Source organism: Diadema antillarum, unplaced genomic scaffold (genome assembly GCF_040938485.1).
Source record: "Diadema antillarum isolate AM-2024a unplaced genomic scaffold, OU_Dant_1.0 seq00000189_RagTag, whole genome shotgun sequence".
Classification (NCBI taxonomy): domain Eukaryota; kingdom Metazoa; phylum Echinodermata; class Echinoidea; order Diadematoida; family Diadematidae; genus Diadema; species Diadema antillarum.
In genome coordinates this window covers 636,364-780,542 of record NW_027271253.1, presented here as the reverse complement: position 1 = coordinate 780,542, position 144,179 = coordinate 636,364, and the positions used below count along the sequence as shown (strand labels likewise).

Sequence of the window (144,179 nt, the reverse complement as noted above, 5' to 3'; positions counted from 1 at the left end):
TTGGATGATCACAAAGTGACAAGTTTGCATAAAGCAGCCTTGATGGCTGATGAGTATGAGCTGACCCACAGAAATGACAACAGACCACCTTTCAGGAATTTCTCTGGAAACAAAAGAGACAAAAATCAGTCGAGCAATCCAAAGAATGCTGGTTCTGAAAAAGGCACGAGTTCTGAAACTTCATCGGCACCAAAGCCTCAATCTGACAAAGGGTCCAGTACAAGTGCAAATGTCATCAAATGTTTTCACTGTAACAAGACAGGGCATGTAAAGTCACAGTGTTGGAAGTTGCAAAACAAAACAAAGAAGGACATGGGATTTGTCATGTCAAAAAGTGTCCTACCCGAAAACAGTGTCCCGTTCAGTGAAACACAGGCCATTGAAAGTCGATCTCCCAAATTCAAAGATAGGCTGAAGCAGGTGGATGAGAGCTATCATAGCCTTTTGTTTGATGGTGAGGTGACCCCATGTACTTCTGGTGAGGCAGGTAAACCAGTAGTCATCCTGCGGGATACGGGGGCCTCTCAGTCGTTGATGGTGGATGGTGGTATGACTTTTCCACCAGATAGTGCAGTGAATGCAAAAGTCTTGATTCAGACTGTTGATGGCAGTTATATGTCAGTTCCACTGTATAGAGTGGATTTGAAGTGTGACCTAGTTTCTGGTCCTGTCACTGTTGGAGTTGTTCCTGAGTTGCCCATGGTAGGCATTGATTTCCTGTTGGGGAATGACTTGGCTGGGGACAACTTGGTGGTTGCGTCTCCAGTTGTTTCGGATAAACCAGTAGTGGTTGCTGAAACTGAGCAGTTGCAGGAGGAGTTTCCTGGGATTTTCCCAGATTGTGTTGTGACTAGGTCTCGGGCTCGTAGAGCTGTTCAAGATGATGCGGATTCTGTTGATGTGGAGGAGAATTCCGGTGTTTGGTTGGCAGAAACCTTTTTCAAGGATTTGAATGATGGGGTTGCTGTATTAGGCTCCGAGGCTAACAGTGATGGGCTGTTTAGCAAGTCTTCCTTGGTTGAAGCACAGCAGGCAGACTCTGAGTTGAAAGGCTTGTCTCAGACGGCATGTTCTGAGGCTGAGGCTGAAAAGGTCCCTGAGTGCTATTATGTCAAAGATGGCATTTTGATGAGGAAGTGGAGACCTCCCTATACGCCAGCTGATGAGGATTGGACGGTGGTCCGTCAAGTTGTTGTCCCTCCCAGTTACCGCGGTGAGATCTTGAGGATTGCCCACGAGTTACCAGTTGGCGGCCATTTAGGCATCAGAAAGACAAAGGATCGGATCATGAAGCATTTCTATTGGCCAGGGTTGAATGTGGATGTGGCTGAGTTTTGCAAGACTTGTCACACATGTCAGGTGGCTGGTAAACCACAGCATTCAGTGAAGCCGGCGCCATTGATTCCGATACCTGCGTTTGAAGAACCATTCAGTCGGGTTCTAGTTGACTGTGTTGGACCTTTGCCTAGGACTAGGTCGGGTCATAAGTACCTCTTGACAATCATGGATATGTCTACACGGTTTCCAGAGGCTATCCCATTGCGAAATATCACTGCTAAGACTGTGGTAGATGCTCTAGTGCAGTTTTTCACTAGGTATGGGTTGCCCAAGGAAGTGCAGTCTGACCAAGGGTCAAATTTCATGTCAGGCATATTTCAAGAGGTGATGTATCGTTTGGGTGTGAAGCAGCTGAAGTCGTCAGCTTATCATCCCCAATCCCAAGGTGCGTTGGAGCGCTACCACCAGACCCTAAAGACAATGATTCGGGCATTTTGTGAGGAGTATCCCGAGGATTAGGATAAGGGCATCCCTTTCCTGCTGCTCGCAACGAGGGACTCCCCAAATGAGTCGACGGGTTTCAGCTTATTTGAGTTGGTGTACGGTCATGAAGTTAGGGGCCCATTGAAGCTCATCAAAGAGAAATTCATGACTGAGGATGATGAGGTCCACCTACTTGACTATGTGTCAAAGTTTCGTGAAAGGCTTTCAAAGGCTTGTGAGGTAGCTAGGGAACACTTGAAAGTGTCACAAGACTCAATGAAGAGAAAGGCAGACAAAAATGCCAAAGCCCGAACCTTCAAACCAGGTGACAAAGTTCTTGTACTGCTGCCCATACAAGCCCTTACGAAAAAGTCCTGTGGTACTCCTGCGGTAATTACCACAGGACGGTACCACAGGAAAGTACCACAGGAAAGTACCACAGGACAGTACCACAGGACAGTACCACAGGAATTGTCCTGTGGTATTTTGGGACATACCACAGGACAGTACCACAGGAATTCCTGTGGTATTTTGGGACGTACCACAGGGCAGTACCACAGGAAAGTACCACAGGACCGGTACCACAGAACAGTACCACAGGAATTCCTGTGGTATTTTGGGACGTACCACAGGGCAGTACCACAGGACTAGTACCACAGAACAGTACCACAGGAACTGTCCTGTGGTATTTTGGGACAGTACCACAGGACAGTACCACAGGTCGATCATTACCACACAGCATTACCACAGGGCAGTACCACACAGCATTTCCATGGTACCACAGGAGAGTACCACACAGGACAGATCGAAAAAAAAAAAATCTGGGAGACTTTTACCCACATTTCACAGAATATTCCTGATAGGTGAGTGATGGATTTCAGGACAAACATGGCCCTACTTAATAACCTGTCCTACTCCTAACATATAACCTCACACGAGAGTCTAATGGCCAAGTGGCAATCTAGTCCTATAATAGATCTATATAGTCATATTCTATTCCTAGGTAGCCATCGACCCTATCAGTACATATATATATGGCCGTCTATCCGTAAAGCATTAAGGCATGGTTACTAACTCGATTATACTTTATTATCAAGATATGAAATTACACTTTCATAACAATATCTATGATATTGGGAATAACATAACATAATTAGACAATCTTTCATAAAGTTCAAAGTAAGTTCCATCATTAATACTTTGATTTTTTAAGACATATATGTATTTTCTAAAATCTAGAGTGCTTTTTATGAATATTCATGAGCTATGTAAAAATTTGTACCACAGGAGTACCACAGGAGTACCACAGGAGTACCACAGGAGTACCACAGAAGTCCTTATGAAATTTCTCATGCTTTACATCAGCACTTTCACTAAATAGGTAATACTGTAGGAGTATAGGACAGGATAAGTAATGGCAAATCAATAGTTATTAAATTCACAGCATAACTCATCTATCAATTAATTGAGGAATATTAATATGTGCTTTTTTGTTTGTATTTTTGTTATAAATTTCAGTTGATTCTGCCCTACAATTTTCCTGTGTGGTACTCCTGTGTGGTACTGCTGTTTGATATTCTCCTGATGTGATAGTCCTCTGGTATAAAATGTTAAGAAAAAAAAAAAGAATATCCTGTAGCATTTTTCTGTGGTACTTACGAATTTAATTTGCTGTGTGGTACTTCTGTGTGGAATAGCACCATATTATGATTTTCCTGTGGGATTTTGGACAGTTCCTGTGGTACTCTCCTGTGGTATACATCGAAAATTACCACAGGAATTCCTGTCGTACTGTCCTGTGGTACGTCCCAAAATTCCACAGGACAATTCGTGTGGTACTGTCCTGTGGTACTATCCTGTGGTACTTTCCTGTGGTATTGTCCTGTGGTACTGCCCTGTAGTACTGCCCTGTGGTACTGTCCTGTGGTACGTCCCAAAATACCACAGGACAAGTCGTGTGGTACTGTCCTGTGGTACTATCCTGTGGTACTGTCCTGTGGTACGTCCCAAAATACCACAGGACAAGTCGTGTGGTACTGTCCTGTGGTAATATCCTGTGGTACTGTCCTGTGGTACTGCCCTGTGGTACGTCCCAAAATACCACAGGACAAGTCGTGTGGTACTGTCCTGTGGTACTATCCTGTGGTACTTTCGTGTGGTACTGTCCTGTGGCACTGCCCTGTGGTATTGTCCTGTGGTACTGTCCTGTGGTACGTCCCAAAATACCACAGGACAAGTCGTGAGGTACTGTCCTGTGGTAATATCCTGTGGTACTGTCCTGTGGTACTGTCCTGTGGTACTGTCCTGTGGTACTGTCCTGTGGTATGTCCCAAAATACCACAGGACAATTCCTGTGGTACTGTCCTGTGGTATGTCCCAAAATACCACAGGACAAGTCGTGTGGTACTGTCCTGTGGTACGTCCCAAAATACCACAGGACGAGTCGTGTGGTACTGTCCTGTGGTACTATCCTGTGGTACTTTCCTGTGGTACTGTCCTGTGGTACTGCCCTGTGGTACTATCCTGTGGTACTTTTCTGTGGTACTGTCCTGTGGTACTGTCCTGTGGTACTGCCCTGTGGTACTGTCCTGTGGTACGTCCCAAAATACCACAGGACAAGTCGTGTGGTGCTGTCCTGTGGTACTATCCTGTGGTACTTTTCTGTGGTACTCTCCTGTGGTACTGTCCTGTGGTACGTCCCAAAATACCACAGGACAAGTCGTGAGGTACTGTCCTGTGGTACTATCCTGTGGTACTGTCCTGTGGTATGTCCCAAAATACCACAGGACAATTCCTGTGGTACTGTCCTGTGGTACTTTCCTGTGGTACTGTCCTGTGGAACTGCCCTGTGGTACTGTCCTGTGGTACGTCCTAAAATACCACAGAACAAGTCGTGTGGTACTGTCCTGTGGTACTATCCTGTGGAATTCCTGTTGTACTCTCCTGTGGTACGTCCCAAATGACAATTCATGTGGTACTGTCCTGTGGTACTGTTGTGTGGTATACGTCCCAAAATACCACAGGACAATTTGTGTGTATACTGTCTTGTGGTACTGTCCTGTGGAACTTTCCTGTGGTAATGTCCTGTGGTACTGCCCTGTGGTACATCCCAGAGTACCACACGAGCCTGTAACACAGTACCACACAGTTCCTGTGTTAACATATATTTGTGTGGTACATTGTGTGGTACCAACCAGTACCACAGGGAGTACCACATGAGCCTGTAAAACAGTACCACACAGTTCCTGTGGTAACATTTATTTATGTGGTACATTGTGTGGTACTGACAAGTACTACAGGGAGTACCCTACAATCCTGTGGTACAGTACCACACAATTCCTGTGGTAACATTACAAGTGTGTGGTACATTGTGTGGTACCGACAAGTACCACAGGGAGTACCACAGGACTTTTTTGTTAGGGAGGTGAACCACTGAAAGCCAAGTTCAGTGGCCCATACTGTGTCAAAAAGAAACTCAATGATGTGAACTATGTGATCAGCACACCAGATAGATGCAAAGAACAGAGAATGTGTCATGTCAACATGTTGAAAGAGTGCTATGACAGAAAGTCAGTTGGTGTGACATAGGTAGTGGATAGCACAGTAGAAGTTAAGGGTGAAAGGTTTTCACCTGAAATCATACATACAGTGTTTAGCTTATCCATTACTGATGTACCGGTATGCAAAACAGTTTGACATGATTGTATAAGCTCAGAAAATTCAAGCAATATCATTGTAAATGGTATCCATGAAAAGAGAACATGGAATTAATACAGCTATTCAAAAGGCATGTGATAGTATGTGATTATTGTTGCTTGACTTGGATTGTACCTCACATTAGATTGTAAAGGCTTTCTTTTTCCCATGGGGGATGGTGTCACAAATGTACACATTAGTAGTTATGTACATGTATGATGTACTGCATGCATGGTTGTTTTAATGTGTATGTACACAGGTGGACCAGATTAATGGAGAACATTCTATATGATATAGATTATAGTACATACAGGCTGACCAGATCAGTGGAGAATTTTCTAGGTGGTATACAATGTAACTACAGTACATGCATGTGACAGGAAATACATTATAGCTCACTCAGTCTAGAATGAGTTAACCCATTCCAGAAAATTCTAGGAAGTGCTTACATACTTGGCTGAGTGAGGCACTGTCCCTGTAGCCCAATGTGATTGGTAGTTAATTTTGGCAATGATGTTATGCTCATAGTTAGGCAGTGAGTCATCCAGGATTCCTGGAACTTGGACTTGCTAGAATATTCACGTGTGTAGCTCCAGGTTGGAGAAAATTACAGAATGTACTAGAAAGGGGTGAATGGATAGTATATAAGCCGGAGAAATTCTGAGGTAGGCAGAGTACCTAACACCTCTGCTCTGAGAGTTATGTCATTTCTGGCTCTGAAGCGACTTGTTACAGTCAGTCCTGTATTACCTGCTGACCTGCTATACAAACTGTGTTCGTGGAGATAAGGCCTGGGAGACATTTTGCCTGCAGAGAATTAATTTCCCTACATTGGAGTTAGACTCCATATTTTAGTGTCAACGGACATTATTACGGCAAAGCTGTGACGGGCTGGATTCCTTGCTGGACAATATAAAGTGAATCATCATTCAACGCCTCGACTGGACATGGTCGTCATAACGTTTGGATTTTGCACGTTTCGCTGTGGACATATATCGTGGAGTTTACCCCGGATCTATACCGTGGACTATCGTAACCTGCGCCTTTGGAGTTACGTCGGAGGAATCATTCATCGGCGCGTCAAGGATCATTCATCGGTGCATGGAACATCATATCTGAACATTTTCAAAGGATTACTTGATAACAAATTATGTAAGTGATTCCATTACCGATTTGTAATTGTTTCTATTGATCATTATTGTACTGATGTGAAAACCGATTACGAGTCTGTACCCACAATATCACTGTTAATAAACCGCCTGAACATTAGTTGATGGTTTCTTTTGTGCGATCATTCTCATAGTGATTTTGGTCGTAACAACATATTAACCTGTAGGCTGGCCTGCTCACTCAATGGATCCCTACAGGGTCTTAAAAAAAAAAAAAAAAAACTCTACCATCCCATTAATGTGTGCAACTATCATGGTAATGTATTATTGGTGAAATATATTCAAATAGCTGTTGTAACATTGCTCTGGAGTTTCTTTGCATGTTGATGATGCTATATTGAATGTTTGATTTTGAAATGTACTGATGATATTATTTAGGGGAAAGCTTGATACAAGTGCATAGATTTATCTCAAGAATTATGATTGTCACGCTAATGTGTCTGAGTTACTGTTCTTTGACCTGTTATCCAAGTGGGATGCATCCATGTTACCGTTTTCCCTCCAAGATTCTGGAATACCCTTATACAAATGATAATAGGAACATTTTCCGTCAAGCCCAGGTTTTTATGCCTCCGCCACGAAGTGGTGCCAGAGGCATTATGTTTTCGGGTTGTCCGTCCGTCCCTCCTTCCGTCCGTCTGTCTGTCCGTCCGTCCGTCCGTCCATCCATCCGTCCTTCCGTCAGTCCGTAATGAATTTTGTGGACAGGGTAACTATCAAAACCTTTTGAGGTATCCTAATGAAACTTGGCATGTATGTGCATTAGGGGGTGAAGTTGTGCCTATTAACTTTTGGGTGCACATGCTCATGGTCAAAGTTCAAAAGGTCAAGGTCAAATACATAAGATTCACTATTTCCACCATATCTGTGCAATGCCTGAAGATATTTTCTTGAAACTTAGTGTATACATGTATTACCAGATTAAGATTCTCTGGTGAAAAGTTTGGGTCATGAGGTCAAAGGTCAAAAGGTCAAGTAAGAATATTAAAACTTCACCTTTTTGTCTCGCCCACCGGAGGTGAAGGCGAGACTAAGGGATCCAAATGGCATCCATCCGTCGTCCGTCACAAATGTTAAAGTTTACCTGCAAGACTCTCTTATGATGCATAACTTGGCAACTGTTACAGCAATGGCAGCCACACTTGAGTGATAGAAGCACTAGGGGTATCTTCATGTTATGGTGTTGTCGGAGGTCATGTGATGATGTCAAAGGTCATTTGAGGTCATATATTAAAGAGTATGTGCAAGACTCTCTTTTCTATGTTAAAGTTTACCTGCAAGACTCTCTTTCAACAAATAACTTAACATAAGTTGCTTGGATTACAACCTAACTTGGGTCATAGATGCACTGGGGGTACCTTCATGTTATGATGCCGTTGGAGTTCACAGGATAAGGTCAAAGGTCATTTGAGGTCAAACGTTAAAGTTTACTTGCAACACTCTCTTATCACACGTAACTCCACACATGTAGCTACAATGGCAATCAAACTTGGGTGATGGATGCACTGGGGGTACCTTCATGTTATGGTGCTGTAAGAGGTCACATGATAAGGTCAAAGGTTGTTTGAGGTCATACGTTAAAGTTTACTTGCAAGACTCTTATTACACGTAACTCAGCACATGTTGCTACAATGGCAATCAAACTTGGGTGATGGTAGATGTCTCTTGGGAAGTTGAAGGTTACCACAAGGTCAAAGGTCACAGACAGGGGTCAACGAACTTTTAGGGCCCAATGTTAAGTTTTTAGGGCGCATTTCGTATATGGCTCATAACTTTTGATCCCATTTTCCGTTTGTGACCAAACTTGGATGGAAGATGTCCCTTGGGGAGGTGAAGGTCGTCACAAGGTCAAAGATCACATACAGGGGTCAACAAACTTTTAGGGCCCAATGTTATGTTTTTAGGGCGCATTTTGATTGTGGCTCATAACTTTTGATCCCTATGTCCGTTTGTGACCAAACTTGGACGGTAGATGTCCCTTGGGGAGTTAAAGGTCATCACAAGGTCAAAGGTCACAGAAAGGGGTCAACAAATTTTTAGGGCCCATTAAGTTTTTATGGTGCATTTCGATTATAGCTCATTACTTCTGATCCCTTTGTCCGTTTGTGACCAAACTTGGATGGTAAATGTCCCTTGGGGTGTTGAAGGTCACCACAAGGTCAAAGGTCATAAGCAGGTCAATTAACTTCTGGGAGTTATAAAAAATATTAATTCCTTGTACGCGAATGGGCGAGACACAATTTGGCACTTGCCTTGTTTCTCTGTACCTTGGAAATCATTCAAGGTATCTTCATGGAACATAATAAATATACATGTACTGACTGGCAGTGATTTTCTAGAGAATTAAGGGTTCATGGGGGCAAAGGTCAGGGGTCAAAGGTCAAGGGCACACTTCAAAATTTTACTATTTCCCTCATGTTTATGCAATGCCAGCAGGATTATATCTTTTTACACTTAGTGTACCGGTATGCATATATAACCTAATAGAGATTCTCTTGAAAGTTTTTTTTTTCTTTTTTTTCCCTCAAAGGTCAAAAGGTCAAAGATCAAGTGAAAGTGCTGAACTAACTTTTTCCTCCATATCTCGGAAGTGGCTCAGGTTATCTTGAAACTTACTACATATTTATGCATGTTCTGCCTGACAGTGATTATCGTATGAAAGTTAGGGTCAAAGGCCAGATGAAAATGGTAACAATTTACTATTCAATACAGAAATTGCACTTTTTCTCCATACCTTGAAATTTACTCAATTCATAAATGTATGAATGGGTCAAAGTCAAGTTAAAGTCCTTAAATTCCCAAATACATGCTCTCCTATTCATCCCATTAAACCTAGGTCAAGGAAGGTGAACATTCAACACATTTGTGACAAACTTGTCATTTTAATATTTTGCCAATTTTGTGAAAATGTAATCACACATTGTCCACATGTACTATCTAGACCTATTAGGAGAATCATGCATTATGGCGGAGGCATAACACTATTTGTATTTATATCAAACATTGATGTGTAAATACAACTTTTTTTTTATCTTTGCATCTACAGTGACTTACAGACGCACCAGTGTTCCAGTGTCAGAAGCTGCCCCATAATTGCATGTCTTTCATCAAGCGCCAGTGTGTTATACTGCCCTCTTACGGGCAGTGTTTGAGATGTATGTTATAATGGGTGATTTCAAGTTCGGTGCTAGTGCTAGTGCTAGTGCTATCTCAGCACTAGCACCGCCGATAAAACCGAACTTGAAATCACGTCGGTGTTGGGAGTTGACCTCAAAATTATGACGTATTTCCGGTTGCTGGTGCTGGGCTCGGTGTTGAATGTCGTCTGCTGAACCGAGCTCCGCCGATTGTGTTAGCGATTTACGTGCTTTTTCGCCATTGACTAACACTAGCCCCTAGGGATTAACATTTTCGTCATTTCAAGTTCGGTGCTGGTGTTAGCGTTGCCGTGCGAGACTCATATTCACGTCCATAATAGATGCACGTTTTACGTGCAAAGTCTATGGTAATGCAGTGGTCGCCCACGTAACGTACACGAGCACTCTCGACATGGCTTCATAAATCTGAGCCTGGGAGCAAAATTAAGATAGTTGTATTTTGGGGAGTGGATGAAATTTGTGGCATTTTAATATTTCTTCCCCACTATGTCACTAAAACTAAGCAATTTTGGCTACATCTTTTAATATTTGACTGTAATCACGCGCAATCACTTTTTTCGTCGCGCAATTCCCGCGGAGCTCGCGGTGCTGTGATTCCAACACCTAGTGCTGGTGATCGATAATTTTGATCGGTATCGCCTCGTTAATCTGACCGTCGGTGTTGGAGCTCGATTTAACGCTGTTATTCGGGGGCTAGCACTAGCACTAGCACTAGCACCGAACTTGAAATCACCCAAAGCACCGAACTTGAAATCACCCATGGGTGATTTCAAGTTCGGTGCTAGTGCTAGTGCTAGTGCTAGCCCCCGAATAACAGCGTTAAATCGAGCTCCAACACCGACGGTCAGATTAACAAGGCGATACCGATCAAAATTATCGATCACCAGCACTAGGTGTTGGAATCACAGCACCGCGAGCTCCGCGGGAATTGCGCGACGAAAAAAGTGATAGCGCATAGTTAAAGTCAAATATAAAAAGATGTAGCCATGACTGTTTAGTTTTAGACACATAACGAGGAAGAATGATTAAAATGCCACAAATTTCATCCCTTCTTTAAAACACAGTTATCCTAATTTTGCTCTTAGGCTCGGATTTATAAAGCCATGTCGATGGTGTTCGTTTACGTTACGTGGGCGACCACTGCATTAGCATAGACTTTGCACGTAAAACGTGCAACTACTTATGGACGTAAATATGGGTCTCGCAGGGCAACGCTAACACCAGCACCGAACTTGAAATGACGAAAATGATAATCCCTAGGGGCTAGTGTTAGTCAATGGAGAAAAAGCACGTAAATCGCTAACACAAACGGCGGAGCTCGGTTCAGCAGACGACATTCAACACCGAGCCCAGCACCAGCAACCGGAAATACGTAATAATTTTGAGGTCAACTCCCAACACCGACGTGATTTCAAGTTCGGTTTTATCGCCGGTGCTAGTGCTATCTCAGCACTAGCACTAGCACTAGCACCGAACTTGAAATCACCCATTGTTGTTGTACAACCTTCGCGCCTTTCGGCCGGCAGTTTGTGTTGCGTGAGCATAATAAAGTTTGCTTAAACCTTAACTATTGTGACTGGTTATCCATCCTCGAACAATGTTCTCATAATGGCGTGGTGGCAGCTACATGGGATAAAGTACCCTGCTCTTCCCTCATTACCGATGGATTTTATGCATGATATGGCAGCCAGTTGGTCGGCAAAACGTGTCGTGATAGGTAGTTATGGTTTGCTCGCATCTGCTGTAGTCCCATACATAGCCCCTGAATGGCTGTTCCCTGTCCCCTATTGAGGCAACGACCTCGCACCCAGGCCCGAGAGAGAGGCCGCCCCTACCAGTATCCTAACCAGAAGTACAATGTACCAGGTACCTTACAGTGTTTACGATTCTGAGTCAATTCCAATCAAAAGAAATGAAAGCAATGAATGGATGACTGAGGATGATTATGTCAGTCTTGATTATGATGATTTCTGTGACGATTATGATGATGAAAGTTATGACAGTTGTGATGAGCCCTTCGGCTTCGGGGACCCTAACCAACCTCGTCCCCATGAGGATCTAGTATTGCATGCTACTCGGTATGATGGCGTCAATCCAAGTTCATGTAGCATTACTCCTCATCCTGTCCCTATGTGTATGAGTAGTCTTGGTGTTAGTGAGTCCAGTCGTTCTAATGTTAGACATACAGTTCACAGTTGCCCAATATGTCTCGTGGCCAATCGCCCGAACCAGCATCATATCAGTGATTGCTTATTCCTACCATGTCCAGAGAATGAAAGAGATATCATTACATGTGCTCGCTAAGCGGCGTCCGTCCTTGGCTACTCTGATTCCCTGTGTCCATATGACAATTATCTGGATGATTATGATGAGCTAGATTCACAATGTGATTTCTCAGAAGTTGAATGTTTTGATGATCTTCATGACGGTGCTTTGTCTACAGATATTGTCTGCTTGTCTGCTAGGGTATGTGTTGCTGATTCAGACAGTATGGTAGGTGTTCAACCCACCGACCGGGTCCATAACGACCGACCGCGCATTATAATGGCATTGCGCGTACAGACAGAAAATGTACGCATGGGACTACGCGCAACGGTGTTCGATTCTTCACTGGGCTACGCTACCGAGTAAAATGTGGCGAAAACAACTAAGTATTCCCTCTAAATTACCGAAATTTAGCAAAATCGAATGTTTATCATGTAACTACATATAACTAGGCCTACCTTTGCTGACTCGTTAGATGTAGAGTATCCTTCCGTAATAAATTTGACGATTTTGACCGCAAAATTGTCACCGCCGCTTGTACGATCGTGCACACACGTTACACATACACATGACAAACATTTTGTCGCCCGCGCGCTACGACCGTATGAGTTGATGCAGAAACGAGAAATGAATGTGAAAAAAACAAACCGACTCATCTAATTTATTTCAATTACGATGAAAAGTTTCCTAATGAAAATCAAGTCAAATTCATCAAACAGTCCTTCAAAAGTAATATCGAAGGATTCAAAATATATTCAAATATTATTGGGGAAAAAATGACGGCTAGAAAAAAAACAGCGGCCTGTCGAAAAAACGCATTTAAGTGCCCTTTATACGTATTGTCAGGGTGGTCGGTAGAAATGAGCAGGGCAACTGAGTGCGGAAAAAATGACACCCCACGCGTTCGAAGCCGCCATCTAAGAGTGCGTACCTCAGATCGCATTTTCAGTGCGCGCTTGTGAATCCGGAGTATTTTCTCCACACGTGAGTAAAATTTCAGGCAAATTGTGAGATTTTTCACGTTTCTATTGATAGAAAAACGTTAGGTGTCCGGTATTATGAACACCCAACCATACTAGTCTTGGAGATGCAAAGGATATGTCAGATTTAGACAGGTCAATAGGGTTTCAAGACAATTCTTACTGCTATGATCGTGGCTCATCGGAGTCGGATGAGTTCCACTTCCGGGGTGATCAGTCGCCACAGTCTCCAGTAGCTAGTCCCTCAGTGTTGCCTGAAAAGGCCTGTATGTCTCCCTACATTGATCTTGACCATGGCCAACAGAGTATCCGGGTTACTCTTGCCAGTGGTTCGCCACAGAACTTCATTGGCTATTCAGTGTTCAAGAGTCTCGGAGGTGTTTTTTCGGACTCTTCTGAGGCTTATCCAGTTGATCATCCCTCACCGTATGCAGTTGTTGGAGGGACGTGCCTCACGCTTACCAGAGATGGAAAGGCATTTCTCTTTGAAGGGTTTGTTGTTGACTCTCCAGATGTTATAATTGAGGCAGGCATTCCGTTCATAGTGTTGCACGACATTACCATCCGTCCCGCAAAGCGCAGTATCACAATTGGTGATGGACCTTCGTACACCTGATGGTCCTGATCCTACACCAGAGGTAGATAGGCCTATTCGTCTTTCCCGCACGCCTCCGATGTCTCTCAGCCTTCACCGGTACAACTCACCTTCATCTAGCTCTGATGATGTGACCGCACCTTCACCAGCCAGCAACGGTCACCACCAAGGCATAGGCCTACACCCCCATTCCCAGGATGCTGAGGCTGCACGTCAGTGTCTAGCTCAGTCTGAGCTAGCCATCATTCCAACCTCTGAGATGAATGACGCCATCCCTGATATCACCGACGATGATTCCTCTGGTGCCCTAACCACACCTCGTCATCTCTCTTGCTGGCCAGCATGTCAGCCATCTTCAGATGTCAATAACCAGTGTTCCTTGGACACCTCACCCACTGATGAGCTTCCTGTTGATGTTCTCAACATCAGTGTTGGTAGCATCACCACTACCCATCAACACGGTGGTCCCCCAGACCATCCTCGCCTCATCGAGATCAATGACCCTCCTGGGCGCCCCCCAGATGCATCCAGTGGACCCCTTGCCTTCACCAATGCCTCCACTCCTGGAGGTACATCTCGCTTTCCACGGCGCGAGAAGATTCCTGCATGTCATCTTCATCTTAGCGCACCTGTGATGTCTCCAACCTCAGACATCGCTCCCACCCCTCAACCAGGTCACTACACGTGCTTGCATGTAGGACCCCCTCCTGGCCGTCCTCCAGACATTGACTGTATATTCAGAAGCTCCCTGATAACTGTTAACCCCCATTTTTTACCTCAGCTACCGGATGTTTCTGGACACTGACTTGTGAATCGAATTGTATGCCACATGCCTGCTTCATTTTGTAAGTTTGTTAAGCCAATATATTTGTGTATACATGTAATAGGATAAATGGATTGTTGTTGATTAACTAATGTAGGATCTTAAAGGTTATTGGTTATTTTTTCTTATTATGTATAATGTACATGTGAAATTAGTGCTTAGAAGTGAGACACAAAGAGTGTGATTTATAATGTGGTAATGTGAATGATTTTCACAAATCTTAACAAGACAATTTCATGAATGGTTGATTGATTTTGCCATCCAGGAGTATAAGTAATAGAATGACAAATTTGTTTTATCTCTCATTAAGGAGAAATGTTGGTTATATCCTGGGGAAGATATAATTGTGAGTTATATTCATGTTAGTGGAAGCATAGTGTGCTCTTCATTTCTACACCTATATCAGCTGACTACTGAATTTGTGTGTTGATATGAAATGCATGAATATTCATCATCCTCATGAATATGCATGACTCCCAGGGTAGTCATTCAAGTGTGAACATAAATGTTCATACATCACAAAAACTAAGTTCTTTGGTTGTGTGTTCATAAGTTTGTAGAATTATTGTTTTGTAAACAATGATTCATCTGTATATAATAGTTGATTTATATTACAGAGTTTATATGAAACAGTGGAGTTTTAGAGTACAATGCAAAGAAGTTTAATTGTACAAGATGAACTGTTCACTCTGTGGAGTAATATGGAACACTGGGAGAGCTTCAGTAGTAGCCAAGTACTGAGAGGTGGAACCTCCCAGGAGCTCAGGAGAGCTGAGTAAGTTTTGTAAATATTTCTTTTATTACTTCCACTACATGTGTGACTTGTATAAGAAATTAAGCACAGACACATCCTGTGTGTAGTAGCCACATACCCAGAGAAAGGTACCTAGGCATGTAGCAATTTGTTTTTGTTGTTTACAGTAGGTTCAGCTCCGTTGTGTGTGTAAGTGTAAAATGTGCCTAGTGTATACACACGCACACACAGGAATGTTGGTTCACTGCACAGCAGTCAGAGTGCATTGGCATACGGGTAAATGTATCAATTTGAAATGTATCATTTTTAGAGCTAGGCATTCTTGCAGCATGTGTGTATGTATGAAGTTTGCAATACACTATACACTATATTCACAATCACAGATAGTATGTGAAGTTATGAATGAAAAGTGCAGTGACAGTGTGGGAAAGAATTTATGGCAATGTTTATGTTGACAAAAGGGGGAAAAGACCTACTGCAATGTTTATAGTAACACAGTGAATTGTTGCTACTGAGTATGTTAGGATGTATACACATTATGCATAATAGTCATACAACTTGCACATTGCTAGATACGATTGTCATGTGATATGTGAATAATTTCTCAATATATTCTGTATAGATTTAGATGAGAAATTAATGTAAAAAAATGTAAACACGAGAAATATGTGTTTTGTAATATTGTATAGATTTTACATATAGGCTTAAATGTAAATTGTTATCTTTTTGTAGATGAAGGACTTGGTTACTCAGCTGGTTGGAGAACCAGTACGATGAGGAGACAGTTGGGTGAGTCAGGATGGCTCGATGGTTCATATGTATAGAAATTACAATGTACTTTCTTGACAGAATACAGTTTATGCTTTTGTGTTTCACAAAATGAATATGACAGAATGTTAAAGCATGTTATTGTGAAATTTTGAACAGTGTTGATGCATTGAATATCTCACAGAGAAGAAAGAATAAGTTCTATATTGTTTTATTGAAATTGTACACTGTATGAACAAAGAAATCAATACTCTTAGCATATTGTCATGCTGTTTCTTTGCCCTGTTTCTGATTTCTTTAAATCTCACAGGGGTCTATTGTAAGGACAAGGTCTCTTCTCTTGTTTAGAGGTCATCTCTTTTACGAGTGAACAAGGTCTCTTTTAGAGGATCATCTCCTTTAGTGGACATGGTCTCTTTTAGTGATCGTTGTCTTATATTCGTCTTTTAGTGGACGAGAACTTTGGATGTCAACTTTTAAAGGACGCAGTCTTTAAATGGACGTCGTCTCTTGTGTAAAGGAACATCTCTTTTAGAGGATCATCTCCTTTAGTGGACGTGGTCTCTTTTAGAGGTCAACGTGTTTACCATAGTATTCAAGCGGTCCATTGCAGTCTTCGAAACAGACTTTACCACAGCGTTTACTACTTCATATGTTTGACAGTCGTCAACACAGTCTTAGGTTTTTATGTTACAAGTTTTGATCCAGAGTTTGTTATCAAATTGTAAATAAATTCAGCTATTTCAGTTATATCCTACATTAGAGTGAAAGTGTAGTGGTTTTACCGTCCCACGTGAAAGCCGGACTACGACATTGGTGTCAGGAGTGGGATATACTGAATAGACTGGATTGGTTGAAAAGACACAAGACAACGTTTAAAATGCTTGAACAAAGTGATGAACAGCGACCCTCAACTGTTGGAAATCTTCGTCGGTGTCGACGATAGACGATAAGGAATCGTCGGGATAGTCGTCGAGGAAGGGACTTTGTAAACATTGTACAATTGTGACTAGTAGATACTTGAGTCATTACTGGTAATTGTGTATTTGATACTCTGTGTATACAATTGTGTATTGTTATTTCTCTCCACGTAAATCAGCAGCATGCCTCGTGATACTGATACTGGAGGAGTAGGAGCTGGAGATGCTAACAGCTCTGGTATTTCTGAAATGATAGCTGCTCTCACTGGAGCTTTTCAGAGTCTTTCTGCCACTAGAGTAGTTCCTGCAATCAAACTGTCCAAGTTCAAAGGTATTTCAGTGAAACCTGGAGACACAACGATCACTGAATGGCTTGACGAGTTCGAAGAATACTGCTCATTCTATAAGTTGCAAGGCAGAGAGAAGGTACAAGCATTGGTATCTCATTTAGCTGGACCAGCAAAAGATGAAATTCTCTGTCTGGAGCAAAATGAGAGAGAAAACTATGAATGCCTGAAATCCGCTTTGAAGTCTAGATTCGCTCTTCGAGAAACGGTGCAGTCTCTTACAAGTCAGTTGCACAGTCGTATTCAACAGGAAGGAGAATCGCTTGCAGCATATAGTAGTGCACTGATCAAGATATACGATCGAATGGAATCGGTTGCATCCACTGATGAGCAGGCAGCTTTGTGTCAATTACGTGACAGTACACTACGGGAAAGGTTCATCCAAGGTGTACGAGACAAACAAGTAAAGAGGGAAATCAGATGAACAGCACTGGATACTGCAGGGAAGTCATTTCTTGTCATGAGAAAGGAGGTGCTAGAACTGTTCCAGGACGACAGCATTTCACCATCTAAGGTTAGGATCAGGGAATGTGAGGTAGAAGCGGCAAGGATCACATCGCCTGATAATGTGTGCATGCAACACCTAAAAGACGAAATCTCGGGACTAAAGGAGACACTACAAGAAGTGGTGAAAGTAGTTGCTGAGATGAAGCGGAACTCAGGTGTTCAGCAGCGTCAGAAGAAACAGGAGAAATGGTGCTCCAACTGTGGACAGAAAGGGCATGTCAAGAGTGACTGTCAATCACCCACAGTTTGTTTTGGATGCAGAGAAACTGGGCATATCCGTCGTGACTGTCCAAAGGAAGTTAAAGATGAGAACAAGAGGAAAACAGAAGCAGAGGTGAAGGCGGTACATGACACAGGAACAGGTGATGTCATTTCTGACCTGATTGTTGAAAGTCCAACGATGGAAGCAACAATTGCTGGTGTATCTACTGGGTGCATACTAGACACTGGAGCAGAGACCAGTCTAATTCCAGTCAGCTACTATGAGGAAAAGTTGAAGTCCTCCTTAGGTCCACTCGATGGTACAGGCAGTGGAGTGAAAGTGACTGGAGTAACTGGAAATATCATTCCCATAGTGGGCTATGTGAGAGCTCCAGTGGTCATTGACGAAAAGGTTGCACAAGTAGGATTCTTGGTAGTAAGTGATCAGGTCTGTTCCAAACAGAGAAGCGAATTTCCTGTAATTTTGGGATGTAATGCCCTAAAAGCCCTTATGGAGGACAGAGGGGTGCAGGACATGCCAGGTTGGAATCTGGTTGAAAAGACCCTCGAGGCAGGAAAGAAATGTCACTTTCTTCAGGAGGAAGTCAAACGCCATGGACATGTCGTCATATCACAGGGAATATCTGTGGATCCAGAGAAAGTTGAGAAGATAGTCAAATGGCCTGTCCCAACAACTGTGGAGGAATTGCGGTCATTCCTCGGTTTAGCGTCTGACTATCGCTGCTTTGTTCCAGGATTTGCTACAATGGCAGCACCTTTGCATGAGATAGTAGGTGGTTCACAGAAGTCTCCGTCAAAGAAGGTCAAAAGGCACAACACAAAGGGAACAAGGATATTCAGATGGACAGATGAGGCAGAAATCTCCTTCGATGGACTGAAGAGAGCATTGTCATCTGCACCAGTGTTGAGTTATCCTCAGTTCGGTAAGGACTTTGTGGTTGAAGTTGATGCTTCTTTGAAGGGTCTTGGTGCTTGCTTGGCACAGTACGATGAAGATGGACTTCTACACCCAATTGCGTATGCGAGCAGAGGACTGCGGAAAGCCGAACGCAACTATCCAGACTACTCTAGTTTCAAGCTAGAATTGCTTGGACTTAAGTGGGCCATAGCGGATAAATTCAAGGAGTACTTGATGGATGGTCATGTAGTTGTACTGACTGATCACAGTCCACTTGCCAACTTACAGACAGCCAATCTGGGGGCTACCGAGCAACGTTGGATGGCCCAACTTGCACCATTTGACTTGGACATCAGATACCGGTCTGGACAGACTAACCATTGTGCAGATGCACTGAGTCGACATCCTGCTAATGAGGTGGATGATACGTCGGGTATCAGCATACAAGCAGCGATGTTGGGAAGTGCAGTACCAGTGGAGGTAGCAGCACATACAAATGAAGGGCATGAGGATCATAAGAGTGACTTTGTTCCTGGCATTTTTCCTTCACTTAGTTTGGATGAGTTAGCCAAACTGCAGGAGAAAGATGATGTCCTTCACGTTGTGAAGCAATGTGTTGAAACTCATTGGCAACCTGGAGATGAGTTGCCTAAGGAGTCGCCAGATGTGAAAAGCTGGTTGAGAGAATGGAGCAAACTTGTACTCGGCAGATACAGGCAAGTGATGGTGACACACTGACTCAACTGTTGGTTCCAAATGACATGCGAAGCATCATTTTGGAGGCAGTTCACGATAAATGGGGCCACCAAGGAGTTAGTAAGACAAACCTTGCACTACTCAGAACAAGATGTTTTTGGCCTGGGATGTACACAGATGTCCATCATACATCTGTGAGTGTTTCACCTGCACAATGTCAATACATCGTTAAGTGAAAGTAGTGAGGACGAACAAGACAATGAGTGTCCTTTTGTGGTCTATCCTCTGCCAGAATGGCAAGACATTAGAACTTCGGATGAAGTAACTATGAAATCTCTCAGGAGATCTAACAGAGCAACTAAAGGAAAGCATAGTAATCCTACAAGATTACCAAAGTCAGCTCTGAAACAAGCCTGTCAGTTTATGTGTGTTATCATACATTTGATGATTCATTTGATATTGTACATAGTTATACTGACATTCGCGGACGAATGTTAATTGTCAGGATGGATTGTGGTAATGTGAATGATTTTCACAAATCTTAACAAGACAATTTCATGAATGGTTGATTGATTTTGCCATCCAGGAGTATAAGTAATAGAATGACAAATGTGTTTTATCTCTCATTAAGGAGAAATGTTGGTTATATCCTGGGGAAGATATAATTGTGAGTTATATTCATGTTAGTGGAAGCATAGTGTGCTCTTCATTTCTACACCTATATCAGCTGACTACTGAATTTGTGTGTTGATATGAAATGCATGAATATTCATCATCCTCATGAATATGCATGACTCCCAGGGTAGTCATTCAAGTGTGAACATAAATGTTCATACATCACAAAAACTAAGTTCTTTGGTTGTGTGTTCATAAGTTTGTAGAATTATTGTTTTGTAAACAATGATTCATCTGTATATAATAGTTGATTTATATTACAGAGTTTATATGAAACAGTGGAGTTTTAGAGTACAATGCAAAGAAGTTTAATTGTACAAGATGAACTGTTCACTCTGTGGAGTAATATGGAACACTGGGAGAGCTTCAGTAGTAGCCAAGTACTGAGAGGTGGAACCTCCCAGGAGCTCAGGAGAGCTGAGTAAGTTTTGTAAATATTTCTTTTATTACTTCCACTACATGTGTGACTTGTATAAGAAATTAAGCACAGACACATCCTGTGTGTAGTAGCCACATACCCAGAGAAAGGTACCTAGGCATGTAGCAATTTGTTTTTGTTGTTTACAGTAGGTTCAGCTCCGTTGTGTGTGTAAGTGTAAAATGTGCCTAGTGTATACACACGCACACACAGGAATGTTGGTTCACTGCACAGCAGTCAGAGTGCATTGGCATACGGGTAAATGTATCAATTTGAAATGTATCATTTTTAGAGCTAGGCATTCTTGCAGCATGTGTGTATGTATGAAGTTTGCAATACACTACTAGTATACACTATATTCACAATCACAGATAGTATGTGAAGTTATGAATGAAAAGTGCAGTGACAGTGTGGGAAAGAATTTATGGCAATGTTTATGTTGACAAAAGGGGGAAAAGACCTACTGCAATGTTTATAGTAACACAGTGAATTGTTGCTACTGAGTATGTTAGGATGTATACACATTATGCATAATAGTCATACAACTTGCACATTGCTAGATACGATTGTCATGTGATATGTGAATAATTTCTCAATATATTCTGTATAGATTTAGATGAGAAATTAATGTAAAAAAATGTAAACACGAGAAATATGTGTTTTGTAATATTGTATAGATTTTACATATAGGCTTAAATGTAAATTGTTATCTTTTTGTAGATGAAGGACTTGGTTACTCAGCTGGTTGGAGAACCAGTACGATGAGGAGACAGTTGGGTGAGTCAGGATGGCTCGATGGTTCATATGTATAGAAATTACAATGTACTTTCTTGACAGAATACAGTTTATGCTTTTGTGTTTCACAAAATGAATATGACAGAATGTTAAAGCATGTTATTGTGAAATTTTGAACAGTGTTGATGCATTGAATATCTCACAGAGAAGAAAGAATAAGTTCTATATTGTTTTATTGAAATTGTACACTGTATGAACAAAGAAATCAATACTCTTAGCATATTGTCATGCTGTTTCTTTGCCCTGTTTCTGATTTCTTTAAATCTCACAGGGGTCTATTGTAAGGACAAGGTCTCTTCTCTTGTTTAGAGGTCATCTCTTTTACGAGTGAACAAGGTCTCTTTTAGAGGATCATCTCCTTTATAGACCATGGGATGACATGGAAAAATCAGCTTAGTTTTTGAGTTTAGTAGTCCGTATTTAGGCTCCACCTAAAAATGTGCCAAACTAGGGTAATTTGGGGTGCTGAATCCAAATATCAATGTTGCCAAGTCAGCAACATGCACGTTCTAATGATATTAGTGCTTAATTATGCAAATTTATGCAAGAATGTGATATTTTCAGTTTGTGTTGGTGGGTCTGCATTTGAATCACTGAAAATTAGCAAACTGGGATAATTTTTGTGTGCTGAGTCCATATATGAATGTCATTTAGTCAGAAATGTGTGCTCTTTTTCATAATAATGCTTAATTATGCAAATTTCAGGTATTCTATGCAAAATTCCTATTATTTCTATTTCATCTTGGTATCATGCATTTGAACCAATGAAAATTCATGCATTGGAGTTGTTTGGGATGCTGAGTTCATTTATGAATGATGAAAAATCATTAGCCATCATGTTAACTTGGTATCAGTGCTTGATTATGCAAATTAGATTAATTTATGCAGAACATAGTATTTTCATACTTTCAGAGCGAGTCTTCATTTGTGGAGCAATGAAAATTAGCACAGTTGTTAAATTGGGGGTGCTGATTCCAAATATAAATGTGGTAAAATCAGTCACCTGCATGATTGTACTTGATTATGTAAATTTAATTAATTTATGCAAGATACAGTAATTTCTTCTTTCTTGGTTGGTCTGTGTATTTTGATCACGGGGGGAAAATGCCCAGTGGGGTTATAAGGGTTAGGGTCCGTATGTACAGGAAATGTTTCCAAGTTAAGCTGCATGTGATCAGAGCTTAATGACACAGAGTACAAACTGCAGTGATGCACTGCATTTGGTTTGCAAATTAAGTGCTTAATTAAAGCTTTTCCACATCCACACATTATCCAGGGGTAAAATTACGTGTATACTCAGACCTTGGTCATTGTAATAACAAATAATTCATAATCATATTGCCAGCTGATATGATCTCTTATTATTAAAAAAAAAAAATTAAACTATTCAATCACACAGTCTCTGTATCTCTGTCTGTCTGTCTGTCTGGCTGTCTGTCTCTGTTTCTCTCTCTCTCTCTCTCTCTCTCGATATTATATATATATATATATATATCGCACATCAGACCTTTTTGCAACACAGGCAAAATAGTGCACAAGGTACTTTAAAGTCAAATGAGAACTTACAAAATGTTTCACATCGGAATACCTATGCTATATTGCATGTTCAGTTTACAAATCACTTCTATTTCACTTTAATTTGATCTCAATTTCAGTCACACAAAGTGGTCCATAAGTATCATTAGATCAATGGACATAAACGTAATGGTCAACCAAGAAATATAAGCATACATTGTAGATAGTGCAAACAGAAAAAAGGGCTGTATGGTTGTGTGGTTTCTTTAATCTTTACATTCAAGAACACTCTTTTTTTTCTTTTCTATTGTTTTTACTCTCTAAAAAAAGTCGAGTGAAAATATTCACTCTTAAAAGAGTGAATTAAAAAAAGAGTGAATTTCGAGTAAAATTGGAGTGAAAATGCTCTTTTTCACTCGTTTTAGAGTGACGTCAGGGATCCACAAAACTTCACTCCAATTTCACTCTCAATTCACTCTTTTTTGTATTCACTCTTTTAAGAGTGAATATTTTCACTCGACTTTTTTTTAGAGAGTACAGATGTACCTTTAATAGAGATTATTTATTTGTGAACATGGGAATCCAAATTTCATATTCTTTTACTGGCATAGGGCAAGTTCAACATCCCAAGAAAGAGGAAATAATTGTAAAGAAAGTAATTGATTCTATCACATGTATAAAATGGAAATTACACTTATACCAAATATTATCAATTCATCACTTCTGTGTTCTATTCATTTAATGTATAGGCCTACTTTGCTTTGCAACACAAACTAACAAGTGTGTTTTCATAGTATCTTCAACAGTATGACTATCATAAACAATAACTCTGATTGCTACAAATTTTAATTTATCTTTAAGACTATTTTGCCACAAAAGTCTATCAAGATGCAAATTTTTTACAATGTCACATATGCACAAACTCTTAGTACAAAATCACTTCTTTGAACCAGTTTAACAGCCCTTTTTTTTATTATTATGATGTACATGTACAATGAAAAATATTCAGGGATACAAATCTCATATTGTATGTAAATACGCGATTTACAAGTGAAGGCCTACATGTGTATTTTCACTGCTAAATAATGCAAACATATCTTGACATATTGTTGTAATTAATGTCACGAAGGAAAAGTTCAATCTTCAGCATATGCTTTCAGCCACTTCTTGTTACAAAAAGATGCACCCACGGTGAGATTATTTGCTGTGCATATCATTAAGTATGAGACAGTGTCCAACCAAATGCATATCTATTTGATGTATATGCATTGTGCAAATACCTAGATTCTGCTCTTTGGAGTTTCCCAACATGACAAAACTTCAGATAACAGCCACGATGGTATCCAGCACTCTTTTTCCTTTCACTAGAGAAACACACTGGTATCGATGTAATGACGTGAATGCCACATTTCTTGGCAAAATTCTTTGCTGCATCTCCTTCTAACGAGTCAGCAATCTTAGCCCAACGAAGACAGTAACCACGTTTTTGTCCAACTTTTTTATTGAAATGGTATGACTTTTCCTATTTCTTTTGATGACACATGAATACAACGCTCAGCTGAATTTCCAGAGTCTGAAGAGTCAGAAGATTCATAAACCCCTGTCAAATCAGGCAAAGCTTCCATGATGTGATTGTGTGCATTGTCAACAGTACAATGATACTACCACTGAGCTCTATTGTAAAATGATATTCTATTCCCTTTCTAACTCCTTACATCCATCCCACTATGATGACCAGAACTGTCTCTTTTTCTCCGGCCAGTCATTGACCTCCAGCAATACTCTATCTCCACTTGCAGTGAATCACAGACCTCTATCATCCCTCGAGTATAGGCCTACCACTAGAATGTTAGAATGACCCCATTGTACATCAGACAACATCCAGCCATGGTAACTTAGGACAAAGTGTATCAGTTAAACCATGATTTACGACCAGGGTGATTTAATCACCTCCCTGGTCAATCCTAAACATTCTGTCCTACCATAACTTAGAATTGTTGTTGAGCCAAGAGTTAATGCAGTAGGCCTATGGCTCTATGAATACTACCTCCTAGTCACCTCTTTGTTTCCATAGCGACTAAAATTTTGTCTCAACCCCCATTCACCCCGTCATTGTAAGTTTCGTTGTCTTTGAATATAACCCCCTAATACAAACACGCTATTCAAAATAAAATTTTATTTGAATTGAACTGAAAATTGCATGTTTACAAGTTGTGTATCATTGATGTATACAAATGAATTGTGACATGCTGGACGACTTCAGATTCAAATCAATTCAATTCATTTATTTTATTCTTTTCTATTTTTCAGCATAACGTACCACAGAATAAGTCAGAAACTATAACACAGAAATGAATTCAACTTTTCATGATTGATAATGGTTAACAAATTATACATGCATACCGGCGAAACAAAAAGTTATGCTTGGAGAAAAAAAAAAGGAACTGCATGAGATTGAGAGGCCCACTGAAAAGCATGCTTGTATACTGTCAACCACTCAAAAGGATTCTTCTGAAAATATTTGTTTACAAAGCTGAGAGAACATATATCACACATTACATCAGAAAAGAAGCCTCTTTAAGAGAATACACAACAAAACTACATTCATTGTGCGTCAGAAGTCTAGTGCGTGATCAACAAACTACCCCTGTAGTAATACACACAGTTTATGTGCATGAAGATATGAAACACACTGAAAGAGGATGCGAATCCCATTGACTCCTGTACCTAACACACACACACAACATTCACACACGCACATAATTATGTACCGATGCACACGGCTGACCACTCAGGCATGTCACTGCACACACGTCTATGGTGACCTCGTTCATGCTGATTCAAAGCCTCTTATTTTGTGGCTTTAAAAATCATTTTTGAAGTAAAATGCAACTTTAGCAAAAAAGCCAACAACTTTTTGGATGCAGTATATTTTAAACTAAATTATTAAAGAAAAATTAGGTCAAGCTCTCTGACGGACAACGAAAAGTCAGAATTGTGAGGGTCATCCCATGGTCTATTAGTGGACATGGTCTCTTTTAGTGATCGTTGTCTTATATTCGTCTTTTAGTGGACGAGAACTTTGGATGTCAACTTTTAAAGGACGCAGTCTTTAAATGGACGTCGTCTCTTGTGTAAAGGAACATCTCTTTTAGAGGATCATCTCCTTTAGTGGACGTGGTCTCTTTTAGAGGTCAACGTGTTTACCATAGTATTCAAGCGGTCCATTGCAGTCTTCGAAACAGACTTTACCACAGCGTTTACTACTTCATATGTTTGACAGTCGTCAACACAGTCTTAGGTTTTTATGTTACAAGTTTTGATCCAGAGTTTGTTATCAAATTGTAAATAAATTCAGCTATTTCAGTTATATCCTACATTAGAGTGAAAGTGTAGTGGTTTTACCGTCCCACGTGAAAGCCGGACTACGACAATAAGTTTGTGATTTGTTATGTTTTATTTGCAAGGTAATATTGTGGCGGATGTGGCTTTAAATTTTTTTTTTTGTCTGTTTGTTTAGTGTGTAGATTACTTTTATTTTCCTCACCCCGTTCGTGTAGTACACTGCATGCACTTTTAATTCACGGTAGGTTTTACCAGATTTCACAAACACTATTATGTATGCGAGGGACTATAGTAGTGACGAATGTACGGAATGACGGCAAGATTGTACTTACTTTGACGTTTAGAATCCTGTTATGGCTTGAGCTGACATGAAGATCGTTTTGGACAGATGATAAATTCCGGATATTCCGAGTATTTCGATAAGAAATTGCTATGGTTTTAGCGATTTAACTGTGTTTAGATACTGCACGAGTGATCGTGACAGCTTAGTTCAAAATCACGCTCTTTCCCGCTGCGTATGCGTGATTGTACTTTTAGCCAATGAACGCTTCGTATTTTTATAGTTGTCAAGAGAGGGCGTGGCTTAGGTGACTTTTATCACTGGAGGACAGGGTTGGCCCCTGGATAAACCCTGGATAGCTCCGATAGTAAACCGTGAAACCCGTCACGTTGTCATGGTATAAATAGAAGCAGCAGAAGATGAAATTTTGCCATTCTCATCAGCTGATTATCTTCTGAAGTTGTTATCCCCCCCCCCCCCTCCTCTTTTGCTGGTTCTTGAGGCTGTACAGAAGCCAAAGTAAGTACTAAAAGACTTCCATAGGTTGTCAAATATTATTAAACAGGAGATATTGCAAATATGTCTAGATGGATTATATGATAGAGGTCTTGATGACCTAATAGATGAGATGAAGATGTATTATATTTTTGGTCTTGATGACCTTGGAGTTCTTGGATGTTGATGTTAGTGGTCTTGATGACCAGTGACCTTGCACTGATGATGCTATAGATTCTATGAATGTTTCAAGTTTACTTGATTCAATGTGATAGAATGTTTCTAGTATTAGAAGAGAGGAAGATAATATGACAAGTCAATATTGCATTTCAGAATGATGCCATGGAAGATATTTTCGTTCGTAATGTGATTTCCAAGACGAGAGTCAGTTTTGATGTATGCGCTTTTATACTGGCTTTATAATTCCAAATTTTATGCGAAGCTGTAAATTAAACATGGTTCAGGTCAAGCTGACGGGTAGGCCTACTGCCAGTGGCGGCCGTGTTTCTTGGTCCATATTCGAGTCAAGGAGATCACAGTACGAGAATTTATGTCTAGAAAGTTATGAACATTAGTAAAAAGAGTGAAACAAGCAAAATGATTCATAAGACTTATGTTCTTCACATTTATTTGACAACAAACAGCACCTAACCATGTGGAGGCATAGACGATGGAGGGTTAGGGGTGTTACGTAATTATTTGAACTTTTTGGCAATGTACCATAAAATACAAATACAATGAATTCTCAATAACATTATGGTACATTTTCTGACGTTGTTACGTCATCTTACAAGTAAATTCATATGCCAGAGTATCTCAGGATAGGATATGTAGAGACAGGAATATAATTTGGAATTGTATACTGCATTGACAAAAATAGATTATTTCTAGTGCACGCAAATTTTATATGTATTTGAGAGTACACGGTACTCAGTATCTGTCATTAGAAAATGACAGCACCTAGGTTGTGAATGATGAGTCAGTGATACATTGTTAGATACCCCCCCCCCCGACCTTTACCAACATCCCGACTTATTACATTGTACGTGGACAACTGTTTATCGTGAAGTAACAATCCTGAACAAGGAACGTTACTGGTACCTGTGCAGAGTTATATCTATCAACGGGTCATCGTGCATTATACAGTAACAATCCTGAACAAGGAACGTTATTCGTACCGGTGCAGAGTTTCCCGCCTGCATACACAAGCATCCATCGAATAGTCTTCATGTTCATACAATGACAATCCTGAATAAGGAACGTTATTTGTACCTGGCGTCAGAGTTACGGTATCTCATCTAGTAAGCAGTGTTCATCATCCCTATTATAACAATCCTGAACAAGGAACGTTATCTGTACCGGTGTAGAGTTCTCTCATCTGACAATGCCGCTGGTCAACATGCATCGTACGGTGACAATCTTGTGTAAAGAACGTCACTTGCATCACTTGTACCTGACTTGTGCATTTTACTGTAACCCCTTTATTAGGTACCACTGTCTTCGTTATGAAACCTTTTGACCTTGACCTATGACTGAATTGACTTTCTCATGTTAAGATGAGAAATTGATGACATTTGATGTAGTCATCCAAGTTATCCCCCCCCCCCATACATTTCGAGAGCATTGACTCTAGTTGTATTTGTAGTATTGCTATGGATCTATTCTTTGAATTGTGCGGAACTAAAACGTGACTCGTGACAGAACAGAATAGTGTGAGATTATTATAATGAATTCTGTTCCTGGTATACAAATTTTTACGTATAGAAACAATTGTCATGGACCAAGTTGAACACAGAACGTTGTGCTAGGAATAAGCCTTTATAAGTGAGCAACACAGGAGGTAAAATCTCGAGGCTGTGTTTGCTTAGGAGAACGTATAAAATACTGGTAGTTGTATCAGATCAAAGAAACGACTGATAAACTCATAATAGTATTGGGCAGGAAGAGTGCCAGTTCGAATCCCAGTAGAGACGGTGGAGTGGTTGGGTACGAGTGGAGGAACGTAATACAGGGGAAACTCGGTATAACGAACACTGCTATTACGAGATATCGGTTATAACGAGGAAATTTTCTCGGTCCCAAATTTCCTTCCACACAAGTCTATGTAAAATGCTACTCTTATAGCGAGATCGGCTATAACGAAATAACTGCTATAACGAGATAAATTTTGTGACTTCCAAACAAAGAAAAACATAGTATAAATCAAACCTGCTATAGCGAGGTAAAGCAAAATGCCTTCGGTAAAGCTTTACTTCGCCTGTGCTATCATCTTCCGAGATTGTAAAGCTTGATGCGCCAAAAACTGTCTTGTACAGCCTGTACACACATAATCATTTTCTTCAGTGCACTCCAGCTAGCACTGCATGTTGTACGTGTGAAGTGTGTGTGTGCACGCACACTGATACATGCAGAAAATGCGGTGGATCGGCCATATGTATACATGACATCATCATGACGTTTAGCAGGTGTGAGGTAATCTGATGCTGTGATTGGCCTTCTACTTAGGGAATTCCCCGTCTTCACACACACGCAGTCATAATGTACATACAGAATGTGTCACATACACACACAGCATTGTGCAGACCATATTCAAGCTTTCCACACAACACACACCCATACGATAACCACATACCAATCCAGAGACGATCTTGATACAATCGCAAGCTATATAAATTTACAAATTCAAACATCTACAATTAATAAGAAACACATTCTTGATATTGGATTTCCTTGGTGAAAAACATCTTCTTACCCATAAAGGTGAGTAATTCCCTTACACACAATATCAAGTTATCAGTATTGATTGAAATATGATGGGTAGTCCCACATGTGCAAATTAATGTCTTTATTTTATGCCTTCTTTTATGCCTACTGATATAACGAGATATCGGCTATAACGAGGAAAATGACTCGGTCCCGACCATCTCGTTATATCGAGTTTCCACTGTATTATTTTTTGGAGAACCAGTTAACTAGGTGCTGGCGCTTAAGTTGGAGAGAGAAGGTTTTGAAGAGTTATAGAGAAACTATCCTAGTTACTTGGATTGAATTGTTCGGAAGACCGACGAGTATATGTAATAGGCCCCTCCGAGCACGGCAATGGTTATGAAGGATAGATACAATTTAGGTGAAAGTCACAAGCCCAAACGTTGATAGTGTCATTATTTATGTACGAGTCTATGATTTTGGTATTATTTCTTCTGAGTTCCATAGAGCCGAGTCACAACCGCACTTAGGGTAAAGTAAAGTAGGTATTAACCCTATATCTGTCAGATACGCCGTAGCCAGACTGCTCAGACATTTTGCAGTGCACAGACACAAGATTGTTGATGGCCATTTCTGATTATTATTATTCACATTAATGTGTCATGTTATACATCATTTGAAAGCTTATGGTCTAAACTTTCATTTTCCATAATAATCTGAGTGAGGGCGCACTTCATTTTTAAGTAGGACGCCCTCTTATGTCACATGATTATCAATGCAGACTTATTTCTACGTTACCACCTCATTTTTCCACACAACATGAGCTTGCATCACAGAAAGGTCTCACAGATGTTGTAGAGAATTTATTCAGCTTTCAGATGGTGTGATTTTTTCATCAATAGCATCAGTACTTTTCATTTTATGAACAAAAGTCTGTGGCAATTGCAACCTAGATTTCACACATTTTGTGTAATTTCTGATTTTGTGAGTGATGTTGGCCTGAAAGTAGACAAAGCGTGTTTGTATCTTGTCAAGCTGAAAATATAAATTGAATTGTGCTTTTTTCTTTCAAATTTATATTAATCTTGTCCTATGATTATGCCATAATGATAAGATAATCTAAGGATTAAAAAATGTTATTGAAAATATGCAGACGTTGGAGTGTCCATGCATTCCAGTTGATCATCATATGCTAGTCTACGACTTTCTGCACTTTCCTTATTGAAACAGAATTAACTATCACAGGAGTCATTTTCTTTATGATAAACCTTCATTGAACTGAAGTTTCACACAGTGACGGTTTCATTATGTAATAATAATAAACAGTCAAACATACCCCAACATCAAGACTGTACAGCTTCAGGCCGCCAGCAGGAAGCTACTGTAACCCTATTGCTCCTTACACCTGCCCCGCTGGCCCCGGCTAACTAGAGACCCATTGCACTGCTGTTAGTGCTGCTTGCAACTGCTGCACCGAATGTGCAGTGTTCATCTATTCTTCAGATCATTTATGAGGCCGATATTACTGAAACTATACCCCTTCACAGAATTCAGAGATGTTGAAATCCCTAATCTGAATGTTTTCACTTCATGTTTTACTATTTTGACTTAGATAAAATAGATGAAAATTGACCCACGTGTACGATCTTTTCATCGCTCGCGGCGATCTCTATTACAGTCCCACATATACAGATTCGTGTTTGAGAAAGCTTTCCTGATTGGTTAAAGGTGGGGAAGCTTTTTTCACGCTGGAAATCGTTTCCTTACACTGTCAGCCAATCACAAATGAGTTATATAGAGTGGTAGTGTCACAGCCTTTGAAGTAATCTGTCAATCAAAATAGGGCCGATAATATCGGCCGAAGCATTTCTATTGCAGTTTTTGGGCCGATTTAATCGGCCCGTGACAGAGATAGGGTTAAGTAAGTGAGAGTACTAAGATTTTGTGAAGTTGTAAATACGTTAAACTGTAAATACGTTAATAAAGCACATTTGCATTGGATTGAGAATTACTCAAATTTTCCAGTTTCCAAACAGACAATTCTATCACTGTACTTGCCTGGTCATGCTGTGAGTGTGATTGTTTGGTCGTGTGAGTTGAGAAGTCCATGTCTTGTGCTGTGTCAGTTGTATTGAATGCATGATGTGAAAGCATAAGAAGTAGTTTTAGTACGTATGGTAATTAATAATTTTAAGTACAAACGTTCGCCTTCAACGAACGGCCCCCCATCGAAGTTTGGATGCCTTGTCACGTTACATGAGGAGGCTGTTGGTTAGGAACTAAGGAAATTCTATGCAATAGAGGAAAACAAGGGGAGCTGTCTGAGTGTGTGTTCGAATGGCGATGTGTGACGATGATGATGATCAGACTGCTCGATGTTCAAGCATGTGTGTACATATGCATGTGTGCATGAATGCGTGTGTGCATCTCGAGCATGTTCTGTTGAGTCTAATGACTTTTGCACGGTGAACAAATAGTTATCATAGAATGTCAGATCGTGGTTGTCAAACGTTAGCAACTTATCAAAAGTAGAACTCACCATTACTTGAACAGATGTATACTGCAAATTTTCATATAATGGTTGAATTACGGTGAGTTAGCTCAGAAATTTGGCACCATGACGAGTTCGGCCGTAGTAGGTTCACACAGTCACAGCTACAGATCACAGATTGAATAGCTAGCACATGTATTAAAGGGCGCCAGCTTTAGCCAATCAGAGCACTTGTAGCATTGAGAGAGGTAAAGCTGAGTTTAGCGTTTGGCTATTGGTTGAGCCTGTAGTTGCCATTCTAGCTGGATGACAACCACCCCCCCCCCCTTGTATTTGATTTCCTCAGAGTTTCTTCGTGTTGTATTGATTGACATTCACTTATTTGTCTTTCGATAAGGGTTCATACCCCTGAAAAGTATGTGGTGGCAGCAAGTTACGAAAGGAGGTTTATTAATGGTTGAGTGGCTCATCAGACAATCTTATTTCTTTACATAGGGGCCAACAACAACCCCCTCCTCGCGTCACATTTTGGTGGCAGCGGTGGGATTGATTTACTCTTGCTTATGTGGTACAAGACCGCTGTTCAGTGGGATTATTTAGTGTTAGAAGGCCGCTGTGCAGTGTGATAGAATACATGTTATAAGAACACTATAATCAGCAAGTGATATTTAGTAAATTGAGATGTGTGTGAAGAAGGATTGGTGTGTTTCAGTGTTGTTGCCAGTGTTTTGTAGCAACTAGTAAGCTGATGACGTTGAGTGACTTGAGGTCCAGGCTAGTACTTAGCGAACAGTAAGAGTCTGTTTGTCTGAAGTTTAGTCAGTTTCAAGTAATGCAGTGTGCAGACAAGGTTACGCTGTAGGTACTGTCAAAGTTGGATATGTCACGTTTAGAGTCTATCAGTTAGTAGAATTGCGCAAACCAGGCAAGTGGTTGGAGTAACACCAATAGTTTTACATACATAGCAAGGTAGCAAAATTACAAACAAATTTGATATGAAATACTAGTAAGTACATTATTATACAGTGCACTCCCGTTATAATGAAATGCTCGGAACCGGCAGTTTTCTTTCGTTATAACGAAATTTCGTTATAACCGAACAAATACAATATATAACGAAAACAAGGACACCACGTATATACAACATGTATATCATATTCTGTTTACTGAATACTCATCATACACTGGAAAGCTATGTGAAATGTGATGGGATAACTGTATCACAATAATAAACTCAAGTTCCTCTCAGAAACTGTGCGTGACACAAAGAGCGAACACACAGTGGTGTGAAGCGTTCACCCATGCAGAGACGCTATAAATACTTGTTCCGCTAGGTGTTTTCGAAAGCAATTCGCATTTCGTTGTAACGGAGCACATTTCTTTTGTTTTTCTTTGTCTGTGGCGCTCGGAAAAGACTTCGTTATAACGGAAATTTCGTTATAACCGTGTTCGTTATAAGCGAATTTTTTACCATAGACTTTAATGGTGATAATTTTGGGACCAGAAGATTTACTTCGTTATAACGAAATTTCGTTATAACCGTGTTCGTTATAACGGGAGTGCACTGTAGTAGTATAGCTGTATGTAAGTAAGAGCAACTGTAGTGTAAGCTAGTAAAGGAGTTCTACTCCTTTTCACATTGACATTGTAAGAGATACTCTGGCTTTAAAAAAAAACCATAAACATTTCGGGTTATCTTTGAATTCAAACCAAATAACAGTTAACATGGATAGTGAAAACCGTCAAAAAGCTGCTGCAGCGATGGCAGAGCTAGCCGCCGGTGATCAAGCAATCTCACAAAACACTCCAAAGCAATGGACTGCTGACCAAACTGATCAAGAGATAGTAGTCACACAGGAGTATGGAGATGCAATTCCGCCAGTTCGACGACGAGTTTTCAGTCCACGTGCACTTCAAGAGATGCCCGAGTATGTTTCTAGTCAACCGTCAACTGTAGCGATGGAGCAACTACCTGTGACTGTGGGTAATCATCACAAAGATGTGCTGCCAGAGAAGTTTGGTGGAAAGATTCCCTGGGCCGATTACAAGAGACACTTTGAAGTATGTATGAAGTTAAACAGATGGACGAATGCAGAAGCAGGCCAGTATCTCGCAACGCGACTTCATGGACCAGCCATCAAGGTGTTGAATAACCTGCCCATTGAAGATTCAATTTTGTACACTGAACTAGTAGCGCATCTTGAGCGTAGGTTTGGACCTGGAGAACAGGCCGAGAACTTTCTGATGGAGTTGAGACAGAGACGTCGACGCAAAGATGAGTCAATTCAGCAACTTGGACAGGCGATTCGCGACCTCACTGCCCTGGCATATCCTGAGATGAGTACCATGGCAAGGGAGCGACTGGCAAAGACTCACTTCTCCGAAGCAATAGACGAGGCCGAGATTCGTGCTGGCATTTTCCGTGCTAATCCAGTGACACTTGATGACGCTATTCGAGCAGGCTTAGCGACAGAGTCATTTATGAAGGCTGAGCGAGCTCGTGAACGATACCGCCCTCCTCGTCCAGTTCGTGCTGTGGAAAGCAGCATCCAGCCTGCATCTGTTGACATGAAGACAAGAAGCGAAATTGATGAGCTCAAAGCAAGTCTCAATGAGATCATGCAGATGATGAGACAAATGAACAAGAACACTAGTAGTGATACCAATGTTCGTGAGTATGCATGCTTCAATTGTGGACAGAAAGGTCACATGGCTAGACAGTGTCCGAAGTTCAGACAGGGAAATGGCAAGAGGCCTTTCCAGCGGATCGTGGATCGGTCAGTCCAGCGACAAGATCCGATGGCTTAGAAAGAGACAAGCGTCATCCAGCAACTATCTGCACAGTTAACGTGATTACAGAAGGCATGTTTGTGACAAGTACCGTAGAAGGAACAGATATTAGATTTCTCATTGATACTGGGTCAACTATCACAATAGTCTCCAAGTCAGCATTTCAAGAGCTAGAAAGTCAACCTGTCATTTGTGAAACAAGCACACGACTATGTCAAGCTAATGGATCCCCTATTACAGTTTACGGTGAAGCAGTCGTGAATATGCAAATAGGAACAACCCAGCATACCACAAGCGTCATAGTAGCTGATATCGAGTATGATGGAATACTTGGGATGGATTTTCTGCTGCAGACAAATTCAACTATTGACTGTGATAATCTGCAACTGACAATCAAAGGTGAATGCATTGAATGCACAGACTCAAGTGGAAATTGTCATGGCACACACAAGACTAATGCAACAAGACAAGTGCCAAGTCATTTACCTGAATTTCTCGCCGACTTGTACAACAGAGCATTGCCCAATCTACCAGATGACTGCCATGAATCAGTAGCCGATCTTCTAGCCAAGTATGAAGACACATTCTCCAGAGGTGATCATGACATTGGTCGTACAGATATCGTACATCACTCCATCCACACAACTTGCAGTGCACCGATACGACAGCATCCACGCAGACCTCCTATGGGACAAAGAGAAGAAATAGAAAAGCAGGTTACTGACATGCTTCAAAGAGGGATTATCAAACCATCCAACAGTCCTTGGTCATCACCAGTAGTGCTTGCTAACAAGAAAGATGGAACAAAGCGATTTTGCATCGACTATCGACAACTGAACAAGTACACTGTTAAAGACTCATTCCCCCTCCCTCGTATTGATGAATCAATTGATTCCCTTGATGGTGCCGAGTACTTTTGCACTCTTGACCTCGCTTCTGGGTATTGGCAGATCCCACTAGATGAAGATGCAAAACTCAAGTCAGCGTTTGTAGTTACTGGTGGTCTATATCAGTTTGAAGTGATGCCATTTGGCTTATGTAATGCACCGTCAACGTTCGAACGGTTAATGGAAACTGTCATGGTAGGCTTACAATGGAAAATCCTCCTGATTTATTTGGATGACATCATAGTGTTTGGCCCCTCAGTAGAAGAAGTAATAGCGAGACTTGAAATCGTTCTACAGAGACTACAAGCAGCCAAGCTCAAGCTCAAACCCAAGAAATGCTTTCTATTCCAGAAAGAAGTACTTTATCTGGGACACAAAGTATCAGCAGATGGTGTGAGCACAGATCCAGCCAAGACTGAAGCTGTACGAAATTGGCCGCAACCAACCAATCCAACTGACGTGAGAAGTTTCTTGGGTCTAGCATCTTATTACAGGCGGTACATTAACCCTATCTGTGTCACGGGCCGATTAAATCGGCCCAAAACCTGCCATGTAAATGCTTGGGCCGATTAAATCGGCCCTATTTTGATTGACAGATTACTTCAATGGCTATGACACTACCACTCTCTAAACTCATTTGTGATTGGCTGACAGTGTAAGGAAACGATATCCAGTGTGCAAAAAAGCTTCCCCACCTTCAACCAATCAGGAAAGCCTTCTCAAAGTCAAAAGAATTGTGGTGGCCCCTCCCATGTTTATTTGCATTCAGACTGCAATGTATTGTGTACAGTTTTGCTATAGGTTTCTTGTGTGGAGAACTTACACGAATCTGTATATGTGGGACTGTAATAAGATCGCCGTGTGCGATGAAAAGATCGTACACATGGGTCAATTTTCATCCATTTTATCTAAGTCAATATAGTAAAATATGAAGTGAAAACATTCAGGATAGGGATTTCAACATCTTTGAATTCTGTGAAGGGGTATGGTTTTCGTGATATCGGCCTCATAAATGAACTGTAGAATAAATGAACACTGCACATTCAGTGCAGCAGTTGTAGCTGTTTACTCAGCACTAACAGCGGTGCAATGGGTCTCTAGTTAGCCGGGGCTAGCGGGGCAGGGTGCTAGGAGCAATAAGGGTACAGTAGCCTCCTACCCGCAGCTGGACAGTCTCGGTCTCGAAGCTTAGAAGCTGAGGTATGTTTGACTGTCGATCATTATTATCTAATAAACCGTTACTTTATGAAACTTGATATGTTCAATGTAGGTTTCTCATAAAGCAAATGACTACATTGATGGTTCAATTCTGTTCAATGAGGAGAGTGCAAAGGAGTCTAGCATACTCAACAGGAATGGACACTCTGAAGACTGAATATTTTCAGTGACAATTTTTACCCTTAGATTATCTTACCATACATGGCAATATTATAGGACAAGAATAATCTAAACTACAAGTAAAAGTCGTATAATCAATTAATATTTTCATCCTGACTAGATGTTAGCATGCTTTATCTACTTTCATGCCAACATTTCATTCATAAAACCAGAAATTGTGCGAAGTGTGTAAAATGTAGGTTGTACTTGCCACACACTTTTGTTCATAAAATGAAAAGTACTAATGCTACTGACAAAATAATCACATCATCTGAAAGCTGAATAAATTCTCTACAACATTTGTATAGACCTTTTTGGGGTATAAGAGCATATTGTGTGAGAAAATGAGGTGGTAACATGTACAAGTAAGTCTGCAAAGATAATTATGTGACATAAGAGGGCGTCCTACTTAAAATGTGAGGGCGCCCTCACTCAGATTATTATGTAATATGAAAGTATAGACCATAAGCTTTCAAATGATGTATAACATGACACATTAATGTCAATAATAACAATCAGAACTGGCCAACAACAATCCCATGTCTCCGCACTGCAAAATGTCTGAACATTCTGGCTTTGTCTATGTGACAGAGATAGGGTTAAGGACTTTGCGAGTATTGCCAAGCCCCTTCATGTTCTTACAGAGAAGAATCACAAGTTTGAGTGGACTAATGAGTGCGAGCAGGCATTCACACTGTTGAAAGAGAAGTTGACGACAGCCCCAATCCTCGCGTACCCAAGATTAGGTGTAGAGTACCTACTTGACACAGATGCCAGCAAGTTTGGCATAGGAGCAGTGTTGAGTCAAGAAAAAGATGGACATGAGAGAGTTGTAGCTTATGCCAGCAGAACACTGAGTAAACCCGAACAAAACTACTGTGTGACCAGACGAGAGTTGTTGGCTGTTGTAACTTTCCTGAAACATTTCCGTCACTATCTTTATGGTCAGCCTGTCACAGTTCGAACTGATCATGGTGCACTGAGGTGGCTCATGAAATTCAAAAACCCCGAAGGACAAGTAGCACGATGGCTAGAGGTAATAAGCCAGTATTCACTCACCCTTGAGCACCGACCCGGACGAGTTCACATGAACGCAGATGGTCTGTCGCGACGGCCATGCACACAGTGCAGACGACTGGAAGACGTGTGTGAAAATAAGCAGTAGAGTAAATTAGTGATGTAATGTGTAGTATGTAGATGAATATTAACTGCATTGTATTTGGTATACATTTATACAGTACTGGTATGCTTAACTGATGGACTGCTGTAGCTGAGAATACAGAGTGACAATGGATACTGAATCTGAGCTTGTCAGCAGAATACAAGCAATTACTATTTCGCCAAGTATTACCACTGATGACGTAAGGAAGGCTCAATTACAAGACAGAGACATAAAGCATATTTTGAAGTGGAAAGAAGAGAGAATAGAGAGACCAGCATGGGCAGAAGTGTCAAGATTTTCGTCAGCTGTTAAGTCCTACTGGGTAAACTGGACTCTACTAGATGTTCGAGATGGAATTCTCATGCGCAGATGGGAATCGGATGATGGTAAAGAAATTAAGTGGAAGACTGTACTTCCACGTGCACTGCGACAAACTGTACTCACTGAACTTCATGGCTCGAACACAGCATGTCATCTGGGAGTAAACAAGCTATTACATAAAGTGCAGCAACGCTATTATTGGGTCGGCTGGTCTGCAGATGTTAGGTCAGCCGTTCGAGAGTGTGTAGTTTGCGCAAGACTAAAGAACCCCCCAAAGAGATCAAGAGCCCCATTACAGACATATACAGTAGGTGCACCCCTTGAAAGGGTAGCGATGGACATTTTGGGTCCACTTCCAGAGACAGATCGTGGTAATCGATACGTACTTGTGGTTGGAGACTATTTTACTAAATGGATCGAGTCGTACCCTCTCCCCAACCAAGAAGCAGAAACAGTGGCCCGAGTATTTGTTGAAGAATTTGTATGCAGATTTGGAGTGCCTAAAGAATTGCATACCGACCAAGGAAGAAATTTTGAGTCTGCTCTGATGGGAGAAGTATGTAAACTCCTTGGTATCAAGAAGACTAGAACATCTCCACTACATCCTCAGAGTGATGACTTCATCGAGAGATTCAACCGTACTTTGCTTACCATGGTTGCATCTATTCTCGACGTGGACCGGAACCAAAGCGACTGGGATGAACGAATTCCATATGCTATGCTAGCATACCGCACCTCCGTGCAAGAGTCTACCAGTGAATCTCCAGTCATGATGATGTTGGGCCGAGATATTACACTGCCAGTGGATATCACCATCAGTCAACCTACGTCAGAAGAAATGGAGAGAGATGATTATGCACAACATCTCAGAGATAAACTAAACGATGTGCATAAGATTGCTCGACAAAAGCTGGCGCTAGCTCACAATAAACAGGCAAAGCAATATGATCGCAACACTCTACTGGTACGATACAAAGTAGGCGATTGGGTTTGGCTGTATCACGTACTAAGAAAAAGGGGTGTATGTCCAAAGCTTCTTCCCAAGTGGACGGGACCATTCATGATCACACACAAGTTATCAGATGTGGTGTACAGAATCCAAGAATCGAGCAGATCCAAGCCCAAGGTTATTCATGTTGATCGGTTGAAGCCTTATCATGGTCCTCCCCGAGTTAACTGGCTCAATGCAACACCCCGCAGATGTAACCCAGCAAGAAGTAGGCATGCCCCAAGACGATTAATTGAGGATAATAATACAATGCTAGCCCGTCATGGTTTATTTCTTGTTTTTATATAGATGTTGCAGTGCACAATCTGCCATGACGACAAGCCGTCAATGTCATCGCTCCTGACTCACTTGCATTTGATGCACAACACAACGTTGACCCTGCAGTGCCGCTACTGTAGCTATGAATCAAGGGGGCGGCCAGAGTTCAGCCGGCATTACCAGCGGCAGCACCCTGGACATCGGCAAGAGGCGGGATACGTTGATTATAAGGTGGCAACGAGAAGATTCATGGAAAAGGAGTTGGAAGAGGAGGAGAGGCGAAAGAGGAGACAGAGGGACGAAAGGCGTAGCGAGGAGAGGAAGGACAGAAGGAAAGACGGGAAGGTGGATGAGCGACGAGGTGGAGAAAGAGAAAGGGACGGAGGAAAGGCGAATGAGAAGCGAGACAGGCTGAGAGATGACAGAAAGAAGAATGCGAAGACGGAGGAGAGAAAGAAGGAAGAAAAGAAAGTAGATGAACGTCGAGGTGGAGAAAAGGAGAGGGATGGTGCAAAGGCGGAGGAAAAGCAAAAGGACAGAAAGGAGGAAAAGCAAAAGGACAGAAAGGAGGAAAAGCAAGGGCAGGAAGAGCGAGGTCGGGAAGGAGAGAAAGCTGGCGAGAAGCGAGAGGACAGAAAGGAGAAACAAGGTCGTGAAGAGGAGAAGGCTGAAAAGGTTGTTGAAAAGGAAAGCAGAAAGAGAAGCGCTGAGGTGGCAAACCTGCCATCCATCAGCCTTGGTCTGGATGATGAGAAAAGCCTCACCGCGTCTGAGACACCACCACAGTCACCAGCATTGTCGGTGTCGTCCTCCTCCTCAAGCGAAGCATCTTCAGTCTCTCCAGGAGCGTCATCGGTTGGGTCGGTAGTTAATAAGACGTCGGACATGGACGTTGAACAGGCAGAAGAGGACGGGATGATACAGATAACGCTGAAGAAGCCAAGAACGGGCACGCTTCGCCTGAGTCGGTTGGTCATCGAAACGGAGTGGTACATGCACAGAGATGGAAAGGAACTGTTGCAAGAGAGAAAAGTTTTGACGCGATACTTTCACCATGAGCCATAAGAGTTTGTTAAACTCTGCATTTGTAAAATGTGTTAAATAGAGCGTTAGTTATTGTTCTAGTTTAAAGTGTATAGATTGCATAGCTATCGTACATAGATACTTAAGTAAAGCGTAATTTGTAGTATAGTATATAGTGATATCTGGATAGCTTAGAAGAACAATACGTTTTTGCAGATGTTTTAATGAATGTGTATAAGTTTGAGTAATTGTTGTACAGTGAAGGATCCATAATTAATGCAGATTAGAACGGTATGTGTGTTTCATGCCATGTGTACAAATTTGTGTAATGGTTGTATATAGTTGGAACATCTATAAATGGACAGCATAGATGATATGAATGACAGTAATAGGATACTGTTTGCAATCAGAGTTGCAAAGCATTAGCACAGATTTTAATTGTATACATGTACACAAATGTGTTTTAACTGATATGTAAACATCTGAGCTACGTACTGTACAGTGAGTACATTCTTTTTTTAGAATCTTTATGAAGCACAGATAATAGGTATCAAGAATTGTATGTTATGTATACATCTGCAAGAAATAAATATTGCCAGATGAAATTCAAAGGATATCTGTATAATTCAGAAGGCAATTAATTTAGAGTGAGGAGTTGGTAATTTTACAATATGTAATGTGTACATATACAGTATACTGTGTAAATAGAGTAGTGTATAATGAGTGCTGGGTATAAATAATTAATACGTCCTATGATCGCTGGGACAGCGATTACGTGGAGGGGGACAATGTGGCGGATGTGGCTTTAAATTTTTTTGTCTGTTTTGTTTAGTGTGTAGATTACTTTTATTTTCCTCACCCCGTTCGTGTAGTACACTGCATGCACTTTTAATTCACGGTAGGTTTTACCAGATTTCACAAACACTATTATGTATGCGAGGGACTATAGTAGTGACGAATGTACGGAATGACGGCAAGATTGTACTTACTTTGACGTTTAGAATCCTATTATGGCTTGAGCTGACATGAAGATCGTTTTGGACAGATGATAAATTCCGGATATTCCGAGTATTTCGATAAGAAATTGCTATGGTTTTAGCGATTTAACTGTGTTTAGATACTGCACGAGTGATCGTGACAGCTTAGTTCAAAATCACGCTCTTTCCCGCTGCGTATGCGTGATTGTACTTTTAGCCAATGAACGCTTCGTATTTTTATAGTTGTCAAGAGAGGGCGTGGCTTAGGTGACTTTTATCACTGGAGGACAGGGTTGGCCCCTGGATAAACCCTGGATAGCTCCGATAGTAAACCGTGAAACCCGTCACGTTGTCATGGTATAAATAGAAGCAGCAGAAGATGAAATTTTGCCATTCTCATCAGCTGATTATCTTCTGAAGTTGTTATCCCCCCCCCCCCTCCTCTTTTGCTGGTTCTTGAGGCTGTACAGAAGCCAAAGTAAGTACTAAAAGACTTCCATAGGTTGTCAAATATTATTAAACAGGAGATATTGCAAATATGTCTAGATGGATTATATGATAGAGGTCTTGATGACCTAATAGATGAGATGAAGATGTTTATATTTTTGGTCTTGATGACCAGTGACCTTGCACTGATGATGCTATAGATTCTATGAATGTTTCAAGTTTACTTGATTCAATGTGATAGAATGTTTCTAGTATTAGAAGAGAGGAAGATAATATGACAAGTCAATATTGCATTTCAGAATGATGCCATGGAAGATATTTTCGTTCGTAATGTGATTTCCAAGACGAGAGTCAGTTCTGATGTATGCGCTTTTGTACTGGCTTTATAATTCTAAATCTTATGCGAAGCTGTAAATTAAACATGGTTCAGGTCAAGCTGACAGGCAGGCCGACTGCCAGTGGCGGCCGTGTTTCTTGGTCCATATTCGAGTCAAGGAGATCACAGTACGAGAATTTATGTCTAGAAAGTTATGAACATTAGTAAAAAGAGTGAAACAAGCAAAATGATTCATAAGACTTATGTTCTTCACATTTATTTGACAACAAACAGCACCTAACCATGTGGAGGCATAGACGATGGAGGGTTAGGGGTGTTACGTAATTATTTGAACTTTTTGGCAATGTACCATAAAATACAAATACAATGAATTCTCAATAACATTATGGTACATTTTCTGACGTTGTTACGTCATCTTACAAGTAAATTCATATGCCAGAGTATCTCAGGATAGGATATGTAGAGACAGGAATATAATTTGGAATTGTATACTGCATTGACAAAAATAGATTATTTCTAGTGCACGCAAATTTTATATGTATTTGAGAGTACACGGTACTCAGTATCTGTCATTAGAAAATGACAGCACCTAGGTTGTGAATGATGAGTCAGTGATACATTGTTAGATACCCCCCCCCCCCGACCTTTACCAACATCCCGACTTATTACATTGTACGTGGACAACTGTTCATCGTGAAGTAACAATCCTGAACAAGGAACGTTACTGGTACCTGTGCAGAGTTATATCTATCAACGGGTCATCGTGCATTATACAGTAACAATCCTGAACAAGGAACGTTATTCGTACCGGTGCAGAGTTTCCCGCCTGCATACACAAGCATCCATCGAATAGTCTTCATGTTCATACAATGACAATCCTGAATAAGGAACGTTATTTGTACCTGGCGTCAGAGTTACGGTATCTCATCTAGTAAGCAGTGTTCATCATCCCTATTATAACAATCCTGAACAAGGAACGTTATCTGTACCGGTGTAGAGTTCTCTCATCTGACAATGCCGCTGGTCAACATGCATCGTACGGTGACAATCTTGTGTAAAGAACGTCACTTGCATCACTTGTACCTGACTTGTGCATTTTACTGGTAACCCCTTTATTAGGTACCACTGTCTTCGTTATGAAACCTTTTGACCTTGACCTATGACTGAATTGACTTTCTCATGTTAAGATGAGAAATTGATGACATTTGATGTAGTCATCCAAGTTATCCCCCCCCCCCCCCATACATTTCGAGAGCATTGACTCTAGTTGTATTTGTAGTATTGCTATGGATCTATTCATTGAATTGTGCGGAACTAAAACGTGACTCGTGACAGAACAGAATAGTGTGAGATTATTATAATGAATTCTGTTCCTGGTATACAAATTTTTACGTATAGAAACAATTGTCATGGACCAGGTTGAACACAGAACGTTGTGCTAGGAATAAGCCTTTATAAGTGAGCAACACAGGAGGTAAAATCTCGAGGCTGTGTTTGCTTAGGAGAACGTATAAAATACTGGTAGTTGTATCAGATCAAAGGAACGACTGATAAACTCATAATAGTATTGGGCAGGAAGAGTGCCAGTTCGAATCCCAGTAGAGACGGTGGAGTGGTTGGGTACGAGTGGAGGAACGTAATATTATTTTTTGGAGAACCGGTTAACTAGGTGCTGGCGCTTAAGTTGGAGAGAGAAGGTTTTGAAGAGTTATAGAGAAACTATCCTAGTTACTTGGATTGAATTGTTCGGAAGACCGACGAGTATATGTAATAGGCCCCTCGGAGCAAGGCAATGGTTATGAAGGATAGATACAATTTAGGTGAAAGTCACAAGCCCAAACGTTGATAGTGTCATTATTTATGTACGAGTCTATGATTTTGGTATTATTTCTTCTGAGTTCCATAGAGCCGAGTCACAACCGCACTTAGGGTAAAGTAAAGTAGGTATTAAGTAAGTGAGAGTACTAAGATTCAGATTTTGTGAAGTTGTAAATACGTTAAACTGTAGAGTAAGTGCACCGGTTTGCGGCCGCTTAAGGGTTTTTCCACTCTGAAATGCAAACGTGCAGATTGCTCTAATCCAGGTTATATCATAGAGATTGACCACTTACCAATACACCATATTGTCACCATTGCAAGACCAATGTCCATCCCGTTGGTCAAAAAAGACCGCGGCCGCGATCCGGTACAGCGCGTTCCGGTTTGCGGCCGGGGTGTTCTGGTTCGCGGCCGCCTCGCGCTTTTGGGTTTTGTCCAGCGCAAAGTGACTTGTTTTTTTCCATCAAGAATGAAACATATCAAACTGTAAATGCTATTTTCCCAATCTATAAATATTAGTTTTGATTAATAAAACTATTTCCTCAAAATTTTCCCCAAATTACTGAATATGAGCCATTGACAAATTGGAAGAGGAAGAGGACTTCAAGGAATATGAGGGACAGCAGAACTGAAGATCAGGGACAGCTATGAGGCACGCCCTTACAAGTCATCAAAGTATATGGATGCGTGATCTTATTTTTCAATTTACTTGTTTTATTAATAAAAAATATATTTTTGTTCTATTTCAAATGCTTTTCTATATTTCTGTACGCTTATTTTGGCTGGCGTTTTACCCCCGGACGCGATATAGAGCAAGCGCCCTCTATGGTGTTCCGGTTCGCGACCTCCCCCCGTTTCCTTCGCGATTCGTCATTTTCAATGTATCGTCCGTGGTGAGTAGTCATCACATTCTAACCCTCCTCTACGATCAATATTTCAACAAGAAAACGACATATAAGGACATGACAGCCGTCTAGCTACGTCCAGAATAGTTGACTTACGTGTTAATAATACCTATAATTCAAGCTCTTGCGGTGAACACCTTGGTTTCCAAGAGATTTTACAGCGACTAGACCTCGCACTGCTGTTAGTCCCAGGTATGTTGATGTTGTGCAGGATATTCTCCGTTGAATGGTGACAAGTTACCGGGCTGCCAGCCCATTGGCCAGATTTTATCAACTGGAGACCGCTGGCCCGGCCGCGAACTGGTGCATGGCCGCGAACTAGTGCACTTACTCTAAATACGTTAATAAAGCACATTTGCATTGGATTGAGAATTACTCAAATTTTCCAGTTTCCAAACAGACAATTCTATCACTGTACTTGCCTGGTCATGCTGTGAGTGTGATTGTTTGGTCGTGTGAGTTGAGAAGTCCATGTCTTGTGCTGTGTCAGTTGTATTGAATGCATGATGTGAAAGCATAAGAAGTAGTTTTAGTACGTATGGTAATTAATAATTTTAAGTACAAACGTTCGCCTTCAACGAACGGCCCCCCATCGAAGTTTGGATGCCTTGTCACGTTACATGAGGAGGCTGTTGGTTAGGAACTAAGGAAATTCTATGCAATAGAGGAAAACAAGGGGAGCTGTCTGAGTGTGTGTTCGAATGGCGATGTGTGACGATGATGATGATCAGACTGCTCGATGTTCAAGCATGTGTGTACATATGCATGTGTGCATGAATGCGTGTGTGCATCTCGAGCATGTTCTGTTGAGTCTAATGACTTTTGCACGGTGAACAAATAGTTATCATAGAATGTCAGATCGTGGTTGTCAAACGTTAGCAACTTATCAAAAGTAGAACTCACCATTACTTGAACAGATGTATACTGCAAATTTTCATATAATGGTTGAATTACGGTGAGTTAGCTCAGAAATTTGGCACCATGACGAGTTCGGCCGTAGTAGGTTCACACAGTCACAGCTACAGATCACAGATTGAATAGCTAGCACATGTATTAAAGGGCGCCAGCTTTAGCCAATCAGAGCACTTGTAGCATTGAGAGAGGTAAAGCTGAGTTTAGCGTTTGGCTATTGGTTGAGCCTGTAGTTGCCATTCTAGCTGGATGACAACCACCCCCCCCCCCCCCCCCCTCGTATTTGATTTCCTCAGAGTTTCTTCGTGTTGTATTGATTGACATTCACTTATTTGTCTTTCGATAAGGGTTCATACCCCTGAAAAGTATGTGGTGGCAGCAAGTTACGAAAGGAGGTTTATTAATGGTTGAGTGGCTCATCAGACAATCTTATTTCTTTACATAGGGGCCAACAACAACCCCCTCCTCGCGTCACAATATTGTAAACTTTAGTTGATAATTATGTCAGTTATATTGGAATTGTTTCCTACAATGGGTGAAGTTTGTGTGAATTGTGTATAGTTCTGCAACTTTTGATATTTTGGTACTCTGAGATATAAAACTCAGGTTCATTTTTTGTTTGTTTTTGTGATTGTATGAAATCTGTGCACAGCATGCATTTTTTTTTTTTTGAGCATACTATATTACAAAGTTGCTAATATTTTTGTTCTGGTCTAAAGTGTTTTGCATTGATTCTGATTCATGTAATGTACGGAGACAGTGCATGTATATTGTTATTGGATGCAAGTACATGTTGTAGTATACATCATGTAAGCAGCCAGTTGACTTGCACATAGTCAGTCGTGCAAATCTGAAAAACATGTTTACCGTTTTATGTATGTAGCATACACATGATGGTTTTGATAGCAACTCAAGTATAAGTCAGCATTTTTATGTTTGTGTTTTTGCCTTTCAGTTTGCCCAGTGTGTATGATTCTTTGAGTCATTTCCTCTGTCTTGTGTCAAATACATGTTGCGCACATGTAGGAGAGGTGAGATTTTTACATACGTACGTATGATGATAATTTGTAATTATATGAAGTTTACATGATATGTACGGTAACACATTGTACATGGCATATACAATGTAGTTTTGATGAACCTCATGTTGCTCATTCTTCCCCTTTTTGATATGTATTAAAGAATTATGTGTCAGGCAGTGGCGTATCTAGGGGGGGGGGGGGGGGCAAGGGGGGCACGTGCCCCGGGCGCCACTCCTTGGGGGCGCAAAAAACGAAAAAAGAACGAAGAAGAAGAAAAAAAAGAAAAAAATGAAGAAGAAGAAAAAAAAAGAAAAAAGAAAAGAAAAGAAGAAGAAAAAAAAATCGCCCGGAAAGGGAGGGAGAATGGTGGGGGGGGGGGGGGGGGGGCAGAAAACCAAATCAAACAAGATAAAAACAAAACATGATGATGACGCGGACAAAATGACAATGTTTATTGTGTTTACACAAGAATTCCATGTTCTGTAAGCTGAAATACAAAAATTTTCGGCTCGCTCGCTGCGTTCGCTCGCCAAAATTTATATAAAAAAAGAAGGTGAGAACAAAACGTGATGATAACGAGGACAAAATGACAATGTCTATTGTGTTCATTCATGTCATTTTATATTTAGTAGGCAAAATGTTTCACGGAGCAGCGGCTGCAATTTCTTTCGTTCTGAAGCGATAGCCAATTGGATCAAAAGAAGGCGCCAACGGTTTCGAACATACGGGGGGGGGGGGGGGGGGGCAAAAAAACAACAAATCAAACAAGATAATAACAAAACTTAATGATGACGTGGAAATATACAAACTTCGGCTCACTCACTCGTACTAATTTAGAGTATTTTTTCAAGTCTTCAGTTTGTTGGTATAAATTGTCATCTATAAGGTCGTCACTATATCTTGATTAGAATTGTAAGATTTAATACGCAAAAAATGACAAGAGTTCCATGTTTTGTAAGCTGAAATACAAAAATTTTCAGCTCGCTTGCTACGCTCGCTCGCCAAAATTTATCCAAAAAAAAAAGGAAGAGAAAGATAAGAACAAAACGTGACGATGACGCGGACAAAATGACAATGTCTATCGTGTTCACACGTGTCATTTTATATTTAGCAGGAAAAATGTTACACGGAGCAGCGGCTGCAATTTCATTCGTTCTGAAGCGATCGCCGATTGGATCAAAAGAGGACGCCAACGGTTTCGAACATACGTGGGGGGGGGGGGCGGAAAAAAAACAAATAACAAAAGATAAGAACAAAACGTAATGATGACGCGGAAATATACAAATTTCGGCTCACTCGCTCGTACTAATTTAGAGTATTTTTTCAAGTCCTCAGTTTGTTGGTATAAATCGTTATCTATAAGGTCGTCACTATAGCTTGATTAGAATTGTAAGATTTGATAAGCGAAAAATGACAAGAATTCCAAGTTTTGTAAGCTGAAATACAAAATTTTCCGGCTCGCTCGCTGCGCTCGCTCGCCAAAATTTACCAAAAAAAAAAAGAGATAATAACAAAACGTGATGATGACGCGGAAATATTGTAAGATATGATTGGCAAAAAATGACAAGAATTCCATGTTTTGTAAGCTGAAATGCAAAAATTTTTGGCTCGCTTGCTGCGCTCGTTCGCCACAATTTATCAAAATTCATTACATTTGAATCACCCTCAAAAGACCCCTTTTAAGTGCTTGAAAAAGCATATCATATGGACTTTGTTTAAAGCGTATTATATCGGGACCATGTGGAAGAACAGACATATTTTGAAAATATGACTGAACAGGCAATCCCCCGTTTCTTCTGTACGTATATGCAATGTATATGTAACTTGTAATGTGTGTATTTTTATATGAAGACGGAAGTAAAAACAAACAAACAAACAAATAAAGTCCCTACCGGGATGGGTATAGGGTTGAACACTTTTTCAGAAATTAGGGGCGCAATTTTCGCGCTTGCCCCGGGCGCCGTTTTCCCTAGATACGCCACTGGTGTCAGGTCATATTGTATGGAGTGACATTAATGTCGGAGTCCGTTTTTGATACACTTGAAGGACAAAATATGTTTCGGAAGTTTGAGTATGTTTTCGAAAGTATAATACACTGTACAGGTGTATTTGATCTCTGCATTTTTTTGATACAAATGTATATTGTAATTTGTTTTCATATACAGTACATCTCTTACTGGATGTATCGTTGTCAGTTGTTTCGTTTGGTATATACCAAAGGGTTGTAGTAATAACTCACATGATAAGTTAATGATGACATTAAGGTTTTGCTATTGCTACATCAGATGGGTGGCTATTCTCAGCGGCTTTCATTCACATGCGTGTCTTACTCATACCGATTTGAATACATGTATCAGGCATTACATGTATTGTGAACACACCACATTGTTATTTTCAATGCCATGTTGGTTTCTTTTGACTTATCTAGGGATTTTTGTCCCTGCGTTTTTAGGGCCTATGTTGATGTCTATTTGGTTCTAATGTAACAACATTGTATGTGGTGTGTATGTGCTTTAAGACTGTAGAGGAAAGACAGATAGTTTAGTGTTTATGTACACTCGTTCCAAATCCCAGTATATGTAGAAGAAAAGTAATTACAGTTGTATGTGCTGTGTTTAACAATGTTATAACAAAAGAGTGAATGAGAGTGGGGAGACCATGGTATTTACGTAGGCCTACAGTAGTAGTGTTTCATTTTTTGAGAAAAGGTAGAAAGTGAGGTAGCTACATGTGTTTGTATTATATTTGATAGTTGACATTGTGAAATATTTTCTGTTTCATTTACACCTTAAAGTAGTTTGTTTTATTAAGTGTTGTTTTATGATTGGTAGAAGATGTTGTTCAGGGTATGGTTATACATGTATAGCATAGGTTATTGGTATTTTTGTATGGGCATGATTCTGATAGTTGATCCAGTGAGTAAGTACTGTATATGTATAGCAGTGCTTATCATAGTGTAATGTTGGTGTTTCATATTAGTTGGTTGTCAGTCAGTCCATACAATGTACAAGTTTCTAGAGACTGTGTCTATATGGGGATAATGTTTGTATTAATGTTATCAAATCATTGAGTGTTCGTATGGTGGTCTAGCTATCCACATCATTAGTCAGAAGTTTGATTGGTTTAATTCCACACACATTCTTGGCATATTGAATGTGCATGATTATTCCATAGCCAAGGGTTTCCCATTGTGTTATGTAGAAGAAGACAGAAAGAAGAAAGTGATCGCGCCAGTGTGTTATACTGCCCTCTTACGGGCAGTGTTTGAGATGTATGTTATATTGTTGTTGTACAACCTTCGCGCCTTTCGGCCGGCAGTTTGTGTTGCGTGAGCATAATAAAGTTTGCTTAAACCCTAACTATTGTGACTGGTTATCCATCCTCGAACAATGTTCTCATAATGGCGAAGTGTCCTTCAAAATCTGTGAGGAGGGCACTTTCAAGTCTCTGTCAGGTGAAGCTCAGACACTGCTGGTGGCATGGGACTAGGCCGGGCTAAGTGAGAAGTGGCAGCAAGATGACCACGCACATCTGAGCTTTCCCACCAAGATGGTGACATGACAGTGAACTGTGATATGCTGCAATTCTGGAAAAGTGCTCAAGGCTTAATTTGTCTTAAAGGTAAAACATACATGTAGTTCTCATAACGCCTGCAGAACTGTCAAACTTCGCTCCAAAATGTACATGTATGGCTCAGAAATGTGTAGAATAATACTGTAATAACAAAATATTAATTGGGTAATGATGAAAATGCGAAATGTTATCCATAGAGGTTGGCCACAGTCGCAATTTCAAACCTAACCCTATAGGGGTCAGACTAACTCAGACTCAGGGACAACTTGGCTTCGCTTTGATGGCGGGGCCGAGTTGTTATTCTGGATTGTACAGTGTTGTACAATGGGAGCGCTTCGCGTTCTGGCTGGTTGCAGTTATGGGCAGAGTTGATACACCGCACGCATCAAACAGATTCTATTTGGAGTGCATGTTAGAATGAACATGCTCCTGTGTATAGAATGAAGCTATCACAAACTATGGGTAAATTGTCTGAAATAGGTCTGAGTTGTCCCAAAGTCTGAGTTGACCTGCATCCTCCATGGAATGAAAGTCAGTATACCAACTTTTATCATTTTATACTTTGAATCTCAAATACTCCAAAACTACTCATCATCCTGGCAAATCACGTCAACCAGGTAAGTTTCTTGGTAGACCCATAAGATGTATGGCAAGCAAATATGAAATAGTGCAAGACGGGTTCTCAAACCTGTACTCGAACTATGTTTTACCTTTTAAGTCCCAAAGTCCCATGATGTGTAATGAGAGGTAAGGCATTTTATGTAGCAGTCACAAGTTGCTTTGACACCATCACATTTATGTAGAAATGAAAATGACTAAATAAAATAGAACCCAATACAATCAATGTTTGATACACTCCTCCCACGAGGCTCATGGAGTGCTTACAAAACTACTGATATAAAACAAAATATTTTTTACCAGAAAATGGAAAAGTGAACCAAAGAAGAAGGAAATGATATACCAGGCATGCAGACTTGAATTTGCTGAGATTTTCTAATCTAATCTTTAAATTTCTAAAACCATTGAAGGTGGTGCCAAGGCATCTTCAGCCAATGTGATCCTTGTTTTAATAGAATGGGTGATTTCAAGTTCTGTGCTTGTGCTGATGCTTGTGTAGTCTCCCAAATTACAGCCTTGAACTGAGCTCCAACACGTGCGGTAAAATCAATGCAAGTGGTATGGATAATGATAGATTCCCAACACTAGTGTTATGTTACAATCACCACAAAGTCCCACAGGAATGGGACAGAAAAAAAGAATTGATGCCTCTTGGTTCAAGTCAAGTTTGAAAAAATGTGATTATATCTTAATTAGTTTTAGACACATGATGGGGAAGATAGTAGAATGCCACAAATTTCATCTCTTCAAAATACAACAATCTCCAAGGCTCAGATTTACGTCGCCATGTTTTGAGTGTTTGTGTATGTTTCATGGGAGATCATTGTATTAGCATAGACTCTGAATGTACAGCATGCTTCCATGGTTATGAATGTGGGTCTTGAAAGTAGGAACACCAACCATGGCAATACCAAACTTGAAATGACAAATTAGATAACCCCTAGAGGAGGAAAAGCACATCAAGGTTGCTGACAAAAACAGTGAAGCTCTGTTCAGCAGATGTCATTTAACACCATGTCTAACACAAGCAGCCAGATTATGATACTTTTGAGGTCAACCTGCTAATACCAGCTGATTTGAAGTGTGATATAATTGTTATTGCTTGTGTTAAGTTTAATATCACTAACACCAGCACCTAGCACCAATCTTGAAATCACCCACAGTATGTTGTGTGCGTAAGCAGTTTGAAAGATGGCTAACCCAGGAGCTGATATTTCCTTTTTTTCTCAACTACCGATGCCCAAGGAGGTTATTATGTTTTAGTGTGCATCGGTTTTTTGTTTGTTTGTCTGTTGGTAAAAGGACACGAGTTCGAGCAGGGGACTATGAAACGGGCTCCGTACGTGTGTGTGTCCGTGCGTCCGTCCGTCTGTGTACGTGATCTGTGCGTCCGTGTGTGATCAAAATGTTCAATTTGCTACTTCTCTGTCATTTATGAGCCAATTTTGATTCTGTTTGCTTTATATGATAGCACTACATGGGAGCTTTGAAACTTCTACACAGAAATTCAGTTGTGACCTTTGACCTTGACCTTTGACCTATATTGTACATTTTGCTACAAAATGCTACTCCTTCGCCATTTCTAACCCGATTTCGATTCAGTTTGCTTTATGTGATGGCACTAGGTGAGGGCTTCAAAACTTGTACACAGAATTTTGACCTTTGACCTTGATTTTTGACCTATGTTGTACGTTGGCTACAAAATGCTACTCCTTCGCCATTTCTAACCCGATTTCGATTCCGTGTGCTTTATGTGATGGCTCTAGGTGAGGGCTTCAAAACTACTACACAGAATTTTGACCTTTGACTTCTTTGACCTTTGACCTTGATTTTTGACCTATATTGTACATTTTGCTACAAAATGCTACTCCTTCGCCATTTCTAACCCGATTTCGATTCCGTTTGCTTTATGTGATGGCACTAGGTGAGGGCTTCCAAACTCCTACACAGAATTTTGACCTTTGATTTCTTTGACCTTTGACCTTGATTTTTGACCTATATTGTACATTGGCTACAAAATGCTACTCCTTCGCGATTTCTAACCCGATTTCGATTCCGTTTGCTTTATGTGATGGCACTAGGTGAGGGCTTCCAAACTTGTACACAGAATTTTGACCTTTGACTTCTTTGACCTTGATTTCTTACCTGTATTGTACATTTTGCTACAAAATGCTACTCCTTCGCCATTTCTAACCCGATTTCGATTCAGTTTGCTTTATGTGATGGCACTAGGTGAGGGCTTCAAAACTTGTACACAGAATTTTGACCTTTGACCTTGATTTTTGACCTATATTGTACGTTGGCTACAAAATGCTACTCCTTTGCCATTTCTAACCCGATTTCGATTCCGTTTGCTTTATGTGATGGCTCTAGGTGAGGGCTTCAAAACTACTACACAGAATTTTGACCTTTGACTTCTTTGACCTTTGACCTTGATTTTTGACCTGTATTGTACATTTTGCTACAAAATGCTACTCCTTCGCCATTTCTAACCCAATTTCGATTCCGTTTGCTGTATGTGATGGCACTAGGTGAGGGCTTCCAAACTCCTACACAGAATTTTGACCTTTGATTTCTTTGACCTTTGACCTTGATTTTTGACCTATATTGTACATTGGCTACAAAATGCTACTCCTTCGCCATTTCTAACCCGATTTCGATTCCGTTTGCTTTATGTGATGGCACTAGGTGAGGGCTTCAAAACTTGTACACAGAATTTTGACCTTTGACTTCTTTGACCTTGATTTCTTACCTGTATTGTACATTTTGCTACAAAATGCTACTCCTTTGCCATTTCTAACCCGATTTCGATTCTATTCGCTTTATGTGATGGCACTAGGTGAGGGCTTCAAAACTTCTACACAGAATTTTGACCTTTGACTTCTTTGACCTTTGACCTTGATTTTTGACTTATATTGCACATTGGCTACAAAATGCTACTCCTTCGCCATTTCTAACCCGATTTCGATTCCTTTTGGTTTATGTGATGGCACTAGATGAGGGCTTTAAAACTTTTACACAGAATTTTGACCTTTGACTTCTTTGACCTTTGACCTTGATTTTTGACCTATATTATACATTTTGCTACAAAATGCTACTTCCGGCGGGGACATATGTTACGCACTGCGTAATTTCTACTTTTCCTCGTTTGTTTGGTTTTAACGAAATTTCGATATAACAAAATAAAACAGCTGGTCCCGAGGACTTTGTTAGTTGGTGAGAGTCCACCGTATCTGGGACCCATTCATTCTGAATAACAATAATGGTATTGTACGTTCAAAGGAGGCTTATATGGCTTACAGTATCCATTTAGTATTCTATTTTCTTTTTAAAAAAAGTGTTTTATTATGACAGGTGTTATCCGTTATGACAGAATCACATATACATGTAAGTGCTAGTGCTACTCAAGTGATGAAAATTGAAGAAAAAAGGGGGTCACTCCTTGTGTCGATGATTAACTGGTTGTATGTGTCACAGATATGTAGACTTCAGTGTCACCTTATTGTTTGACTCACAACACTACATGTCCACAAAGGAAGCATTGAAAAATGCTGTATTTTGTGTATCTAGTCCACATCATGTGATTATAAACACAATATAAATGAGCTTTTGTAACAAAATAACATTTCATTGATGATATGATCATTCACGTTAAAAAAAATGAATACTGCATCAACAAAATGGTCATTTCGTCGATGTATGATTGATTTCATAAAGAAATAGGCAATCCGACACTTGCCGCTCCATACAAATTGTCCATGGTTTAAACCGTGGTTTCAATTGTACAACCTTTGTAAATTTGGGCCAAAGTGTAAATATATCTTTGTATATATATAGATATGTATCTTGATACTTTTTATGTAGTTATAGTTCATATTCTACAAGTGTGAAAATTTCGTGCACTTCGAGACTGAATTATTTTGTGTGCTTCAAGGCTCACTGGCTGACTATAGAGTGCTGTTAAGGGAGGATAGTAAACAACTACTATACCACTTATTGTCACATACCTTGCTAGTCTTACATTATGCACATACAGTTTATATGGGTGCTATAGACTGTTTTTTTTTTTGTGGCTGAAATAGAACAATTAATATCTTATTCTGTACTCAGTTGTAACTCAGTAATTGAGACTGTTGTAATGGCTGTTTATTTTTGTATCTGCACTGACTGAAATAATGACCCTAGTTTTGCATGCACATTATTATTAACAAGTTTAACAGTTACAAGTTTGTTACATAATGCTGAATTTATTCATGTACCAATTAGAATAGCTTCTTCATGCATGTGTGAAATAAACACTGCTACTGTTGCATTTCTGAAATTCACAACCACATACTTTAGCTTTGCCATGACTTGTGTGTGATGTGTCTCTTGTTGAATATAGTACAGTGTAGTAGGCTACATACAGCTTTGATATGTGAGTTTGTTATGTGTACCGTTGCATATGTGTCTACAAAGACAGATATGTTACGACAAAGAGAGGCAAGGATAACCCTTAGGTCTTTGATCTCTGTAGTGAGTGAATGAGAAATTATATGACATTTTTTACATAAATCATATTCAAAACCTGGTTGAGAAGGACATTATTCGACATTGTAATGAATCACTTTTTGAAAATAGTTGTAATAATGTTCAATTTAAGGAGAAAAGGGCAAAAGAAAAGTTTTGAAAACTCCCACAAAGTCACCATCATCCTCTCTGTGAACTGATACATGTATCGCCACTTACAGTCCAAATTTATTAGTTATTCATACGCAAGATGAAAAGAAGGAATTTCATCAAAATGGAATACAAAATAAGACAGTTATAAAATGTGGTTCATCATTTCCAATACGAATGTGTGTGGGAAATCAAGTGTGGTAAATCTTGTCATTTGATGAAAGACACACAGAATCAAAACTAATGAAGAGTGCCAAAGGATATATTGCTTGTACATTATACAAAATAATTAATGTGTGCACATGTGTTGTATTAATATATATATATATATATATATATATATATATAAATATATATATACATGTGTGTGTGTATGTGTGTGTGTGTATATATATATATGTATGTATATATATATATATATATATGTATATATATATATGTATGTATATATATATGTGTATATATATATATATATATATATATGTATATACAAAATGTATATATATTACGTTGTATTTGCTCCGCATATTGGCAGTAATACAAATAGCAATAATGTCACAATAGAGGAATGCATTTAAAGTGCAAATTGCCTTGATTTTAATTCAAAATCTGAATTTTCAGGGGCCTCCTCCTTCGTCAGGGAAAACTAGCACCCGTCATCCCTGACGAAGGAGGAGGCCCCCGAAAATTTAGATTTTGTATTAAAATCGAGGCAATTGGCATTTAATGCATTCCTCTATATTATATATATATATATGTGATAAAAACCTAAAATGGCAATAGATCTTAGATATGTGATAAAAATAGATCTTATATATGGCAATAGATCGGGTCTAGGGCAATTACCCCCTGGGCAATTACCCCGGACCCTTCCCCTAGCCCTAATCCTAATCCTAATCCTGAACCTAATCCTAACCCTAACCCAAACTCCTAACCCTAAACCTAACCCTAATCCTAATCCTTACTCTAACCTTACCACTAACCAGCATTTAGCCGGGGGGTAATTGCCCTCTGGGGGTAATTGCCCAGATACGAATAGATCTTTAATACATATATGATAAAACCCTAAAATGGCAATAGATCTTAATGGAAATAGATCTCTATTGCGACATTATTGCTAGAAATATATATATATATATATATATATATATATATATATATATCGTTGGTGGGGTGACAAAACCTCGTATCTCAAAAATGTCAAATGTTCAGGAGAGCTAAAAAACATGGCTGCCATAACATGTAAGTCAATGGAAACAGCCAAGTTTTATTTATCATTTGTGACCTTATTTTTGCAGATGGGCATATAAGGATTGGGAATTACATAGTAATGGTTCCTAGCTTCAATATAATGAAGAAAACTTATTTTCACCAAATATTGAGATACGAGGTTTTGTCACCCCACCAACGATATATATATATATATATACTTAATGCCATTTCCAGCCACAAGAGGAACTGCGTAATAAATGATAGTTTGGGGGAATTTTGACAAAAAGCATGAAAATGTTTTGAAAAAAAATGCAAATATCGCCCTTTTTGAAAAATTATGCATTAATATGAGCTCAATGCGGAATTGAGCTGACAAGAACACAAAATGTATCTTACCTAAATTCCCTCAAGACCTGCTTTTTGTGCACATCCAATATACATTACACCTATTTTTTTGCATCCCTGCCAATTTCTTTAAATTCTATAGATGGTACAGTCTTCAATTTGTACACACATTGCCATCTGTGTCCTACTGTGCAGTAGTCCTTATGCCCCAGATTAATGATAAGGCTTTGAAAAACATTCTCAGAACTTTAACCCTATTCTGACTGGGGGGGGGGTGTCAATTTGACCCCCCCCCCCCTCGACATTTCACGCTACGATTTCGCGACGCGCAAAGATTTTGCCGCGTCGTTTCATGACTTTTTTCATTGAAGTCTCCTGCATATTTTGAGACCAAATTTGCGACGTTCGGGTACACCGTTCTTAAGTTATGTTATGTTTTGCATATGCATGTCAACCCGAAAACGGCTCAAATTCATGATATCGTATGCAAATCCAATGCAAATTGTGTTTTTTTGTTAAATTGATATAAATTAGATTATTTCAACTTTTAACCATTGAAATTAATCAATTTAAATGTAGATAAGCTTGAAAAAGCGCCTGCAACAAATTTTGGCAAAAAAAAACGTAGAAAACAAAAGGTCGAAAAAACAGTAAAATACATAAGAAATTAAAACAATAAAAAACAAAAGAAACTAATTTTGTTCAAATTCATGAATTTGAATAACAAAGCAGTACCCGCTGCATGCTATAAGGATTAGAACCAACACTTGCTTTCGGGCGAAAGCTCGGTGGTCTAGTGGAGATGACGCCTGTCCGGTGATCAGGAGGTCGTAGGTTCAAATCCTGCTCGAGTATGTACGCCCATGATTTTTTATCATGGCTACTACTAAACACTGATCAATTCAGTGCTTATTTACGTCGATGTAGGGCAATTTGTCAATCAGTTGCAATGAAAACATCTCGACGGAAGAAATTCATGAATTTGAATAACAAAGCAGTACCCGCTGCATGCTATAAGGATTAGAACCAACACTTGCTTTCGGGCGAAAGCTCGGTGGTCTAGTGGAGATGACGCCTGTCCGGTGATTAGGAGGTCGTAGGTTCAAATCCTGCTCGAGTATGTACGCCCATGATTTTTTATCATGGCTACTACTAAACACTGATCAATTCAGTGCTTATTTACGTCGATGTAGGGCAATTTGTCAATCAGTTGCAATGAAAAACATCTCGACGGAAGAAATTCATGAATTTGAATAACAAAGCAGTACCCGCTGCATGCTATAAGGATTAGAACCAACACTTGCTTTCGGGCGAAAGCTCGGTGGTCTAGTGGAGATGACGCCTGTCCGGTGATCAGGGGGGCATTTCATGAAGCGTTTTGGTCGGATATTTTTCTGACAAACTGTTACAAGCTATTGAAATCCTTGCATCTGATTGGCTGAGAGCCCATTTTGTCCGACAACTTGTCGGACAAAATGCTTCATGAAATGCCCCCAGGAGGTCGTAGGTTCAAATCCTGCTCGAGTATGTACGCCCATGATTTTTTATCATGGCTACTACTAAACACTGATCAATTCAGTGCTTATTTACGTCGATGTAGGGCAATTTGTCAATCAGTTGCAATGAAAACATCTCGACGGAAGAAATTCATGAATTTGAATAACAAAGCAGTACCCGCTGCAAGCTATAAGGATTAGAACCAACACTTGCTTTCGGGCGAAAGCTCGGTGGTCTAGTGGAGATGACGCCTGTCCGGTGATTAGGAGGTCGTAGGTTCAAATCCTGCTCGAGTATGTACGCCCATGATTTTTTATCATGGCTACTACTAAACACTGATCAATTCAGTGCTTATTTAAGTCGATGTAGGGCAATTTGTCAATCAGTTGCAATGAAAAACATCTCGACGGAAGAAATTCATGAATTTGAATAACAAAGCAGTACCCGCTGCATGCTATAAGGATTAGAACCAACACTTGCTTTCGGGCGAAAGCTCGGTGGTCTAGTGGAGATGGCGCCTGTCCGGTGATCAGGAGGTCGTAGGTTCAAATCCTGCTCGAGTATGTACGCCCATGATTTTTTATCATGGCTACTACTAAACACTGATCAATTCAGTGCTTATTTACGTCGATGTAGGGCAATTTGTCAGTCAGTTGCAAACTAATTTTGATTGTGCTATTTTTTTACATGAAAATTGTTGGATGTGTCTTGAGGAACTCTGACACAAAAACTTAACAATCATTCAGTATTTTTTAATTGAGTTATACGTGAAAATATGATTTCATGCATAAATTTGCATAATTAATTTACTAAAACTAGAAAGCCATTATTTTTCTATTATATGACCATGTAATCTTGTAGTTAACATCCAGCTCTATCTTCAGGCAAAATTTTGCTGTGATCGCGAGATCGGAGGCCGAGATCTCAAGGGGGGTCAAATTGACCCCCCCCCCCCCCAGTAAAAACTTGGTCTCAAATAGTCCAGTTAGAATAGGGTTAAGGGGAATTTGCCTCGTTGAATAGAGTAACTCTTATCTTTCACCTCGTGTGAAATCTGGTACCATCGCACTCATGACCATTCACTATATGTATAATAACGAAGACCTAAAAAACATATTTGCCTTCAAACATTGTACTGTAAGTAGGTTTCTCACGACACCAGGGTAAGTAAACAATGAAATACAAAGAGTTGGGACCTGCTAAAAATCACTTTGTTACAAGACTGTTTTGTTATTTCTGACCTCTTTTAATAAGGTTTCACTGAATTCAAATGTCCAAATGCTTTCATTTACAAAATAATGCAAAAGTGAAGTATTTTTTGAGCAACAGTATTTTGCATCTTTAAATAGAAATGTCCACAAAAGAACATAAAATCTTGGAAAGCACCATTACTTACAAAATGTTTGTGGAAATACAATACTTTCAGAGTAAATTTAGCTCTTTTTCAAATTGCATCACATCTTCATGACGTACCAGACAATTGTGTGCTTATCTTTTTTCTTTTCTTTTTCTTTTGTTTTTATAGATAGAAATAGTACTGTGTGCTTATAAGCAGCCTTGCTGTACCTGTGCTTTCTTATGTCTTGGTTGCTTTGTGTGGCTTTGGGTGTGATGCCATTTTGAAATTGAGGGCGCCATTTTGTTGTAAACCTTCTCATGATTCCATTTCACTTGACGCTCTTATGTACCAATAAAATCAGCTCAAACTCGCCAAGACATTTTACTAGCTTTTGACAGCTGAGGGGATGACTAGTGACTGACATGCAAAACAGACAATGTAATGAGGTGTAGCAATGTGACAATCCAGAAAATAAAGGCCACTGTGGCACAAAAGGAATCAAAATGACAGTACATGTATAGGATTTCTGTACACATCACGGGGGGGGGGGGGGGGGGGGGGTTGGCTTGCATAAGTTATAAAGACATATCATGAGCATCAAGTGCAATGTAGCAAATCTATCATGGTCCATCAATTATCCCTACACATTGTAATTGCTTAATTCCCCCCCATACAAAAACACACACTCAATATTGTACACATGTACCAGTATTTATATCTCCACAAGCAACATGATGCAACATCTCCATCACTGTCATCTTCTTATCTGAAACACCCACACAGGAAAACAGGGAAAGAGATAATCTCACTTTTTTCATTAATTTATTGTCACATCTGCTTTGAGACACAAGCACTTTTCCTTTAATACATATGTCACAAGGTTCCTACGCTTGCTGCTTCATCTTGCTGAAAATTTAGTCTCTGTCAGAATCAGAGAAAAGAATGAAACTTTGTGATTGCAGAATCGGACAATGTAAGTTTCTACATGACCCCTCCTTTCTCAGAGGAACTCAATTTGGAAAAACAAACTACGATGTACACTGTACATACAAGATCTGTTCGTTGAATAAATTACAATACTCGGAGATTTTGGCCAATTACACTGATTTTCCTCGTCATTGTTTTTTTTCTTCTCTGTGAGGTCACCCACTTGGGTTTGTGGCAAGTTTGAATTTGCAAATCACTTTGCCTGCAATATACTACCTACGGTTAACTCACAATCTCTCTATCAAATACTGTAAAACATGATATATTCGTTGCATGAAATATTGTGAATTGCCAGTGGCGTTCAATGCATATACTGTAGACAAGAACTTTCGCGTGCATTTCAATTTTGCGAATCTTGGTGCTCACAAAATTAAAATGCACACAAACATTTGTTTTACAGTACATGTATCATCAGTCGCATGATCATTTTATGTTGACCTGTCACCAGAGGTTTATATTAAATGGTCTACATAAATACAAGTCAGTGAATGGTTATACAGTCGTGTGACTAATGCAGTGAAGATTGAAATCATATTGCAAGCAGTGATGTCAATTCAAATACCAGTTCATTTGTATAATTCCAGAATTTAACTGGCTGCCAATGAAATATATAAATGATATGCACCTTTGCAACTATCTAAACTATTGTCACTCCATATTATACAATGAAATAAGGTGTACAGTATTTATGTAGACCATAAAGTATAACAAATATTGTTTTGTCAATTGTTGTAATGTTACACTTGACAGTCCCTTGGGAGTTATATCTTCCCCACAAGACAAATTTTTTCCTAGTGCTGAACACTTTGGGGAAAAATATAACTCCTGCGGCGATGTCAAGTGTTATATCACACCTCTAACAAAGCAATATCTGTTCAATATTCCATTGCAAAGAGACATCCTACCATCAGACAGATTGAGAAACCCACACAGCGGGTGCATTCCATTTCCATATCAAACCCCACGCTAAAGGGTCGTTCACACAGATTTTGATTCTCCAGTTTGGCATCACAAAAGATTATTTAAATATCGATTTTGAGAAAAGGAAGAAACACATCCCCAGCCATTGATTCAACAAGTATATGTCCAGTCTTCAGTCCACCACTGCTCTCCCCCCATGAGCTGGACATCATGGTACATGTCAGTCCGAACTCCAGATATACAGTTGTACCACTAGGCTAGCTCTGTTCACACTCGAGATTTCTTCCCCACCACCTTGCGCACATATCTTCTTTCTAGCATGGGAATCCTCTTCCCCATGGGATGATCAAGAAAAAAGAGCTGGAGCACCACTCCTCTACATCATCCTCACAAGAAAGATGTGACAAATCCAACCGGCGGGAGAAGAAAACTTGAATATCTGCGCTAGATATATATGTAAACATATATTAGTATATATTGTTAAGTCTGTACCGGTATTCATCTTGTAATTGTCTCTCCATGTGCATTGGGGGTTTCAGTCATCGTCCGAACCGGAACTGTCATCGTCCTCAATGTCTGGCATCGGGAATCGTAATATTGCCGCCAGTCCCGTCAGCTGGTCGAGTTCTACAGGAATGAAAAGTATAAATACGGCCAATAGTGATATAATTCCACACAAGGGAACATTCATTATTTACACTGCTTTAGACTTCTGTACATGTTACTCTAATTGAGCTAGCAGTGTTGTCATTTCAATGCATATCTCAACATCTCAATCATACTTTGGTATAGAAGCTTCAGCCTTGCTGCTCTTAATTTTCTTCTCTTTTTTTTTATTTCACAAAAGCAGTTGAAATAAGAATAACAATTTGACATCTGTATACAATTACAAACATATAGGCAAATATTAAAGGCATTATTAACCAGTTGCGATTGCGACAAAAGTTCAGCTGCAGTGCTTCAAAATAGTTCTAAAATGTGAGTCAGGCATAGAAACAACCAATGTAAAAATTTGAATCAGTATAATCAATGTATTAAAGGGATCATATAGTTTTGGTTGAGATGTAACTTCAGGTTTCTAACATTTTTTCTGTGAGATGAGAAGCTTTAATGAAATATTAAAGAACATGTAATTCCATGAGAAATTCAACGTTTATTTGACGAAAATTGGTTTTGAAATGGCTGAGATATCCAAAACAGAGCGATCCTAATACAAGGTGGGACCCACCTTTTATTACGATCGCATTGTTTTACTTTGTTTTTGGATGTTTCAGCCATTCCAAAACCAATTTTCATCAAATAAACTTTGAATTCCTCTTAAAATGTTATGATCTGTATTATTTCATAAGTGTTTTCTTGGTATCTCGCAAAAAGTTCTCCACCAATACTGTACCATCCCTTTAAGTATTCTTAAATGTACAACAGTACACTATGTGATTACTACAGTAGTTATGATAACAAATGTTTCTGGACTAAACCGTCTACAGATATGGTTTATTGAGAAAAATTGTGATATCTCCTTATATTCTATGCTTTATTACAAAATCTTTATTATGGTAGGATGTTCTGTGATATGACTGACCTACACATATATGCATTAAAAGTGATATCTAGAACATTTTTAAATCACTGCTCCCAATGGTAAACGGTACCTTTAAAAAACAGCCAAATAGAGTATAAAGACATGTCTTCATACAGATGTGAACATGTATGCAATCTGAGAGACAATGTCTTCAAAACTAGCATGAAGGACAGACACAAATCAACATATCAAGACATTCAAAATTCTTTGAACCCACATTCTAACAGAGAAAGTGACTTTAAATGGGTCGATTGTATATACGCCATCATATTTCTCAGCAACTCCACACAGAGCCAAAGCAATGAATGACAAAATGCACAATTCCTACCATGTCCCAGTGTCCTAGCTTGTCCTACATTTTCCTAAATGGTCTTACATACAACCATTATCATTAAAAAAAAGCTCTGAGAATCAGACCAACCAGGTCCTCCGCCTGGTAACTGGATGAAAGAGTTTATTTGTTGTAGTAGTCCCACTCATTGTTATCTGTGGGGTTCAACGCTTAACTCGCCAGAAGTCCCAGAAACCAAACTCCTGTGGTCTGATGCTGTATCTAGTCGTGATTATTTGACCATACATTGTCAGCATTTCATGGGGCAGAGTAAAACAAGACAAACTGAACCATAACAAACAAAGAACACAAAACCAACAAAAATTATCATTGGAGCTCTTTACTGTTCATTTCTAATTTTTTTTTCCTTGTTGCAGAATATTACGAAAAAATAACTGCTAAAATTTGTAACTGAGTTTTAAATTGGAAAATTGTTAATGATTTTTCTACTAATTTACTATCTAATTCCCAATTCTATCTAATCTTTCTCAAATATGAGATATTCAGAAAAAAATCAGTGTTGCCAATTTAAAGATGACATGGTGATAATTTCTGAAATAAACTTTCCCAAGAGAAATGGCTGCTTTGGACAGGACTCCCAGGGAAATATCAACTTACGTTCTCCCGATACGTGCAGTGTTGAGAAGACTTTAACCTCTCCTCCGTTCTCTCTGACACTTTCAACCAGATCAACGTAGACTTTCCTCTTGACAATATCAGATGATCTGAAACAACATGAAAGAAACAATTTTTTTGTACATGATTGTACAGATAGGTTGATAGATTGGCTTATAAGAGTAACTATTGCAGTAAATCTGCAAGGTTTCTCCTCAATATTTCTGTCATCCTATGTTGTTACCATGGCAATGAGCTTTCTGCTTCTTTAAAAAAAATGAATCTTACACAACAACACCTTAAAATTCAATATATGTGACAACCCAATTTAAAACTCACAAAGTAGGCCAAATGAATTCAATTTGTTTGCATACTTTTCAAGAGGAAGCTCTCAGCTTTAATATGATATATGACTTGTTAAAATTGGACCATCCTAACCCATTCAAAAGGTGATTGAAATTAAAGAGGTAAGAAGTGCAGTTTAACAAAATAGGGAAACAAACAATTTAAAGATTATGGGGCTATAGAGAGGACTGAAAAAAGGGTCTGGGTGTGTAAACTCACCTGAATAGTTTGTCACTGATTAGGAGAGTTTCAATGGCGAGGCCTTCATTGGCTGTCTGGATCTGCTTCAGTCTAGAAAATTAGGGAAAACACGCAAGGATATATACAATAGTAATATAATCAAGTAGTTGCAGTTACCTGCGACACCTTCACTGACCTGACAACAATACCAAAGAGCCTCATCCTCCCTCGGAAGCTGTGGCTCACCCTGCATGTACCATATCTGAACCCTCAATGCAAGGACAGGCTGTGACGTATATATGGCTACTAAGCAATCTCTGCAAACCAGCACACAAATAACTGAGTTTTCAGTCCATAGCTTGAAACTGTGCTGTGGTTTCTTATTCTCTGTCTTTGCTCTGTACACGTTACAGCTTACACTGTACACCATACACCATACACGTTCAATAACAATGGACTTTAGCCAATTAGCATGAATTTACTTGCAGAAATCACTGTCCACAAACATCCTGGTCTGTGGTTTTTGAGGCTGTCAACAAACTCCCCCTTATTGACAAAGTAACTCAGTCCAAACAAATCCCCACTTCTGACATCACTGAAAACAAAAACATACTAAGAACTTACACACACCACCATACTATAAATGGGGATTTGTGGATAGTCCAGCATGTGACTGCAGCCATCCCGACCCAACCCTGTGTCACATCGTGGAGATCTGCCACCTTCGTCAGTTCCCAGGAGGGCTTACAGAACTTGCTATAAAGCCTAGTGATGCTGCCGTGGACTAGATCAGCAACTTGAAATAAACATATGAGGCTATGACCTCCCCTTTGTATTGCATCATATGACAGTATAAGAAGCAGAGTGTGATGGCAAACTGACATTTGAATTCATTATCATTGGTAACATTCACTTGAATTGGATTAACATTTTTCTGGAGTACAATTCCCAAATTATACAAGTAATAAGAAGTATAATTAGAATTCTATTAGTAATAATGAAGTATAAGTCGAAGAGGTTAGCATTTCCCAGGTGTTTAAGGCAGTGAAGTCACATAATGAAATTCAAAGTAGGTAAAAATTCCAGGCAGTCCCAGTTGGCTATAAATACCCGTGTCAGTGAGCAGTAAGCATCTTTTCAAAGAGAATACGGCTTTAAATAGACAGACCAGCAACACCATGCAGTATTGGGTGCAATGCAGACAATTAGCTCACTGGTCCTTCTCATCATACAGACAAGCAATAAATAAAGCACAATCATTGCTGTTCCAAAGGCACGGAGCATTCTTATACGTATGGACATCTCAAGTCAAGCAATTAAGCAGAACATCAGCATACAGTATAAGGGCCCACCAGTTTTGACTTCTGTACAGTGTTGTTAAGGGAGGGTTCAGAACTGAAGAGTATCGATCAAATGAGATGCTGGGTGGGAACCTCTTCGACTTATACTTCATTATTACTAATAGAATTCTAATTATACTTCTTATTACTTGTATAATTTGGGAATTCTATTACGTAATACTCGTATAAGTCTTCAGAGGTTAGCATGTTCAAAGTTCCGTACAGAAGTCAGTCTAGTGACATGAGTGAGGGCAAGAGGACAAGAAGGATGATGGACAGTTTTCACAACAAGGTTGAAACTTTGGTCATGACTCCTCATGCATAGAGAATGTCTATCGATGGTGACACACATTGTCGCAAACAAGAGAAGAACTCGAGCAAAGTTTGCTTGAGAACCTACTAGTATAAGGTGCAAGGCATAGGTTTTGAGTATGATATCATTTTGATACCTTGCGTGCTTTAACTGGAGCAGGATTAAGCATGATAGCGCACAGACAAATTAATCAAATACAAAGGACCTCTTGTACCGATTTTCCAATCAAGACATAATCCTAATCATGTTCCTTCATATTCATGTACATTTGAAGGAGGAATTAGACATTAACCAGTTCATACTCGGCATAGTAATATTGCAGCAATAATCAGAGGCAAGTCCATTGCATTTTGGGTTGATATTAGAGTTTAAATTCATCAGTTTGGTGGACCGAATCTCCTAAACGAGTGGCCGAATAATGTGTCGCCATTTCCCAATGCACCACGTAACGTGATTTATGGTCTTGCGTCTTATCTGACTCGTATTATGACATTGTTCTTAACTGAGATACTAATATACAGGTATACACATACTATCACCGTTTACATGTATCTTTCTAACTCAGCAGAACTGAGAATTGTTGAACTAATGTGGAATCAATTGTTAGAAGGTAGAAGGTTCAAAATGTACCAGCGTTCGTCCAGTCAGTTGTGGACAAGATTTCATTATGACCTTTATACTTCATGCGCGAAAGTTTAGAAGTTGCGGCGCTTCTGTAGCTATGAGCTGAGAATGTGATACAACTTTCATATTAGCATCCGTGGATGTCTTACCAGACCAGAGTCTGGGATGAACGCGGGATGACTGTGCTCCCAAATCCTTATGTATATGAACACGAGGTACGTCCTGTGGTACCCTTTCATACTGATCTCGAAGACAGAACAAACTCGGTACATGTTCCCATAGCAACAATACATTCATACCTAATTGTATGCAGCAGTCAGTACAGTGTACAGGGATGTATACGTACAGCTATTGACAGTATATTAGTTATATTTTAAGTGTTTATACAAGCAGCTGCGAGGGACTGGCTTTCAGTCTCCGCTCCAAGATGCTTGTCGTCACCGATTTGTTGGGATGTTTCGGAGAAATTATGAGTTTGCTTTCTGAACTTGCTCGTTGGAGATGTTCTGTGCATTCAATATACTCATGAAGAGTTGATCGGAACACAGAGTTTAGGGTTGGAGGTAAAAGAAGGCACATTAATTACCTGGTTAGAAGTATACCTTACATATCTCTAATGTGCAAACGTGGCATCATCTTCCGGTAATGTCATAAGATCTAGATGTCTCAGCATTTGTGTACGTTTTGCCGAAACGAGCTAGGAAAATTGTTTTTGGCTCAAGGCACTGAAGGAATCTATAGTTCAAAGGTATCCTGAAACGATAAAAAGTGATTCAAAACAATTGAAACATCCCAAGTGTTGTTGTATTTAGGCTTGCGAGGGTCGGAGTTAGATACGCCCTTCATAAGTCTGACTATAGGGGCTGTTTGCCTATGTCATAGCTCTCGGTTTCAGGTAGTATGGAAGACCGAGCAGGTCTATGAGTAAAAAAAAAATCGTGGAGTGGGCTTTGTTGAAAAGCTATGCTATAGGCTTAGATGTTGACAACGTGTTCTGTAGACGGGTTAAAAGGATCACAAGATTGTTCAGAATACAGACATTGCTACTGTCTTCAAGCACCCTCATTTATTTTGTTTATTGGTATTGTCTCGCCATGATGATGAAAGGAGCTTTGCAATGTGCTGCGATGTGTCTGCCACTTGTCATCGCTAGCAGAGAGCACCCATGCAGGCGGCTAGTGTGAGCTGGAGGCTCGTCGGTGGGTGAGGGTGTGGGGCAAGAATTTTCTCTTGGAGTAATAGAGGTGGGGCTATTTGCATTTTGAGCGATAATGAGACCCATGGCTGCCGCCACCATTGGGGCAGTGAGGATTGCTCAGGTCACCTTGTTCAGTTGAAGCTTGTGGAGGACTGAAAACGTTCTAGGGTAAGGAAAAAGGCATCAAAATTCAGGGCAATAAGACTTGGCTTCCATTTGACATGAGGAGTGTTGCTAATCCATATGTAGAGTTTGTGGATTGTGTGGTGAAGAATATGTAAAATAGTAATTAGTTGTTCATGTCTCTGCGAGACAAGCAGAAAAACTTCAGAATTATCTACATCTGTTGAATGTGAAGCTGATATCCAATTGCTAGACGCCAATTCCAATGTTGGCCGTGAATTCGTTCGGGTCAGGTATGCTACTAGCTGTAGAAATGTCTGACCGAATTATGAATAAGCACATTTTTTGTACACGAGCCACACAGGGCTTCAAGACCGTTCTGAATTGCAAGAGGTTCACACACATTGCTATGCGGGGAATTTTGTTTGGCACTCCAGACTCTCTGAGCAAAGGAATTGTCATTGTTCAGAATTAACTACTCTCCATACTGAGATGCAAACATCGCTTGAAATTATCATGCTAATGAAGGTGGAAAATAATTCTTTGTCTTGCGAGACAGCCACCACCAAAGAATGTTTTGTATCGCATGACTAGATAACGACACCAAACTTCGTGTCGATGTCATCTTCTGCTTTACGCAGAGCGTTAGTTGATTTATTTTTTCTAGTCCCAAGTGACGAGAATGTAAATTTCTTTGTGGAAGGCATTAAAATCCCGAAATTTGGTTTCGTTGCCATACAAGATTGGATTTCCAAGGGCAGTAACCTTGTCAATCTTGTTCTGAGAAAAAAACTGAAAATCATTTGCTGGGAATTAATATGAGAACCAAGGAAGGTCTCGACGTGCTTTGGGTTGAAACTGGATTTGTCGAAATCCTCACTGAAACTCTTTAAGGGTGACAAGTAGATCATTGGCTTTGTCAAGACACTCTTCTCTGGTGTGAGAAAGAATATGGATATCATCGAAATAGGTGATTGTTCTAATGCCACTACTCACCGAGGCAAAGACAGGTTTCATAACTTTAAGGAAATTCCGTGGGGTCGAATTAAGGCCAGATGGAAGGCACTGAAGGAATGCAGTGAAAATACTACTTAGTATTTCCACTCGAAAGACTATGCTTGATGAACAAGGTGAACGGATACGGATAAATATGCACCCTTTGGAGGGGCAAAATTAAGGCCGTAATCAAGCGAAATTGTTCCACTCTGAAGTGTTCGTATCTTACAAATTTGTTTTTTCAAATTTATGATTGGACTTAGACCGCCAGTCTTTGGTAGCGCTAGAATAGAGTTGATGCTCCATGTGAGGAATCTCTCTAATAGCTTGCTTTGCGAGAATGTTCGGAGACAATTCTTCATGGGTTGCCTTTTCCTCCTCGGTAGAATGTACACTTTGTAGAGGAAAAATTTATTGGTATGGGGTTGAAATGAAATTATTGGCTTCATAGCCAAATATTGTGGCCAATATCCAAGGCTCGGGAATTATTTTGACCAGTCATCTTTGGAAAGCTTGAGATTTCCAGCACTGAACGGTTTTGGACAGTACTCATCCTTTTTTTTTTTTTTTGCTGGCTTGCGTAGAGACATTCATGACACACGATGTATGCTTATGTGACACTTGTCAATTTTTCTCAGATGTCTTTCTGAACAACTTTCTACCAAGTGGAATCGACTTGCTGCGCAAGTGTTGTTGAGAAGGGTTGAGAAGGGGTTTCAAGGTACCTCGATGGTGCATGCTCAGATCATACGATAAGCAAAGCCCGGGAGTGTCGGGCCATCGATGGTGACGCGAGTTGTTAAAATTCTCGTTGTGTCAATTGCATGGATGATTATCCGTGCATGATCTGTGGATTTCAGAAAGGATTTATCTATGTGGTAGAAGTCCCTTCACTACATTTCGTTGTAGAAGTTGGGAGCTCACAAGACCCAAGGCCTCGTGAAGGAGGATCGCCCAAATTTTGCTCTCGATTTTTGGTGTGAGAACTGCTTGGGCATTCGATGGCAATTGAGCATTTGTTTCCCGATTTTATAGAGCACTTACCTTCTGATATGGGCAGTGTGACTGCCTTCATTAGCAAATCAGCCAATTTTTAAATTTGGCCCAAATGAGATCAGAATTTAAGTTAAAATCAGATTTGGTACCAGGCTTTGAAAGAGTTTGGCTGTAAGGACATGGCATGCGGATCAATTCGGTTGTCAAAATGACCATAACCAGAAGGGCAGAGTCAAGGCTACCCATACAGGGCAACGCAATCAGTTTTGCCAGGAAGGAGGCTGACATGAGAATATCGTCGTCTGTTGAGCTGCCGATGGGGATGGCTAGCTCGCTGAAGTCTTCGATGGGCGGGGCAGCGCCCCTGTCCCCACGGACATGGCTCGCATGTCCGGACTAATCGCCGGGAGGAGAAGCTCTCCTGCACCAGCTGGCATGGCTCGCATGCCGTTTGTCATTACCACGGTGTGCCGCCGCCCTATCCATGAAGCGGGAGAGTATCTCGGTCTCTCTAGTTGAGCTTCAAGGCGGCCTTCCATGCCCTGATCTCCCCACGGGGATGGGGGCTGAGAGGTAGCGTCGTCTTCCTGATCACTAGACATTGGAGTTTGAGATGTATAATCAGGGAGGTGTCTCACCTCCCTGGTATAATTCACTGCCGTCACACTTGAAAAAGATGCTTACTGCTCACTGACACGGGTATTTATAGCCAACTGGGACTGCCTGGAATTTTTACCTACTTTGAATTTCATTATGTGACTTCACTGCCTTAAACACCTGGGAAATGCTAACCTCTGAAGACTTATACGAGTATTACGTAATAGAATCTACTTTTCATACCACTCTCAAAGCCTCTTATTGTAAAACATTCTCAACATCTTATGCAGAGTGGCTACCAATATGGTAATTTAAGTTAAAGGTATAATTTACCAATTACAGATGAAACAAAAACCCAGCATTAGTGCTTCAAAATAGTTCTAAAATGTGAATTAGGGATATAAACAACCAATGTAAAAATTTGAACCAGTATAATTGATGTTAAGTACAATGTATTGTTTAATATACAAAATGTGAACAATAGTTGCTGTAATATGTTTCCAGACTAAACCGTCTACAGTTATGGTTTAATAACAAAAATAGTGATGTCTCCTTATATTTTAGGCTTATTGCAAAATGTTTATATGGTAGGATATTTTGTGATACAACTGACCTACACACATACATCAAAAGTGATATCCTGACCATTTTTAAAATCATTGCTCCCAAAGGTAAACAGGACCTTTAATCAATGCTGAACACAAATGAAGGCCCTCACTGGAATAATCTAAGGCACATCATTTGTGGCTCATTTCATGAAAGGTTGCTATGATAGCAAACTCTAGCTGCAGTGGCAAGCATCATGGTTGTGAGACATGAATCCTGTCTCATGATCGGCTGTTGCTACAAGAACCTATCATTCTAGCAAGAATTGCTATCATACAATCTTTTCATAAAATGTGACCCAGATGTTGGCGGAGTGTTCCGACTCACCCATAGAATGCCCTGTCGGGCTCTGTCTGAAGCATGGAGTAGAACTGGTCCAGTGCCTTGACCTCGCCGGACGCCTTGGTGTCCGCAAGCTTGGCTGATATGGCAGGGTCTGAGAGGATTTCTAGGACAAAGTGACAGAAACATATCTCTGACACTTCAAGAGGAACTGGAATTCAGGATGGAAAATATGCAGAATGTATGTTGTTACAAACAAAACAAATACAGACAGCACAATGGACTTTTATGACTTATGACTTTCACATGCCACTTACCTTTCAAAGCATGCTTGTGGCCCGAGGAGGCGTGAACCTGGACAAACTTTGACTTGTTCTCCAGCAGAATTTTCAGGTCTTGCTTGATCGCCTGCTGGAACATGTACTCACAGAATTGGTCCTGGAGGTAAACAAATGAGAAGTATGAGATTCAGTGCTGATTTAGTGGTGCAGAAAAGACTGAAAGTACCAGATAATCTTTTCTCTTGTGTATTTGACAGAGTATGACATACTCAAAGATTGCAAGGGGAACTTGAGATTTTGTATACCGGCACACTTTCTATGTAAAGAACTCAAAAACAAGTTCGGTATATGATGCAGTGTATCTTGGATCTACTGTCATAGCTGTGCATTCTAATATATGGGTAATGAAGTGGCAAACTAATTAAAGTAAGGAAAATTCAAGAAAATCAGATTGTCTATCCCATACAATCACTCAAAACATTCCATACAACATTCCATACATCAAGAGCTGAAGGACAGATTGTATTTGGTGTTGTCAGTTATAGCAAAATCGCATATATCGTTGCTGGGGTGACATGACCTTGTATCTCAAAGTTCGTTAAAAATGACTTTTTGGGGACTAATGGTCAGACAATCAGTTCAGTGATGTCTTGTCCAAATCCCAGCTGTCTTACTGCAAACATAAAGCCACCATGGCATTTCAAAGGAAAGGCTATCCCATTTAATAGAGTGTTTTAGCTGCCATGATTCATTTTATTTCATTTTGATTTCTTTTTTTTTTTTTTGCTCTCCTGAACATTCGACATTGTTGAGATGCAAGGTCTTGTCACCCCACCAACAATATACCGTACATCCCAGATCCAACAGTCTTGTCATGACAAAAACAATCCATTGGTTCATCAGTTTTTCTCTTTTAGTTTCAGCCAATATATTCTGGGTGTGACAATGAGATAAAATTCTACAGAACAAAAAATTCTCATTAGTCCAAATAAACTTGTCATTAAGGATTCTAAAACCATGAAATTACAAGTATATTCACAGTTCTTTCAAGCATGATTGTACCTTCACAAATCCAGGACTCCCAACCAGTACACATTTGACAACTGAAAAGAGAAAGAAATACAAGTGCCAGCCCATTACCCTGAAAGATGCCATCATAGCGTTCAGTGAAGATAACACAGCTGATATACGTTAGAATACTCTGCACACACACGTGTGTCAAGTAGTGTTTGTTTCCTATAGAGTTGGTTTGTTTTGGGGGGTATCCAAAGGAATGCTATCGAAAATTGCTTGAGAAAGCTTTCAGGATTGCACTTTCATGATTTAATCTGCTCAAGTCAGTACTGATACCATTAACATTTCACTGCATATAACGGTCTATAAAGTTTTTATGATCTAAAAATGCACTCTGGAAAACTACTTGCACATGAACATTCTATGATGCAAACCAATATTTCTTTTGCAATTTCTTCAGAATTTGTAACCACAGAATGTATGGTGAAAGATGCATATTTGGATTAATCACTTAGCCCACAGAAAATCTTTTCAATTTACTTCCAGTTTCTTTAGCAGACCGTAAATGGTGAGAACACCATTCATTAATTTTCAGACGGAACTCTGCTTTCTGACTGAGCAATAAGCCAGTTCGTAATTAGCTCATGTACACCTTTGTACAAATGACCTTTCTTTTTTCTCAGTTGGTTAGGCCCTTCACTGTTTTCAAAGCGGTATAATGCATAAGCTTGCCCGACATAACAATTTGTGGAATTTATGTTCAAACAAAGAATGAGTTTGTGCTTAGACCAGGTGACCAGAATAGTCAGTCAGTTGACACTTTAGCAGGCATCTAATTAATTGTTTCGTATGGAATGCAATAACAACCTTTTTCTTTTGATATTACAAATGCCAGGCCTGCTATCAGGTGGATGTGCTGGCAAGCACTAATTAGATAAGGATCACATGAATAATCATCACATCACAGATGCTCATCTCAGTGAATTAATAAACCAAAATGCCTGTTGGTACAAATGACCTTTTTCTGCTCATGCGCAAAGTGGAATTACGAACTGGTCTATTAAAAGGTGAAATACTTCCTTGACAATCCCTTCACAATTTTTCCCCATCTCATGGTTACTTTCATGTCCCTAAGATGTTTCCAGTCTCATAGTAACCATACATCATAGCAAGAATGACAATGTTTTGCTAAATTACGATTACATGAGTGGACGTTTTACACTATAATGGCGACATTCATTCATCAATGTACAATTCATTTATCTATAGGTATCATTTATTCATTCATTTATTAATGTAAGATTTCAGTCACTCTGTAATGAAATTGTCCTTGTAATACATGACAGCAGAGTAATCTGTCTTAACCTGCAGAAACTCACATTAAAATCTTATGGGGGTGGAGGTTACTATTGTACTCACTATCAAAGTTGATATGCCTAAGGATTCCCTGCATGACTGCGTCATAGAATCTGATGAGTCCCTTGTCGTGCTGCTGGCAGAAGCCCTTTCGCTTGCGAGGGATGTTGTGCTCCAGTTTGGCACGGATGAGAGTCATGCTGGGCGTGACCAGACAGATGTGGGCGAGGCCCTCCTGCATGATGACTGCTCCTACATCGGCAGTCTGGGTGGGGTCGCATGCCATGTCTACCAGGGTCAAGTGGGGGTTGGGTGATGCGGGATGTGGGTGAGGAGGATGGGATACAGTACGAGAGAAAAGAAGGAGAAGGAGAGAAGAGGGGGATGGGAGAGATGAGGAGGGGGGTGGGAGAGATGAGGAGGAAGAGAAAGAGGAGGAGGGATGAGAGAAGAAGGAGGAGGAGGAAGAAGAGGAGGAAGAGAAGAAGGAGGAGGGGTGGAGGAGGAGGAGAAGGAGTGGAGGATGGTATGGAGGAGAGGAGGAGGAAGTAGAGGAGGAAAATGAGGAAGAGGAGAGAGGAGGAGGAGATGGAGTAGAAGGGGAAGAGGATGGGGGATTGATGAGGGGAAAGAAGTAGTTGAGGAAGAGAGAAGAGAAAGAGGTGAAGGATGAAAAGGAAAAGGACATCACATTTTTCTTTTTAAAATGATTGAACATCACAACTCATTCTGAAAGACAACAACAGTCGATTCCTATATTCAAGTTTGAGAAAAACATCATGTGTACAAAAAGAGGTTAGGATTTCTACACCAGGAGAGTGAGTGCCAAATGATCATGACAGCTTCATGATTTACTGACAGCAGATTTACTATTCTCTACACACTTGCCAAATTTGGCTCCTATTCTCACTCCACTATTGCCAAGATACAGTGCACTCCCGTTACAACAAACAGGGTTATAACAAAACTCCTTGTTTCAATGAAATAAAAATTCAGGTCCCAAAATTATCATCTATTTACACTATATTGTTTAGTTATAATAAAATTTCAATTAAAAACAATATAAGAAAAGAAAACAGCCAGTCCCGAGGACTTCATTATTACAGGAGTGCACTGTATTCAGCTGACTTTAGGACAACTTTTCTCTTTATCCAGTATATTTCTGTCCTAAAATCCAGAGCTAGAGGGCAAGCTGTCATAATGATATACAATGCTATTAATGTGAGCCAGAGCTCACATTAATAGCACCGGACACTTACCTATCCTCTCCAGGGCAACAATGTCCCAAGACTGCTTGGCCAAAGTGAACTTTCTGTTCATCTCCAGATCCAATGTGTGATATGCACCCATCTGGAAAAAAGGAAACATTGTGAAATAAATATAGGTTTGTGTTAAGCATGCAAATGTACAGACATACGTATTTCAGAACATACACAATAGCCAAAATAACTAACCGAGATTTCTCTAAACCATGATTTTCATCAGTTTCAATTCATAGACAGCAAAGTGTTATTACTTTTCTGGAAAAAAAAATATAAGGAAATCGAAATTAAATCTAGGTAGGTCATGCTGCATGCTAAAAACACAACTTCAAATGACCAGCTGAGGAAACAACATTAAGGTACATCTGGACAGAATCTGGATCCAGGAATTCCGTAAAGGTGTGGGGTGGGGGGCCAAAGATGGTTTCTTCACAAATTTCATTTTCTTTTTATTTCTTTTGTTTTAACAAAATATAAAGGGGGCGCTCAGGGCGCCCTCTCTGGATCCACTACTCTGAAACAAGTATGTCATAAATTGTGGTGACATTTTTGTTCTTTCTCCAATCTATCCTTTACTATTTAGCAGCATTGCTCAAAACATTACTTTTTACAATATTGGGAGCAAACCAAATTCTAAAAATATTCTGAAATAACCAACAATGGACCTGCAATTGAAACATATAAGTGCTATATTTGTGGCATCAAGTAAATATTGATATGGTGTGTTATTATTGATAAAACTTGACCACTGTTGACATGGAGTTTAATTGATACACTATATTCGTCTTAAAGGGATGCATTCACATGAAGACAATTCGGGTAGTAGAAAATAAGTTGTGTCGTCTTTTCTCACTCACCTTCACATACTGGTTCTCCTGAATGTTGCGACCTTTGACCCTGAGCATGCAGGCCTGGTTATCAAAGTCGATGTCTTCCACCGAGATGGTGAGCACCGTCCTGACACGATTGCTGCTGCTGCTGCCAGTCGACGACTCCGTGGTCACTTTGCGCACCGTCGTGGAGCGGAGGCTGTCGCCAGGGGCAACCAGATTGTAGGCATGCCACATGTCTTCGGAATCTTCAGGGATAAGGGTGACTTGCCTGAGAAAGGGCAAAGGAGGAGACTAAGTAAGGGACATAATCATACAGACAAAGGTTTGACACTATCTATCAAAAATGAAGACAAAAATGATTCTGGCAAAATCCTAAAATGGGCCCCTATGCCATGCGCATGCATTTGTGTTATCGAAAAACGTTAGGTTAGGGTTAGGGTTAGGTTAGGGTTGTATCTATTGTTAAATTTGTCAAGGGACATTAGGAAGTCTTTCCAAGAATAAAAGGGAGAAAGATAAAAGAACAAAGGAAAACAGGAGAAAAGGAAGGATGAAAGATGCTATACTGCCGAAATCAGCCATGCTGCTGTGTCATTCACATGTAGGTCTAAATGCCATTTAGTAGGGCCGCATTCCACAGTTGACCGCATACCTGGTACTGTGGAAGAAAGCCCCACCACCACTGTGCTCAAGTTATGACTTCTGTAGGCCTACTGTTGAATGCCAAACAGTGGGGCTGAATTCACAAGTATAGCAGGAAAGTCGCCGGCCACCATACTGGTGGAGCCTATTTCATTTCACAAGTATGCCACGATTCCAAAATTCCAGAATCAGACATATTATAATTATTAGTTTAGAACCCCATTCCATAGATTCTATGTTACATGACTCGAGTACAAATCAGTCTGCATATAAAAATCTAGATCTAAATTTTACCTTTCTTTATTAATTAACAACAGGATGAACATGCATCCCACCATAACTCTCATGATAAATAATGTCAAGTAGCCTAAATAATTAGATCTAGACTAGACTCTAGATGATTAGTAATTTACTATTTAGATTCTAGGAAGAGCATAAACACTAAAGTAAATTTATTTAATTCTAACCAGTAACAGATCATGTTATAGAAATTGTCTAGATCTAGAGACATAGAGTCTAGGTCTCTCCAGTGCATCTACACTTTCAGTTTAGGATGTATATCAAGTAAAAGAAGTCAAAAACTGTTGTTACTTTTGGAGTTTACTCAGCAAAAGAGCTTGGTTTCGATGGCAGATGCATAGCAAACGATAAATTCTTCAAAGTAGCAATCAAGAAGATTCACAAACGCTAGTCACTGTTAGTGGGACTGAGGAAGGATGAATGAATGGCAAAGAATTCTCGCTTACCCGGCCCCATCTTTTTCAAAGTCTCTGCTTATGAGCTTCATAGTTAGATCACTGGATACGCAGATATCATATGGAAATTTGAGTAGACACCGTAAGATTCATCCTCTCGATCGAAGTGATTTGAAAAACACAAATCATGTCTTCGTACACGGTATGACACAACTTTACCGGCGGATGTTGCAAGAAACTACCGGTATGTCGCTGACGTGTGATTGATGGATGCGGTGTGTGTGTGTGTGTGTGTGATTGACCCATTCATTTGCAAACGTGTGTGAAGAGCGCGCAAGAGCGGAAAACATACACACTGAAAACGAGAGAGGGAGCACTTCGTCTTGCTCCTACATAAGGGTGTCATTTTTGTTCCCTACTATAGTATATATATCTTCGGATTCACAAATTTTCGGAGATTTTATACTCTTCGTCTGTTATTCATTTTTTTTTTTTGGGGGGGGGGATGGGGGTTGTGTGTGTGTAGGAGCATTGGTGAATAATGTAAATATCACGAACAAGAACAAGGCACATGAACTTCAGAATAATGGAGCTGTTTGACTGTGCATAATTAGGCACATGACGTTCAAAAAAGTGCGCAAATTTTGATACACGTATGATAATGATAATAAGCCATATTTACCTATAACGAATACCACACAAAATAATAAATTAAAGGGATGGTATAGTATTGGTAAAGATGAGGATTGGGCTTTTAACTTTTTGAGAGGTACCAAGAAACCACTTATAAAATAGTACAAAGCATACCATTCTAAGAGGAATTCAAACTTTATTTGATGAAAATCGGTTTTGGAATGGCTATAAGACATCCAAAAACAAAGTAAAACAAAGCAATTGTAATAAAAGGTGGGTCCCACTTTTCATTAGGATTGCTCCGTTTTTGGATATCTCAGCCATTTATAAACCAATTTTCATCAAGTAAATGTTGATTTCCTCTTGGAATTACATGTTCTTTCAGATTTTAGGTTTCTCATTACCTCACCAAAAAATGTTATGCCAAAAGGGCACTAATGGTGTACAAAGTCTATAGCGGTAAGGGTCTTTTGGCATAACTGTGGAAGTGGTTTAAGGCCCTTTCCTTTTGGCATAAGACCGATGTAATGTCTATAATATGCACATTGAAAGAAGGAAAATAAAGAAATGAAGAAAAATAAATAGGCCTATAAGAGAGAAAATAGAAAACAATGGAAGATGAAAAATGATAACGCTTTGACATCCAGTGTATAAAGGTTAGTCCATTAACAATAAAGAAATGCATTTTCAAAAACTCTGGACATTTACTAGATCGGCCTGCTTTCGGATGTGTGAGTAATTTTATCCCATAACTCTACGGCTGTCAGTTTGAAAAGTTTTACGCAACTGTAATATATTGTTGATCTGGGGGTTGACAAAATAAGTTGACTGAGAGCAATGGTTTCTTACCGGACGATATATAAGTTTGTTATTTTCTGTTGTAGGATGTGGCCTATAGTTCTTGCAAACTATACCACGGTTAAAATATAGTAGTCATTCGTCGCTTGATCAGCACAAAATACAATTGTCTTAACCCGTTTAGGACGAGTCCAGAGTATATTCGGGCCAGCGTCTATGGGAAATGCTTGTTGTATCAAAATCAAACCGTTCTCTTAAAATTTGACTTTTCTTTTAATTGTCTTTAATTGTCAAGGAACGTAAGAGATGAACACTCGGCCTGTAATTTCTTAAAACCTCTGAATCAAACCCTTCATCTTTGATAACAGGTAAGATGTGAGCCTCCTCTTGTCCCTGTACAGAATTATAGTCGAGGGAACAAAAGTCACTCAAAATTTCGAACGGAGAGTGACACTAAAACAACACTCTTGATGTCCTCTTATCTATTAAAGCATCGAGTTTTGTACTGTCAGGGTCCTTTGTTTGTTTTGTTTTTAGATTGTATCAGTATTAATCGTTAATTCTTCACGCACGGCTGTCAAAATTCGACATATTATTTGTCATAAGATTAAATAATCTGAATAGAGACCATATTAAGAAAAATCATTATAATCTAACCTGGTTTCTTAATGGTTATGTATCTGAGAGCCTGGTAGGCCTATAACAGAAAACAAATTGTCAATCTTATCTTGATTCAGATTGACTTAAAGAAAAGTATGTGCAAAATCAATGATTTACGGGCCTAATGATAAAAGAAGTGATCTCTCAAAGTTGAAAATGGTTTGAAACATAATATATGTCCTTTAAATTTCTTGAGAAGACACGAATATGAAATTTTGTATGTGAATTTTCCTTTTGGGTCATCTCCATGAGCCAGGACTGGTTGACTAACATAGAAGAGTTTGTTCGCAAAAACTGAAAAGCCCGTATTTGCGATTAAAGGTCAAGAAATATAAAGAGAATAATAAAAAAAATCACTATTGTTTCTTTTGACCAAAACTTAAAAAAATGTACCTTTATATGTAATGACCAATACATCATTTAAAAGGTACAATGTATTATTTTGTACTTTATGACAGAGACCGTACTTTAAAATCTTCAAAAATGGACTTATCGGTTTTCGCGAACAAACTCTTTAATTATGTTAGGCCCTATTTATCATCGTTATCCGAAATCCATAATTTGGTGCCATTCTCTCACAATACTAAAATTAGATTGTAAATCCTTTCAGTCCGCAGTCTTTATTGCAAACATGCGGCTCTTCGTTACTGGAAAATTGAACATAAGCGGAATTTCGTCTTTGTCTTATGTCTCCTCTTATGATTACTAGCTAATTTTAGAGTTCCATATTCATTGTTTTGCCTCCAATTTCCTGAAACAATCGTTCGTGATAAAGATATGAAGCTCCGATGGAAATCATTGGAAAATCCACAGCTTTAGTTTCGATGTTTGTTTTTGACATTGCGTGATTCATTTTGTAATAGTGTTTACCAAATAGATTTTATGATAGAAACTCTTGCGTTGTACGCAGTGGACAACTACCAATATTTAACGTAGATGGCGCTACCGTCCTAAAAAAGTAATTCGAGTCCAAAGGGACTCGCAAAAATACCTGTATGTCGAAATCGCAGGTGTGTGTGGCTGTGTATCACAGAGCTCCATCATATCATTACTATGTAGGTACCTATCAGTCATGTAGCAATACGAAGAATTGCATCTCGCACATCTGAGATAAGATAAAGATCCATATACAGCACAAATTCTACAGTAGGCCCATAGTATAGCACAATTTCCAACTTTATATGTATAATATTGAATGTATCATAATGCAGCGATATAGCAAACGCGGTCATAGTTTTTTTTCGCATTTCATAACTGATGTCAAATACTGCATTTAAAGATTTCGAGAAGTAGCGTTGAGCCTCCATATATATTCTCTTTTTTCTTATGTTTGGATAAATGTGATTGATTATAATACTAGTATACGGGGTAGATATTTTTGACCACATCTATCACAAAATGATTCAGGTTGTTTATCATTCACATTTGCATTTTTTGTTCACTACGATGGGGATTATGATCGGGTCACTAGACATTCCATAGAAATGATTTATTACACCTCTACTTCTTTATCTTTAAACCACTGTCCAATGTATTCATTAATGGGGCCATTCCACCACATAGAGCAACACCTCTGCAAGACCACTGAAAGACCGTAAAAACAAACGAACAAACAAACAAACATACATACAAACAAACAAACAAACAAACAAACAAACAAACAAACAAAACAAAACAAAACAAATTTACAGTTCTCTTGATTATCTTTCGGTGCGTATTCAATGATCTCCGAGGTCTTTCATGATTACAAAGTGATCTTTCAATAAACTTCATAGTCTTCATGGTCTTTAAAAAGTTTTGAAACGGTTCAAACTGTTTTCATTGATCTCCGAAAGATTCCAGTGAGTATACTATATCATATCTGATGATCTTTCAGGAATCTCTCAATATAGCCTTATTGGTGCATAAAGTAAAAATCCAGTAATCTTCAAGGTTCCACAGAGATCTCTCACTGAGGAATTTGCATGAAATGACGTTTTGTTTTCTCAATGATATTTCAAGGGTTTTTATAACCATTTTATTCTACACATAGACACTATCTTTATCCGGTCTTGGAGACTGCTGGGGGATCTTGCCAGATTGGGTCTCTGTATATGTCAAGGGTCTCCGTTTTGTCAAGTTTGTGGAACAGGGGCTTGAGTGAAGGCATGGCGTTCTCATTTTTCACTCTTTTTTTTCTTTTTTTCTTCTTTCTCTTTTCACTGAGCTGGTATCAAGACATCGAAACATGACGAAGAAAAGGGTCAGATTTCGCTGGCCTCGACGAGGAATTATATCGTATGTAGTATATGCAGTCAAGCGAAACATACTCAGTAGACCGTTGAAAGACAACACAACATGATCTCTGTATATCGGAGTAATGTCACGTAGATATCGATTTTCTCATTTTGATGACAGGGAGGTTCAATTGAGTGGATGTGTAGGTGTTCAATTTGCGGACATTGCGCGGTGCACGACCTAATTCACGACACTTTGTCACTCCCCCAGGCAAATCGATGCGTCTGTTTCTATAGGCGTTGATCTACAACTTCACAAGATAAGTACAGACGACGAGTTTCATCTATACAACTCTTCAGGCACAATCTTGAGACGATAGAGGAAAGTGAGTGGAAAAAAAAAGAATCTCGTGGAAGGGAAAAGGAGCCACATCTTAATTTCTTTCCCTTGAGAAGTGGCAAAATGGAGTAATTGTAAGTACAAAACTTGTCTTCCCTTTAACAAAAAAGTTAACATTGCTCTATCATCTTAAACAGAATTAGCTAATACATACACGTCCTGCGAATATAGATTATGCAAGCTTGACACATGAAAGTACGAATAGATGCTAATCTAATTCATATCGTATGATTAAGGAGGCGTTAACTGTATTTTATTAGATTTAAGTAAGCAGGACAGTAGAATGATTCATATAGGCCTACATTAACTGATATCTTTCATCATGGGTATGAATAGTGCGCCATAATATGGTCTTTCTTAGATGGTTGCTGTTGTTGTTGTTGTTTTTACCTGGTGCCTTTCATTAAATTTTGTTACAAAAGTAAGGCAAAACACGTCAAATTGCAGTACCTTGCTTAGATGGTTTGATGACAATGTCATCAATTATTTTCCCTACTCTGCTGATTAAAGCACAGATCCAATTATAAACCGATCTAATAGGCACCTTGATACTTTTCCCGCAGTTTCTGATATCGTTATTTTCAAAACAGTAATTGCACACGCATTAACTGCAGTTTACATCGTGTTGATCGCATCACGCGCCTGATTGAACTCAACACTTGTGTAGGGCCTAACCATCACTTTATGATATTACCGACATATTGACGTGTGAATTGCTAATTCACATAGTGATGATGGTCGTTATTTTCATAACATGGTTATAGTAATCAAAGGGAGAAGACGCAGAACTGGTCTATAACGCCTCGTTTATCTTTTCTCTCAAATTTTTCGCTACAAATTCAATTAAAACTCAGAGCTAAAAAATTGTCATCCAATCACAATGGAATACTGGTATCGGCTTTAGCTGGATGTTAGGCCTATACAAACAAGAATATGAATCGTATTCAATTCTTTACCGTCCATTAACGTTTCTACCACTATCGTCAATTTAACCACAGTCTTTTTCATCATCATCGACAGAAGCAGCAGCATTCTTAATAACGTTTTTCTTAATTATCACCATCATAATCAATACCATCATCATCATCACCATCATCATCCTCACCACCATTATCATCATCATCATCATCAATATCATCATCAGCATCACCATCACCATCACCATCATCATCATCATCATCATCATCATCATCTATTTCATCATCATCCATTTCATCATCATCACTATCAGACATCCTCATTGACAAAAACAACAGTGCCGTCATATTTTTATACGAAACTTCGCGTCGCTGCATGTATAGTCAGGATAAGTATCTGTTCTTACATAATAATTATCCTCTATCATCACCTCCAGCGACATCATCATCATCATCATTACTACCACCATCACTCTTATCATCGTCGGCTATTCCACTGTATTTTTTCTTTCAATCATCGTCTGTCCTATGAAAATAATCGTAATATTATTCAAGCACTTGTTGGCTCAATGTTGACCTCAGTGGGAAATACGAATAAAATCTCTCACATGCTGATGACAGGAGGGAACATTCCACATAAACAAACAACGTATACATACACACATATAAATAAACCCATACATACACTGTTGATAACTATCTTGCTGGATGTATATTTCAGGAGCTATAGGGACATAGTAGCTCATTTGGTATACAGAACGTCTGCTGTTGTCTCACATTATTTCCGTATATTTCCTCCCCTATACTCCTATACACATTTCTTCGTCCTGTGAGCTTTTGAATCCTGTTTCTCTGTCTTTTTTCTTTAAGTTTATCGTGATGTTCTCTTGAGTGTATTTGTGTGTGTATAATGTGTTTGTGTTTGTGTGTCTGTTTGTGTGTATATAGGTCCTATGTCTGCATTTATATTCCCTCATTACATAATTGTGTATATACCTAAATGCAGCAGGGGATTTAATAAGAAGCACTAAATTAATTATTGCTTTCAAGAATCCTCTATACATCTTAAACTTTACAATTTTCTCTATTCCAGAGAGAAAAAGATTGATTATTTAGCATTTTCTGGCATTTCATGCTGTTCTTTTCACTGAAAAAAAGATGAAAAAAAAAATGACTCCCGTGTATTGCCTAGATTGCCATGTAGCAATTTCATGTGAAAAAAAATGTTATTATGAAAGTTATGTGCTGCTTTATGGAAATTAAGATAACTAATAAAATTATGAACTTAACTGGATTCATTTGCTTCTAACTTTGGCGGCAGTGCATGTGTGAATAGCATATGTGAAGTATTCCTGTAATAATGTGGATAAAAGAATATGCTGATGACGACAAAACGAGTTCTTGACATGTCTTTGTAAAAAATTACGACTGAAGGAGTAAAGGGAGCATTGTGTCACGTTCTTATAGGAGGTTGTATGGGGGGGGGGGGGAGTAGGGAAGGAAACTTGCGATCAAAACATCGTGACCTTTCTTCTATGAAACTTAGACACGCATCGACACATTCAAGTATATAGTCTTACAGCAAGGTTGCGATGTTCAAGATGTTCGATTGTGTGTTACGTTTTGTGTGTGTGTGCGTTTGTGTGCGTGTGTGTGTGTGTGTGTATGCTTGTGTATTATGAACGACTGTCCCTATTGTTTGAAACGGACAAGGAGCATCCTATATCGTTGAAAAAAAATGCTCCTTTTACTTCGAGGGACTGCGGTAGAGTACCGTCTGTTTAAATTAGTTCGTTGTTCAGTAAATTCATGTTTCGAAGCTATTTCGATCAGGCTCGAACTGCGGGAAGCAAATCAAAACCAGCTGTGTAGGCCTACATCTCCGAAGCTGCAGGGTCTACATCCCCAAAGCTGCAGGTTGCCTGAAATAAGCACTGCTATGTTTTCCCTGTTGTACATTCATGCGCTTCTATCCAAGTGTGCCCATGATATACAGTTTCGTCAAACTTCGCTGAAAACGTCACGGACAGGTCGAGCAGGGAGCGACCGTTACCATGACAACAACACTGACAATTGACTCCACAGCAGTATATCATGTTCCTCAGAGAGGAACCGGGCCTATAATGTTGCTGAAAGAGTATACCGCGGAAATTAAAGAAGTGTTATGATTTAGGAATGATTTGTCAGAGCTATTAGCAAAGGCATGAATCAAAAAATATTGTGGACCCTGGTAGGCCTATACTGCCGTCTCTTGCCCCCTTTAGTGGGTATTGTTACATGGTTTGTATTTTGATAAGTATCGGGGTCTGATGTTTGAATGCACAATGTGTGTATATGTGTATGTTTGTATGCTAGTGCTCATTCATTCGTTCATTATTCTTTTTCTTGTCTAAACGTTCATATAATGATCATGCAATATGCATATATACCCATCAGAATACCGTTTTTTAGTTTTATAGCCTTAATCTATTAATTTCTTCACTTTCACTCATGTGAACAACTGCAAGATTGAATATTTTCATATGAGTTACGAACTTTTAGTGGCTATCAAATTGCAGGAACGTAAGTTGTTGTTGTTTTGTTCTCATCAATAATCACAAGCACCTGCCTGTTTGTAATGTGAGACCGGGATGTGAGAACAGGTGATTCTATATTGTGCACTGATGCAGTTCGCTTTCAAGGGATGGTATACAGTATTGGTGGAGATGAGAATACACCACCTATGAAATAGTACAGAGCGTGCCATTCTAAGAGGAATTCAAAGTTTATTTGATGAAAATCGGCTGAAACATCAAAAAACAAAGTAAAACAAAGCGATTGTAATAAAAGGTGGATCCGACCTTTTATGCGGATCGCTCTGTTTGGGATATCTCAGCCATTTCAAATCCAATTTTCATCAAATAAACGTTGGATTAATCTTGAAATAAAATGTTCTTTCATATTTAGTGGTTTCTCATTATCTCATCCAAAAATGTTAGAAACCCAGGGGCGGATCCAGAAATTCTGTAAAGGGGGGGGGGGGGGGGGGCGCAACTAATATTTCTGGTGCCACTTCCGGATTCCATTTCATTATTTTCTGTTTATTTCGTTTGTTTTTACGAAAAATAGGGGGGGTGCGCCGGTTGCGCCCCCTCTGGATCCGCCACTGAAACCTACTCTCTAAAGAAAAATCGAGTGAAAATTTTCACTCTAAAAAGAGTGAATACAAAAAAAGAGTGAATTTCGAGTGAAATTGGAGTGAATTTTGAGTGAAAATGCTCATTTTCACTCATTTTGGAGTGACGTGAGGGATCACTCGAAGATTTTGGAGTGATCCCTGACGTCACTCCAAAATGAGTGAAAATGAGCATTTTCACTCAAAATTCACTCCAATTTCACTCGAAATTCACTCTTTTTTGTATTCACTCTTTTTAGAGTGAAAATTTTCACTCGATTTTTTTTAGAGAGTAAAGTTATGTCTCAACCAAAACTATACGATCCCTTTAAGAGATCGAGGTATACTTATTATCGCCACATAATTATATGCTCCCAAGACGGGGAAACCCCAATTTCTGTTTCGCATTAACTCTGTGAGCACCAACGCTATTTGGTTACATACAATGCCAATGACATCTCCAGGCGGTTGTCCTGAGAGGGGTTATTTCTGTCTCTTGCGTGTTGATAATGATACACCTATAACAGCGAAGTCAGTGTGGATTTAACCACGGCTACTTACGAAACAATAAAAAGTTAGTTTATTCCGAATAAGATAAGTCTTGCACATTGCAACTGCACAACGCAGTCATTGTTATTAACTCCTTCGCGTTTGGGCGAATATCATACCTGTCAGACTTTGACGCGCGTTGTTATTATGAATCTGAGAATTCATGACAAACAAGCCTTTTAATTGGCAAGATTGGGGGCAAGACTGGAGTTTAAACATGAAAATTAAACTGCTAAGTGATACTAATTCATCACAGGGTAGCAACTCTATAGCGGGAAGAATAATGGCTTACTCGGCTGTCTGAAATCTGAATTGGCGATAATCCTTATTGTTTTCTTTTTATATACGAGTACCTTCATTTATTTATTGTAAGTTGCCCCAGGCAACATACAATTAGTCAGGTAAGGAAGAACAATGCTGGTGATAATTTATGAGAGTTCTCCGCCATGTACGATCTATGACTTTACAACAATCGAACGTTGTTCATTCATGTACCATTCATGATTATTACTGGGGGCTTGATATGCAAATTTATGTTCATTTCCATTGAATAAACAGGGACAATTATATACAATGCATTAACAGAACATATTTGCATCAATTTCAAAGAAAACGTAGGCATACATGTGATCACGGGTAACAACATAAACTCATAAGGTATATACATATGCATAATACAAGGATTGGAATGGAAATGGAGGGTCCCACTAAAAAGCAAAGCTTGTAGGGTGTTTCCTTATTGCTACTCAAAATTTCAACGCTTTTACTTATAATTATTGTTGCAGGCCTGTATCAAAAAATCAGTTGAACAGAGGCCATAGGAATACATGCGATTAAATCTTAATAGATTTCATGAAAACCGGTTGAGAATTTCCGTTTCCGTATTCACCAGCTACAATGTCAATCAAATTGAGGGCAATGTATTGGTAAAGTCTCCTTGCTTTGTATGCGCGAAGATCTATATATCTCAATGATAAGTGAATATTATTGGAATTCATATAACATTATTTCATATAGTGTTTCTGCGAAAGGACGAACAAAATTAATTCATTGCCTAGCTTGATTGGTCGTGGAGCTGATGGTAAAAAAAAGGAGGAATTAATACTTTACGTATACAACAGATTTCTTTTTTTTTTAAATTCAGTGTATACATTCGAACACAAACTTGTAGTATCATTGACCTAAATAACCCCTTTTTTTTGTCTGTTATCGTTCTAGTGAATGAGGAAATTACTGGAGGCGACCTTTTTGTTCCACAAGACTATAGTGACACAAAGGCTGTTAATTGTTAACAGTTGTGTTATTGATTTTAGCGACAATTGGGAACTGTTTTTGGCATTCGCTTAAAAGGTCACAACTTTGATTAATAAGCAGACAATGATCAGAGCAAGACAAAGGCCAAATCGCTCTGGGCTTTTTGCTTCTGTCGATTAGGCCGAACGTGAATCAATTTGCAATTCAATGTGTAATGATTATAATTAATCAATGTTATGCTAGCCGGTGTTTCTAGTGTTTATAATCACTGTTAACATCAGTGTAACTTTATAGTATTTCGTTTCAGGATGCGTTAAACGTTTTGCTCCACATGATGCAGATCAAACCGAACAGAGCGATGACGTCACAGAAGGACAGTAACAAACGCTCCGAGCCCGCCGAAGCAGACGACACAACAAACGCCTTGATCCAGCACCTGCCCGATCAAAATGGCGCAACATCAGACGCGCACGCCAGACGACCGCGCGCTCTCTCGCTCAGCTCCGCCTCGGCTGCGAACGCTACGCTCTCCTCTTCCCATCTTCTCGCATTCCTTCCGGCTCGGGACGCGGAATCGGAGCATCACCACCATTCCTCATCTTCGCAGATTTCGGACGATTCCGTCGCGCTTTCGCCGCTGACCGAGGATTTTTCCGGCCTTCCAGGCAGCAGACGACACAGCGAGCCCGTCAATAGCTTGTGGTTGGAAGACGGCAACGGCAGTTTCGGCATGGGACCCGGGCCTACGACCGACTCGGGTATGGAAAGAAGAAGCAGCCGAGGTTCATGGTGAGTGAAAATCTATATTCAGTTAATAATAGAAACGTGAAAAGAAAAGTAATTATTTCCTCTCTGTAATTAGAACCGTAAAGACTCTCCTTCAAAAGAGCTCACTAAAACTTTCAGTGATACCTCGACTAATTTCGAATCATCACAAACTTTCACAGATTGCTGTTGCCACCTTGAAAGGTAAGTTTCATAAGAAGGAAGAAAAAATAAAGAATGAAACTTGGTCTGTTAAAAGCTGAATAAAAATAGAAAAGAAAACAATCGCATTTCACGTAAAGTAGGTAAGTAGATTTGTAGATGTAGATCACACATTCATAAAAACAGACTTTGTTCTTAATGTTATTTAGAATCCAGCAAAATGTCATGAGTTCTCTCTGGAATGAACATTTTTAGCAAAATAATCTAGAGAAATAGAGAGTGAACACGAATGTGTAAATATTATGAAGTGCTCACGCAAGCATTTGGCAAGAGTGATATACTTGCGGTGAAAACGTTTTAGAAGTGTTACTATTCAACGAGTACTTCAATCAGCCTCTTAAATTCTTACTTCAATACTGACCACCGTTCTCCTTCCTTGGTCATCGGTTCGGTAATTCGTGTCGGCTGCCATTTTACAAGTTCAGGGAATACCGCCATATTATACAAAAACCAACTCGATCCAAAGTAAAGAGTGTCTGTGCTGATTAATTGCAGGGTCTTCCCCTAAAAATACTGCTAACATAATATATTTTGGCAGAGCTTCGCTCATGAGCTTCGCTCAAGCATCTCTATGCATTTTGGGAACCTATAAATATCTCATCGTAAATCAAACTCTCATCAATCAAAATGGAAAAACCGTAACAATGATTAAAGAACAACTTCAATCGCCTCAATCTAAACACCTAATGTCAATCGATACGTATCACAATACCTCGGGCACGACTGCGTTTTGAATAATAGCCCTGTGTCAATTTGTACAAGGGACATTAAGTTTTTTGGACAATGAACATGCCGCACAATAAATCGATAGCACTCCGTTTACAATTCACAAAGCGTGAATATTCATGGCATTTCTCAGTCATGTGCAGTGAATATTACCCTGGGGGCTATCAGACACTGAGCTAAACATAGAGAACCTTTTCTCGCAATTTGTATTCCGTACACAGTGCAGTTGGGCCCTAAACTCTTATGTTGTATTTACAATAATATTGTTCAATGTATTCACACATTCACGTTTCTGGTAATCTTTCAGTCATTCAGACTTGTGTTTTCTTTACCTCTGCGAGATGCTGGAAATCATATTAAGAGTTATCAATCTTCTTCCTAAAAAACAACAACTCGCATTTCATATATCATTTTACAAAATAGTTGTTTCAAATAACAACGATACCCTTAATCGTTAACCCCCTATGCTTCTGTGTGTTTGCGGTAGCAAAATATACCATTTGATTATATAAAATGCTTTGCGTATAGCCCTCTCATACCTCTACTATTAGACGTTTTAAATTGAAAACCACTGGCTGATATTGCACTGAAAAAACAAAAACATAGTAACAAAAATTAATGCTTATTAAGAAGACTGATGTGGAATGGATCTCATGCACACACAATACGACTTCCTGCAGCCGAGAAAGTTCAACGAATTTCATTGTGTGTATATGCCTATTAGTGTAAAATTACACACCCAAACCCAAATCAATTAACCTAAATAATCTTCTCCGTACAGTTGGATGTATTGTAGTCGCAGAACAAGGACTCACACTGTTAAGGCCATTGGTTAATCTCACCAATTGGTCGGACTGTGCTAATTACTAAGTAGGCCCCTCACTTTAACGTTCCGCCAGCCCTGTATAAGTTAAAGTGAATGGATACTCGCCCCCCCCCCCCCCCCCGTAGTTGGAGGCATATAAAGGATTTAAAGACATGGTTTTAGTGGGAATTTCACATTAATACCCTGAATAAAACGACCTTAGTCCAAATTTGGCTTTTACCTTTTGAGACCCTTTGCGCAAGTAAAAATGCACATAAAGATAATTAATTAAATTACTGTTTTGTATTTCGATCTGTATCATACCATACCCACAACTGAAATGGAAAAAAAAAACCGACTTTAGTTCTTGCTGTTATTTTGTATTTTCGAAGGATTCTCTCTAATGGACTTGGGTCTTTCTTATATTAAGATATTCAATCTTTGTTTAAGTTTTTTTAAAGGCAAAATTCTATGTGTGTATAGTGTGTGTTGTGTGTTTGTATAGGGCGAGAGGGGTGCACAAGCTTACCCCCCCCCCCACCAACTCCCGTTGTATGACAAGACATCAGTATTCGAGCACTTCAGCTCTCGTCGAATATGCCGGACGAGTTGAGCAGGGAAAGAAAATCACGCACCTGCCCGCTGTAATTTAGACGAGACAGCCACAAGGCTTTCTATACATTATTCTGTTTCTCCGGCTCCGTCAGTAAGAATCCATTCATTTAATTTTCATCCACTCCCGTTATAATGTATACGTGAAAAGAACAGGGAGTTCTGTGATAATTCATTTGAACAGACTAATCGTGACTGTCTTTAGTCTGCAATTCTGCTATGATGTGAATAAATGATTTCTTTGTCAATCTTTTCACTAAGCCTTCATAAAATGTTATGCGGCATTATTAGTTTCGTCATGTAAGATTAGAATGCATTGTTCCTGTAGCAAGCCTCTTATCATTGCTAGCTTTCTTATTGCTTTCAGAAATAACAGTTATCAAATTGGTAGAACCTCGATACATTGTAAATGTCACTAAACATCATCTATATTGAAAGCTTACAGGTTTAAGTCATGAGATTCTAACAAACCTGTATCTAATCACAATTTGTATACCTCCTGCTGCCTCCTGTTGTCTCTTGGAGACACACATACATTATTAGTCTACGCATGCGTGATCTCCTTGTCAACTTTATCATGAAGATTCTAAAAGTGCTTCGAAGAGAACCCTAACCCTGACTCGTCTTTTAAACTCTCATTTCCATTCTCCCGTAACTCCGAATAGTAAGCTAAGCGGTAAATACGACAGGAAAACTCTTGACCTTATAGTAATCTCAAGTGAAGAAATGGTTCTTCGTCTTATGGTAGTTGAGATAATTTTGATATGTATTAGGCATTTCGATTACAGCATTTTCTTTTGTATTTTTCTTTCTTAATACTATGTGTCAACACTTCGTGTGACGACATTTCTCTCAACAAGTTGATGCCTCCAAATCATATTGATTCAAGATGACTTCAGGATATATGACTTCAAGAAAATTGATAAAGCAACATCTCCTCACGCAACTTACTTAGTGGGCGAGAAAATTGATGTCATGTGCCAAACAAATGAAATTGAAGAATTTACACGAGTAATTTAATTATTGTCAGTCGTTTGGCTGTTATTATCAAATCTAGTGAAAAGAGCTCGCAGAAATAAACTAAGCAAGTTAGTGTTGCCGGGGAGAGTGTAGATATCGTATTCGCGTTAAATGAAACAAACAACAAAAAGCAACGCACCCTGGAAGAACACGAGACGGCATTGGCCCAGCTCTTATTGTATAATGCTGTCCCGTTACCATGGTAACCTTATGTAACTCGGTTTGACCGGAGTTTAATGAATATGATACCCTTTATAGAGCTTCAGGAACTGCCAGCTGCCTCCAAGAAAAAAAAAAGGTGTATAGATAACAGTATATGATTGATAATGAATTCATCTTGAAGAGAGACACAAAGGCAGAGGGTAAATAGGAAACGGTAAAGCTGATAAAGTGAGGGAGAGAAACGAGAGATAGATAAGACCAATGTTTTATCTATACCTGTACAGATATTACTGAGAAATATACAGGAAGTCCGTAGAAAAAAGGGAGGACAAAAATCATTCATTGGTCAGTAAGCGTGCAGTCCTATTTGGAAATAGACTTTGCGCTGTGGGAGAGGAATATTTAAAACAGATGAGAGAATTAAGAGAAAATATAGAAAGGGGGAGAGAGACGACGACGAAAGAACGAGAGAGAAAGCGAGAATAGAAAGACTCGCTGAAATATTCAAAATGTATAGAGGGCACGCTTTCGTTGTGGCAGAAGGCTAAAGCTCACGTTTACCAGCACGCGAACCTTGTTTCACATCTAAGTGCGAAAGTTGGCGCTGGTATTTTTAGCCTTGGTATAGATAAAGGGGAGCTTCTCGGCTCAGGCGATCCCTTTCTCACCGAACACCTGTCGAAACGCTCTTCATTGATTGAGGTGCCGGGATGGCGGATGTTGATGTTAAAGGAGGAGAAGCACTGAAATGTGATACGAACTTAAAGGGGTAGCATATTTCTCCTTGACATGGCACACTCTCCACTCAGCATTATTCCCATGAAATGATGTTCGGTATAAGTAGGTCTATATTAAGAGAGCAGGATAAGCAACAGGACAGAGTGAAATATCTTTGCTGGCAATGACATTTCATTTATGATTCAGTCGATTTGCAATCAGATTCCTTTATACCCATGAGTAAACGCTGCACATTGTTCCCCGTCCCAAATACGACACAAACAAAATGCACGACTCGTTTCCACTTCCAGAGCTCGAAAGCTATATCTATAGCATTGCTTCAGCATTACAAGGTAAGGTGCACACGTGGGATGGTAAGAGGGACATAGAATTGTGTTATTAAAAGACGTTTACGACTCAAGGGGGTTCGAATTCTGGCTCTCCTGTTTGAGAGTGCAGAGCCTAGTCCTGTAGACACATCCATTCCACTGAGTGATGTTCATCATTCCAAAGGTTCGTTAATCCGGTAATGAAAAGATTGTGCATATAAAAAAAAACAGTCGGAATTTGTATACGAAACTTATTTTTTTTTTTCAGATTAACGAACCTTCGAAGCAACGAACCCTTTATTTCATTTTCGATTTAACACAAACTTTAAAAGATGAAATGGCCCTCCTCGAACGTTTTGTTGGCTTTACTATTTAGCTAAAGAATGAAATGATAAATCCAACACTTTGAGTGTTAAATTTTACATTTGCAAAAAAAGGTTCGAGGAGTGACAACATTTTGAAATGTTGAATTTGCCATTTAATTTTTCGTAGTGAACCTTCATTCGGAATAACGAACTGTGACCTTCCCACTCATTGTTACACATTCATTGCAACCGCGCGAATCATCAGGCGACAGTACAATTAAATTTACTAGTATCCACGACCGTGTATGGCACGTCGTTATGTAATCAATGGCTGATATTATTATTATTATTATTCCTTTCAAAAAACTGCCTAACCGTGTTTCGCAAGCTCGCCTTCCCTCCATGATACGTCAATATTCTTTAGTGCATGGTGCGACCGATCAAACACACGATCGTCTCCCGCTCTGAATGCACAATGCTGCAATGAATAAATAAACTCCTTTCAGAAAATAAAAAAGCTTATATACCCGTATCATACTTCTACAATATTGATCTGAACCATTACATGAAGCTTATTGTATAATTTTCGTCTTTAAATAGCCACGCAATCGTAAATGCTGGTATTTTTGGGGCGACTGTGTCTGTGTTTATCTTAGCCTGTCTGTGTCTGTGACGAAATGTCATAATAAAGTTAAGCTTAAAGGTCCTGTTTACTTTTAAGTTTGGGAGCAGTGATTTAATTGTTCAAGATATCACATTTTGATGCATATGGTGTATAGGCATATGTTGTATCACATGACATCTTATTACCATTCGCAATAAAGCCTAAAATTTAAGGAGATATCAGCATTTTTCTCATTAGGCCGTAACTGTAGACGGTTTAGTCTGGAAACATATTTATTATCCGACTATTGTTCACATTTTGTGTATTCAGCAATACTTTATATCGATTACATGGATTCAAGTTTTTACGGTGGTTGTTTCTATCCCTAACTCACATTTTAGAACTATAAAAGCACTAATGCTGCTGGGGTTTTTGTTTCTTCTGCAAATGGTAAATTATGCCTGTAAAGGTGCCGCTTTGGAATACGATCCTCGGAAAGAGGCTTAAATCAATAAAAAAATAAACAAAACAAAACAAGATGGCTTTGCTGTTACAATTTTTATTATCATTCTTTTATTACCGGTATTCAAATAATTTCTTCATGGATGGTGCTTTACATTATTATGTTCAGCAACTTTTACCATGGATCTCCCTCCCCCTGTCCGTCTTTCAATCGAAAACACCGGCCTAAAAGAGAAGGTTCTGTCTACATGCATGGCATAATAGAATTAAACGACCTTATACCACACACTCATACTTACAAGAAGCTTTGCTTTTCCCCAGCTTTTTTCTACTACTTGCTCCAACCATTCCCCCATGAATAACACAACTTTCTTTGTGACATTATACAAAACATTACATTTCTTTAATTAAAACGCCAACTATTATACGTTTCTCTACTTACTTTCTGAGCTCTGTAACTATACTGTGTGGATCTATTTTTACTCATTACATCATAGGGTTATAAAGTTGTATATGTGAAGTCTTAATCATACGTGCTGTGTTGTTACTTTTATCGCTGGAAAGTCGAAGTTAACAATCAAATTTGTAATGGAGACACCAATTCTCTCATTAATTTTGTGAATTTTCAATCTCTCATATCATTTACCCCCGCTCTCCATGCACTTATAGAAAACAATGATATATCTAACCTGGGTGCTGTTCGTTATTAAGGTTCGCTATTCCGAAGGTTCGTTATTCCGAATGTTCGTTAATCCGAAACACACAAATTCCCTATATAGAGGTTCGTTAATCCGAACATTTGTTTCGTTATTCCGAAGGTTCGTTATTCCGGAGATTCGTTAATCCTAAAATGAAATTCGGAATAACGAACCTTCGGAATAACGAATCTTCGGACTCAAGAGCCTTCGGAATAACGAACATTCGGAATAACGAGCTGTAATGATATATTTAACCTTGGTTTACGTAAGGACTGAGTTTTGTACACCCCTATAAATGTCTGTATATAGAATGCTGGTTTTGTGTTTTTCGCACAGTTCTGCATTGATGATGACTGCAATAATTAGCTGATCGGGAGGGCGGCCTTCTCCCCCTCCTTTGACCCCACCCCCATCGGAAATTGTAAAAAGCAACTTCAACGACACATCTATGATAATAATACATCAAACCAAGGTCATCACATCCTATTCGCTGGCGACACACTGCATTAAGCGTGACACGCGCTGACGAACACGTTTGCAAATAATGACAGGAACCATCTAACTGTGAAGGGTTCATTCAAAATATAGACCCCCTGTGCATTCATTGACAACACTATGAAAAGTCAAGGAGGTGGAAAAAATCGATAATACACACGAATTTATATTCATTGTACAATATACTATATTCATCACGTCATGTATTCTAGTGTGAAGGCACGTGCTTCTTCATTTTCGCTGTTGGGTTTATTTTCTGATGGAAAAAGGAAATAAAAAACAACTGCTGCTATTTATATCGAAACGTCATCAACATTATAATTTCACTGTATTTTTATATTTTGTAATTTTCGTCACATTGTAATTCTTCAGTTTAAATTATGTATAACCGTTACCTTGTGCTATATCAAGTAAGTGACACCAGAATGAGCATGTTATAGATTGCAGTTAAAGTTGTAAGGAAAAGCGAGAATTAGATTCGAGTGAGTATTATAAGAGGGAGAAACAGTAATATCGTTTTTTAAGCGTGCATGGTTATTGTGTTTGACGTCTTCACGTCGTATATGACTCAAAATGGGCAGAACCTGTTAAAAATAATGAGATATCTCCCTGGAAACATGACGTGATTGTGGGGGCGTATAATTACCAGGAATTCAACAAACAAGCAAAACAAGAAAACTCTGAATCTTATAGTGAGTAAGAAAGCGTTGATTTGTACCTCAGTGACTGGCAGTTTTCTATATTTTCTTTAAACAATTATCAATCATACGTAGACACCGCGTGCACTTACACAGTATTATTAATATACCATTTGGAAATTCGACCGTCGTAGATTAAAAGCAACGGAGGTAGAAAAAAAAACACCCGGTGTCCATCGCTTCGGTCATCAAGTATAACGATACTTTATTGGTCTGATTAAGTAAATGTATATACAGACATGGCCTTGATTTTATTGCACGCCCTTATTAAGATGTAATCATTGGAGAACTTGACTTAAATTTATACGTCAATTCCCTCGCAATTCACGAGAGAGACGAACTTGTTGTGAAACCCTCCCCTTCTCTGCTTCTCGATGTGTTATATTGGTCATTCTATTTCTCAGGCTGTAATTTCTGAGAGCCCACCTGTAGAGTAGCGGCCTAATTGTTAAATGGGAACAACCTCTTTTCCAGGAAGTCGTCAGTAATATTGCCCTTGTTAATGATTGGCGTTCATGCACTATACGTGAAGGAGATAATTCCAAGGTGTAGCACTGCCTAATACCGTTTTTGACGTCACAAAGCATAACCCCCCTTTCCCAAATGTAATGCATGTACATCTGCTGCTGTGTGTTTGATTGATTGATTAAAATCTATTTCCACGTTGTGTTCACAAAAAACAAAGAAACAAAACATAGCTATATTACAATGAATATTACTATACAAAAATAATCGAAACGTATATAATACCGTAACATTACCACATTTGCAACGATTGGGCAATAAGTGTATTGTACAATAAGAACCAAAGTGAGAGAACCTACTATACCAAAAGCGCAGCTGTATTGCTTGATACGCCCCCGAAAATTAAATCACGTATCTAGAATGAAACATTTAAACGCATTATATAATAATAAGAGATTACGTATCATTTTAGTAGCTGGTATAAAAGATTACAACAACTAAATCTGTGATGTTGCAAGAAGACTAAACTACTGTCAAACATGGGATTGTCTAGCATAGCGGACACCCAAGTGAGACGAAATATGACCGTTGACAGGCGGTCGCTATAGACAGGGTCTTTAAACATGACTTTTCTGTCGAGGGGATTTTTTCTTTTGTGTTCAGTGGCCACACAAGGTAGGTGGCCGCTGTAGACAGGTGGCCGCCAGGGCAGGTTTGATTGTAATATAATTATCAGTTCGTGTGGGAGCCATGATAGTGCTGGTGCAGTAGAATTTTATATGGGAAATAGGTTCGAATCCCTATCATCTGAACGATGTCCAGTCATAACTTGCCATAGCGGCCACCTGTCTACAGGGGCCATCTGCCGTTACGGGCACTTCAAAAAGAAATTCCCTTGAGAGAAAAAGCCATTTTAAAGACCTTGTCTATAACGGCAACCTGTCTAAAAAAAAAAAAAATTATCTTTTCGTCTTCTTTGAGTGACCGCTATAGACAGGATTGACTGTAGTGACATCCTAGCTTGACAAGTTATTTCTCATCCTCAATGGCCCCTCTGATGACCAATAAAAGCTTTATAGATCAGATTATGCATGCTGCATTATAGGCCTAGTAGCTGGGAGAGTATAATGCTTGCTGCTACACTGTAAAAACATCGGTGTTAGATTTAACACCACGGGTGTTAAATCTAACACCGATCAAACTTCAATAAAGGACCACACCCACAGGTGTTAAAAATGCACTGTGATGGTGTTGAAAAGTGTTCACCTGACACTTCGTGGTGTTAATTTGACACTGTACCTGGTGTTATTTTGACACTGTACTGGTGTGAATTCTAAAATGACACCACATGGTGTTGATTTGATATTTGTTGGTGTTAATATCAATGGTTTAACACCCGTCCAGCTTCAATAAGAGACCACACCAGCTGGTGTTACTTTGGTGTAAATTTATTTTCACATTTTTAAAAAAATCTAGTATTTTAATGTAAAATTCTTGATCGTCTTGTTTAAATTAAAAATCAACAAGAAGTGCAGTTACTAAGTAACTCTTCAAAAAACAGTTTAAAATTTGGAAATGACACCCAGAGGTGTTATTTAACACCATAAATGAGCACCGAAAATTTAACACCAGCTCGGTGTTCACTATTTAACACCGGACTTTTTGCAGTGTAATTACACTAAAAGAGGTTACACCCTTGAATTATTATAAGATCATGATTTTCAAGTACTATCATATTATTATCACTGTGAGTATTTTTTTTTACCATTATTTGGATTCCATGATCTAAGTGTCAACAAACATATTGCATTTTTCATCATTATGACCCAACCTTGCTGATTTATATGGTTATCATGAGATCTTGAAGATCTCTCACCTTTATGCCAATAGAAATTGACAAATCTTCTGTTTATGTTTCTTAATTTTTTGTATGTGCACGTTATATCACATCTTGACTTATTATGCGATGTTTAGTATAAGCACCCCCCCCCCCCCCCCCCAATTCATTATTGCTGCCACGTTCTCTGAGCCGGAACGGAAAACATCTTGTTTGAGCAATATAATTCAAGGTAAACCGGTACTAACGCTTTGAAGGTCAGTCTTTCATGCCAGAGAGTATAATCTGCTGATTGTGTATACGTATTTGAGTTTATTAAAGAGACACATAAATTGTTTTTATAACTGTCAGCTCAGTAGGCCTATATAATTATGTACAGGCCTTCCATTCACATTTTTCCTTAAACCTCACTTATTCCGATAGCTTCTCAACAGAGTCTCCATGATAATATAGCATAAACATTAAGCTGGAATATAAAGGCTACCTTGCTGTTCTGTACCTGACAATGAAAATAATCTTATAGCAATTGTATCTATAACCTATCCTAATTAAGAAAGTATCGTTTTGCTTTCACAGATTATATACGTTGCTTTCGCTTAACTTAACGAATTCTTGTCCTATATTACTGAAAAAACTGCAACATTTTATGATTGAAAATGTCCGTTGAACTGATTAAAAAGAAACTGATGAATGATCTTATATCTCTATGCCAAATAATAATTGCCTTGTTCGTTTAACATCTTTATTGTAACTCTAAAAAGAAAATGTATAGTTCATATCTTTTTAAAATCCTCTATCAGAACTAAAACAAACAAACAAACAAACAAACAAACAAACAAACAAACAAATACACAAACAAACAGAACTATACATATCATCCTGTTTACTTGCATGCATCATACTCCTATGTTCACCCAGGTGTAACTTTCATATGCCGCATTTGAACTGTAAAAGTTGAGAGTCGTATCAGTAAAGGTTATCTTGATCAAAAAGACAAGGGGAACCTGTCCAGTGTCCGTCACCGCCCACTGCTAAGTGCGTGGGGAGTAATTTGAGCAGACGTGTATTTCACGCAGGCTATAATGTAGTCTATCTAAAATGCTGAATGTCAGTTGCTGATGACATTGTATGGTTGGATAGATGCAAGGGGCTCTGTTCTCTTTAAAAGAGAAACATAAGTGTCTACTTTCTTCGTGAATGCTCAGAATGGCCGCTATAACTGTGTTGCGTCAATATTATTCATTGCAGTCTAAAGTAGTCTGATGAGCTCATATTAATATGATTGTAACTATACATACTTGATGAATGCGATAATAGATGAAAGATTTGGGCCTTTGCTATAATTATGAGTGTTATATCAATGGATCCTCCAGTGAGTCATCTTGGAGTGATAAGAGCTTCTATACACTATAGATTGATACATGCATCCAGTTCCATGAAAGGTGGTTTATTCATTTATCTATTTATCATCCATTCATTCATCTGTCTGTCTGTCTGTCTGTCTGTCTGTCTGTCTCTATCTATCTATCTATCTATCTATCTATCTATCTATCTATCTATCTATCTTTCTATCTATCTATCTATTATCTATCTATCTATCTATCTATCTATCTATCTATCTATCTCTATCTATTTGGGTCTATTCATTGCTTCCAATGTCACCTAACCCGTCAGAACAGCCGTGTCACTCAGACGCAATGTCCGATATTTCTTCTCTCTCTCTCCCTCTTGGACATAAACACAGTTCATATTTGCTATGCAAGTTTTGCATCTTCTGGTTACGGTCGAGGAAATGTGCTACAATAAACATACACGTATATCGTTTGAGATCTGCATCATTTCCTTGATTTTAATGGTCGTCAATTTGTAGGCCTACGTCACAGTGTAATTCGAATTTTGTTTATTTCTCTTGAAAGGCGGTAAGAACATGCTTGCCGAAACGTTGAGAGTGGGTAAGCCCGTTTCAGTGCCACAAGAATTAAAGAATTCTTGTTACACGGTAAAGTCTTCTACCACTAATCCTTGTTTTCTGTTAAAATTAACAAAATTTGGTGGAATGTATGATTTAAGTTAGTGTCATTATTGATATTTCATCCAATCTGGGATACTATACAAGCGTGCGACAAGATTCATTTAACCGGGCTTTATGACCTAAGCAGAATCTGTCACATTTTAATAAATTCTCAAGAATATCAATCCCCATAATTTTTCCATTGAATGGAACAACCGTTGCACATTTTTCAGTAGCGTCAAGTGATGAAAATAAATGAGCTGATAGCAACATTGGAATTCCTGTAATATTTTCATTTTTTGTCGTTACTCAGGCGCACATAAAACATGAACTGTCTCTCAGTGATAGAGTTAATCTTTTGGCCTTTTATTAGCGTGAATGCAAAGCTCTCCAATGAATAAGATGAGACAACGAGTTCATGGTTAATCCCTTATTGCCTAAAATTAAAGCGGAGCAACAGTTATTGTCTCTGTTATTGCAAGAGCGAAGAAACAGATAGCCTCCCTCAAACTCAGAGGCTCAAAACTGTTGTGCGTCAAAGCAGGAGCTACGTGTCGTTCTTATAGCGTATTACAGGTGGCGGCACCCCCTGTAAATTCTTAATCGATTTACCCATAAAAAGGGATAAGACGTCGAAGCAACAATGGCCTATTATCTTTGAAGGTTTCGGAGGGCTCATCACTATGCCAAGCGGAACATTTACATGCACACATCACCGACCGGCCCGCCGCCTGGCCCGCCGGGCCCCATGACGAAAATTTAGTGTACTGCCGTGCGAATCTGCGGACCCCTACTTCCCCCGTAATGTGTGCAGCGCAGCGTAGACAGCGTGCATAGCAACGCGTAGATAAAAAGAGGACCCCTGCCCATCCTAGATCCTATGTTCGTGTGTATAATGTACAACGTACAGCGTGTGTGAGTGATCGGAATATATTACACAAAAAGATTCCCTCGGCAGTAATATCGCGGTATCGGTACGCGGTCGGTCGGCGGTCTCGGACGACGGCCAGCCTACGACAGTGAACGTAACAAGTACAAATGCGATTGAGGAGGAGTTTCATGTTTGCTAATTGAAAAGTTTTGTGAATCCCAGTAAGTTATGGGCACTGCACTGCCACTGGATATCCTCTCCGCCAACTCGATGGATGTAAACTCCAACAAATACATAGCAAGACACACGGATTCTTCTCACTAACTTAGATTGAGTTGTGTTTTTGTGCGTGTGGGACATGCCAGACGACAGTGCCACAGCGATGGATCTCAACACGTTAAATTTCGACGATTTTGATTATGACGATTCGCCGGGTTCTGATAGTAGCTTCATCACCCCTGTTGACACCCCGTCTGGAAATGAGAAGAAAGGTTCATTTAATTCGAGGTATCAAAGCTTTTCGGGATTATCTCATCAATCCAGTCGGTAAGCCTCATCAAGTCAAAACAACACGTTAACACATCACCGGTTTCCACAAAGTCAGAAAGTAGATTTTAAGTGTATACCACGCGTTAGGTCCTACGCCGGCTACGGTGTAGTAGGTACAGGTTAGATTTGGAGAAGAAAGTTCTGAGAGTGAGAGAAAAGTGAGTGGAGTATACTTTCTACTATACTATCTAGAGCACAGGCCCAGTGCAACTTTAGTATAGAAATCCGTAAGATTATAAGAATGTGTTTTGTTGCAATGATAGACTGCATGCCTTTGTAGATCTAGGCCTACTATATATTGTAGAAAACAGCACAAATCCACTGGCACTGTAGTGTAGAACTTGCCATTTTTTAAAGACAGGAAATAAGCATGGCTACCTACCAGGGAAGTACCATCAACTTTCCTAACATGTTACACTACTAACGCTACAGTCCAGACATTTTCAGAACTACTGGAGAGCATGGGTCATGCCACAGCGAATGGAGAAAACTAAAAGCCTGTGCCTGTGACCATAGTGACAGTGTGATTTCAGAACGAGAAAAGACCAAAGCTTCTGGTCACCAATCCTACAATGACCGAGCTGTGTCTATAATTCTATAAAACGCTATCCCAGTGACAGCCATTGGGATTAGGGCTCCTATCCCATGTCTGCTCTACGGGAACTTCAGTTTTAGATTTCTCTATGATCATAAAGAAACAGATCTAGGTCCTAGTACCTACAGACAAAAGGTCATTCTCTTAGGTCAAACCCCATGAAGTACAATTTACTACAAAGCTGATTACTGGGGGATGGGGGCATTGTATTTAAATAATACAGTCCCCAGCCTTTGTGTACATAAAAACATCACTGTCCCCAAAATAGCAACATAGCTGTTAGGAAAAAAAAGAAAAGAAGAAGCTATGGATCCTTCTCAATACCGACCTGTGTACAGCAGTTAATCCCACTTGGAACTCAATTTTAAAATTGCTCAATTAAACCAACCCAAGGGATGTTACAAAGCCAGAGACAACTTCGCCGACAATACATCTATATACATGCTCGAAAGCTGCAATCTTGATTTCCTGTAAGAAGTGCACCCAATTGAAAAATCAAGTGCTTAGCAACCTTTAATCTAATGCTGTCCATCTTCCATAAAACTGTAGTGAAATTCATTATGATACTGCCAATGTTTGTGTCATTCAATTTATTTATGTTTAGCTCAAGAGACTTGTTGGAGAAAGCACTTAACATAGTGTATGTGTACATTTGTACTTGCAGTTAAGGTATTCAATTTCAAAGGAAGAAACATAAAGGTGGTGTCTTCAATTTTGCATTTGCATCTAACATTAATGGAGAAAATAGCAACTTGGGCAAAAGAAAAACAAATTGTGTTCTGGTAGTTTTTCTTAATCATATGGGCAGCAAAGCTTTATAAATTGTGTACGACTAAGAGTATGCAATGCAATGTAATGTGAATATTTTGAAGGGAGATGTACATTTCATAAGGCAATCATTTCTTTCTTTCTTTGTTTTGTATCATAGTTGTGATGAACAAATTTCAGTGGTTGTACTCAAGGGAAATATTTTCCATTACAGGGCTATTGTGTGTGTTCTGATTTAGATAACCGAAAACAAAAAAATCAGATGTTTAAGTTTACAATGTGCAGTAATCTTGAGAGCATAGAATAGGGAACATATTAAAAGAGATTTACATACATGTCCAAGGGGGTGTTATGGGAATGCTTTCAAGTGCCTCTTCAGGGGTTTCATCAGCTTGATCAATCCGTTTAAACAGCGTATATTTCATTAGGTGTTACCTTTGATATGGATGCGGGCAAATAGTGTGTCAATAGAACTTTGGTTGGGTTTCATCATTTACACTGTACAAGAGGAAGCCATAGTACTTTGCTCCACAAAGGAAGACTAGGAAAGAAGAGGGTTAGGAGCCTGTGAGTCTCCTAATCTAGTATGGACGAGCCAAGGCCCAACACATGGTTGTTGCAAGAAAGGCTTGTTTACCAGATTCTGCTCCACTTCACGTATAATGATACCTTCTTTTGCTGCATTGTGCTTTTTGTGAGATAGGTAGCATGATAATCGAGGCGGGTGAAATTAAAAACCACATCTCATGTTTGCCCTGTGGCTGTAATCGACGCCTCGACAAGAAGACGTTGTATTGACTGTGCATTCTAAAGGTCAAGAGTGATAGCGCTGATTGCACAGATAAAAATTTGGTAAAATAAAAGGAATGTAAACAATGTTACAAACACCTTTTATGAAATCAATTTTCAAGACCCTAAAATTCAGGAGGTCACTGTGCACAGTAGATTTTTTTTTTATTTATCTATTTTTTATTTTTTGCTCCTTTACGTCAGGTACAGACTGGTATTGACCAGGGAGATGGGATTCCCACCTCCCTGTATCGACACTTAACTTTTGAAGAGAGCTCTTATGCAAGTGTTGCTGAAGGATCTTGTTTGCTAGTTTTATAATCTCTTCCTTGTTCAGCTGAAAGGCATGCTTGCACTCACAGTCAAAGTAGACTTTCAGTGAATTGTGATCATGCCAGTACGACCTATTAATGGTCTTTATGCTGTATGTTCAACATACATACAATATGTACGTATACAGATGTCTGAGAGGAAATTACTTTTAGGACCATCATTTCACATTCCTTCACATGCAAATGCAGTGTCATGAAAGTAGGGAATCATTAAAAGACATTTCATGTGGGCCTTATGAAAATCTAGAAATATGTTTAGAGAGATGGAACATTGTAATTTGAGAAAGACAATGATGGTGGGTTTTCTTGATTGCAGAAAGCACCCTGAACATACAATGTATGGAATATTGCTTAGAATTGTTGCAGTTTATACTATTAACCTAAAGGTTAAATTTGGCTCATAAAAGTTTTATGATGAGGTACAGTATCCAGTTATGTAAAATTGTATTTGTGTAAACCAGAGAGATGGTAAAGTCCCATCTCCTTGGTATAAAACGGCCCACTTCCACCGGTCCACTTTAAAACCAACAAAAGGCCAGCAGTATGGTGGTTTAAACATGGTTGTGTCAGCTGTTTGACACTGTGTAATTTACTGAACAGCTTTCACCATATCAGTGATGAACAATGTCTTGTAAATTGCAAGTAAATAAAGTGTGATAAAATTAAATCATGTAACATGTTACAAACAGTTGGGGTGGAGGTAGTAGAGGAAATGTGTACTTGTATACTAGTATGGTTCATATAATATTGCTAATGCTGCACAGGAATATTTGTACAGCCATGTGCTGGTTAAGGAAATAATTTCATGGCTGTAAACTTGACTGTTCATCATCCTCTCCACTCTTTCAGTGACATGCATACACAAAGAAAGCAGAATTTTATCGTCTCTCTTTATGCTTTCTCCTTGTATGTTTCAAATGCTATCTTCCACATGGACAGGAGTACACTGGTATCAGCCTCAGATTCCCAGCTGGATGATGGTGAGATTGAAGATGGAGGCAGTGCAAACGTCAACGTGGTCATCAGGTGGGTTATTGCTTTTCACTCCTCATTGCAGTGTTTGTTTGTTTGTTTGTTTGTTTTGCACAAGTACTGTGTTCCTATGTAGTCTGAATGTGGATGCAGTCTTTTCTGTTATGTTGACTTCAGGTGTTCTTGATTATGATCATGTGTGCAGTGTTATCAGAGAGATACAAGAATGAACAAAATGGTTTTAGTACAAAGAAGTACAATCATATCCCTCGCTAGGTATGACCAGATAAGTAAAATTTGATACCCCAAGATAGTGTTTGAGAGAGTATTAGAAAGATTTATTTGAGGCTAAATAGATTTAAATGAATTAACAAAAATACATGGCAGCACCCAACGAAAGAGTTTAAGTGAAATTAGACAGGTCATTGTTAGGCTGACTGTCAGTCATTCTTTTTGTATACCTGTACAATGTACATCCTTTGGGTACCATGTGTTCAAGCTGTGCCTCTCATTCATCATGAATTACTGACAGTCTAACTCTCCTCAATTTTTCGATCTTTGTCCCATTCCTCTCTATAAACCTTCCCGATCAGTCTGTTCATTGAATTACAAGAATTTCATTCAGAGTGACGCTTGTAAAGACACATTTCCCCCAGAAAACTTTAAAGCCACAATGGTGACCACCTACATTACTGTAGATGCTCACATTCCATCCGAGACATGCTAAAATTTTCTCACTAATAGAAATGCAGTGATCTGTGTCATTTTGTGTGAGATACGGGCTCTTCTGTATTTATAGTAAACCCTGAATATAAGATATAAATCATAATCCATAAAGTTTACTGTGTCAAGGATCTTGGCTATTGCAAGTTTTTATGTGCTTTTTTCTTTTTACCCTGAGCATTTCTCTGTTAACTGAACTACTGCTTGCTTGCATTAAGTGCCCACTTAAGATTCCATTACAGATCTGATGTAAAAGTGGAGAATGTTGCAACCCCTTCCCCATGAAAGCAATCTGTCAGTTGTCATGTTTCCTATTGCTGCCAATGGCTTCTGTATGATACCCATATCTCCTCTGGCAATATCCTTTTCAACCTTCTCTTTTAATCAAACTGGGTATTTCTTCTCTTTTTGCCCTATATGTGCATCCTATATGTGCATCCTGTATGTGCATTGTGTGTGTGTGTTTGTATTTGTGTGTGTGCATGTGAACATGTACATGTACAGGTACATGTATCACATGTATACACATACCACTTACACTTGTTACGTGTGTGCATGTTTTTCTTGATCTCTATGTTTAGGTTTATTCATGTAATATTCATCTGTTTGTTTTGTAAGTGTATGATTGTCTCTGGCTACAGTCTAATGGAACAGGCATGCTTCATTCAGTCACCTGCCTCTTTATTCCATGAAGGTTGATTGATCATCTACTCTATGGTATCTGGGCACAGCTATAGAGATCCAAGTGATAGAAACCACCTGGCGCTCTTTTTAGCCAATTCTTGTGCTTCAATTTAGCCATCTTCCACAATTCGTCACGCAACTCCTAATGGTCATTGCTCATATCTTTTTCCTTTGCCCCCCCCCCCCCCCCCCCCCTGCCTTGGGTGTGCGGATCTGTATACTCAGGCCGATTTACCTCATGAATGATATACGTACGGTCTAATGTTTGAGGAGCTCAGTCAGATTGTAGTCATTATTCTGGAGTAATGTGGATTATAATGCCTTAGTAATTGCTGCTGCAGGTCACAAATTACCTCTTTTAATCAGGACGGACTGTTTGAGGCTTCACAGGCTCTCAAATGTGCTGAGTTTTTTATTCCCCTAGCTTCATGAAAGCAGTAAATAAGACATGCAAGAAGTCCAACATGTACTTTGTGTGCAGTTTGCTATCATGTCTGCCAGTTTTCACTCAGACATGTACTACATGAATAAGCACATCCAAGAAAAAAACAAAACATAAAACTGTGAGCATTCAAAATATGTGTGTGATACATGTACTTTGAAACCTGTCAATAATGTGTATGCACAGGATTGTTTTTATGGGGCAATTGAAATGTCTAGAATGTTTACTTGTATGTTGTATTTCCATCAGTCTTTTGCATCAGGTCAGCATTCATGTAGGCATGTGTGAGACAGGCGATGATGTTATTATTAACGTGTAGTTGTACATCTTAGCTTAATGAGAATAAACCTTATGGGTAGAAATGTACTGCTAAGTGTATGATGTGTTCTTTTGTCCTGTCCCTCCCCTCTCCCTTCCAGGGTGCGACCGCTGAGTGAGCAAGAAAACAAGCGAGGAGATCGCAATGTTGTTGTAGTTCAGAGCCCTTCAAGTCTCCTGGTAAGCCACTACTGTATACCTTAGAATTATGCAAAGCATATGTTTTTACTTCACAATAATTGTAATAAAGACATCTATTTTTTTTTATATAGGCAAGAGTTAGATGAAAATGAATTGAGACCATAGAAACAAAATATTAGCAATGAAGAAGCCAACTGAAGTAGTTAATTCATATTACATTGTGCAATATACTCATTGAATACCAATTTTAATTTCTCATATTTCTTGTCTATTTACCTATTCATTCAATAATGTGTTTATCTTATTTCATTTTTATAGCTGGTTTTCCTGATGTACAGTATCATCAAGTCATAAATTACCTAACTGCTGCTTTGAATACCAAATCATCCCAAAGAGGACAGTGTTTTTTGTCTTTCTTAGTGTGTTATGGAAATTTGAATTTTGAATAGCCTGTACAGTGTACTTATTTTAATACCAATACAATACAGCATAAGTAGCAAAACTGAACTCCACTGATTATGGGAGCCTGACTTCATGCTGAGGCTAGAAAAAGAGATGAGGAAACATGATAATGGAGTATTATTGACGAATATATGATTGAAAATTAGAAGGTTATGTACTCCTACAAGTTCAGATTTCTCCTATGAATGTTTTGTAGGTACAGGAAAGTGTATGATATATGTACCATATCTCATTGTTACAACTGTATGAGCTACATTTTCCATGTCTGTATTTAATGAAACACATCATTTCATCAATGAAGTGTAGATGATTAAAGGATAAAGCATTTCCTTGTACACATCACAGAATGATTGACAAAATCTTGAGCTCTGCATTGAAATGTCAGAAAACACCTTTTATAAAGGACAGCAAACTAAATGCAAACTTTTCTGATGATACCATACTGATGCATTCATACTTGACCTATGATTGATATTTGACAATATTTAACACTGTGTCAATATGTAGAGCAAAGACAAACCAGTTTTCAATATAAACAGGATTTAAACTCCACACTGTTGTGACAATGCATTGTTGGGTTAAATTATAGATTTGTTTATGTTTTCACACATTTTGTCTTTGATTCATTACACACCCTGGGTGCAGCATGGCGTACCCGTCTCTCACTCAACATACCTATCAAGATACAAAAAAAAAAAAAAAACCAAGACAATAGTGTGGAGTGCTTTGATAGCAATTAAAGGAAACCCATGATTATAGTTCTTAAATTGAATCAATAGATTCATTTGCTGTTCGCTGCTGTACTTATGAAAACCATGAGTAATGTAGGCCTGTTAGAATAGAGTTGCCCATTAGCCCATATGTGCAGCAAATTGAATTCTGTTACATAACAATATGCACAAATCATATGCATAGACTACTGTAGGAAGTTGGCTGAGAGAAGTTGCAACTGCTCAATATTCTTCACGAAATCGGACTGCTCTCAAAAGCCTGGTGAGCATTTTTGAGCCATTACGGGGATTCCTGAATATATTCCAAGTCGGGCCAACCCCTTATCAATAGATGGTCTCCACACCGTACACTCTTTTTTAAAGTCAATGGCTAAGATAGTGTTGGTCATTGCTGAACCCTCTGTGTACCACATTGATTTCTTGTCCATTATGCATGCATTTAAAATTTGTGCACATATGACTCATTGGCACAGTTGAGGGTTAAAGATAATATAAAGTTTTGGTACCTCAAAAGTTTCCCTGAGTTTCCTTGTCTTAGTTTGTGTTTCAGGTTAAAGTACCATTCATATAACTAACACTGTGAGACTCACTCGCCCCAAAGTGCTCTCATGTCTTAGTAATCATGTCTTAGTAATCATGTCTTAGTAATCATGCAGTAATGGTTTCATACCAGAGCAGAGCGGGCTCTGAAAAATTCGAACGAGCCGTTAGTTTGACTCGACGCGGTACCGCGACAATCAGTATACACGTATTGTACGAAACCATTATTGCACGATTACTAAGACATGAGAGCACTTTGGAGCGAGTAAGTCTCACAGTGTTAGTTGTATATGAAAGGTACTTTAACCTGAAACACAAACTAAGACAAGGAAACTCAGGGAAACTTTTGAGGTACCAAAACTTTATATTATCTTTAAACTTACCTATAAAGGAACTCTATATCTGGAACCTTTGCAGATTGAAGGAGACAAGAACAAACAGTTCACCTTCAACCATGTGTTCCCGGGTGAGGCCACACAGCAGGATGTGCTGGAGGAGTGTGGTATCAAGAAGATGGTGGACATGGCCGTGGAGGGCTACGCCTGCACAGCTTTCGCCTACGGTCAGACAGGCTCCGGCAAGACCTACACCATCACCGGCCCACCGAGAGCGGTAAGCAGTGACTTGAACAGATTTTGCCCACCTGGTTTTCAACACCAGTAGTTCGCCATTTTTTATACACAAGACTAGAGAAAAAATACTTGTAATTAGTTTGTGAAAATACATTTGATAAAAAGTATGATTTTGATATGTGAGAGGGCTTTGATGTCAAGGCATTGATCCATATTTTGTCAGAATCTTGCAGAGTTTTGGCAGTTAGCCTCTTCATCAGCCATTTAATGTAATTAAAGTTTCAGGATTCAGGCTCAGCAAAATGATATATGCTCATGTCAGACACTTCTGCAAACATTGACCTGCCTTTGTCACAGGTTTTCCTTCAGTATATAAATACATTTTCTTTAATTTCATTCCTTGAAATAATTAAGGAATGAAATAAAAGAAAATGTATTTATATATATATTTCAAATTTTCTTTCAGGAGGTAAGATCCCACTTACAGGCAGAGAGCATGTCAGGTCTTATCCAACGTTCCTTGGCCTACCTCTTTGACATGATCAGACTCAAGCCTAAGATGTCCTTCTCTCTACGCTCATCCTACCTCGAGATCTACAATGAACAGGTAAGAAGAAAATTGCTTCTTCACTCACAGGTATCGTCTTCTTATCTTATTTATGTAATCAGATGTGTGTGTATGTTTGTGTGTAATCATTTTACACATAGTGCATAATTATGTCAACTGGTTGTATTATATCATGTCTGTCTTGGTGTACACCATTGTGTATGCCAATGTCATCTTGCTCTGTAATAATGTGTTGTTTGTTTGTTTGTTTGTTTGTTTGGTTTTTTTTTTTTTTTTGGGGGGGGGGGATGAAGCTGCTTTGAGCAGCTATGGAACATTAAAAGGGAATAAGACAGACATGATATGCAATCGGAACAAACAGACAAGGGTGGTAGATGTAACCAAGTGTGATCACATTTGATCTTTTGATGCCAAGAGTGAATTATTAAAAAAAAAAAAAAAAAATGGAAGGCTTGTTTCTCACAACACAAGCCCTACCCCCAGCAGAAAAACAAAACAAAACAAAACAAAGCACAATTGTGCAACAATAAAAAAGTTCCAATATAAAGTGAAGGTCTATTTCATAAGTTCAGTTGTGTTTCAGCCAATTTCAATTTCTAGCAAGTAAATGGTTGATGGACATTCAACAGCTTTTACTGTGGGTTTGATTTTTAATAGTAGAGGTGGAGGTAAGTGGTCGCACTCTTTGCATTTATGTGATGCAGGGTGTGCGGAACTCACAGCAAAGGTGTCAGGTGTACGCGTGCTCCAGTTTCTAAAAGAAAACATAGAAAAAAAAAAAGAGGCTGGGCCGGTTGCCATGGCAGCAGAGAAACAACCTTCACGCCTCCCTACCCAGGAGCATGCCGCCAAGCATGACTGCCTGGCCCCTGCTTTTGTCAGGCCTAATTGGCCATGTATGCCAACAAAAGTTTGATTCAGGAAAAAATGGCAATTGAATGGCAGCTAATCCCACAAAGTCTCCATGAATAGACTTCCCACATGCTCCAGGGGCACTATTCATGCAACGAGATTCAAACTTGGCACCGAACTTTGAGGTGGAGAGTCTTTTTCTTCTTTCCTTTTATTGTGGCTTCCACTTTAGTGCAAGGCCAGTCGTGCAGTTGTCAACAGGCAGTAAATTCTAGCTCAAAGGCCCATGCCTGCCTTCTGTTTGGAATCTTTTTAGAAATATGTAGATTTTACTCACTGCTTTTCACAGGAAGTGCATTTTGCATTCAAAAGAATAAAAAAAAAAATGATGAAGAAGCATGTGTTATGAAAGCAGTGAGTGATGGGTTTCAAACAATTTGATCCTGACCTTATAAAATTCATATTTGCGTAAACTAGAGTGACCAAGCATAAATCAGAAAGAGGACTTTAAAATCAGTGGGAGTGATGAATTTCACAATCACAGTAAACTAGAGGACAGTTTATGTAATTTTCCACAAAACTTGTGTCATCCGAATGGAAGAGAATATTGTAACAGCAATTACAAGTATAATTGCCATGACTAAGTTGTGTAAACTTCTTTATGGTTGCAGTCTAATCGGCAGTCAGGCATGGTAATGTTTAATCAAATTGACAAAGAATGATACACGACCCTTTGCTAAAAAGCACTAATGTGTGCCTTCAGTGAATGACTGAATGTGTTAATGTTTGTCGAACATTCTTTGGGAGAGACCCTGCGTACAGGTTCTGTTTGTCAAAAGCTCCATCACTTTTTTACGAGTTAGGAGGCATCAGCAAATTTGCTTGGCAAACATATCAATTACGGGATAAGAGAGCCGTGAAGTGTCTGCCTATAGTTGACTGGGAGGTAGCAAGACTTTGTACAACCTTGGTGTAGCAGCACTCCGGCAATAGCTATTATTTGTCTGCCGGCTAGTTTACTTGAGGGAAACTTAAATCTGGTGGGACAATATTTACTCTCCTATTGTCCTTAGTCCCACAGTACTGCACATGGTATGCTACACTCTATAAATCTCTACTTTGCTCCAGTTTATCAGCTGGTAGACTCAACAGGGGAAAATCTCTTTAGCAAATGTGCATTATAGAGGATATATAGAAGTGTTTGACCTTAACGAACCGAAGTGAAGAGTAATAAAACTGCTGAAATGCACAAGATGACACCAACCAGGATGTTGTTTCAGCAATGTGTAGAAACCTACAGTGCAATATTTCATGTTATGTTCCAGGTGACTTTAAAAGTGAAATCGAGCAAATAGAATGGTAGAAGTGTTGTGCATACATACACACTGATTCTTTTTTAAATTTTGAATTGTTTAAACTTGAATTATTTAAATTTTATTGTTTAGTTATTTAATTCTTTTTTTAACACATTTTTCATGACTGCTAGGCACAGGAGAAAGTGTGTGCTATCTACAGTACATGTATGTCTTGAATTGATATCAGGAATTAAACTGTGCTTATGGTACAAATGTGCTTTTTAATTTTTTTTCTAGGGCTATTAGTGAGACAATATAGTAGGTATTAAATCTCTCTTTTCTTTTTCTGCCCTCTCCATTTGGTTTGTTTAGCTGATGAAAAGGTTGTTGTGACATAACTTTGTGGATGATGATAAGATCTCATCTACAGAAATGGACATTTAATATAGATTGCCCGTATATCTTGAGCTTATGTTATATTTGATGGATGCTAAACATCATCAATTGAAAAAGAAAGCCTGGAAGAAATTTAGGGCGAATGTGTTGGTATTTTTCCACTTAAGTCTAGAGGTTAAATACTGTAGTATGCTGTTTTTCTGATAATGGATATGGATGTATGTGGATTCGATATACATGTATGGATATGATATGATTTATGCCAACAGTCCAGTGTGTTTGCACACAAAGTGCCTGCATTGGGTATTTCTTGTGACCTTGCAAATTTATGAGTTTACCCTAGTCAATTAAGTGATGTATGGCAAGAATTCCATGTGATGAGCTAGCAGATGAAATGCCAGGATGTCATGCTCAGTCATGTCACCATGAAATTTTGATTTAATTGTGCAGGCACATCTGACTGTGTACGCTCCAAATGAGAAAAGTCTGTATTCATTCATGCGCTGTAATTCCAGTGAATTGAGTGACGCTACAACCTGTCAAATCCCATTAATCACATGTACTGTCGTTTGGTGCCATGTCTTTTTATCATGGTATTCACTACAATATATGCCATTAATTTTATAATAAAGTGGAGGAAAAACATTCTTATTTTAGGCTTCAGTTTTCGATGTAATTGTTTAAGCTGCAGAGTTGTGAAAAGCCCCTTTATTTAATTACCAAGCCTAAAGAGAGTTTTGAATTAGCAACGCGGTTGATGAAGTTCATGTTTTTCTCTCTCAAACTGGCATTAAATTATGGTTTATTTTTCTCTGATTTTGAGCAGATTTAATGAAGTTGACCATTTCCATCAACTTTTTTTCTCCAATATAAGCAATGGAGTGAAATTTGAAGGTTCTCCTGCAGGTGATACATGTAGTATGGAGCGTTAAATCAAAAAAAAAAAATTAAAAGAGTGAAATTGTATGAAATGTGTATATTTTCAATTCAAACTCAAGTGATACCCACATACGTGATTGTAGTGGAAGTGGCCACTATCAAGAAATACTGTAAGTATACCAGTATATTACTGTTCATCATTTGAGTAAGGGGAGTCCCTCATTCAAAAGCAAACAATCTTCTGTTATGGCTTCATGTTGTACTTCCAGGTCAAATGTCTTCTAAACTTGGCTTCATGTTGTACTTCCAGGTCAAAGACCTTCTAAACTTGGCTTTATTTTTACTTCCAGGTCAAAGATCTTCTAAACTTGACGGGAAGGGACTCCCTGCAGGTGAGGTGGTCCAAGGATAAAGGTTTCTATGTGGAAAACCTGTTTGTGGTGGAGTGTGAAATACTGGATGACATGTTGGCAGTCTTAGAAGAAGGTGAGTACTAGCTTGCTTGTCAAGTGGTTATAGTGTGTGTGTGTGTGTGTGTCTGTGTGTCTGTGTGTGCGAGTGTGTTTGCATAATGTGAAATGATTTGCTGTGATTGATGATCAATATTCGTCTGTATATTTGCTTGCAAATCTGTGTGTCTATTCACTCTAATGTCTAACGCTTTTTCTCTGCCTATTGTATCTACCTATCAGCATTTGTATGCATGCATTCAATTTAACTATTATCTTTATGCATACTTACTGCTTCTATGCATGTAAATGTATGTATGTATGTATGAATGTATGTATGTATGCATCTGTATATAATCTATATGTTTATGTAGGGGCTATACCATTGTTTATTCATTGGAATGTGGGTTGTTTCAATGCAATGCAATTCTGGTAATCAAACACAGGTATTCTTTAAAAAAAAAAAATGGAATTATTGGTTTCAAAGTCTGATTCTTCCATGATATTGCATGTAGCCTATCTGTATAGGATGTGCTGCCACATATGGAAATATCAGCTTCCAGGGCCTTGATGTATTTATCTTTCTTTCTTTCTTGTTTTGCCTCATCTGACTTTGAATGTTTCAATACCTAGTCATCAGTAGTCATTAAACCGGTGTTCATATTCATTACTGGTGTCAGAGATCACAAGAATCCTGTGAAAGGTGTGTTGTCATGTTAATAATAATCAGATACGGAAAGACGTTCTGTGAACTTTGCAGTGGTTGTAAGACACTACAAGTAGCTGATGTACATTTTCATTTCTCTTTCCATCCTTCTCTTCTTTGTCAGGGATGAGTCAGAAGGCGATAGCGACCAACAATGTGAATGAGCATTCCAGTCGGAGTCACACCATCATGACAATAAACATAGATACTGAGCTGGTGAGTGCTTGCTGAATGTGCCTTTTTGTTTGGGGGGTTTCCTCCCTCCTCCCCCAGCATTTCTAATTTTGATGATCGTTTGTTTTGTTTTGTTTTCCATTTTCATCATGGTATTAGTGCTCTACTTGAAACATACTGTACACAGTTTAACATCATTTGTTTTCTTTCTACTTCCAGAAGTAATGTGTTGTTGAAAGTTGATGACCTCAAATTAGCAGCTAGAAAGTAGAGAGAGTTGTTTTCAGATATCACCTCATTTTTGTAGGTATGAAGGTACCCAGTGATCTGTTCAAACCTATATGTAGATGATCATGCGTGTACATCAGATGATAAATGCTGTGCTCAGCATGTGCACTGAACGCTGCAGAAAGACCTCCATTGAGCACTTAATGCCCCAAGTGTAATTTCCAGTGTTGCCATTAATCATCCGGTTTAATCTCTTTCTTGGTGTCATGCATGACAGCCCGACCCCGATGATGGTGATCTGTACATCACAAAGCACGGCAAGCTGAGCTTTGTGGACCTCGCTGGGAGCGAGAAGGTTAAGGAGCTGGGGTCCACCGCAGAGCTCCTCTCTGAGACGACAAACATCAACAAAAGCCTACTCACACTGGGTAAGGCTGTTTTAGCCTTTCTATATATGATAAGTAGTCATTAGTATCCGTAATTCCATTTCACTTGAATTCATATCCCGTCAGAAGCATTTCTTGTAAACTGCCCTGACTGATTATCATTTTTTAAAAGTTATTTGCAGTATAAGTAATTATGATGTTTTATGCTTGTTCATGTTGTTATGAGCATTTTATAGCTGCATTCTATGTCACTTATTGTGTGGTGCATCTTTATTGTATTGTAGTATATAGTATTATCAAGTTCATTGTAGTTAAGTTAAGTAAATATGTGTATAGGCATATTTCATAAACCACTTAGAATCTTTTGTAATAAGCGCTATATCCCAAGTGCTACATAAATGTAATTTACTGTTATTATCATTGCTCCTTGCAAATATGTGCTGTACTTGTTTGTATCTTAAGGATGTAGCTTTTGTAGGCATGCATGTTTTTAGCACCCTCCTAGCATCCTGTGTTGTTTTTTCCTTTGCAGACATATCAGTTAGGGGAGGGGAGGGTTGGGGGATTGGATTCAGCTGGTTAGGTAGAGGGGACATAAATTTCATCCACCAAGGTACATGAATGCATCGGTTGAGAATGATAAGGGCGTTAAGTTGTCACTAAACCCATAGTGTTCGAGACAACTTAACGCCCTTCTCATTCTCAACAGACGAATGTAGTACAGTGTACGATGAGACAAGTCACCAAATATTTTGGGCTCTCGTTGCTCTGTCACTGTGTTTTGGAACATACATCAGGTTCAGAGAGATCTTTGCACATATACTGTAAAAGTGGATATTTTCGCGCGAGTAATTTTTTGTGCTCGGCTGGGTAAGATGGATTTTGCGTCTTTTTAATTCCGCAGAATCAGGACATATACTGGAACATATGACATGCATAAATATTTGCTTGCTTTTATTTTTGCGCTAGCGTCTTGTTTGCGCTAAATGCGCGGAAATTTCCTCACCGCCAAAATTTCCACTTTTACAGTACTTGGATTATATTCCCATATTCCATCCAACTCCTCTGTGAGGTGTTCTAGAAGAGAGCAGCAAGCATTTACAATAGGCCACTTGTGTATATGTGTGTGATGCAAACAAGTTTCTTTCTTGAATTCTATTTTGTCTGCCTTGATGCCACTCATCCTCTTCCTTTTTCCCCTCTTGCCTTCATTACCTTCATTCCAGCAAATTTACCTACCCAGAATTTGATGCTTCCACATTCATACAGACTTTCTTTTTTTTTTTGCAATACATCTACGCTGATGGGTTATTTTTAATGATATTATATCTTGCCTTATATGTCTTGATTTGTAAAGGTAAAGAAAAGTGGTTTAATCAGTTTTGTTGTGTTTTTCCTTACCAATTAGGTAATTGCATATCATCACTAAGTGATCTCAGGAAACGATCTGGTCACATCCCGTATCGAGACAGCAAACTCACCAAGCTCCTAGCTGACAGTCTGGGTGGCTCAGGGATCACATTAATGGTAGGAATTTTTAAGAAGGGCAATGCCGTACTCGTCACTTGTGCCACAATGTCTATTCTGTCACTCATAGTGTGCCATATCATTTGGAAGTCCAGGTTGACATAACTTGTGTTTATGTTGCTAAAAGCAAATGATTGTTTAGGTGATCAGTGAATTTCTCTGTGTGTTGGGCATTTCATCGCATGTGTGGAGCATTACATTGAATGAAAGCCATGCCCAAAGTAGGGGAAGAGCCTTCCATGATTGTAAATTGATTTGAATTTTAAGTTGGAAAAAATCTGAGTTTATAAGATTGTATGTGTGTAATCATGCTTTCTGTGGTAACAATTATGTTTTCATTAATATATCTAAAACATGATTTCTTGTACAAAGAACATCTGGTGAAAAGCAAATATGTTTCAATAATAATGTGCATTGTATTCAGTATTCCACTGAGTGAACACTGGTGTCATCATAATAACATACCTGGGTCCCGTTTCGTAAAACTTCTTATCAGTGACAACTACCACATTTCTGTAACAAATGTTCTCTCAGCTAATCAGATGCAAAGATTTAATTTGCTTATAACAACTATTACAACTTGTCACTGATAACAAGTTTTAATAAAATGGGGCTCTGTTTTCTTCTAAAAGTGTGATTAGTTTCCAAAACACAATGCTGATATGAGGGAATAGGTGTCTGATACACTCACACATCCTAGTAACTAAATCGCTGAATGAAAAATCTTGAAGTGATAATAACCAAGGGAGTATCAGGTCATCTTTGTAGAGAGGGGGAAAGTTTATTGAACCTGGGGGTGTTTCATAAAGCTGTTCTTAAAGTTACGAACGACTTACAAACGACTGGTGATCAGTTCTGATGTACTATACTTATCAGAATTTCACTAATTCAGCACAAGAACTGATCACCAGTCGTTCTTAAGTCGTTCGTAACTTTAAGAACAGCTTTATGAAACACCCCCTTGACTTTAAACTTTCTAGGTGTGTGTATGTTTCATTTTTCTGTATCTGTACTTCATTTCATTACCCAGATTGCGTGTATCTCACCCTCATCATACTGCCTCTCGGAGTCCCTCAACACCCTGAGATATGCCAACAGAGCAAGGAGAATCAAGAACAAGCCTGTTGTCAGGATGGTAAGATAGGCCACAAATACATTCAAGACAACAGATACATTACTATCCCAACATTTCAGTATGAGAGGAGTGCATACCGTACATGGTGCTTGTCACAGAAAAGGCACATTTTTAGCTTTATTGAATGCAGGTTGAAGATAAGATTGTACCATATTGGCATAATGCCATTTTCTTACCTGTAGAATTTTTGTTGAACAAACAATTATTTTTTCAAATGTGTCATGGAAGTCAAGAACTGTCACCCATGACAGAAACATACCAAGCAAACTGTGTATTGTAGCTCTTCATAGCTAAAAGAGAAAGAATCCTTTGGGATAGGATTCTTGCCCATTGCTGGTCAATCTTCAGCTGTAGCCAATATCAAGTCACAAGTGTATGTACCATAACAAAATGGAATGAAATATAGACCTGCTGATATGTATCCCAATGGAAATCCTATCACAGGACCCGCGTGAGAAGCTGATCTCCAGCCTGAAGCGCGAGGTGCGCCTCTTGAGGTCGGAGAACCAGTACCTGCGGCAGCGGCTGGAGTTTCCTGGCACCGCCCAGCCATCCCTGCGGCCCGCAATCTCCAATGGCAACGACTTGGGCGAGGCTGGTTTTGGTCCCGGGGAGCCCCCGCCTGATGGAGAGCTGACCCCAGTGCCTAACGGAAGGACATTGGTGGAGGAGCCGAGGATTGAGAGGAGGGAAGCTACCCTGGAAGGCTCCCATGGAGGAGGAGGAGGAGGAGGAGGAGGAGGAGGAGGAGGAAAGGGGAACTATCACCAGCAGCAAGACCAAGTTCCAAGCCAGAATAAGTGAGTAGTTGTGTCCATAATCTACTTACAGTGTAGAAGCATGTTTAGAGATAGAGAGCGTATTCCTCTCTTCAAAATTAAGTCATTCCAGACAGAAGTGTGTCTCACTTAGATGTGACTAGTCCTCATTACAGATCAATGTCTTTATGAACCGGTGTTATCACTTTTGATATGAATTATGTGAGAGATATTACACCTTACTCTTTTGCATTACCAATTTCCTATACATTTTGACACATGCAGTGCTCAGTCAATTCATTAAATTGCACTAAATATCTATCTTTATTGTAAGCTGGTCTCATCCAGCTTTTGATGGAAAACAGTGTAATTTACCTGCGCTTGCTTATATGTGAGAGCTCATTGAGATGGTTTCAAATAGATGTACTAAAGCCATTTTATCATCTCCAGACACTGTTTGTAGCTGTTAAACTGAGTTTGAAAACGTGTACAAGAAAATGTCAATGTACAGCAGAAGTTTCTTCCCCCTGCAAACATTATTTGTGTCCTATGAACTGAGACTAACAGATGATTAAAAAAAAAATCCTAGCACATGTTTTGCTTCTCAGGCATGAAAATCAAGTGACAAATCAGTGTAAAAAACTGTAATACGTAATCCTGACAGGTAGATCAATGGTTTTTGTTTGGCTTGTGTGTTGAAGTGTGTGTGCTGCATATTTGTGTATGCTTATGTGCATTTGTTTTATGATCAATGAGTTTCCTGATGCGACAGAACCCATGACATTACTCCACACTCTCATGATTCTTGCTTGGTTGCCCCATGTTTGCCAGCCCTACTGTGTCGGCCAAGTCTGCTGCGGACAACAGTCTCTACGAGATGCTTCAGGAGTATATGGTGGAGAACGAGACGCTGCGATCGGAGAACTCTGACCTGCACTCCGTCAAGGAGAAGGCCAGGAGAGACCACGATGTGGTGGCGAGAGAGAACGACAGACTCTTGAAGAAGCTTGAAGACCTGGAAAGGTACAGTGAAACTGAGCACTCGCAAACACAAACAAACAAACAAACAAACAAAGAGAGGAAAAATAGATAAATCCACAAGATCTCACATGAACCATTTGAACAGATGTACCTGCATGGGCGGATCCAGGAATTCTGTAAAGGGGAGGGGGGGGGGGCGTAACTAATAATTCTGGTGCCACTTCCGGGTTTCATTTCATTTTTTTCTTTTTATAAACTGTTATTTTGTTTTTAACGATAAATAAAGGGGGGGGGGCGTGCACCTCTTGCGCCCCCCTCTGGATCCGCCACTGTATCTAACATGACAGTGTCTGGGTGATAAGGGTAACAGTGGTAAAAGTTGTGAAGTGGAAGCCACAAATACTTGCTGAAGATTTGAGTGAATTGGGCAAATGATAAGAAAGCCATGGTAGTAGCAGCTGACAATAAAGCAACAAAGTGTCATCCATCTACATCTTCCTACAGCTGTCTTATTCATGTGGTTTGGAATGCTTGTTGTTGAACTTTTCCTCACTTGCCTCAGGTGCATGTTATTACCACAATTAGAATTTTTCTTTACTGGGTGATGTATAGCAGTGATATTTGTGCATATAAAGACATTTATGAAGAAAAGGATGTATTGTTTTATACATGATTATTGAAATTGAAATCCAGATGCCTGAATTATTGTTTTATCTCTCACTTGTGATATTTGTTGCTACAGGGTGTTCACAGCATCCCCATACTCTTTACCGAGTAGCTTCAACTCCCGCACATCCTCCGGCCAGTCTACCTCTTTGAGGGTGCTCAACAACAACCAGCCCCTTCCTCTGGGCCAAGCCCATCCCCTGGGCCCACCTCAGCACCAACCTCACCCCCAACCCAAACCCCATGCCCAGCCCCAACCACACCCACACAATCACCACTCCCAACCCCAGTCCCACCCAGCACACCACTCCCCGCCTACCAAGTCCCAACAACCTTCCCAGGGCCGCAGTCCGCCCGGGAGCCTGCAGAACTCACTCGACAAGCGGCATCCGCACGGGGGCAGTTCATGGAGACAGGTAATGCAGTCCTTTGTGTTTTTCACTTTTCAGCTTTCATCTTTTCTTTTCCAATCATTTATCTTAGAATAATTGTGTTCCCATATTGAAGTTATCATTTATGTTATGTGTATAACATTTATGTCCATTGGTTTTGATTGTGAGAAAAGTTTATGAAGAAAAAGTAAACTTGTTTTCCTGGATAAGATCAAATGCTGCCTTGAATCAAACTTATATCCAAGTCGAAATTGAACTGTTTGAATTTATGGAGGGATAATGTGCTGAATCAAACTATGAAAAGAGATGTGCCTTTTTTATTGACTGATGTTTAAGAGATGTTGAGAACAGCTACATGTATTTTCCTTTGACCCAATGATTCTCAGCTGACAATTCTGTATGTGAGCGATAAATATAATAGAAATGTAGCAAGATTGATTTTTTTCTTTTTCCTCTGCCAGTTATATCACTTTTTCTTGAATCCCCTAAATCTAATTTAGCACATTGCATGACTGACAAATTGTATGTCCTTCTCATAACATGCATTAGGTTTAGATAGTATTGGCATTGATACATAACATCACCCTGGTTTTCTTTCCCATCGAAAAACAGTCTGGTGAACTCCCACCAGTGGACAGTGTGAAGGGCATCCCTGATGGCTACCGGTCATCCCAGCAGCGCCCAACCCCACCTGGTCAGAGGGACATTCCCCCCTCCCAGCGCTCCTTCCCGAGCATGTCCACCCAGCCCCCCTTCAACCCCCCACCCACCAACCACAGCTTCCCCCGCACCCAGAGCAAGCAGTCGGAGCTGGCCGGCACGTACCCAGGGGCGGGCCACAGCTACCCTCCCACACAGAGGGGTCCAAAGAAGGGAATGTAAGTAGCACTGATTCTTTGCCATAAGTATATAAAAGTGTGGTGAATGGCACTTATATAGGTTATAGAAGTAAATTTAACAATTTCATAATCCATTTATTTGATATTTTTATAGCGAACAGTGTACAAATACAGCGTGAAGCACAAGGTCCATTGTGGCTGGGGTCCAAGTGCGATCTCGTGCCATCTAACCTTATTTTTGAACATATTTGACAAACTACAGTTAGGTGGAAAAAAGCTTACTTTCAAGCAGGAGAAAATATACCATAAGTGGGAGACACACCGCTGAAAAAGGAGAAATTCATACTCAAGCGGAAGAGAGAGATTTTGAAAAAAAAAACTGTCTAAAAGCGGGAGATCTCTTGCTGAAAACAAGAAAGTTGGATTGTCTGCGGCATCTGCTGAAGATCTAAGCCTCATCTCACTGTCTCATGCTCCCTCTTCCCCTTCTCCAATCTGAAACACTAAGGCAGGATATGAAAAACTTTTTATAAAGTTTAGGTGAACTTGGGTTTTTAACCCTAACTGCACTGGGGGGGGGGGGCCTCGGAGGCCCCCCCCCCCTCGACATTTCGCACGATTACTCTGCAACACGCAATGCTCTCGCCGCGATGCTCCATGACTTTTTTCTTTTGAGTTTCCCGCACATTTTGACACCAAATTTGTGACGCTTGGGGGTACGGTTCTGAAGTTACATGACTTTTTGTACATGCACGTGAGGCCAAAAATGGCTAAAAAATGTGATTTTGTGTACAAAGTCAATGCAAATTGAGTTTTTTCACATAGTTCATATAAATATGCTTATTTTTACTCTCAATGGCTAAAATTTGTTTGTTTTAGGAGTATTATGCTTCAAAAAGTGTCTGTGACAAACTTTGTTACAAAAAACAACAAAAACAAAAGGTTGAAAAAACAAAGAAATACATAAGAAATTCATGAAACAATAAAATAAATAAGAAATTAATTTTGATACCGAATTTTTTTTCAAGTACATTTGCTAAGAATGCCACAAAGATTAATCATACCAAAAATGAGCACTTTTGGAGCTTTATTTACTGATTTAGATGAAAGATTCTGATTTCTTGCATGAATTATCATAATTAATCAAAATAAAATAAAAGAAGTCTATTTTGGAAAATTCAAAAACACGATCTTGTAGATTACATCGCACACTACCATTGCGCAAAGTTCCGCGGCGATCGCGTGATCCACGGCCGAGATCTTGGGGGGGGCCCTTGAGGCCCCCCCCCCCCCCCCCAGTCTTTCGAGCTACCAAAATAGCCCAGTCTTTTTAGGGTTAAAGATGCCAACCAATGTCCTCATAGTCTCACCAGCAACTCTCTTACATTTCTTGTTCATCAGTGACAGCCAACGCCTGTCCAACACCAGCCAGAGTTTCCCTCCCCCGACCGGTCTCCAGTCCTCCTTTTCCGGCTCCATGGGGACGGTCCACGAGGACCTCCAGCAATCCGGCCCTCCACCACCTGTTGCTGCTGGTCATCCAGCCCCCAGCAAGAGGGACTCCTCCATATCTGTCCGCTCCAGCCTCAGCAACCCCAGCCTGCCGGGAGGAAAGCATCATCAGCCCAAGGCAGACATCTACATTCCATCTGTCCCCTCCACTGGTCTCACCAAAGGTACGAGAAACCAAGGGGTGTTAATTGAACTGAATTGAATTGAATTCAATGTTTTGTTGTTCACAAATATGATTATGGAATGTGCCTTTCATCAGCATTACATACAAGAGAGATACACAATAAATAACCCAAATAGGCTGCAATATGATCTCTGTCTTATCTATATCTCAATATGTGAGACTTTATATTGTGTTAACCTTGTGTCACTGTGTAGCATCTCAGCCACTTTTCTTTTCTTTCCAGCAACTTTTTGTATCTGCCTTGTTGAGTTTTTTTTTACTTACATCGTATGTCTGGTCTACCCCACTATCTTCATCTCTCCAGATGCACATCATAATTGATATATCCTAATTCAAATCTATGAGCCCAAATTAAGCAACTAGACTACATTATCAGAATGATTTTTATTCTAAATCGTTTTTGTTTGTGACATCTGTGGTGAATGAGTGTTTGGAAACAGTCTGGTATAAGCCTTGTGGTTTTTAAATTTGGATGTAATTTTTGTCATGTGATTGTTGACAGACTCGAGTCCTCGACGAGATACGTCCAACCGTCATGATCTCCAGACCATCCATGAGACGGGGAGCGGGAATCCCGCCGCTGCAGCCCCAGCATCATTACGCCACCACCCTTCCACCACCAGCGAGGCTACGATCGGTGCCAGCCACAGCCAGGGTGCCCTGCGAGGCAGGCCCCCCAAGGGCCTCTCCACGGCCAACACCACCAGCACGGGCTACAGCACCAAGAGTAAGAAGACAGCGTGGTCTGGAGCTGGAGGCAGCGGTACAGGGGGAGGAGGAGGAGGAGGTGGGACTGGTGGGGCAGGGTCATCTCAGCAGCCAAGCAAAAATTTAACAGGTAATGACTGAGGGCATGTAGAATGCTCTTCAGTAGATATGAAGTCCTCTTCTTTGCTCTGATTTTCATGTGGGGTTTTACTCAGTATTTATGGTCTGTATTTGTTGGTATCTTGCGTAATTGATTGCTTCAATCAGCAGAGGAATTATGATATATGTTTTTCATATTTTTAGACCTAAGTAGCAGTCATTCAGCAACCAAGTTGATGAGCTCGTATAGCTGGATGTAGTAAACCCTACACATATTTTGAAATATTTTTATATTCATTCATATGTTTGTTGTTGTTGTTGTTTTTTTTTTTGGGGGGGGGGGGGGGCGGGAGGGTGTTGTCTTGATGTTTATAAAGGGTGAACAGTCTCTTGATCATCGTTTTATGCAATTTTGTCCTGAATGCTAGGACTTCCTCAAAGGGTGAATATGTCACTTGTTTCTCTCATGTAAAGTGTGCCTACAAAGTTGATGACGTTGGAAGTTGGAACTTTTTAGATTAGATTATGATTTAAAGGGATCATGCAGTATTATTTTTTCCTGATATCACATGTGAAATGTGTGATTCTCACTGTGGCAGTCATTTTGTGTGTTTGCATTTTTGCCTGTTCAAGCTTTATTTTGCATTTGTTTATTGTTGAATGTTCCTGTTGCTTTGTGCCTCTCATCTCGCCAGCTTCCAATGGCGTTCCCCTGAACACCATCCCAAAGACACCCGCAGTTACACCACCACCTGTCAAGTACAAGCCACAGGGCAGCAACAAGATGCTAGCAGCAGCAACCAACAACCTGGACATCAACTACAAAGGCCCCAACTCAGGTATGTGTTCACGAGCCAGGCATCACAACTGTCATCATAAAAAAAAAAGAACAAAGGCGATTAATTCTCTTGTCCTATTAACCCTATTAGAACCACCATCCAAAAGCTCCATAAACTTTGTATACAAAAAGGTTTCAAATAGTATCATAGGCTATCAGATTATTTTTCCAAGGAGAAAGGAGAATGGTATTAGTTATTAGTGTTTGTATGTTTGTCATGCCATCATGACATTCTTTTACCAGGTAATTGTTTGGCCAAAATAATATGTATTTTCCTCCTACTCCTGGCTGTTTTAGTCTTTGCCAAATTTGTTTAAATCATCTTAATTGCTAACTGTAACTGTTTCTTTAAGTGGTGACATGCTTTGCAGATTTAAGTTTTGTGTGTCTCTCTCAAATTGGCAATTTCCTATTTAAAAAAAAAAAGAAGAAGAAGAAAGAAACTCTTTCATCTTCTTTTTGTTTTGGTGCAGATGTAATGAATGTGACCAGAGCCATCTAATCATTCTCCTGTATAAGATATTCAGTGAAATTCAGAGGTGCCAATTTGGTGGTGCCGAGATGATATTTTCTGCAGTAAAAATTTTTCCAGGGCTTGAGGTATTGAGTGGTTTGTCTGTTTGTGATCTTCAGATTCCTTGAATGACCTGAACAAGAAGCTGAGGGAAGAACTCCAGGCCCTGGACGGAGAGATTGAATACATGAAGTATGTGAACAAATCAAAGGCGGGCGTCACTGGAGGCAAGGGTAAGCGGAGGTAGCGAAGGAGCCAGCTCCTCGGAGGCGAGGAAGGGGGATGTTTACCTGCGCAGAAAGAGAGGAGAGGTACTTCAAGACAGGCGTCTTCAGCCAAGAGCTCTTTGATGGCAGTTGTGCAATGGAGGTCTTAACCAGAAATGGGCCAACGCCATATCTGGGAAGGTATCGATCCACTCAAGATGAGGGAAAGACCGCTTGAAGAGAAGACACGGTTAGATGCAGGGGAAAGCTTTAATCGCTGCTGCAAGATCGGCAGTGCAGTGGAGGTCCTACCACACGAAGGTAAAATGTTGTTGCAGATGCAGGGAACAGGTTTCAACTCTTCAGAGGTGAGGAGGAGACTATGTTTTGCTATAGGAAGAGAGCAGAGGGTTTGTCACTTGCAGGTGACACAGTCGTGCTCTCAGCTGCTGTAAGATCTAGAAGTGCAATGTTGTGGTCCTGTGTTGGCAAATGTTGCAGCAGAAAAAAAAAAAAATGTCAGCAGAGATAGAAAAGTGGTCAACTTCCCCCAAGAGATGAGAGAGAAGAGTATCTTGGTGTAGAATAGAGGAAAGTGATGGTTTGGCACACCAACATACATAGAAAATACCAAGCTTTATTCAGCAGTTACCCTGTACAGGATCATGTGTGCAATCGAGTCTGCATGGCAGCTTGTTGGACTGTGCAGAACCAGGAAAGGTAGTGATGGCGCAGCCAAAAGAGCGAAAGCAGACTTACGTCAGCTTGATGAGAACTGCGCTGTGCCGATCAGAAATCGAGGGGAAGGATTAGGGAGGGCAAGGTAAATTTTCTGCATGGAGTAGACCATGGAAATTGTCAAAAACCAAGATCACGGAGAATGTTGGATTTACACATTCTTCATGGGGTCTGTGCAGCTTTTTATGGCCGTCCATAATTATATACCTCTCTTTTAAGCCATCTCTAGTGATATGTAAGATGGCTGCCATGTTGTCAGGGCCAACATTTTAGCTGGCTGGAGAAATAAACGATATTGAAAGGGCAAAGTGAGTTACATAGACATTGAAACCTTGTTCGAGTGCATACATATAGAAGTGAACAGGGGTCATTCATATGGACAGAGAATGTCCAGTGTAGAAGTAACAGCTAGTTATTCTTCCTGTCAGGTGGCAGGGATGTTCAGGAATGCTACTTTGGCTCAGAATTTTATGTAAAATACCGTTGGAGAGTATGTCAGGACCTCTACAATGCAAGTTATTCTCGAGTGCCAGGCAGGACTTTGAAATGTACTGATTGGAGACACATTCTCAGTGTCTACCAGTCATTAATGTATCATCACATATGAATAAGAATATTTAAGATGGTAGTCAGGATTCAGGATCTGTTCAGATATACGTGTACCCAGTATTACATGCAGGACTATAGTGCTATATGTTACAGGGTCCATATGGTCATTTGCACCACATAGAAAGCTTGTTCTCAGAATAACATTTACACGATAGGTTTCAAAAGAAAAAGAAGGAAGAAGAAAAATGTAAACACCCATGCAGACTAGTTGCTTAACTACGCAAATTATACACCAAGCTTACCAGAGCGACCTTCCAGCTTGCCTTATATTGGGGCTGCCTGAGACTTGCCTGGCATAGGGGGAGTGTGGTTATGTGATGATTAAAAGCACATGGTCCCGGTGGTTTAGTCAAATGTGTAAGCGGGCACACGTCGCAAGTTTCCTATAGAGACCTACACTATTGACTCCTCTTTAGCGCTTATGCTTTGACCCATTTCCCCAGAGTCCAAAGAAGTCCGATCCACTGTAGTTAGTGGTCCGATCACAGTTTGGCTCATGATTCGACAGAGGGGGATGACAGCTTTAGCAAACTTTTTTTGTGATGTCATACTAAGAAGCACATATGCACACACTCTGGCATTACAGGTGTACTACAGTCTGCGTGATGCGCAGAGAAGACAACAAAGGCAACATTACCTAGCAACACCTACGCGCTTTACTCTTGATGACAGCTCAACTTTGGCAATCTTCATATCAATGCTAACGGTGATCGGCAGTATCATCAACAGCGCCCACTTACCCACCGGGACTATGTGCCTTTAAGACTTGGTTTAGAAATCACAGAATCCGCAGGAAAAAAAAAAAAGCAAGATAATGATATTACTCGTTACTAGGCTTTCCAACCAGCAGTCATGCATCTGCATTCATGTTGAAAATGCACAGATAATTGGCGATACTTTGAGTCAAAGTGTGAAATATTTATTTTGTTTTGGTCATCATTACAACTTGTTGTCATGCCTCAGTTTTGCTGTTAAAGAAAGAATGTGTGATTAGTGGCTACAAAAATCTGCCAATGTATTTATTTGAACATTCCTCATGATATCTTTCATCTCTTCACTTAGGATTCTTAGAGTAACTTGCAACGGTGTGATATGCATCATAATGGCTAACTAAGGTCTGTGAATAGCAATCTACAATTGTACCAGCAGTAGCTTGCCTTGTGATCCATGCAGTAAGATTTACCGTATCTGCACTGAAATGGTAATTTCATCAGGATGATAGAGTTCAAATTAAAGATTGTCTCCACACTAGCAAAATCCTATGTCAGTCTTTTTAACCTTTGCCATGTCAATCATAAAAACAAGGAAATAGATTAAAACTGACAATTTTCTGCCAGGTTTTTGTTGTCTCAGATGTTGCGATGTGGTATAGAGCCATTTGAATATTGGGTTAATTTGCCACATTATTCCCCCCCCCCCCATATTGCAAATTTTAACTTTATGTAGAATTGGTAATTTTATGATATTCCTGAATGCTCCATAATGAGGCTTAGCTACTCAAGTGACAGAAGTGATAATATGCATTATAAGTTAAAACAGAAAAAAAAAAAATTGTGCAGACATACATGTAATAATGTAGTGCCTCTACGTATATTGGTGTTGCACATATTAATGATTGTGGTCTCCAGTGGGTTTGGGGATCAGAATGTTTTTACAGTATAAGGAGAATGTAGGGAAAATTATAGGGGATTTGCTTTATTTCTAAGAAAACTGTTCTTCAGTGATACCTGTGTTTGTGCAATGTTTTTTTACACACAGTCTAACAAAGCCGTCCTTATGTTGTTGTGTGCAAGATAACTAAAGATATATATTATTTTTGTTCTTGCTGTTTGTGAACTGAAATGAAAAAATGTATGATTTCCAGAATACCGTGCCAGCCACATGAAATTTTGTGTGAAGAACTGTTTTTGTTTTGTGTTTCTAATTGGCTTATAGATATTTGGTTTGTGACGGACTTGTGCCCGTTTGCCAAATAATGTGATTTTTTGTGTGCAAGTTTATTTGAGTGAACTGAAAACTTGAAGTGTTGCAGATGTAAGATGCATCATAAAACGCTTATAGCGTGTTCAGTGTTGTGAAGCTCATAGTCTTTCATGAGTGAATCACTCAGATTTGTGGCATGGCTTGGGTCAAAGGTCAAAGCAACCGTTTTGACGATCAATGCATGAATTGATGACACAACTTACCTCAGTAGAAAGCACATGTATATGTGAATGCCATCCACCAATGAATTTTTGTCATCAGTTTTTGAGTTTCTTACATCTGTCCACTCTTTATGTCAGAATAAGAGTTTTCCCCCATTTAAATCATAGCTGTGCTGAACTTATTGGAAAACAGCCAGTTTGCCTCGGTGTAAAGCAAGCATATATGAATACCATGCACTATTGAATTTCTGTAGACTGTTGGTTCTTGAGTTTCTTACATCCGTCCATTTATGCCAAGAGCTTTATCTGCTTCATTCGTAGCCGTCCAACTTGTCAGTAGGAACAAAACCCAACTAAGTACCTCAGTGAAAAGCACACATATGTAAATGCCATGTACTAATGAACTTCAGTCAATCGTCAGTTTTTTTAGTTCCTTACACCAATCTGCTCTTTTATGCCAAAATAAGTTTTTTTCCCCCCTGTTTCTGTTGTAGCAGTGCTGAACTAACCATAAGAAAAACCCAGCTTGCCTCAGTAGAGAGCACCCATTTGTGAATACCATGTACTGTTGAATTTTTGCTCACTGTCGATTCTTGAATTTGTTATATCCGTCCACTCTTGCTGAAAGCCTGAAAGTACACTGATAGTCTTTCATGTTGATGTTTATTCATTTCAAAGGGAGATACACTTCACATTGTATTACGTATTACACATATTACAATGTATTCATTTTTTCCCAGGTGTTGATATGCATGATAATCAGGTAGAAAATGGTATTGGCAGATAAATTGCAAACATTTTTTTTTTTCCCCACCAGGAACAAATTCAATGTCATGTAAAGATGACCATCGTATTGTGTGGTCAAATAGAGCTACTTACTACCTCCTATTTTTCTTTTTTTCTCCATCTTTACTATCCATTTTAATTAATGTCTCTATAGTCATGTTGGTGACTGTTTATCTGTATTCTGTAGGTATGTTTCTTTTACTGTTCATTCTCGATCCCAAATTGTTTGAGTTTGATACTCAGATGAGGAAAGAGGATTCTATGAAATATATTTCTGTGTGATTTTTTTTTTCTGCGAAGAAATCAGCACTATGAAACCTACACATGCAATTTTGTTACTAAATGACTACTGTAAAAGTGGAAATTTTCGCGGTGTTGTAATTTTCGCGCATTTCGCGCCACCTGAAACTAGCGCGAAAATAAAAGCACGCGAATATTTTTGCTTGCCATATGATGTTCTTGTACTTACTGTCTTGATTCCGCGGAATTAAAAACAAGCGAAACTCTTCTCACCGGGCCAAGCGCGAAAAATTAGTCACGTGAAAATATCCACTTCTACAGTATTGTTGTCTTATGAAGTTGTATTGTTAAAAGCTGAAAATCAAAAGTTCTTTACATGATCTCCATACCCATGGGAATGAACAAAGATGTAATTTAGAAAAGCTGTGGAGTGCTATTCTTCTGAGTTGTTTCTGAACAATACAAATTTGGGAGTATGTCTCTAATGATACAAAGTTGAGTACAATGAATTAATTCAGCCATCTACTCTGGTTTCAAGACATGACTATGTCACCACTACACCGGTACTTGAAATTTGGTGGCCTATTTCTGTGAGCCCATTCAATTTCAACCAAATCTCATCTATGAATTGCGTTGTATGTCAGACTCATGGGTAAAGTTCCATCTAAAATATTGCTGACGGACTGAGATGTGTGAAAAACACAACTAGGTATTGCCCAGGTACCTGTTGTTTTCTCAAAATGCTCGCTGGTTATCCAATGCTTTTCAATGAACAAAGGCATTTTTAAACATTATTGACACATAGTGTCCACGCATAGTATCACCGGATTACTTTGAGTTTTCTGCAATGTTTTACCTCATGAGTCATCAATGAAAGCTACAACTCTGACACAAGAACACTGTATTATCAAGTTTAGGAACTTACAAGAAAAACTACCCTGGAAGAATTGCTTGAGGGTGAAAGTAAGCACAGCGAGCTGCAATTGACGAGGAATCAATGCCATCTTAAAAATGTGGTCGGAAGGCAACTTGGTTGAACAAATGTGTGGCGTACAGTGCATGATCATACAATCAAATAGCAAGAACAGAGAGAGATGAACTTGAGTGATGATTTTTTAATGATGTTTGTAATTTGAAGACTATATGCTGCCAGTAGATATATGCCAAAGATGTGATATGATCCTAATAAAGATTCAGTTATATATTTTCTTAAACAAAAAGATATTTTGATATAAATATGTCTGTGCAAGGATTAGCGTACATTCTCCCTATGGTATACAGTCAACCTTGTCTTAGTTGACCTGGCATAAGTTGAAACTTGGCTATAAAAAAAAAGTGGAAGCAAAATTCTGCTCTGAATAGTTATAAACACACATCAATTCTATTGTATAAATCAAAATTTACAGAAGTCAATGGATATACTGCGGTCCCTTTAATTCAACTTCGGCAAGGTTGACTGTATTTCTTCTGCTCTAACAGATTATCAGTTTTCTTTTTTTTTTTCTTTTTTTTTTGCTGTATGAATTGTGTTACTTGTAAATAAAAATGATGATAAAGTTATATGGGGCAGTAATGAAGCAACTATTCTGTAATATTGGCAAACTATTCTTATTTCATTCATAATGTGTCAGAAATTCTTGCATTTTATGGCTGTACAAAGTATTTAAATGCAGTGTATATGTGTACATCTGTGTTATGAAAGGTTTTTAACACTGTAAATATGGATATAAGAGCTATGTTTTGAAATTTATTTTCTGTTTTTATTGTGTAAGAGCAAGTTGTACAAAGTTTATTTAAGCATTGTATATTTCTAGGAAAGATTTAATAATTCATTGCAAATAAAAGTACTTGCCAGGAAGGGTTTACGTTTGATTTTAACAACTTTGTATTTGCTCTCTCATTTTGTTCCAAGCAGATGGAGATGGTTGGTGATTTAATTCGGAGGTCAGTCTCCGAGTGCTTTAGCATAGTAAGTCGTATGAGTAATGGTAGAATGGCAGTGTTTCACTAACATTGCACAAGCATTTCAAGACAGATTGCCTCATATTCAGGGCTGTACATTCAATGGTAATACTGCTTACAATGATGATGATAATTGTTATTATAAAACATGAACCGATAGAGATTTCTACAATGCCAAACAAAGTCACCAAGGCATTTGCTGGAAAAAGTCTGGGGGAAAAAAAAAAAATGTTTGACTATTTGAGCGGGTAAATCATTCACGATGACATTCAGTGGGAATATTGAATTAGCAGTCGTAATGAAACTTTTTTTCCCAGTACATCATAAACAGAGTAGCCCTCAAACAGCTCTGTCCTCAGTGTGCGATGTGAAATGGCCACAATGTACTTTCAAGTTCTTTTGCTGGCATTAATAGTCATAGCTTTACAAACTATTTGCTCCAACAATCATGCATAATGTACATTGTGTACATGTATCATCTGACACTAACACCGTCAGAGAGAGAAACAAATGGTGATCTGGGACAGCTGAAACAAGGAAGTCACAAAGTACAGTCGACCTTGCCTATTGAAAGTTGAATTTATTTGGACTGAAGAAATAGCTTCAACTTAGAGAAAATTCGACTTAAAATGGCTTTAATTGGGATTACAGAATGAGTTTCAATAACTTGAACTTAGTTCAGCTTGAAACCCCATAAAAACAATATTGTTGGTCTGTTCAGTGAAAAATTATGGAAAATTTCACATTACCACATTTGCTCAAGGTCAAAGGTCACAAAATAAAGAAAAACAAAAGGAACTGGATTTACATCATAACTTTATGTAGGATAGTTCAATTTGTCTCATATTTTGGGAATATGAATATGAGATGTTCTACACTTTTTACTATCCATTTGTTGATACCTTGATGATAAATATTTTTAATCCATTTTTAATATACGAATTAATATCGCTTATTGTTTTCTTTGTTTCAAAATGTGTTAACTTGAAAAGGAAATGAAACTGTCAACTTTTTGTAGTTTCCATGATTCCCTATTATATGAGCTACATGTATTCACAGTCCAAATTTCAAGCAATTTGGACATAAAATAAGTCTTTAATATAATCATAATGCATTGTATGGAAAAATGTGATTCTGAGAAAAGGCCATTGAAGTTCAGCGACCCTTTTCATACTGATGTACACATTCAACAGTCACATATGCCATACACATGAAAATACGTATAATCATTATGATGCTATTCTAGAACCATAAATCACAAGAAAGTTGTGTAAGTTGTAGCTTGAATGTTATCAAACTAATTAACCATGCATAAAATGAAGTAAAAACAACATATATACCACCTGTTTATGTCCATTAAAAGCCTCCAGATGTGTACGTCTCGCCTTCATTTTCAGCGTGCCTTTCCTCGGTTGCCACTGCTTGGTATCGTTTCTCTTTCCTAATTTTCTTCACTTCTGGTTGCTGGGCATGCTTTGCTGCTTTGATCCTCTTCTTGTCCAGCTTCCTGAAAAATTTAGAAGCATGCTCACCTGCTGGATAATTGAGTCTCCTGAAGATCTCGCTCCGCGGACGCTCCCCTGTGTTGTAGACGATCACTGCGTCAAAAACTGCTACTTCTAGCCTCTTCCTTCCTACAAATGTTGGTTTTGGGCAACGTTGCCAAATCAAGTTATGGAAACTTTCGTTTGTGTTTTGTGTTCCCCCATGAGCACAGGCTTCAAGCAACTTGTCTTTGTGAGAGTTTCATAGACTGACTTGATCGTTTCACTGACATATGGGGCCAGTCTATTTTTGTTTGCTTCTTCTTCTGACTTACCTTTTTGGGTGGGACACCAGCTTCCGCAGTCCTGATGGTCACCTGAGCGATGTTTGAATGTGGCCCAGATGTCTTTCTTCATTTTTTGCACGTTGTTTGGATTCTTCCTGATAGCTGCTCCGTAGTGACCTTGAAGTTTTTTTTATTTTTACCTTAGTGAGCCTTCCCTTCCCAGCACCTAAGATTCCCTTCACATTGTGACCCTCATGATGGAACTTCTTGTCTTTTACCTGTTTGCATTTGTCCATAAGTTGCTTGCCCATCCTCTTCTGCACATGTCCACAGCGCTCCAACTTTTTGATTTCCTTACCTGGATATATTCAGGGCTCGACACTAACGGTGGCCCGGTGGCCCGGGGCCACCAAAATGAAAGTCGGGCCACCAAATTTCAAAAAAGGGCAAATTTGGTGGCCCGCCTCGGGCCACCAAAATTTTTTGAAAAGTATGTCAATAAATTCGTAACTTTTTGCGCCGGAAATCAGCAGTTAAATTTGTTCAAAGGATGGATGAAAAGGACTGAATGAATGCCTGAGAGTGAGTGTTGCAAGTTTGTTGAAGTTTATTTATGAGTAGATATGTCCAACTTCTAATTCTTACTATCATAAATCTTAAATATTTGACTCATTAAAAAAAAGGACTTTTAATGTTTTTTATTGTTTTTTTTTTCGGGACACCAAATTTTTCTCTCGGGCCACCAAAAATTTGAAATTTACGATTTTGGTGGCCCCATCGGGCCACCAAACAAAAAAGTTAGTGTCGAGTCATGATATATTTGTGGGTTTGCTGACGATACTCGATGATACGACTTGGAGTCTCCGTCTCCTAGATATCCTGTATACTGTACCTGGTAGTTCTTTTCTGAACGTTTGAACATTCTCTCCATGGCAGCAGGTTCCATAGCTCCAGCAGATCCTGAGTGATTCCTGTCACATACCTTTTCATGCGATGTCTTCCGGTCTTTCAGTTTGTCCTCAGGAAGCCTCGTGGCTGCTAATTTACAAGCAGCGCAGTGGTTGCTCAGGACCTCGACATCTAGGACTCGAGACTTGCTGCCTGCAACTGAAAGAATAGTGCCGACACCATTCTTACTACAAGAACCCCTACGTTGCCAGGTTCCATCACATGAGACTGTCATTTCATCTCCTTTTGTTACCTTTTCCTGATATGCTGCTACGCTGATTGATTCCTGTGCACATTTTTTGGTGATATTGTGAATTTTCTTGAGATGTGATGACCATGTACCTGTGCCCATTTCATTGGGGATGTTCATGTTTCCACAAAATCTTTCACAGTCTGCCCGATGCCCACCATATGCCATTGTAGAAAGTACAACTCGATTATTGACTTCAAAAAATTGACCTACCTTTTTGGAACTCTTCAGTACTGTTTCATGGTGGCAAGCTTGACAAGAAATAGTGAAGATTGCTGCTAATCCTATCTTCCTCTCACTTACATTACGTGACCCGACTTCATAACATTCTGGACATGGAAATGAATTTATGAGTTCTATCATATTCTCAACGTCCATGAATCTAAATCCTGTTGGATGAGCGAATTCCTTGATGTCCTCCTCTTTCTGTTCAGTCAGCTTGGCTTCACTTCCTTCAGATGGAACATTTTTACTTACCTGAGCTGATGCCGATGGTCCTTCCTCCTGCTCCTTACCTGTATGTGATACTTCACCATCACTCCCTCTTTTCTCAATGGGATGGACTGCAGCTGCTGGTTCCCTCTTGCCCTCCTGTGTATATCTATTGCCATGGAACCTTCTCTTCTTGGATCTGTAAGATGAAGGAGGTTTGCCTTTTCCCATTTCAAAAGTGATGATGTTGACACTTAGGATGTGAAAAAAAAAGGCAAAATACAATTGTAGCACCAAATTCACAATAACATCCACACAAAGCCACTGCAAAATACAGACTGCAGCCTGGTTACAGCGTTCCCACGCCAAAAGGCAAGCGAAGCCAAGCCAGCGTTGCGTGAAATCGAACACCTGTTTGTTGTGGCTTGACATTGATCCTGCGAGACGCAATTGCTACTCACATCACATGATCTTGCCAATTCATACAGGAAGAAGAAGCAAGTTGATATGATCATGTTAGATTTCTCAAAGGCCTTTGACAAGGTTCCACACAAACGCCTTATACTCAAACTCAGACATTACGGAATCCAAAACCAAAACCTCCTGTGGATACAAGACTTTCTCTCCAGCGGTCAGCAGTCCGTAGTCATTGAAGGTGCCACATCCAGGGCCTCTTCCGTCACCTCAGGTGTTCCCCAGGGTACCGTTTTGGGCCCTACACTTTTCCTTCTCTACATAAATGACCTGCCTGAAGTAACCTCATTCACAACCAGACTTTTCGCAGATGACTGCATGTTATACCGGGAAGTCAGCAGTAGCACAGACTCCCGGATGCCACAGAAAGATCTTGATGCACTGCAGCAGTGGGAAAACACCTGCCTGATGTCATTCAACCCCAGCAAGTGTTTCGTAGTGAGGTTTTGCCCCTCCCGATCCACAATGAATTGCAGCTACTACATCCATAACACTGCTCTTCAAAAGTGTGAGTCTGTTAAATATCTTGGTGTCACGTTATTTAATGACTTCAAGTGGTCATCACATATCTCAGCAATCTCCATGAAAGCTAATCAACAGCTTGGTTTCATCCGGCGCAACACAAGGTTCTTCCCTCAGTCATTCAGGGAGGCAGCTTATAAGTCCCTTGTACGACCCCATCTAGAATATTGCTGTAGTGTCTGGGATCCACATATGGCCTCGGACATTCAAAAACTGGAAAGGATTCAACGCCAGGCAGCTCGCTTTGTCACAGCTGATTATAGAAGAACGAGCAGTGTGACCAGTATGATTAATAAGTTGAAATGGCCCAGCCTATCTTCACGACGTACTGTGAGCAGACTAACTATGGTGTACAGAATCATGAACGACTCTGTTGCAATTCATCCAGATACATTCTTCACAATCAACTCGTCTAAAACCAGGAAAAATCACGACATGTGCTTCCAAACATACCGCCCCAGGGGCAACATCGACAAATTTGCATTTGCCCAGAGATCCATACCTGAGTGGAACAAACTTCCAAGCTCTGTAGTTTGTGCAGTCTCACCTGAGCAGTTCAAGGAGCTCTTAATGACCCACCTCAAAATCACATCCTGTGATTAAGCCCACACCCTCCTCTCATCGTGCACACAAGTTGTATTCATCTTCGTGATAGGCTGCATTTTATAGCCCTTTGAAGACTATAGAAGAAGAAGAAGAAGGTTCTACCTGACCCCCTCTCTCACTTTGCTGGCTCTTGGAATGTTTATTGCAGGCCAGTGACCTTTATAGATGCCGTGTATGTAACCTGGCTTCTGATTGGCTATCCTGGCCAATCACAAAGGCTTTTTTATACTCAATCATTTTTCCCCCCTGGCCTGTAGAGCAATTTTCATTGCTGTAGCACATGTTTGAATAGTGAAGATATGGGGGTTTGAAGTTATGCGCATAGTAACTTGTGTACAAAGATGAAATTTAGGGTGATTTTTCACCCAATTCTAATTGTGGAAAATTGTATTTTACTTACCGGGTACCTTTCTGAATATCATTCTAAAATTATATTCAAAACTCCTTTTTATGATATCCAAACAAATATACATGTATTGACAAAATATCAGAAAATCATGAAAAATATGATTTTTTTTTTTTATTTCTAACCCCAAATCCACCCTTATGAGGAATTAAAATCAACAAAATACAAAGAGAAGAGCTAAGGACTTGAAAAGACCTTCGACTCGGGCTATTATTAGACTTATGCGAGGTCGACTTTAAGCAAGGTTGACTGTATCTTGAATTGCCTTTCTTGTAAAAGGAGTCCATTGGATAAATACTACATTATTATATATATATATATATATATATATATATATATATATATATATAGTGGAAATAAAAACAACAATGACAAAAATGACACATGGATACCAGACTAGTCTTCTTCAAGGAATTTATTATCACTCCATCACATGAGGAACTTGATATGATTCCATCGCATAATTTTCAGTGCATAATACATCAAAGGCTTTCTGCAAAAATACACTCACAATGACATACACCATGTGATTGTTTAATTTGCAGAGACATTATTGTGCATCTAACTAGCACATCCAGTGAAAAACTGCGTATATAAACTAATTACATAAATATTTCCCAATTACAGCTTCTGCTCTTTTTATCATAAGTCTGATATGTAGCGATGCCATATCAATGGCCAACACTGCTTATAAAATCAATCTGTATTACTGTTCTGGTGCCTGTTTCATAAGGAGTAGTGATTGATCTTCTTCTCAGTCTTTATGAAACAGGTCCCCGATACAAATGCATATTATACACAAAAAACACAACACAATCGTACAATTCCACAATTATTTTTTGGAAATCTTTGATGAACAATCAAGTCCTCTTGAGACTTCCCCCTATTCAAGACGAACCTAAATACAATATGATATTGAAGTTAATCAAGCACATGCTTACTTCATATCTTTATCTCCAAACGTGCGAAAAGGCATTAATGCACACTTATGCGTCATTACTCTGCAGGTGTCATAAAGGTCAAGGTAAACAAAATGGCTAATACCACTGCCATATGTACACAAGAAATTGCACAACACAACCAATGATACTGATCAAAAATGTACCAGAGCTTACTATGAGTACATACAGCAGATAGACCTTAAAGGGACTGTACAGTACTGGTTGAGGTGAGGATTCAGCTTGTAACATTTTGCGAGATATTTAGAAACCACTCTTTGAAATTCTAAGGGGAATCAAAAGTTTATTTGATGAAAATCAGTTTTGAAATGACTGAGATATCTAAAAGCAATGTAAAACAAAAATTTCAATAAAAGTTGTGGCTTGTCAATTTCATTAGGATTGCTTTTTTTGATATCTCAGCCATTTCAAGGCCAATTTTCATCAAATAAACATTGAATCCTTCTTGAAATTACATGCTCTTTCATATCATTTCATAGGTTTCTCATTATCTCACAAAAATTTTTTTATAAACATGAATCCCCTGTACTGTACTGTACAGTCCATTTAAAAACAATATGCTTGATGTAGTTGAAAAAAAGATATTAAAGCTCTTTACTAGTTCTTCAAAGGAAGAAAGAATATAAATTTGAATACATTAGTAAACCACCCTATTTTTGCAGTGCCAATAGAGCATACAGCTGAAACAGCAGGCCTCTATGTCTGGAGGCAACCCAGAAGTTGCTTGTGGCTTTGGGAAAAACAAGCAGATGAAGTTCATGGAATGTTTTCATGTTTTCACTGCTATACTGCTATACTGCTATACTGCTATACTGCTATACTGCTATACTGCTATACTGCTATATAATGAAATTAAAATGAAATGTTGTAAGGGAATATATATGGTTTATATGGAAACTTCAAATTTATGCATTGTGCGTTAACTGCGTGTATTTTTTGTAAGTGAGTCAGGTTTTGATATCTGTAGCCATTCAAGAGTTGACAAACATATGTGCAATGTATCTAATATTCTTTCTTAGTTTTGTTATGTAGAAAATGGCCTCTGATATTTGAATGGAATAAGAAAGATAGGTAGTTACACATATCTTAATTGACACTTACAAAGAAACGGTTGTTTTGTTTATATTAGGAATTATGGTTTATATGGAAACTTCAAATTTATGCATTGCTGGTTGAGCTGGCTCCCTGGGTGTTGCGTTGGGTTGGGTACGTTGAGTTAGATATTTAGTTATTTATGATGTTTTTTTCTTTTTATCTTCTTCTCTTTCTCTCTCTCTCTCTCTCTCTCTCTCTCTCTTTTGCAGTTCTGTTTTGTTAATTGTCCAAATATAATGAAATTAAAATGAAATGTTGTAAGGGAATATATATGGTTTATATGGAAACTTCAAATTTATGCATTGTGCGTTAACTGCGTGTATTTGTAAGTGAGTCAGGTTTTGATATCTGTAGCCATTCAAGAGTTGACAAACATATGTGCAATGTATCTAATATTCTTTCTTAGTTTTGTTATGTAGAAAATGGCCTCTGATATTTGAATGGAATAAGAAAGATAGGTAGTTACACATATCTTAATTGACACATACAAAGAAACGGTTGTTTTGTTTTTGTTTTTGTTTAAATGTATGCCTGTTAATAAAACTTGTATCTTTTTATATTGTAAGCTGACTGTTTTGGGTGCACCAGGTGGGTTGGGGAGGATGGTCTGAGGGCCCAAGTCATTTAGTTGGCTCTTTCCAGACCAGGGCTGCCCAACCCGGTGCACCCTTACCACTTCAGTGTATGTTCTGATTTCGAAATATGTACTATGAAATTTGTGAATGAAAGCCGAATAAATAATAATGATAATAATAATACTTTGCTATTAACATTATTTGGTGACATGTTGTTTGTGAAACAATGCCAGTGTTGGTAATTCCTGAGAGATCTAACAGCTTCATAGCTTGAGAGATGAACATCTTTAACATGACCAGTATTACAATCAACTGTCACCTGTGTCCTTCATAATAATCATGAATATTTGGTGGGAATTAAAAGGCAATGCTAGGTGGGTACAGTAAAGTGCACTCCCGTTATAACAAACACAGTTATAACACAATTTCAATGTAACAACACAAAACTGCTGGTCCCAAGGATTCAATTATAATGGGAGCCGCCTTTTAATACTGCTTTTAGTTACACTGTCAAATTCCAATATTTGTAGCTCTTTGGACAATAATATTGCTATAGTCACTGTGTCTCTAAACTGCAGACAAAAAGGATTGCAGCAATATATGGACCCCAATCAATGTGCACACCTTTAACCTGTCGAGGACGGGCTGATTTTGCTACAACACGCATTTCCCATAGACACCTGCCCGAGTATACTCGAGACTCATTCTCAACGGGTTAATATTGAAAACAAGAAAATTAACAAAGTTTAGCACCTGATGCTCGTCGAGTGAACACGCATTTTTTGGAGCTCTCTCCCGATACCCCGCAACCCAAGTACATTGTATTCTACAAGCATGAGTAACCCAAGAAATAGCGGGAAAGGGGCAGCGAAGCGTCAACGCCAGATACTGGAACGCCGCCGAGCCCGGAGGCGAGCCTGCTACCTAGCATCCGGCAGCTGATGGACAGGCAGCTAGATAAAATTGAGGAACGTTTCGAAGTCCTGGAACTGAAATTGGAAAAACAAGTTAAGTGAATGGACATAAAGGTCACTGAGCTTAAGGAAGCCATTACGTTCCAGGTGAAAGAAACAGAGGAGCTGAAAACAAAAGTAAAAACGTTGGAGGCGAAACTGAGAGAAAAGGAAACAAGGAAGAGATAGACAGACTTTCTACCTATAATGTGGCGCGGGAGAATCTCGTCTTTCTTGGCATCCCGGAGAAAGGCGCGCAAGGGGAGGAGGACACCCAACTAGTAATGCGTGAGTTTCTCATTTACTCCCTAAAAATGTCTGCAAACGAGGTGGATGGAATATCAACGCATTCACAGAGTGCCTTCCAAGAACAAGCCTCAAAATCCTCAAAAATGCTAAAAATTTGAAAGGCACCAGCATGTACATTACACAGGATCTTCCACATCGGATCCGTATGTCTCGGCGTGCTCAGATGCCAGCGCTGATTGCGGCACGGAAGGAAGGCAAGATGGCGTACTTCTCCTACAG

At 39.3% G+C, this 144,179-nt stretch overlaps 2 protein-coding genes across 2 annotated transcripts; one reads left to right on the top strand and one right to left on the bottom strand.

Moving 5' to 3' along the window:
- Window positions 1–63,210: 63,210 nt before the first annotated feature.
- LOC139728656 (protein pelota homolog) lies at window positions 63,211–79,112 on the bottom strand. The gene is made up of 10 exons (XM_071639592.1): window positions 78,938–79,112; window positions 77,574–77,817; window positions 76,714–76,804; window positions 75,518–75,742; window positions 74,147–74,187; window positions 73,121–73,241; window positions 72,849–72,969; window positions 65,768–65,839; window positions 65,207–65,313; window positions 63,211–63,302 (listed from the first exon to the last, which is right to left on the bottom strand). The coding sequence occupies exons 1-10, from the start codon at window positions 78,976–78,978 to the stop codon at window positions 63,211–63,213; spliced, it is 1,155 nt and encodes a 384-aa protein (XP_071495693.1). The 5' UTR covers window positions 78,979–79,112.
- Window positions 79,113–83,512: 4,400 nt separating this feature from the next.
- On the top strand, window positions 83,513–128,338 carry LOC139728655 (uncharacterized). Its single transcript, XM_071639591.1, has 20 exons — window positions 83,513–83,667; window positions 89,808–90,256; window positions 107,244–107,330; window positions 109,545–109,623; window positions 111,735–111,929; window positions 112,359–112,496; window positions 116,230–116,365; window positions 117,159–117,250; window positions 117,714–117,864; window positions 119,231–119,349; window positions 120,380–120,484; window positions 120,929–121,284; window positions 122,074–122,265; window positions 122,966–123,093; window positions 123,190–123,305; window positions 123,894–124,159; window positions 125,522–125,796; window positions 126,319–126,654; window positions 127,319–127,462; window positions 128,095–128,338. Exons 2-20 carry the CDS (start codon window positions 89,826–89,828, stop codon window positions 128,220–128,222), a joined length of 3,474 nt encoding a protein of 1,157 aa, XP_071495692.1. The 5' UTR covers window positions 83,513–83,667; window positions 89,808–89,825; the 3' UTR covers window positions 128,223–128,338.
- Window positions 128,339–144,179: the final 15,841 nt, after the last annotated feature.

Coding starts and splice junctions, on each gene's coding strand:
- LOC139728656 (XM_071639592.1), bottom strand. CDS start 78,978: ATGAAGCTCATAAGCAGAGACTTTGAAAAAGATGGGGCCGG. Junction 75,743..76,713: donor TGTTGCCCTGGAGAGGATAG/GTAAGTGTCCGG, acceptor TGACCCTGGTAG/ACATGGCATGCGACCCCACC. Junction 65,314..65,767: donor ATCAGTGACAAACTATTCAG/GTGAGTTTACAC, acceptor ATGTTGTTTCAG/ATCATCTGATATTGTCAAGA.
- LOC139728655 (XM_071639591.1), top strand. CDS start 89,826: ATGACGTCACAGAAGGACAGTAACAAACGCTCCGAGCCCGCCGAAGCA. Junction 90,257..107,243: donor AGAAGCAGCCGAGGTTCATG/GTGAGTGAAAAT, acceptor CCACATGGACAG/GAGTACACTGGTATCAGCCT. Junction 121,285..122,073: donor CAAGTTCCAAGCCAGAATAA/GTGAGTAGTTGT, acceptor CATGTTTGCCAG/CCCTACTGTGTCGGCCAAGT.